Consider the following 127,474-nt stretch of genomic DNA (forward strand, 5'->3'; position numbering starts at 1 on the left):
GAAATGTAAAATTTTTGCAAAGTAGAAATTATAAATTCCAGCTGTTCTACTCAAGGTGCAAAACTCTCCTCTGCTCATGAACTAAATATTTCACTCAGCCTGATCACGCTCTTCTACCCCTTGGGTTCTGATTTCTAGATTCTAGTAAGCCCTACTTTCATTTAAAACACAGCATCACTATGCAATGCACAGCAATATGGGACACACCCTGTTGTGTTTGAAGTCTTCAAAGACTATTAAGAGGGTGGACTTATATTAGGAAAGGTCTGTGTCATTTCTTTTTTAAAACAGTCTGGGTACTTCTTGTTGTTTAGCTAAGCTATACAGGAAGGCACTATAAGGTAGAAAACTTAGTCAAGAACTTGAATAAATAATAGGCTGGTTACCTGCAACCAGCTTCGGGGCTATTGCATTCTGATGGAAGAAATATATTAAATAAGGACTTTAAAGTGAGCTATCTTCCAAGAAAAGCTATAGTGATTTTGATTACATTGTACGTCACAACCCATGCTCAGTTTTGGATTTGCAATGAATGTGTTCATTTTCCTAGGCTAAGATTTCCACATCCTAAAAAGAAAGTAGGATAGGTATAGCATAATATAGTACAGATCCACTAGTCTCTTTGTGCATTATAATACACAGTATTTACCAAAATGCAACATAATATATTAGCTCTGATTAGAAAATTCACTTTCACTTCTTAAATTACTCTCCACGTTTAATGTATACACATGCACTCCTTTACAACATTTTAATAAAATAATTTTTGGGTGGGATTTTGATCTGTTACATAACTGAAACTCCAGATTTACATGTCCATCTTCATGTCTACCCATTAAGTTATCCAAAAGAGCAAATCAAAGAATTGCAGTATTTTTTTGGTCTTAACAGTTTGAAAAGCACCCCTTTAAATTGAGATAACATCTTACATTATGAAACAAAAGAGAAGCTTATTGAAGACAAAATAATATGTTGAAAAGAGTGGTTTTGAAATAATAATTGAAAATAACATTGAGATTATGTTTCATTCATCTATTAAGAAGAACTCCTCAGGCGTTAGAAAAACCAAACTTTCTCATTTTGTTTTCACTCTTAAACTCCAGAAGCATGATCAGGATTTAAAATGTCACCTTTAATAGTCTTTTGCTCAGGTATTAGTGTTTAATTGTAAATACCACTTCATATTTTTAAATATTTCTTGCCTAAGAAAAAGTGATAGATAGAACTTGATCAAGCAGTTCCCTATTGATTCAGTCTTGTTGTCTGTCCCACTCCTGACCATCTGACCTGCTTTTGTTTCTCCAGAGGTTAGCCTTATTATTAAGGTTTGCAGCAGTGCTATGCATATCACTGGCCAGTACATTTGAATTAATTATCTTTTCCTGAAGAAGAAATGTGACAAGAGACTAGGCCAATTATTCACCGTTAACCAACAGAAACACGTTCACACTAGTGGTCTCAAATGTTCCCTGAACCTCTGTTTAAAATTAACCCATCAGAAAATCACACGGAAGATGCTCAAGACCCTCCCTCCAATTATTTAAAATCATGTCATTAAATCAGACAAATGCTGGCACTGCAACTCAGCAGGCGCTAATTTAACCCATATGCTTTGGGACCGTTCCTACATCCTTTCGTCCTAGCCAGAATTTATGCAAGAATTATTTTTTTCCCTATAAAATAAAATTGCATTGCAAGATAACCATTCAATTTTATGCTCAATGGGTTCTGAATGGAAGCTGGATAAATATTAAAAAATATTTTAGCTCAGCAAAACATATAATGACTTATTGGAGACTAATATTATAGAAAGGAACATCCAAAAAGTGCCCAAAATATGAAGGCTGGAGCACAAGCATGTAAGTCCGTCCACCATGGAATTATGTTCCATAATAAAAATAAACAAGATAAATTCCTACAGATACATGACATTATTCTGGAAATTCCTTACTAAAAATATTAAATGTATGTCTCCATGTCAGCCTCATAGTCACCTTTCTTGTCATTCTACACTTCTCACTTCCATTTCTTCATGTTGTTGTTTTCCTCATTTTTTCCTGTTTTGTAATTTGTTAATATCTTCCCATAGTTCTCCTTTGTTTTATCTTCTCAGGTTATTTCCCATGTGAAAGAAAGGGACAAATCAAAACAAGTTAAGGTTTAACATGGTTTGGATTTTTCTAAAATGATGTTGTCATTATGCACACTGTAGAGTGTAAATCTATACATCAGCTTTTCATATCAGGCTAATTCTAAAATTAATACTGATTAAATTATTATGTTGATTTGTATATAACAGTAAGGAAACTGCAATTTTTTATATTTGGAGAAATAATATTTAAAAAGCTCTAAGGTTTGGGGATTTAATAAAATACTAATGAAAAGGAAAAAAAAAGGTTGTTCAATGTAGTCATGGCTAGTGACATTACTCCATTGGCCAGTTACTGTCTCGTTAAATGTGTTTCAGTGCAGTAATCCCAAAAGGATGATGCAGGAAGTACTTACCTACACAAAAAAACCCAATGGATCTTCAGTATTTATAGTATTTATAGTTTTGATTTGTGTTGTGATTGTGCTAGTGCATGATTTGGGAAGTTTATGGCGGGGGGGGAGGGTTGGCTGTTGTTTTTGTCTCTGTAACAGCAACTTGCCATCTGGAAATGTTAAAAGTGCATAAAAGAGAGAGAATTTATATGCAGAAACAATAACCCCCTTCAAACTTTCTTCAGTCTGGGCTATGCTTTTATATGCAAGTTGCTCTTCTCAACTGTCATTTGGTTTTTGTTTTTGTAATTGGTCATCACCATGAGACTCAAGGATATAATTCTGTGTATTAATCAGTGCTTCAGCTGATTAAAGAATAGACCTCTTTACAGGAACTTCGAGGGATGTGTGCAGTTCAAACTGAGAGACTTTTCTTCATTTTTGCAAGCAAATTGGGCATTGTAAAGAACTTTTTCTTAAGGAAAATCAAATATAATATTACCAAAGCAGGCTTATGCCTTGGACTGTGCAACTTTTATATGAATTTGGCATTCTTATCAGTGTCGTGCAACTGAGAACAGTGAACTTGATAAAAAAATTGGTTAGAAAATGTGTTGAGTAAGTCCAGAATCTTGCTGCCTCAATGGAAATGTTCCCTCAGCCACGAACTTTGGAAACTCATCACAGGGTAACCAGTCCTTCCTCTGCCTAAAGTTTCTAAGCTCTTGCAGCCAGCTTGACAGTAAAGTTCTTAAAGCCTTAACTGCCAAAGGCTTTCCCTACTGCCTTTACAAAATGTTGGGTGACCATTAGACACCTCTCTCCCTGATCATTTATGCCCTTCCAGGTTGACATGCAGGTGCAAAAGGCAATGACAGAGGAGGCAGAACCTGGAAATAAAGTAATTGATACATATTAATAGTCTTTTCCATAGGAAATCCCCCAAAGGTCGACTGGCTGAACCAACAGTATGGAAAGCTGAAGGATGGAGAATTTACAGCAGTGGCAGGGGGAGCTGAGACAACAGTTCATTCTAGTGGAAAATTGGAGGCTAAAAGGGCACAGTCTGTGTAAGTGACACATTGCTGATGGATGGACATATTTGCAGAGTTCCCAGAAAACATCAGACAGAACAGAGAATACCTTGAACTGGAGATTTGCAGGAATTCTTTTTTATGGCTGGGTTTGTTCTTTTTTTCCCCACTCAGATTCACAGCCAGGAGGGGAGGTTAGGTGTGATCTTCCCAGGATATTTGCTCTACAAGAAGTGTTTCTGCTCAGTTTTCCTGCTCGGTTACCAAAGTGTGGTATGACTAAGAGAGACATGCAGTCAGGATTCTGTGCACACAGACCAGCACAAAAATTGCCCATAGCCTGAACCTGCTAAGATAACTTGAAATTTAGTTACCAATTGCTTTAAAAAGTGGAATACACTGAAAAAGCAAACACTTCAGGTCTCAGTTAGGACAAACTCTAAACCCCTATCAGTGGCCCATCCTCCTTCACATACTCTCAGGGGAGGTATTTGTTACTGACAGTCTAAAATCCCCTTTATAGCTGCTTTCCCCAGGTAGATCATTAGTGAAAAAAAAAACCCAGATCTGAAGAATTTAGTTATGTTTGTTAAAACATGACTGAAACATGCACAGTTACCAGAGCAATTAGTGTGGTATAAGAACCCATACAAACTAGAAAAGCAAAGCCTTATTATCATTTATGCAAGTTTTCTGAAAATATTTACAATTTTCCCTTCTCCTCATAGGAGCTGTAAAGAATTCTTTCATTCCCTTCTTGTGCCTAGTGAGATCCAGGAGGGAATGCATCCTCAGCTTTGCCTCAGGGGACACACCACAAGACACACTTGTGTGATACTTGTACTTCCATGAATGTGAATATACCTTCTGTGGGTAATAAAAGCTTCCTTTACCGTTAATGAAAAGAATTAGGCACCCCAAGCATGTGATTCATGAAATAGGTTATACACCTCACAATCACCTTAGTCCGTTGAATATAAATAAGGTTTGTTTAGCTCAAAACTAGACACCTGATAATTTAAAAGTCAATGAAATATTTCCCTGCATGTGTTTTCTTCTCCATTTCTGTCTTTTTGCAGGCTCTAACAGTGTCACATTCCACATGCTACTTTGGGTTATTTTGTATTTGCTGCAGTGAGGAACTTCTGATACAAATAATCATTCTGTGGTACTTAAGATTTTTGACAGACTCCATTTAAAGGTAGCATTGCATCCCTTATGACTCAGTTAGAACACATACAAAATCAGCTGAAAATCTCCCAAGTTTATGCACTGGAATTGTACTTAAAATTTGTTTTTCTAGGCTGTGATTTTCCAAAGAATCTCTCCTCAATCTTAATTTTAAGGAGTTTGTAGTGAAAATGTGTGTTAGTATATAATTTTGGACTGAGAACATGCTTTTAAAAATATGAAATTCAGTTACAAGTTAACAGCTTTGCTACAAGGTAAATTTCATATGTGAAAACGGGACATGGAAATTGTTAAATTCTTTCTGAAGACTTGCCAGTCCTATTGTCTAATCCTTTTCCCGTCTCCACAAGACTTTTATTGCACAATATATCTTAAAGCAAAATTCTTCTTTAAAATCAATAGAAAGAAATAGGAGGAGTTTAACAAAGAAGCCATCTTTTTGGAATAAACATTGTTTACAGATAATCTTTTAGTCGTACTTTAGGTCAGTTTCATAATCCAAAGATGGTTCAGAGGTTTTATAAATCATTCACTATCTGGATGCACTAAAAATATGTAGTTGTTTTAGCTAAAGAATGCAGCAGAGAAAAATGAAAAACAAAATAGTTAAATGAGCAACATGATTTTATTCCTTATGCTTTTTTAAAAAAATACTCTTTCAAATAACATACTGTGAGCTAATATTAATCATATGAGGACAGATCACATAAATAAAGCCTATCTAGTGATCTAGTTCCAAACTTCAGAAGGACTGTGAATCCTGTTAAATTTTCATTTTTATGCTTCCAAACCATTTTTATAATGTAACATTTATTTTTGATAATGCTCAGAACTATAAATCATTTTACTTTATAACCTTTGAGTCTTAGGATTTATGAATACAGAAGAAAATCTGTTTCCTATTTGTATGCTCTACTGTTTGGAATTACATTCTAGTAGAAGAATATCTGTCCTTATACAAATGCAATAACACAAAAATATACGAAGGTGCCCTTGCTTAGGTATGACTAGTCAGCCTCAATTTGGCAGATCTGCTGTGTTGTTTTACTTGAACTACATAACAATAAAGTTCTTGGCTTACAAGAAGAGGAATGCTATTCCAATATATATGGGCCATATACCTCATTCTGTTCCTGTTTTGTGACTGTAATTCACTGTGAGACTCAAAGGTTGAGGATCAAGTGTTCCCAGTTTAACATAAATTTGTATCACCTTTATTCTCAGTGAGTTCCCAGCCTAGGCACTACTTGTCTTAGGGTGTAAGTTCCTTTCTTTGGTTCAGACCAAAATTCTATTGTGCACCTAAGTTACTGTTTTCCAATGCAAATTACTATGAATTTATCAAGGATTTCTCGTCCTAAAACCTAAGAATATTTATTAAAAAGTTCTCAGCCTCCTATAGTTGAACGCAAAGGATCTTGCTGATTTTTAAATACAGCAAAGAAACACACAGTAAATGTACTTGCCTTTTCTACATTAATACAAAAAACCTTCCATATAGCAATGGGCCTAAATTATTAACAAGTTTTCTTTGTTTCCTAATACACTTTTAAAAATTAAATAATTTGGAAGGTAATGTGTACACTTTAAACAGAATTCTAGTTAATTGACAGAAATAGAATTATATAGTGTTATAGAAAATTAAGGTGCTTTGCAGTCACTGAATTCTTTTATAAAGACACATGATCTTTTACATGCTAAAAAATTAGAACTGTGAGAAAGGGGGATGACAAACAATATAAAAAGTCTATTAGGTATCTGTTCAGGCTAGTCCAGTGAAGTCAAATTAGTCTCTGAAGGCAGTGACACATACAACAAAATGTCTCTTCATTCTATGGTCTCTTTTCCTATGGGATTTCATAGAAAATATTCAAGTGTGGTTACTTGAGATTGCTTTGAATAATATTTCAAGAGCATATCTTCAGACTTAGATATATCAACCATTCTCCTGCTGTGAGCCAAAGCAATTTCACAAGAGCACTGTGATCTTCACAATTCAGCCCTGGATTGACTAGGTCAAGAGAAGATTAGGAACATATGACACCAAAAAAGGAAAATCTCCTGCGTCTGTGGCATCATCCTCTCTTTTAAGGCTGTGAGAAGACTAATATCAGCTAGGAATGCTAGCAGGATTTCTGAGGTCTTGACTGTACAATATCTTCTGTAGAACAGTCTCACGTACCTACAGAAGTCCTACTGAAATTAGAGTTGCATTCAGACACAGAGGTTTGCCCAATTGTCACTACATTGCGATTGCAGTATCTTAACAGAAAAGAAAAAGTAAATGAAAAATACTTATTTTACAAAAGAGTGATTAAAATAATTGACATTTTCAATCATCCACTCAAATAATTAGCCAAAACTCCATTCTCAAAGCACTTTATCTCTTGCAACATACGTGTGTTATTGTGTTCTGTGCTCAGTGAATGGCCTAAAACTTATACTTAAATCTTATTCAATAATCCATCTGCTCAAATGATTTTTCAACCAATGACACTCAAATTCAGTTTGACAGACCTAACAGGCTACATCATCTTTCCAGGGACACCTCCCTCACTCTTGTCCACAGGATTTAGATGGACTTCTGTTTATCTTTGTTTCTTCTCAGGGTAAATGGTGGAAAAAAAGGCATGCCTAAGCTGCATAATGTACACCTGCACAGAAGTCTTGAAGTCCAGAAGTCTTTTCTGGAGAAGGCTGACATCACGTCAATTTAGCAATTTTCCCATGAGGGCCTCCAACCAGGCATTCTCAATAGGAAATCAGGACAAAATGTGCAGCTCTGTTGATTATGTGAGACATTTTTTTGGCATGTTTTATAATCTATTTCAAGAGTTTCTTTAGGATATGGATCTCTTGCAGGAACTGTATAGGCAGCTACTGAACTACTACATTTCAGGAATCAATACTGACATGCCTAGGCCATAAAATAAAAATAGAACAAATTACTGTGACTAAAGCAAGTTTGTATAATTTTTTGAAAAGCCTGATTTTATTTACATAGAAATATTCATTGCTTTAAAGTTGTCAGCACTGACTATCTATAGTTCTTAGGCAACAGCTAACAAAACATAGTTGATTTTGATGTAATTAATAAAAAAGCAGACATTGAATTTAATTAAATCCTAGAGGGAAAATGGATAAAGTTAAACACCCAAGCATAGTTAAATATTGTTGTCTAACAAAGGCCATATATGATTTAAAGGTGGCAGTGTATCAAGAAAGAGTTAGTTGAGAGGCTGACAGCAAAAGTTGTTGCTGTTGTACTGATTTGTACCCATTCTTGAAATACAGTCTTTCACTGGAATTATTTTACCTTAACACCTCTCAGAACATAAAGTCAAGAACAGAACAAGAATGAGGAGCTAGCATGGACCTTCCAGATACCTACTGTAAATTAAGAAATGGTTCTTTCCTTACCCTCTTCAGGGCAGATGAAATTGTATTCTCCCTGTACAGCTACACAAGGCTCATCCTGTTCCTATTATTTATCATACTTCGCCTTTAGCTAAAAATTGCTAAAGAAAACTTGCCTGTTGACTATCATGCTGAACAACTTGTTATAGTGTGTCTCTGTGATTTACCATGTGTCAGTAGCCTTTTTTTCTTATCCTGTATACTGTAGCTCGCAGATTATTTTGTACCCTTGGACCCCTGGTACACTATGGTTCTGGTCCACTGGATCAGGTGCTACTTACTGTAAGGCATTCATTCATTTAGTATTATTATATAAATACTCTGGCTGCCTAGATAAATATTCTGCGTTCATGGCAGTGGAAGAGTTAGCTGAAGGTGTGCGTAAAATATTTCATTTACCAAATTGCAAAGACCACTTTACCGTGCAAATAAAACAGAAAGACCCTATAATAAGGGTTTGCATCGCATACTTGTTTTTTGCACCCTAGAAAAATTCTCCAAGCCAAATCTACATTGGCTGCTACAGAAGGTTGGCTTAATACTTTAAAAGAGAGGCCAGGGCACTTGTTCAAACAGATCCAGTGCCACTGGCTCTTAGTGCAGCTAGCACAAAGGAGATATAACCAGGCCGTGTTTTGAAAAGCAGCTGTGGAGAGAGGGGTTATGCAAAAGGCATGTATTCTGGCTCTCATCTTGGCAGGGGTGACTTCCAGATCTTCAGTTCCATTGCACTCCACCTAAATAGATTCAAGCTACTTGAAGTTTATGTGGCTAGACCTAATTTTTTTCCAGAAGCTAGCTGAACAGGTGTGATGAAACACAAAAGTAGACACAGCAATATTAGCTTGTGATGTTTATTTATCTTTAACTGCCATGTTGCATGCTAGAGGATCTGCTTTTTGCTTGTCATTTCAATGTACAGTCTTCTATTGGTTGTGTCATTTCAGCTTTACTGTCTACAACATAGGCAACACAAGATTTATGAAAGGTCATATTTTATGAATTTTATCTTTCTTGTACACATACTTGTAGTTGTATCACACTATTTTTCTATGAATAAACTTTGAAGTTCAATGCTGACTTGCCCGCTCACTAAGAAAAACCTGGTTTATAATCACATTATTCAGGAATATTACTGGTGTGTAGAAGGCAAGAAAATTTCCAGTGTCTCTCAGTTCTGGAGGCATGGAGATAGAGTTTGACCTTCTCAAGACTGTCAAACAGGCTGAAGAAGCATGATCCTACTTGTCTGGGTATTTTGGGGTGTGCTTTTGTTTGTCTGTTTGGTATATATTTTGCTTATTCTTTTAAGAAAGGAAATTGAGCAAGATCTTGTTGAAATACAGCATCGATTGCTACTATGACGGTACTAATTTTAGCTTTCCACATTTGAGAATGACAGCTTATGATTTATTTTTATTTATTGATTGATTTTAAAATAAAGTAATAATATCAGAAATATCAATTTCAGAATGTGGCTTGTAAAAAGAATATGTTAAATGCAGAATGCAAAACCTGTTTTTTAGCATTAGTCTAGTTAAAATCCACTGCTGAGACTGATTATAAAATTTATCAGTAATGTTTATATGGAAAGAGCAATTTCAAGCATTGATAATGAATATAGCAGGTTCTTGTGTTGCATAACCCAGTATGACAACTAAGGTTCTTTCACAGTGGAGAAATTTCCAGGTAATCTAGTGTCAGCATAGCTATTTTATGTCATTTCCAGGCTCAAAGTTGAATATTGATCAAAGGTTTTATTTAGGGAGCATTTTGTAGCAGGAATAGCCGGAGGCTATCTTCCATTAATGTCTTTTTTTAAATATTTGTGAACATAAATAACCTGTCACATTATTATTGCCAATGTTCTTTTTGGCAAAACCCGTGTCAGCCTCAGTAGCAGTAAAGTACAAAAACAGCTGAGCAGGTGAAAACAGTAGGAATAATTCTTGCTTCAGTACCAAAATTGTTTCGGTACTATTTTGGTACTGAAGCCCTTAGATGAAATTTGTTCTATCAAAGCAACAAAGAATCCTTGGAACTAAAGAAATCCTGCATTTAAAGTCAAGAATGTCCTAAAAAACTAACAATTTTATCCTTGAACCAAAATCAATAAAATATTGAATCAAGGCTTAATGCTGTAGATCTAAAACTTGAAATACTACAGAAGCTGGAAAAAAAAAATCATTTATTTTGAAGATAGAAACACACTGAAGTAAAATAAGATCTCAGCTGGCAGAAGTTTTCCAGAATAAAATGAATGTGTGAGAGATGATGTAAGAAGTGTGAGTAGCTGGATTGAAAATATATAGAATAAACAGCAGCTTATAACATTGTTTTAGAAACAGGAAAAACATCTAGGCTTCAAAGAGTCATGCTGAAGAAAGGAGACAAATTTCAAATCTCTTCAAAAGAGAAGATACTTCAGCAGCTTTCTAGGGTGGTTCCTCCTCTTATTGTCCTACTTCTGCTGATTTTCAGCAACAATAAACACCTGCCAAAATCAACTTGAAATCTATTTTGGACACAGAATATAAGATTATCAACTGAGTTAGAAGAACAAACCCAATAAAATGCTTTTAAAATTTCAAAACCATGGTATTTTGGATTCTCTCCATATGAAATACTGCTCTTTTTCAAATACATGAGAGCATTTACTGGTATTATACAGCTCTGGGAATTGTCACTGTCATGAAGGAGATTAGTGTCTTGTGCTCTCCTTATGGTATTTTCAACTTCTGAACCATCCTGTGACTGAATTTTTATAATGAAAACCGTTTGCAGTACTAATGCTGACCTCATTTGTCTCTTAAATGCTAAATGAACTTTAACCTTATGAATCTAAAAATTCTTCTGTAGAAATAAAAAATCTGATCATTTATACATAGAAATAGAAAATTTTGGACTTACCAGTATCCAAGTAAAACATTGTCTGTGCAACAGAAAATGAACAGGTGATAACACTATTTGCATTTCTCTCTTTTCCTTTTAATCTTGTTAGATTCTTTCCAGCAGGTTTGGTTTCAGTCACATTAATAGAATGCAAAGGAATAGTCTTTCCCAAAGTTTTATTTACTCTAGAGAAAGCACTAGTGTCTGTACCTCAAAACTGGAGTTTTGTAGCTAAATTGATGTGAACATCTGTTTTACCAGGTAAAATGAGGTGGGTTTGAATAGTAAATAATACTCTATTCTGCATGCTTTCTATGTCTTAGTCATAATTATAAACAACTGCATTTCAGAATTTCAGACACTGAGAAAGAATTAGCCACCTGAAATAATATCTTTATTCTAAGTATTAAAGCTCCAGTCACTCTTTTGACTGTTAATGAACATGTCTGTGCGTGCATGCTTTTTGGAGTAATGTGAGTGGGCACATACTGAAACACAGGAGGCATTTTCTGAACATCAAAACCACTTTTTTCTGGGAGGGTGACTGAGTGCTGGCAGAGGTTGCCCAAGGAGGTTGTGTAGTCTCCCTTCTTGGAGATATTAAAAAGCCACCTGGACTTGACCCTGGACAGACAGCTTTAGGTGACCCTGCTTGAGTAGGCAGGCTGGAAAAGATGACCTTCAGTGGTCTTTTCCAAATTCAGCCATTCTGTGATTCTGTGTGATCCTGAGTATACCATATGTTTGTGCTTCTATTTTCCCATCTTTACTGTAAAATCATATTTGCTCTGTTTCCATAATGCTTCAAAAAGAGCAGGTAACCAATAATTAACTACAGCAATTCTTTTTAAGCCATAATACAAGATGAAAGGATAAATTACTCCCCCACACATTTATCTGTTGCCATTTTCAATATCCTCATCTGTAGATAAAACTCTTAAGATCAAGGGAAATACTGAATAATTCTCATTAATATCTATTTTGGCTGTAAATCAAAAATAAAACCTGTTTTGTTTTCTTTTTCAAATATTGTTCATAGGTACTACAGTAAAACATGAGCAGTGCAGACACAGTTGAATGTCACTTCTTTCATGTTCCTCTAAAGATACATTTTGAAAAATAATTCAGAAGTTCAGTCCAAGAGAAAAGTAGTTTTCAAAATTCTAGTACTCATTTTAAATTTTACATTGGATATCCTATGAAAACTAATCTGGACTGATATGGACAACCAGACAAGGCCTAATTCTAAGGCTTTTCTATCTGTTTTCCACATGGCCACTTTAATTATTACCTTAGTAGTTACTGAGTTTTGATTAATACTAATCAATCTCGGTATATTTTTCTGAAAATAATAATAATAAAAAGTTTTTATTTTAAACCAATACAGACATATCCTTATGTAACCCTTTAACAAGAATGGGCAGAAGGTTTCATTTCCATTCAATTTAGCTTTAACTGATATAAATTGACAAGATTCTGTCCTGAACTGTTTTAATTATAATAATAATAGTGAGGAGTTATTGATGTGGTTTTCCACGTACACATGGAATATTCTAATGATGGACTCAATCTATACACTAACGTGAACCCTCTGAAGCTAATTTAAATTAAATTAGTAAACCATAAAAATAACTAAGTTATCTCAGTTTCTAAGTGATTAGTTCCAGTTCTGCTGTCAGTGGATGAAGATATACTTCATTACAATGAGCACCAGCTAATTGACAACCTTTTTCAAACATTCTCAAAGTCAAAATCTTCCTGCTCATAAAGTCTGATGTTTCTCCTCTATCGGGAATAGGTGTCCCTCGGTTATGTTCAAGGTGTGTTAGCAGAACATGATTGGGATATATTAAGACTTTCATTGTATATTGCTACTTCATTAGAGTTAGAGACATTGCAGAATTGCCCCAAGTCAAAACTAAGGACCAAATTTTCACTTCTATGCCTGATTTATCTTCAGTAACAGTCTCCTGGCCAGCATTTCTACTCCAGGGCAAACCCAGCTGGACTTGCTCCTAAATGTTAACATGGTATTGTCCCGTGACTGACTTAAAGCATGTCAGACAGGATGCTTACCTAGGACCATTCCCAGGGTCCTGTCCTAAGACAGTCCCTGGATCATTTCTTGAAAGGCCATGATGTATGTCTCTGACATAAGGCAGGCAGGGCTTTTTTCTCTCAGAAAGCTCTTATCATTCATATTTCACCAGTTACAGAGCAAAAGGCTTTGGGGGAAAAGCATCACTATTTACATGTTCCTTCAATAAATTCAGGATCTTTGTGGATTTTTCAGGAAAATAAAAAATATTTATTCTGAAATGCTTTCTTTCCCTATGGAGAAAACATTCTTTCAGGTTGTCACTTTATACCGTTTTAAATCAATTTCAGAACTGAATATGCTGTTATTTGTAATGACACCTGAAAAGCACCTGAAAGAAAGCATAGATAAGCACATTTAGATAATTTGCATGCTTTCTTTGAGATCTAAAATATTATTTTCCTTTAACATAATATTTTAAAGTATTTCATATATATGCCAGATAATTTGAAAGTTAATATCTACAAATGCAATTTCTGTAGAATGTAGTTAAGCAGAATAAGGCAGAGTCCACTGTTTTAAGCAAAGGAAGACTTTTGGGGCACAAATGGGAGACAAACTCTGCCTTTTCTTTCAGTGAAAGATTCACAACTCTGTTTTCAATTGAGTATCAATTACATCAATGGCATGGTGTAGTTTTGATTGTTCTGGATCAGTTTTTAATTATAAACTGTAATTTTAAACTTATCTTGGAACCCCATGTTCTAGGAAAGTAAAAATTCATTAAGTTAATTTCATTTTACAAGTGAGAGCTTGTAGAACTATGGCTTATTAAAGGGACTTCTGTCTACTTCTACTGTCAATTCTGCATAAACTTACAAAATGTTTCCTTTACTGAAGTACACTGTAGTGGAATAAGAGCATGCTCTGCTTGATCATGCTTGTGGAATGTCATTTGTAAAAAGAAAATATTTTGGAAGCTACATCCGTGGAATGAACACGGGTTCCAAATTTGACTCTGTCCAGTGAAGATGCTAATCAGAAATGTACTTAAATGATTGAGTAGAAAGAAAATCCAGATCTCACTAAAGTCAGCGCTGAATTCTTGCAAATTGCCAACAGTTTGGTAAGATCCTTTCCCGCCAACAACAATAGGATTATAAGTTCGGTGTAGTTCTGTGGCAACAGGGTCAATCTTACTGAGATTCACTGAGTTAGTGATAAAAATAAGATCAGCTGTAGCCTTAGAAAACAAGATAAGCAAAGAGACTGGAGCAAGTGAGAACCCTTCTAAAGGCAGAGGAAGGTAGCTGCAATTTTGTAACATAACAAGTGAACCGATCTTCACTGTTAGTTCTTCCCTCTAGCTTTAATTGAGTCTCCTAACTGAACATCTTATTTAGGCATTGACTCCCATGCACCAGACCAAACAGCTGTATCAGTTTAAGTCATAAACCCCTCATCTTTCTGCTTTGTTTTCTGCTAGAAGTTATGCAATGGGACTGGGGTAATAGACACAAATATGTTTATGCCTCAGTACAGATTAATTCATCCAACTCTGCCACTTCTAGCTTCAGAGGTGCAAACACACATTTCTTCCATCACCACTTTTCAGGTTGTCCAGCAAAGTAGTAGGGTGAAAACTGCCTTAGACCACCACAGCTGGATTTGCCAAAGGTTTCAGTGCTATTATTTTTAGTGACTTATATAAAACCTCTTATTGTTAATCCATTTTTTAATGTTCCACCTTTTGTATTGTTTCTCTTGGTAAATAAGATACTGGTCTTGATTGCAGTTTTCACCAAAACGAGCCAGTGACAGCCTAACTACTGAGAAAGGAAATTTCCAATATAATTTATGCAGAGCCATTCTCTCTGACTTTACAATCAGAAAATTAATAAAAGCTCTTAATTTGTATATCCTTGCAAGCTCGTTAGGTACTTTATGACAACCAGGGACAAAGCAGTGATGTTCATATCCTTATTTTTTCCTCACATTGAGCCACTAAGAAGTTAACTTCCAAGAGCAAATGACTACCTAGCCCTTCTCAGCTAAAAGTAAATAGGTACACCAGGATTTTGTGAAGGGAAAAGAACAAATTGAAGCTGGTAAGCTGCTGCCTCTAAGTCTTAAGTTTTATTATTTCATTCTCAGAATATCTGCATTTTCGTAAACAAGATTAATGATATATTCAATGCCTTGTTGCCACAGAGCTAAAGCACTTGGACGAATGAAACACAAAATGAAACACATCAAGCCAGGTCCTAAATAGTGTTTCAAGGAAGCAACAACAGCTTATGCCAGCTCAACATGCAATATTTCCTTTGGATCTTTTTAAACATAATCTACATTTTTCATTTGGACATCTAGTGATTTCTTGCCCTCAAAATCAGCTAAACTAGCCTATTAATATCAGAAGAGCAGGGGGAAAAGTTTCAAAACTATGTTCAAACCTGCTCCTGCATGAGAAGATCAGAACTACAAAATATGAACTTTTATGTTCTCCTGTTTCCTTTATACAAAATTGCTTAGAAACAGAATACAGTTGAAACAAACACTTCAATAAGCTCCTTGAAATAACCCAATGCCAGACTTTTTTTTTACTAAGGGGCTGCAAATACTTAGGTCATATTACAGTCGATAGCTGTTTGTTTTGTTTATCTGCCATAGCTGCAGATGACAGAGATCCAAAACCCATTGACTTGAATAGGCTTTGGATTGACTGTGGGGGAATGGATTTCCACTGTAGTTAGGAATGCTAAAAACATAATAATTTAAGGCTCCAGTTTCAGAAAAATAATTCCAGCCACTCTCTCTCTGTGTCTTGCACGCACACACACACATTTGCTTCGGATCAAATTCTTTCTCCTTTGTTCATGTTAGATAACTATAAAATCACTGAAGCCATTCAAAAAGCAAGGCACAATCCACAGTGAATAAAGCTTTAAAAACTTGCCTAGAGGTGGAAATTTTCCCTTCAGGCTTTGTTGAAAAGCTATCAGGAACACCCTCAAATGAGGTCAGCAGATTCCCATGTGTTTTTACATATAACATTGTCATCAAAAACCCCATTTATATTAAAATCACATTAGGCTGCAAAGTCAGGTACTCCATGGCTAGGGTATGCCAGAACTGGAGTTGCCCTTTCTTTGCCAGATAGAAACAGCCTAGCCTCAGGCTGGCTGTGTTTTTCCAGGGCTATAACTCACAGATGCAGAGTGACTGGTCCAGACAGCACTCACCAACACATTCATGTCTCGGACTTCCTCAGAACAGCTGAAAACAGGACTGATTCACTTACCAAGAAAAGAGTACTGAGGCACAGCAGCCAAGTATCTTGCTGCTATCAATCATTTGTTTTCAACTTTCAAAAGAAAAGAAATAATTTAAGAGGGCCAGGGGTGCCTGAGAGGAGGAGAGTAATGGGGAGGGAGAGAGGAAGAGGGAGAAAGGAAAGGGAGCTCTGACTCAGACAGTGAATCACCTTTTTTTTTTTTCTGAACAAAAGTTCAGACTTATCATGAACAACTGAAGACCCTCTGAACTGATAGCTTAAGTATCCCAAGGAGACAAACAGTAATTTTCAGTTTCATCTTTTTTTTTTTCTTCTGTGATAATCCAAACAAGTAATAGTTATGGGATTCATTAAATCCATAAATTTCTACGTTAACCAGACACTAATCTATCAAGGTAGTACATAAATTAACTTGGAATGGGAAAGAAAGAAGTTAGATAATTTTTGCAAACAGTAGGATGAAATTTCATGCTGAACACAATGAATACAATTTCCAGAATTACCTAACATAACACAGAAATAGAAGGCAGACAAAATGACTGAAGCCCTTACAAGGTGACTAGGTGCATCCACCAGAACTTGCTGGGGACTCTGGAGACTTAAGTGCTCTTCCTGGCTCTGCCATGGGCCCACTGGATTAATATGGACTAGCCACTTCTACTCCTGTCAGTTTACTAATGCTGTTATTATTAATTTTAGGGTTGACAGAAGAGAAACATTATATGGGGTATCTTTCACTCAATATTTTAAAATATCTGTTCCCTAAAAAAAACAGTAGATGAAAAGGATGTTGCTTTGCTGTACATGAGATATGTTATTAGGAGGTGTGATAAGTGACAGTCACTGGACCAGGCAGGCAAAGGAAACTGGAGGCTGAAATCTGTCTCATAAAGAGGCCTAGATTTAAATGTTAACATGTGAGTGAGGTAAATAAAGATCTAGTCAATGGAATCTGGAGAGCTATTTGGGATGAGACCCATGCATAGGCATAGGGAAGAAGTGCCACTAGACATTGTGGTAGCCCACCTTGCCCCCAGCTGCCAGAAGGATATGGATGTCCCAGATGCACCTGACCAAGTTATATTAGATACCCATGTTCAGTCAACTGAATCTTGCCCCAGAAATGTGTTTACTTTGAAGATATTCACTTAAGGATGAATCGAATAGCACCTAGGTGTCACTGACTACACTGTATAAGGACTCAGATAAGTGGCTCTTATTTATATTGGGGTGTTTAGTGCCATTTAAGATTCCTTTAGGCAGTTCACCAGGACTCCAGCTGATGGTCCAGAAGGGCACAGTGTTTCTATGGATCCTGTGTCTTACCTGTCTCATCTGGTTGTGAATTTGGGATACGCTAGGGCAGCCATCCTAAATGACACTAGCAGCTTGTGTTAGGTTAAAAAATGCCAGTGACTGTAATAGGAGTTGAGATGCTTATCTCAGATGTAGACACTGACATTTAAATGCCTCAGGCTATGAGTTTGGTCTTATTTTCCAAACCCCAGTAGGTTTAAACTTAGGATAGGTGTCAGGTTTCTCTGCACAAGCATTGAGGTAGCTCTGGAATATGTGCCACCTGCAGCATCTGGGGCCTGAAAATCAAAATATCCAGCATGTGGTGATCACCAAAGTTAAAAAGCAATAGAGCTGTAGTTTCTAGAATTAAATCTGTGTCTGTAAATTTTAAGTAGAAACTCAACTTGGCATCAAAGCAATTTTTGAAGTCTGATTCCAATTCAGTCATGAACTAATGACCATTATTCTCTCTATTAGAACCTGTTAGCAATTTAAATATAGTTTTAAGTAACTAAGGTGGGAACACATGTCAAAATTTCACAGTTTACATACTTCAGCTCATAGATATTTTCTGTCATTTTAGACTGCTAAGATTTATTTTTATTGTGCATTCTTTGTGAAAACTTTCTTCTGAAATATACATTTCCTGCAGTCCCTTTTTTTCCATTTCTGAGTCTTTATAAAAAAGTGTACCACAAGTGTTTCCCATTCTTATAATTTCTCTCAGTAAAATAAAGAAAGTGGATGAGATAACTTTAAAGATCTTGTGTTCTTATTCTATACATTAATTTGTGAAATATCACACTGTTTGAAACCAAAGCTTCCTGATTAAAAGCCAATGCATCTATTGCATCTGGTGATAATATTACAGAGACACATGCTTTCAGTACTATGGACTACATGTGAATTAAACATCTGCCTAGTATTAAAATATCAATATAAAAAAACCCCTATTAATCAAATTATCATCTTGCAAAGCTGGGAGACTCATCTTGTCTCTGGGGACTTTCAGATATTAGACTGATGCAATACTTGTTCTTAGCCAAGTAAACTCTGTGGTACTTTATTTGTTTCATTATGTGTAAGTATGTGCATGCATTGTTTATAGACTGTGTACACTAAGCAAGGCCAGGTCTGATTCACAGCTGTGAAATTAATCATGCTCTATGTACAGAGGATTTCAGAAAAAAATTGTTTTATATCAGTACCCTGAGCCTTCAAAGTGTTCCTTTTCTTGCTTGGTAAAGCTTTAAGACCAAGCAGCACAAGTGGCAAATTAAATCTATAATCATGTAACAGGCTAACAGAACAGAACATTAAAGATACAAGCAAACAAAAGAACACAATAAATGGAAAGTCAGCTGTCCTGCCTGAATCTGCAGGTGACAGGAGCTGAAATGGAAAAAGATTAGTGTGTGCCTCTTAAAGTGTGAATCCAGGTTAATTTGTGAACAACTTGCATGCATCATAGCAGCAGCAAATGCTTTTTGCTGGTTCATAGCCTGAATTGCCATTCATAGAATTGTACCACTGGTGAGTTTCTAAAATTACTTTGACCATGTGACAGCACAAATCAAAGCAGTTCAAATTTGTCTTTCTTTTTGTGCTGCTTTTGGCTGGGATAGAGTTAATGTTCTCCATAGTAGCTAGTGTGGGGCCATGTTCTGGATTTGTGCTGGAAACACTGTAGATAATGCAGGGATGTTTTTGTTCCTGCTGAGCAGGGATTACACAGTCAAGGACTTTTCTGCTCCTCACCCCACCCCACCAGCGAGCAGCTGGGGGTGCACAAGGGGCTGAGGTGGCACAGCCAGGACAGCTGACCCCAACTGACCCAAGGGATACCCCGCACCATATGGCCTCATGCTCAGCATGTAAAGCTGGGGGAAGAGGAAGGAAGTGGGGGACATTTCAAGTGATGGCGTTTGTCTTCCCAAGTAACCATTATGTGTGAAGGAGCCCTGCTCTCCTGGAGATGGATGAACACCTGCCTGCCCATGGGAAGGAGTGAATGAATTCCTTGTTTTGATCTGCTTGTGTGCACAGCTTTTGCTTTACCTATTAAACTGTCTTTATCTCAACCCACTTCTACTCTTCCAGTTCTCTCCCGCATCCCACGGCAGGGGAGTGAGTGGCTCTGTGGTGCTTAGTTACCGACTGGGGTTAAACCATGACACTTTTACAGTCAGGGAAATAAAAACTCGGTGTTCTGAACACAAAGACAATTTTTTAATAAAACATCTATGTCTTTCAAATGTGGAACAAGCTCTACTTCCAGACATGTTGTATGAGACTGTTGGAAGGAAATCAAGAATTAAGGATGCCTATGCAGTGTGATTCATTGCTAGCGCCTTATAACACCATAGAAAATGCAATGCTACAGGACTACAGGATTGGTGTTCCCCTGGAACAGGAGCTATGGACTGAGAAGGATCCCCATAGCACTGTAAATGACACTAGACAGTGAAGACAACTGAGTCCTGCACATTGGTCCTTCATTTTTGGGAAAGAGATCTAGAGAGACTTCTCCAGATGTACAAGTGTTGGATGGCAGAGTCCCCCCTTCTTTTTCACCCTTCTACTAAAGAAAGACTTGCTCAGAGGTGTTCTGGATCAGGGGTCTGCACCAGTAACAATCCCAAGTGAGACAGGAGAATAAGATCAGGAGCTTCAGTGAAGATCCAATCCGCCTGCGTTGCACATTTAGCAGGCTGACTCAGACTTAATAAAAATAGGCAATGGATTGAGTCAGAGGCCTCTGAACAATAATTCTGAAAGCTTGTGTGCTGAGCAAAGATCCAGTAGTCACAGGACTTTTATGTCCTTCTGCTTGGGATCTACATCCTAGGTCTCTCTCCAGACCCAGGTGGTTAGAATCTTTCTAAGAAGTCCTGGAAGGACATCTGGCAGCTCCCTCTAAAACAGTTTGCAGCAGCAAGGCTCCAGTCATTCATTTTCCTAACAATTATGGAGTAAATTACAGAGTAATTATGGAGTAAAGCTTCCTCCTGCTTTCTTTGATTCCAACAACTTTCTTTTTGAACCCAGATACACTGTATGAAGGGGAGGTTACCAGCACTAGGGTTCCCCCTAGGCCTTCATTAGGGTACTGTCTTTTACTGAGAATAGATTGGGAATAGAAAGGTTGGTAGGAATGGTCTGACCCACAGAGTATTATGTGAAATAGAGAAAATCACGCTACTAGTAGCTATGTTTAAGAAAAACAAAATCGGCACCCCAGCCCAGAAGAGGGTTTCAAGCACCAAGCTCTAGTTTCACAGGCATTCTTCACTGCAGCCTTGAGATGTATATCAAAAGACACTGGTGTGAGAATCTCAAACAAACTGCTGTCATTGGCATTTCCTATTAACTGTTTTAGTGCTGTTGAGCCAGTTTCAGAGCTTATCTCCAACTGAGTACACAGTATACAGAGCGGAAATGTGACTCCATGTTGCAAATGCCACCCCCATTTTCATGGTATCTGATTTTTAGGCATTGCAATGAAATTCAAGCAAAGAAACAAACAAAAATTTACCCATTGAGCACTGGACTTCAGCAACTCTAAACATTTTTGATAATTAAACATTTTATGTTAGTTCTCTGTTTAACACTTTTTACAGGAAGATCTAGGATCCTGGTTGCAAAAGAATAGGGTGGAAAGGATCTTAAAAAGAAGAGTAAATCATAAACTTAACAGCTGAAACTTGTAGAACTCATTGTTCTTCCTAAAGGCGTAGGCCCACGTAGGGAACAAGAGATCATTAAAGTTAATATTTTTCCATTCCATCTACCCATACTAATTTTAGGACTTTACTGCTTCAGACTTTTGAAGCCAATGCATACTGAAATCATGATGTGCCATACAAAATAGAAACTGGAACATGCTTAGTTTTTTGGCTTGTGACAGTTAAGTAGGTGAAATCATCCTGTTTTAATTACAAAGCAACTCCCCCCAGCTATGTTTCTTATGTTTAATGTTTTGCCCCTAATAAAATGCAAAGGATCATTACTATATAGAAAAAACTTATGTCATTTCTTGACAAAGGAGAAACATATTTCCTGTCTACCATGTGTCTAACTATTGTTCATTTTTCTAGTTCAAACAATGTCACTGAGTCAAAAGCAGCTTTTGCATAAAGCAGGATTTAACCTCATTTAGGTTCATCCTGAAGAAGACGTTTAGGAAAAATGAATAATGTGCTGAGAAATGTTAGTCTGAGGTCACAGGACAGGAAAAGTGAGTTGTAGCAGTCTTATTCATAGTAAATGTACATTTAATTTTATTTAATGAAGCAAGATGAGCTGCTCAGAAGCAGGTTATGTTCTCCACTTTACTGAAAGGTGACACTGTGAAGGTGCCAGAGCAGTGGCACAGGCTGCCCAGGGAGGCTGTGGAGTCCCTTCTCTGGAGACATTAAAAACCTGCCTGGATGCGTTCCTGTGCCCCCTGCTCTGGGTATGCCTGCTCAAGCAGGGGGCTTGGACGAGATGATCTCCAGAGGTCCCTTCCAACCCCCACCATTCTGTGATTCTGTGAAAATACCCCTACAAACTGAAGAACTATCCCCCATCCTACATGTCAAGTATTCATTACAATTTTTTGATTTACAACTTTAAGTGCCAACTGATATAAAAGACATTATGTCAAACATATCTCTTAACCGTTGTAAAAGCTTGTATCCTGAATGTGCCATTCCTTGGGCTCAGAAATCATGTAAATCTACTTAGAAGTGCTGACTTCTTCTGCAAACACAAATGCCATGGGCATTCATTCAAGAGGACAGCTGTCAGAGAAGAAGGAGTTATGTTCTTTTCTTGATGTCTATCTCAGTGCCAGATCATACACTCAGAGGCAAGAATCTTGGATTTAAAGATCCTTAAAAGTGAACTCTACTAGATATTTTCTTCCTTCAGAAAGAGTGCCCCAACTACCAAACTCTTAAGATGTTGCCTGCTCATCCTAGTAGTCTCTATTCCCACCATTGTTTCTGTGTTTTATGTGATATAACAATATCACATGTATAACAAGCATAAACAGCTCTGGAGAAGGAACTAAAATTTACAATCCTTTGCTGATGTCCAGGCTGGGAAATCACATTCCTTTCTTTGAATTCAATAAATTATTGAAGCTTTTTCTGAAAAATAGAAGACAATACATTGACCCTTTCATAGTAGGAAAAGTACTGGACTAACATTTCATATGACCTGAAACAATTCTTCAACTATTGCTTTGTTAATGACACTTTTAATCAGAGAATCATAGGGCCATTTAGGTTGGAAAAGACCCTTGAGATCATTGAGTCCAACCACTAATGTCTGTCTTGATTTGTTTTGAAAGGGATGGTTTAAAGAGTTTTCCAAGCTGTGAATCCTAATCTCAAATACGGTAAAACATATGAGCATCTGTAATAAAAAATCTCTCTTTTACTCAAATATGTTATTAACAGATGTCTGCCTCCCGCACACTCTGCAAACTGCTTACAGGTGGCAAGGAAATTGCTTTAAAACACTGTAACAAAGACTCAGAGTAAGCATGTACCACCTACCCAGAGAGACCTTAAAAGATCCCCAGAAAGTCATCACAGAAGAATAACACAGGGTATTAGAAACAGAAGGGCATTCTTCAAGAAGTGGAGAATGCTTTCAAGCAAGAGAAGTGGACTTAAGCATAAACTCTGGCAAGTCCAGAAAAAGATAGGCCAAAAATCACTTTGTTGAATAATTGCATGAGGGATAAAAAATACGAATAAAGCTTTTCTAAACATATCAAAAGCAGGAAGCATGCCAGTATGTCTTCAGGGTTGACAGATGATATAAAAGGTATAAAAGAATTTCTACAACAAGATGCAGTCATAGCAGAAATACTAAGTGAATTATTTACATTGGTGTTCACTATAGAGGAACGTAGGTAAGCTCTGACACTGAGCCTTTCCTTATGGCAGACAAATCCAAGGAAATAACTCAAGCAGAAGTGTGCTTAGAAGAGTTTTAGAGTTCTGATGAATTTTTTTATCATTGATAACATGAAGAAGGCAAAATAGTTTTCCCTTGAAAGTTCAAAATCAGATTATATTTGAGTTGTCTGAATTGCACAAATCAGTTCAGATGCTGAAAGACTGAAGGTGATGAATGAAATGGTGTGTTTTCAAAGAATCTGTCAGGAGAAATCCAGGAAACTGCAGACTAGTGAGCCTCTTTTTGTCCTGGACCAAGAAACTGAACTGCAGAGTAAACCACCTGAATAAATATGATGTCATAAGGAATACTCAACATGAGTTTTCCTGGGAGAAATCGTGCTTCACCACAGACCTTTTGAGCAAAACAAGGATTACAGGTGAGCTACCTAATATACTATACCTGGATTTTCAAGGAACTTCCAAAAATTTCATCTTCAAAGTTCTTAACCTAACAGGAAAGGTTCCCTCACAGATTAAGGCTCAGTTAAAATCTGGGAAATAAATTATGAGAACAAATACTGTGAAGTGTTACTAGAGGTAACCCATGAGGATCTGCACTTCAATGCATGTGGCTAAACATAAATGGCCTGAGGTGAAGAGGAACACAAAAACTTTGTTCATATACCTCTTTTCAAGGCAGTCTAGCCAGAAACTGACTAGAGAGTCAAAGATATTATATGATACTGGATGATTAGATATTAAAAGGTCAAATGGCAATTAAATGTTGATAACTACAAAATAGTTTAAAGAAAGTCTGTTTACGCTTATGTCATGATGAACTTTAAATAAATTGTTCTCAATGAGGAAAAGGATCCTTGGATCATTGTTATTTCTCTAGAATCACCAGTTCAATTATCATAAGCAATCAGAGGAAAATAGGATGCTAGTAAAGACAGAATAAGAAACCTTGTACCACTGAATAAATCCTGTGGCAAACACAGGCCTTCCATCCTAAGTATTTCTCACCATCCCCCTCCCCAAATAAATAAAGTAAAACTTGTAAAGGTATAGAGAGCTGTGACAAGGATGATGAGAGGTAAGGAATGCTTTCCATATGAGAAGATTTTAAATAGACTAGAACTCTTCTCAGAAAAAAAAGGAAATGAGAGTGATTTGATAGGTTGTAAAATCATGAATGGGCTGGAGAAAGTGACTGGGGAATAATCATTCACTGTATTTTATAACATAAGGATGAGAAAGCACCAAGTAGAATTATCAGGCAGTAGGTCTGAAGGAAGTAAAAGGAGTACTTTTTCACACAACACCTCATTATATTGTGGAACTCACTGCCACAGATTACTTCCATTGCTAGAAGTGTAAATGGGTTCAAAAACACATTAAACAAATTAAGGATTGGAAGATCCATCAAAAACTAATAAACCTGATGATGTGGTGCAATCTTCAGTTCGAGAAAGCCCCAACCAGAGATGGCTGGAAGCTGCATGGATGTGCAGTTACCAGAACATTTGCTGACCACTATCGATAATACGATATTGGCACAGATGAGTTTTAAGTCTGACTAAAACCAGATGTTTTTATATTCTTAACTTTTGTCACATTTTCCAGTGAGTTCCCATTATCCTGAGCACCGTTCCCAAGTTACATTACCCCTGTGTTCAATCTTTAGTGACTATCTTCATCTGTCTTAATTAATGTGGGCCTGTATGTTGCACATGCACACCCTCATTCATCTTCCACCCTCAGATTATACCCATGAAGAGAAACTGACATTCATTTTGTGTCACATCAGTCCAACCAGAACCACATTTCTTCCTCTAGAATTACATGTCCCTTTCCCTTGACCAGCTAGGTTTTTAAATTAGGCAACTTAGTTCCATGGTAACAGTTGGGTAGGAGAGATCTGAATGGCAGAGTAGTTTTAGATAGGAAACTATGAACACTAAGTTATAAAAGAAATCACTTCTGATGATTGTTAAAACTTGAGCTGGCCAAGATAAAAATATAGTATTTTTTAAATGTTTAACACATTTCCATATGAGAAAATTTCACTCTTTAATTTTATTTTTAACCCACATTTTCCATCCTCCTGTGTTTAATATGAGTAAAACACTGAAAATTTTTCATCCATTAACCCCTTTCCTTGTCATTGGACTGCAGAGGAGTGCTACTGAAGGGAAAAATAATCACAGTTTATAAGGAATTTAACTGAAAGTACAATGAAGATTTTTTCATATTTTGTAGTGAAGACTCAACAATCTAAGCAGAAACTGTAGCGTTGAACACTTTTCATCATATCTACTGTATTGTATTCCAGATATTATATAGTACCTGCATACAGATCATTCCACAAAAATGATTCAGTATGACCAGCTCAGAAATAGAAAATAGCAAATAGTACTACTAAATACATAAGAATAAGATATGAGACATTAACCTGAAGATATTGTGTTCATTTAAAGAACAGGGAAGATAAGTACAGTATCCCGATCAGCAGTATTGCTTTAAATATGGAAACTAAATGCATTCAAAGGATAACGAACACCATTTCCTTGACCATTGTGGAAAAAGAGACAAAATGCAATAATGTGGTTTAATTAAGCTACAATGTTACCAAGTAATATAAGACGATGGCCCTTCTGAGGAATAGATCATCATGTTTTCTCTGTTCATTTCTATCTGTTAGGTATGCCATCTGCCCCATTGCCTCCTGTTTGGTCCAGGTACATCACTGCACTCCTCTTCTACAACAACTGAGGAAGGCATGTGCTTTTCTCCATAACAGAGATTTCCTCTGCATTTTATCTTCTAGCTCATTGGTAGCATTTTCAGGAGGACTCTTCTAATACACCAGGGAACTGGTGAATGAGTGATCAGTGTTTTAGAAAACGTTAATGATGTTCTTCACTAAGTGACCTATAGTTATGGTATTGCTGTCAAAAAATGTAAGAGAGGCATCAGCTTTTGTAGAATGTGCATTTGTACTCTCTTCGGAGGTAAGTCCAGCTTCATCTGAAAAAATTCACTAAGTCATTAAGTCACTTTGATAGACTTTGAATATTCACACCAATCAACCAATTTACTTATGCCTAGGTTCCTGGGCCTACAAGAGTCTCTTTTAGGCCCCTGAAGCCAGTTCCCCAAATTTGTCATACATAAGTTAGGTAATACTTTGAATTACTTCATGTATAGCTGTCATTTCAAACTTTGGTAAAAAACTGTTTATTTATAGAAAAGTGTCCTGATTTTCATAGATTCTGCACAATAAGACTTTGCCAAGGTTTTCTAGATATAAATTTAAGCCCAAATCAGGTAATATTTTTCAGGTGTTTCAAAACCAATTAAAATGACCTACGTTGGTCATTAAAAGGACCAGTGAAAATGTTGGCATACATTATTTTTTTTTTCAAGAGAGCTTCTGTGAGAGACTTTCTGCCTCTATGTCAAAGTAAAAAAAATATATATGCTTTGATAAAAGCCTGCCTGTCTTGTTGCTGGGATGCTTTACTTTGTGTTTCAAACAGTTGGAGATTGAGAAAAGGTGTTCCCTTTCAGTACTCAGATTACATGACACTCTGCTATTTTTTTCCCATCACATGGGAAATCCTACACAAGGGAGATGATATATATGAGTAAAACTTGCAGTTATTTTGAGATGACAAATACCATGATGAAACAAAAGAAATTTCCCATTAAAATAAACCACATGTCAGATTTCAGCTCAGATTCAGCCAGCTCTCAACTAAGGAAATATGCCTTAGCTGTAGATCACGGAGTAAATACATATCTGCTTTACTCAGAGTGGCCCATAGAGAAACAAACAGAAATATGAGCTAGCGCTGACTATGAGAATAAACAGAAAAGCCTTCAAAGAGCAGGCCATCTCATGCTTTTACCAATGTACCCCTGAAAGAAAAAGATGCACACATCTCCTTGTTTTAGGCAATGTTCAATCACCTTATATCAAAATAAGCTGTGGAATTTAAGGCCAAACATACCCAGTGAATGCTGGACCTCATACTGCTCAAGGTATTCCCTGACACTGGGTATAAAAAGCATGAAGAACTGAAGCTTGCCACAAGGTCCAGTAAAACATAATTTTCTTTGCCATAGCTAAACAGATTTCTCAGAGACCTCTATTCATCCAATTAAAAATAATAAAAAATAGGTTTGGGGAGTAAAGGTAATACTGGAAATAGGGAAGAAAATATAATAGAAAATTCCCTTGTTACAAGTGATTAGCTTTCTCCATCCTTTAATTAGGCAGACCAGAGAGGTATGCTATGTGATTAGCATTCAGTTTAGTCCCCTCAGACTGACTCCATCCTCACAATGAGCAATGTTGAAGTGCCTGGGAATTTTTTGATGGATTTTTTTTTCCTTAGTTCTGCATTGTTTCAACAAAAGGAAAAGATTTTTCAAAAGTGTATATATTAACAAATGTATGGGCAAAGTTTCATGTCTACCAGGAAGAAAACTCAGAGCAGGAATGCTGTTACTGTTTCTACCTCCCCTATCTTTCTTTCACTCCCCCTTAATCATACTCCATTCTCAATTTCATAAAACTTAATTTTGCCTTGACTCAGACATTCAACAAAATCTACACAATGATTGCTTTCAGGTCAGCCTGCTTTGGTGTAATTCCTTAGATACACATTGGGGAATAAAGTATTCCAGAAAAAACAGGTGAACTAACTTTCCTGACATGAGAAAAAGAGGTCTTGAATGGCTGACAGGGTTTCAGGCCTGATAGTTGAAAAGTTCTGGCTGTAAGGTACATTTTGTCCTTCTTGGATAAAGTCAAGATTAATATTTTTCTAAAATATTCATTTCATTCAATCCAAGACCCAGTCATGGGTAAATTATATAGGCCTTAGTAGGTCATCAAACGTTCTTTTCTCAGCTGAAGTAGTTAAACATCTTTTAGGGAGTTCGATGAATGGGACGATCATTACTCACACACTTCATTGCAAAGAAACAGGAATGGATTGTTGGAGGGATCCTAATCCATATGTAAATCTCCCATTCCGGTTAAAACAGGCACTATACAGTAACAGAAATAGCAGCAAATCTTCTTTAGCAAAAGGACAACAAACAAAAAACATTATCCCATACGTAGTTATATCTCACTGTAAAACTAAATAACTAAAATTTCTGGTGAAACTGAGTTTAAATGGAAGTCAGATAAGGCAAAACGTCTGTTGTATATTTAATGGATGTATAGTGCTGCTTCAATACTGACTGTCCTAATTGCAAGGTTATACCTGTAAATAGTTGGATGACAGTAAAAGTGTCCATTTCTACTACAATGTTGACTTTACATTTCTTCAAAGGATCCATTTGGTAACAGTTTTACTGTTTTATATTTTTGCCACATACATTTATTGCTAGCCCTTCTGTCTAGATATCGAGTTTAAACTTAAATGTTAAATTAGAACTGTTTGCTTAAGTTTTAAAAGTTTGTTTATTACATTGTAAGAGCATACACATGCACTCACTGACCCTTTTTGGATCAAGATTTGATTTTATAAATTTAAATTTTTAAGAAGAATCTGCACAAACCATAATTTGTTTGGGAACTAATTTTGTTACTTTGTTTAGGATGTTTTATGCAGCCCCTTTATGTAGACGTTCAAGACAAAGTAGGAGAATCAGCTGTATAGGTATGGTAAGATACAGAAGTCATATAAGGTAGAAGTATTTGTATAGCTAATGCTTTCAGGGACAAGCTGAATTTCCAAGGTTGCAGTTCCATTATATATTAAAAATAGTTTCTTCTTGGTTATTCATATTTACTTATCTACATTCTTTCTCACAGTCTTAGGTATATATTCCAATATGGGATACCTCAAAGCTGTGGGATGTTAACAGCCTCTCTGCCTCCTGCTAGGTAGGCACAGATTAATTCCTGCAGGAGAGGTTTCACTCTGGGTAACTCATTTGATGCTATCAACCCTGGTTTCTTCTTGCTGGGAAACTACTAAGATTCTCACACTTGTTTGCCATTGGAGGCAGTGGTAGTATGCGAGGCATTTTTACATGGATTTTTCACTTGTGAGGATGAAAAAAAGGAAGTATTCAGCAGAGTTTGTTTTAAACATGAGATATAATTATAGAATTCCATCAAGCCAGAGAATATTTAAATATAAAATTGGAAATCAAGATACTAAAGCCATGAGCAATAATAAAACACAAATTAAGACAATAATTTATTTATTCCTATGAAGATATAAGCTCCAAAATAAATTGCAGATCTTGTTGAACCGTGACTAGGTAGATCATGTGATGGCTCCTCTTCCAGAGTGACTTTCCGCTTGAACATTAATCAATCCCTCAACAAAGCATTTAAACTGACTCCAGAACAAATCCCATATGTTTTTATATTCTTATAATCTGTGTTTCTGTCCCACAATAAAAAATAAAAATAAAAAAATTGCTTGTAGTTTAAGGACCATAATGCTCTGAAAATCTTTAAATTATATGTTGACTAAAACCTGCTGAAGACTGACCATAAAGATATTTTTTCTTCCACATATTTCAGCTTTCATTGCACCCCATGATTTCCTGCATTTAGCAGATTTTATATTATGTTTGGGTTTATGTCTCATAATTATTTGGAAAACAAATATTTCACATTAATATTAAGATACATAATATTTCTTTCTTTTCTTTGTCCCACAGACATTAAGTCACCTGCCTCTTTTTCTTCTCTCCCTTTACAGTTAACTTAGTACTTCTCTTGCAAATGCCTCCTCCCTCATCTTTGTTTCAGAGTTACTAACTAACTTTTCTCCCCAAAGATCTAACTAACTGATAACATGTTTAGTAAACCTCAGAGTAGTCTTTTTCTGGCTTAGAGGATTGCACCACTTCAGACTTGAAGAAAAGTTTCTGTGCTGGAAACTCTGTTTATTCAAACTATATTAGCTGCTCTAATAAAGATGGTCCCTTACAGTCAGCTATCTGCCTCAGTGAGGACACCAGTTTTCTGGAATAAAATCTGGTTTCTGTTGTCCATTAGCCTATCTTTTAGTTTTAGCTCAATAAAAAAAAAGCAACTAATGTAGTGTTAATATAATGTGGCTAGCATAGTATGAATGGCAACTAATCACATACAACTGACAACAAATAATTCATGACTTTGTGAATAACGCCTGAAATTTAATGTATTTACAAATCTAATGATCACTGATAATTACAAGTAAAAACAGAAGCATACAGAAGTTAGTATCAATGATTTAGGAAATAAAAGGCTAGCTTTTAAATTTACAGGCCAGTTGAGCTTAGGCTATGTCAAAAACTTGGAGGCAGCATCGTTACAATTATAGATGGAACTGTATGATTTCACCTATTTTTAGTATTATGTTTCAAAAACTCTTTGTTGAAAGAAATGGCGTGATGGAGACAGAAGTGATGAATGCACTGAAAAATTGCTTCCTGTCATAAATGACTTTATAAACCTACTGGGAAATTTTTCATGTCTACATCTGGTAGATGGTGACTAATGCAGGATAATCAAATTAGAAATCATTCAGCCAGTAGGGACTAGTGACCACACGAAGGTCCAGTGACTAAAGCAAGATTAGATGTTGATATGTGTAAATCACAACTGATTCTAATCAGAAGCAGATGCTTGATTTCAGACAGGTCTTCATGGACACGATGTCAAAAAAGATTAGAAATAATTGAGTAGATAGAGACAATGAAATGCAGACTTCATTATAGTACAAACAAACAATCGACAGAGTTCTATGCAAGTAGATAAGAATATTTTAAATGCACAGTGTCCACAGAGACTATATATAACAGAAAAATAACTGACTTTCTACCTGATGATTGTGTAAATTAAAAATTTAGTGTGTACATCACGTGTAAATATACTGTGAAAACATGGAATAGCTGATTAAATTGGAAATATGAGTTAATATTCCCAGTCTCTGATTTTCTGTGGGCTAGCACCATTAGAATCAAGCATTTCATATTAATTTATAGACTAAATATACACTGCTGAAGACCACATGTTTAACCTAAAAAAAACTCTAAACTGTAAATTTGCATCTTAAAATATTTCTACCAGTGAACATCAGTTAAAAATCATAGAATAACTTAAAAATAAATTTGATGCAATATTTATTATCTCGAATTTTTTTGTTTTCTTCTGGAATTTTTACTGCAATCCCATGAAACCTTTCTATAATTACTGATGTACATTTTAATTTTTATTTTACAAGTCCTATGTAGAATATACATCAATGCTTAATAAAGAATATAAGAGTTAAATAAATGGACAGTGTAAATTATTCTATTCTAATCATTTGCACAATCCATTGTCATAGTTCAGGGGTACTGAACATAGTTATGTGTCCTCATCAGTACTTTGAAGAATGAATACTGAACTTATAACACCTCCTCCTCCTACCTTATTCACTCAGGCACAGAGAAATATATATCATGAATCATATGTTGTATTACAGAAGTTTGAATTTATGCAGTATGTCTTACACAGAGAATGTTCTAAGGGTATATTTTGCCTTAGAAGGATTTCTAGTGTTAGAAGAAAGCAAAAATAAACTCTCTATAAAGCCATAAGACTATTTTACTGGTAATAAACACAACAGTGAGCACTGAGAAAAGAAGTTTGACATTTAGATAACTCAAAGATTCTAGCAAAGTTCTCAGGAAAAGCCAGGGATAGGTTAATTTTACTAAATGAAATTTTTTTATGGTTCTTCAATTTTTAGTTATTTTCTACTTTTTGTTAGGTGATTTTCAGACTCTGTTTTGCAATTTCTCAGTCTGACTCATTACACATTACTCACACTTTTTCATTGGCCAGCTAAGTCTCACATGGCTCCATCTCCTGTCTGGATGACTATTTAACATACAAATGATATTTGCTGATATTTAATCATAATTCCGTACATAAATACTCCTGTGAGTAGAGATTTACAGGAACACATATACAAACATTACACTGACATAAATGTTCTCTAAGCCAAAGACCAATTTAGACAAAGTAAGAGTTGGAGAATATTAATAAAAACGGGTCAGAGGCCTTCCTGCAAACTGGGTGGGTAAGATTAATGGAAAGGACTGAGCTTACAATAAAGTTACACCTTTACTTTCACTGACTGCAAAGGACCATTAAAAAAAAAAAATTCTTTTTTTTTTTCACCAGTGTGTTTTAGCTAGCTGATCTTAACTGATTTTAATGGTAAGTTCTTCAATATGGGTTTGGGCTTAACACAAAAGTTTGTTTCCACTATCACATTTATAATACACCTGGAATCCTTGCAGGTAAATGTGATGACGTTTGAATAATAATTCTGCACCAGCAAAAACAACATCAGTAATAGCACGCTCAAGCTGCTGGCTTCTATTAGAGCACATATAAGTCATGTATACTAAACATAGTGTTGCTAATCCAGGGATGAAATCATACTCCAGTGCAGAAAATTGGAACTTCCACTTATGCAGCCATATACAATAGTTGCCTACAGATCAAGACAAATGTTTGTACTTGTACTGTTTGCACAATGACTGATAGTTTAAGAGAAAAAGGAGGTTGTGTTAGTGTACATAAGATAGATTTAAAAGGATAAATTCATGACTCAAAGCACATGTATAATTAACATCTAAGTCCTTTTCAGCTTCTGAATGCAAACACTTAGAAGCAGGAGAAATTAGCAAAAGCAGGAAGTACATTACACACACTCAACAGACAGGATTTTTGAGCATGTAAAAAAACACTCTTTTGTTAATTCTTTGAATCAACAACATATGTTGTTTACTTATTGTTGCATCTTGCAGAAAAAAAAAATAAAGTTGGCTTCAGCAAATAATGAGCAGATGAATTTTGAAGAAAGAGGACTGTGTGGCTAGAATTACGAATACCAGACAGTAATGCCATTATATTGCGGGCTTAAGGTTTTTCCACAGCAAAATAATAGCCTGCCAGGCAGACAAACGAATTAGCTGATGATGGACCTCCCTTCCACAACTAACCTTTAATCCAAGACAGCCCACTTAACTAATGAGGAATCGTCCTTTTGTACTACCATGATAATATGAAAGTGGTGTGGAACTGATAAGTTGAAAAGAGTCAGTCAAGTTTTTGACCTTTCTCAGAAGTGCCTTTGACATCAGCTAGATGAGAATGTGAAGACTCAGCCATTTGAGTAAGTCTCCAGTGATCTAGCCCCTAGAAAGTCTCAAATAACTTCCTTAGTCATAACAGGCACTTTGGCTTGACTCACAAAACAGACTAACATGTAAGTTCAAGTCCCACTTAAAATTGTTAGTGGTTTGAATTCATCTTACTTAGTTTTAACCAGCTTAAATACAGGGTTCTACTCTGAACTAGTCACTTTCCAAGATCCTCACATAAGCTCCTAAAAATCTTTCAGTTTTGGAATTATCCTTGTGGAGTACTTAGAATTCTGCTCTAAGGCATGCGTTCATTTTGAGTGAAATATTGTAAATTAGCTTAGTGGCTATCTCATACTTGACTCCTTTTGGATTCACAAAAGAATTTTCCAACCTCTGACATCTGTTGACCAGCAGTTTCAGAGTATATGCAAATCCTCATGGAGGTCAAAGAGGATGAAGTGCCGCCCTTCTTCTACACAAAGTATTCAGCCTTTTATTGCTTTGGCACATGATATGGCTTGAATTCACTTCTTTCACATTACTAGGACCAAGAAAAATGCCCTAAGTAGTATACTCTTTAGACAGAGGGCAAAAAGAAAGAGAGAGACAACACAGAATTTCTCTCTTCCCATTTTTACTCAAGCTGGTCCAATTTTTTACAAAATGAAAGAAGAGTAAGCCAAGAAGCAGGTGAGGATATTTTGCCCTGAAGGCTGTGGAAACAAGTGAGAAAACATGTCTAATATGTAATGCAGGTCTAATCAGAATTTGCTTGACAAAAGCAAGATACTGTAATGGAACTGGCAATGTTACATTGATATTGTTTGGAAAAAATGGACAGATTTGTAGACAGAAAGTACACATTTTGGGGCAGATGTTCTCTTTACCTCAGTATTGAATACAATGTTATGTCACTTTGTAGCAGCTGTGTGAGAAGACTTACATTACAGTGTAAAAAAAGGAGAATGGATGAAAACATAGAACAGTTTCTTTGCCTTTAATTTCTTTTAAGTCCACATTATAAGACATTCCATGAAAAAGAATGGCTTTCTAATGAAGACCTTGGAATCAGGATTTTTCTTCCAAATAAGCCTTTGTGTCTTTGGTATCCAGAGATAATGACAAATGTCTCAGCAGGTCATTCATTTTTCTCATGGGGTCACTGTGGATCTTCACTGAATAAAGTTCATGCTCTGATACGCAGGGAGGAACACTGGGACAAAGCAGTAAGAATTTTTTTGTACAAGAGAGAAACTGCTGCGATGACTTTACCAGTCCTGGTTTGTATTGCTTTGTTTCTAATTCCTGCAGACATGTTTAACCACCAAACCCAGTACAGCTGTCTTTCTAACTATACTTAATCAAAGGCAAAGGGCTAGGCAAACATATCATGAAAAGGACAACGCTTTTGGTTTATTTGATATAATCAACAGGGCTGTAATCAAAGACTCTTGCCATTATTGTCCTCATGTTTTGTTATGGATTAAACCTATTATGAATTTGTCTCATCAGAATGAAATCTATTTGTTCATGTGCTCATTCCCACAGTACAATACCATTTGAAGTGATGCATTCTCCCTTGAAGGTGTGGAGCTTCCACTTAGCCTGTGGCTCCACACTCCTGCAGATGTCATGCTTATGAAATCTGCGATCAATTGTGCCCTGCTGTTTTATTGTCTTATCTATTACTCAAAATTCTTCTCTCTGCCTCATGCTTTCTTTGATAAGGTGTTGCTTGGGTATCATAACTGGTGGTGGAGTCTGTGAGATGTATTGGCCATAAAGTTTCCATGAGCAAGGGGTGCTCTGAAGGGAGGTTGTGCCTCTATCAAACTGCAAGAAGAGAAAGGTAAGAAAATGTCAGAACCCAGAGGTAAGGCAGGATGAGCTTTTTCTTTGTTGTGTTGGTGGACCAGAGTCAGCACAACAGGAGAAACGATATCCTAGAGAGCACACATGGTCCACAGTATGTTAACAAGCATCTCACTCTACTGGTGAGAGAGAGGATACTCTAGCTGATAGGTATAGTTTGCACCAGTCTAAAATCCTGGTAACACTAGGTGATATGTGTAGTCCTTTTTCTACCTGAGGTACGTTCACTTTTGGTCTAGCCCTGCTTTTACACATTTTTCTATGACAGTACAAAGCATGAAACTATTTAGCTGCAGTTGCATCCACTCTGTTACTTCTGTGCTAGACAACCTTTCCCTGAGCAGTGAAGTTAGTTCATGCTGTTTAAACTTCAGTGGAGCTGTGTTATCAGAATCAGAGCAGTGCCGAAATAGCTTTGGGATCTCATCTTCCTCTCTTTCTGAGCATGTTAATATTAACATGATTTCAGAAGGATATTCCTTGAGAAGACATAGCTCCCAAACAAAGTAAATATTTTGTTAGGGTGTTTTGATGAGATTCTTAAACAGCAGAGTTTTTTTAACAATAGACCATGAAGCCAGCCCTGAATTTGCTTATGAACTAAAAAGCCTTTGTTTAAAACTTTAAGAGCTAAAATGTGATCTCAGCAAATGTGATTGCATAGATTAATCTTAGAAAGGATACTTCCTTTTACGTAACATTTAAAACCTCAAGATCACTGATTAGTTTATCTAATGACAAACCGTATCACGTTGTCATAGCAAATGCCATAAAAAGTAACCATATCAATCTACTCAGGTATTACTAACTTTATTCTTGGGTCTTTCCTCCAATCCGTATATTCTCAAAAATCCTGTGTTCCTCTTAGTCTGAAATTATTCTACAGTACTTTATGGATAATGTTGATATATTGATTATGTGAGGACCAGCACATCACTGAGGATCCTCTCCCCAAAGAGAAAGATACGTACTAGCAAGACATATAGCATATTTATTGTACAGTCAGTTTTGCTACTAAATGAAGTAAAAAGTAGTAAATAGCATAAACTTGAAGAAGAAAATATTGTGTGATCTTATTATTAATTGAGAGGAGGTGATCATATACATCCTATTTTAGCATTTCCAGGAAAAATGTTTTCCTTTGCAATAAGTTACAGAGGCACTACTTGCACTTTACTACTCCAGAGGGTGTAAAGTGGATGGACTATGACAATAAAGCAATAATCCAGGTAGTGCAGAACTGTGGAAATTTTTTTTAAGACACCATCTACCTAAATTGAATGTGATTTCAAATGTCAGAACAACATGAGCTGTTGGAAAACAATCCTTCAAGATATCTCAGACAAAGGCAACAGGAAATATAATATCTGGTGACCCCAAAATATACAAGATTTCTCCAATAACTACAGGGTTAAGTGTTTTGAATGACTGAAAGACAAAAGGGTTTTATGAGACTTAGGTACAAACGACCTTCAGGGTTGGTGCAGACAGACCACAACAGCCAAAGCCTGGAGAGAAGTAGATTTTGGTCTAGAATTCCCTAAAGAGAGCCAGATGAACTGAAAACAAAAGAATTTGCAGTAGAAAGCAGCATGAATTAAAAAATGACATCTCCTTTCTCAACAGAAATGTCTTCCTTCAGCTTATCTGATTTTTATTAGCAAAAAAATATTTCTGTTACTCATTTTGATCCACTGGCCTCAGAGTTCTGATGCTGTCTGTAGGTACTGTACCCTGCTGTATACAACTGAATTAAGTACACAAACCCAGTCAGCATAAACCTGTCAAAAGTCCTCTAGAAAGGAGGCTGTGCATGCAAGGATGGCAGAGAGAAAAAGCTTTCAACTTTAATGAAATAATTTGTGCCCAAGTAATTCAATCCAGTCAGTCAGTTCTGCAGAATCATTTTTATAAGGACATATCTGAAAGACACTTCAGGGTGGACTCAGTCTACAAAGTAGTTTAGAAATGAATGAATTACTGTTGGTTTAAATTACCCTTTAAAAATGCAGATTCCTTTCTCATGTACAGATGTCATCTGCAAGCATTCTCTGTTCTGGTGAAATTCTGTCATCCATTGAGGCATCAGGAGTTGGCTGTTATCACAGGACAGATACAAATATTGATTGCCCACTAGATGGATAGGACATGACCAATTTTCTTTGATCTGCCCTGGGACACAGGAGATTTCAGTTCTTGTCTTGAAAAGATGCAATGCAGAAGTCTTGATGTGAAATAAATTTGAATAATTACAATAACTGTCTAATTATACATGGTATGAAATAAACCTCAATTTCAATACAATTCAGGAAAATCTAATGAGGTCTCATGTTTACACCTATTTCCTGGCTCCAAACCATGTTAATATTTTCATCAAATCTGATTGGCTTTGGCAGGATCAGAATATATGGTATTATAGTAATACAAACATGTAAAATAAAGTTTTATCATACAGTATTTCAATCCATATTTATGTCAAAAGTAACAAGCTTTTCTGTATTTTCTCTCTTTTTCTACCACTTACACTTTTTAACCACATTTTTAAATTGGGCTTCACTCTCTCGGCAATCTTGATTATAAGGATGTCTTACTTCATTGGCAAATGGAGAACTGTGTCACAGAGTGGAATAAATAATTTGGTTGAGTTATGGAACGTACATTATATGGAAAGCTTGACTTTGGCCAGTAGTATGATTTGATGTACCTGTACTCATCATTCGCACCTAACTAACAAGAATTGTTGTATCAACCAACAGCAACTTTCTGATGAGGAAGGATAGCAGAAGCAGTTCTGCTCCCTATCCTGCATAACCACCATAATGTTATCTAGTGCTGGAAATACAGGACAAACAAAAGCAGATGAAATCCTAATGCCATAAATCCCCTATTTATCTTAAATCATTATCTGGACTTAGATCTCTAGAGCGTACCACATCCAAAACAGCAGCTCTTTTTTCCAGGACAGACAAATCTTGTATTTGTGAACTGCCTGTCTTCAAAGCCTTAAAGTTCACCTCAGGTTGATCATAAGGACTTCTGATGAGATGGCACTCTTAAATACCAGCTAAAGCTCTTCTGCAACCCAATTTATGGGCAACCACACTAGAAATCTGTCTAAATGTTCTGGAGAAACCCTGAAAGTTTTATGTCACCATAATTGCAGCCAGCTTTGACAGTGGACAGATACCTGCATGTAGGTTAGGTAAATTTAATAAGCTCATTGACTGGTCCCGGTCAGTGTCTGCATAGCTGTTCAGGTCAGCAGACTGTGGCCTCAGTGGGGAAACACTCTGTTGGGCTATTGGATTATATCCTGAGCAGATAGGAAGTCTTATTCATTTTGCAGATTTGGAGATTTCACTTCTGCACAGAGAAAATTAGTAGGGTGCATCTCAAGTGAATGGAGGAGACAAACGTTTCCTGTTATTTCACAGTAATCTCAATGGAAAAGGATAGACATGTACCTTAGACTGGATTATTCTCTGGTGGCATCTAGGTTGTACATACAGGCCATAGAGCAGACATTTGATTTCAGTAGCCTGGAACCCTATCTGCAGATCTCAGAAGTGCTTATTTCTTTTCAAAACTGTTCAAGGGATGCAGGAAGCTACATTAGAGAAGCTCAAATATTCTTTCTTCCCCTTTCTGGGGCCAGGCACTTCAAACTGGAAATGAACCGGTGCTTAAACTGAATAGACTAGACACCACCACGTTGTAGTATTAAACAGGAAATCCTGAAAGAAGGAAATGAAGTCTTTGGTTCACATGAGAAGCTCAGGTCTGTCTGGAAGAGAAGTTCACAACCTGCCAAGTCCCAGCATAAGCCATGGCAAGAATAAGAATATGCATATGAAAATAGGAAAATCTACAAACCAGCTAGGCAAGTATGATTTTAGGCTAAAATATGAGGAAAAAAAGTAAGGTTAAGCCTCAGTTTTCCATGGGCTGCAAATTCCTCTCTCACTGTTAGAGGAAAGTATTTCTTTAGGATTCAATTTTAGAGTTTAATGCAGAGATTCAAACTTCATCTGGGCAATGATGCCTTCACAGAAATTAATCAGAAGGAAAATTGTGCTTCTTCACTATTGCATAGTTATGGTGACTCTTTGGCAGATGTGTGTGGACAAATTACAGGGAGATTACCTTTCAATAACCCAAATCTTCATAAAGCTCCCCTTTGCCAGCCTAATCTTTCCCACTAGATCCTCACCCCTGCCTTGCAGCCAATAGTGAAATAATATAGAAATCCCAGAAAAGAGTACTGATATTACCTTGTCATTGCAAAGTCAAATATCAGGGTAAGCTGTAGGAAGCACAGCCTGAACAGGCACTGAGCTTCATGACTGTCCAAACTGATTTTTATGGGAAAATACACTGTAATCCAAGCAAAGTTGACTGAGATTTGAGTACAGAACTTGGTTTTGCGCAGAAACCACAGAAAAATCAAGCAAAACAGAGACTTTTGCAGTCAGAAGGGAGTATTTTACCTGGTGTAAATTTTTACCCCTCAGAAATCAGGCGGACTGTTGTCAACTAAAGCCTTGGTCTTGTAGATTTGGTTATTCACATTTCCAGGAGACTGGTTTGGGAAACTAGAGACAGTGTGTATGATAGAGACATTTTCAGAGAGCTGGGGGAGGTATTTTATAAATACAGGAGGCTTCATTCTTGACCAAAAAGGTCCATGCAGAATTTTAAAACTGCTGAACAGTGTTTTATAAGCAAAGTGAACACACTGAAGATACATTAAAAATTGAATTAGTATCTTTCCCTGTTTGCCATATTAACTAAAACACAGACTTAAATTTACACCAGAAAACCTTACAGAAACTTGGCAGAAAGGTAGTACAAAACCCAGAGGGAGTCAGAATCATTATCTTATGTAATACAGTGAAATACATTGGTAATGATTCAGAAGACATGATAGAAGTCTGCACTGTCCACGTAATTTCAATATGTTTAAGTACAACAAAGAAGCAGACAGAATAACACTTCTCAGTGAGGATAATTACACTGTTCCAGACATCACATTGGAATAATAGACCTGTAGAGACAGCAATAACATTTTCATAACAATGAGTCTAATCACACTACTATATTGTTGGAACTAAACTATAATTTTCTGAACACAGTGATCTCCATGGATCTTTTCTTCCAAATGACTACTTGAAAACAAGATTTCTTCAAACACTATGTGTTTTCTATCACTCTATGCATATGCTTGTGCATGAGTGTCTGTGAGTGTAACTTAGATTTTTTACAATAGCCTCATCTGAAGAAAAAAACTCATTAAATAGTATCCTAGCCACTGCAGAACATTTTACAAATGAATGGGTATTGTTCTTTTTTGACTAACAGCTGCTTTTAGTTTAAGTAGTTTACTGTAGCTAAAAGCTCTGACAATCCAGATACTTTTTGCTATCAAGGTTTATCTCAGCCTGCTAAAGTCTAGATAAGGGGTTGCCAGTTTTTCTGCTTCAAAGGAGACAAGAGTAATTGGAACTATAAACTCTCCCATTCATCATTAAAATGCACATTTTTATAGGACCACAGAAAGCATCTGTATCTTTACTAAGACAAGGCATGCATTAGACAGATTTAAACTGAGACTGCTCAACAGTAAATGCTCTGACATTTACAGATGTTAATGTGCACACACTCATTTTAGAAGAGAAGAAAATAGCACACGCTTAATCAGAAGATTATTTTACAGAGTGAGGTCCTCATCCTGCAAAGTTCTTTGCTTTAGCTGAAGCCAATGGCTCTCAGTCCTTCACCAGAGGCATTCAGCACCTTCCATGATCAGGCCTTATAACTTTTTTCAGCGTGGTTTCTCTTACTTGAGCCTTGGCATAAAGGCAGTTTTGTACAGCTAGATTCAAGATCTAAGCAATCCAGAAGATTGTTACAAACACTGTGCCTTGGCCAAGTTCGTCAATTATTTATTTCTCCAGTGCATTAACAAAAAAATGGAATCTACCTAGCAACTAAATAGCCCTGGTTTGTATAAGATGCACATATTACCTTATGGTCAGTTTGATGGACTCTTCACTTCCTTCCTTTTTAAACAGCTTTGTGGCCCTGCAGCCCTGTGCCCTCCGTCGCTGTGATGGTGCATTGCTGGCTTGTGGTCAGGCACCCAGTGTTCAGGTATTCACTGGTCCATCCTTCTCTAACAACTTTGGAATCCTCTGATCAAATTCACTTTAAAGGAAGGGTAGGAGTCTACAAAACAATTACGTTTCAGCAAAAAAAGGGCTCCCTGTTGTTCAGTGAGGCAGATTTGGTGTTACCATGTAGGATGATATTTCAGGGAGACACATCCATAGCAAATCAAACTTATTTATTTCCTCTGCCAACAAAACAACATCCTGTTTATTGTAATTACACAGGCTATAGGCATACCATAACCACACTTGACAAGTCAGTCAAGTCTGCAATCCAATCATAAATGAAAATACACCCTAAAATCCGTAGATTGCTGAAGGATTTAAATAAGATAATAAGGAAGCTACTCTGGAATTATTCTATAATGAATATTACTTCTTTTATTAAATAATCTTAAAGATCCCAAAGCCCAAAAGAAAATTTTGTTTTTACACTATAAAATTCTGACAGCCTGTTATAAAACTTTCTGTGTACCTCTCGTTATGTATAAATTCTGTAGAAGTCTTTCTAGGTAGCTATGTGATTTGTTTTTTAAAAAATATGCCCTTCCAGCTTTTTACGCTTTTTTATGACCAATCTATTTTATTTGTTTTTCTTGCTTGTGTCTTATATTGTATTTGTCTGCATGAATGTGGTTTGACTGGTTCCTTTGCTAAACCCCCAAATGTATTAGTTATTTACATACTCTGAGACCAAGGTTTATAACAGCCTTTGATGATTTAACCTGAGCCTTAAAGAAGATTTTAGTTTTGAAATAATCTAAAAAAGAAGCCCTTTCTTGTTCTGAAATTACTTTACACATGTACAAGGCCCTACATGTACCTGGCACTTCATACATCGAAGAGCTTGCCCAACAGAGTTTGGGGTGGTTTGTTCAAGGATACTAAAAAAAGTCAGTGCTGAATTTCCTCTCCTCAAAGAGATGCTGCATGATAGAACTGAATGAATTTTAAAACTCATTTTAAGACCTGGCAATACAAACAACACTGGCATATAACTTTTCAGCAAGCTGAAATATGCATGAGGAAGAAGAAGAAAAAACCAAGATACATGCAGTCTAATCCATTTAGCAATCTGTCTCTAATTTTAATGATGTATTTGTCATTTTATTACTCACGAAATGTCAGTTATATGAAACTGTCACTATGATATTAGAGAGGAACAGCTTGTGTTAAACTGTATAATATCTTTGCCAACTTTCAAAGTTAGTTGCATTCCACCTCTTTAGAATTTCCCTTACACTTTCATTTCAGCTTGGATATATTACTTCATGTACCAAACTTTGTACACAGTTGCTGTACAAAACATGTGTATTTCATTTTGAGGTGGATACAGCGTTTCGTTAATTCAACAATATGGAAATTATTCTGAAAATCATTGTGTAAAAATTGCCTGATGTGAAATGAAAATCCTGCAGGATCCTGATATATCTATCACAATTTTTATTATTAATATTGAATAGGTGGAGTTGCAGTCACTTTCAAAGAGAAAGGATAAAACAAAACAAACAAAAAAGCAGTGATAGCACATTTTCTTTTCTCTTAAAGATGCTTAAAATTATTATCTTTATTCCTGATAATCACTGAACTGGAAAAAGGTAGGTTTCTTTTCTCCCCTTCCCCCCGTATATTTGTATCAGCAACTGTGATATATGGTTCATTACAGTTAAATGCAAAAAAAATTCACAACCTATCAATGATTCCCAAATTTGTAACATTTTCTTCAGGAAATACAGGCAAAAAACCACAAAGGCTAAGTTTACTGTGTTTTTACACATATAAGGTATCTAAGGGCCCTGAGGTTCTCATCTGTCTTCTTTAAGAACCATACCAGTTTTCTCACATTTTTCATGTAGTATTCAAAATTGTTGCTGTAAGTAGCTACAAATAATAAAAACTTATAAATCTTAAAAGCACAGATTCACTTATGTCTTCTTTTGTAAAATGAAGACAATATCTGCTAATTACCTTTCTATGGGCTCGTGAGGATTCAGGAGGAAGCAACAGCATTTTGTAGAGCATTTTGAAGCATTAAACATAATAGAGTTGTAATAAAGTTGTGTCATTGAAGCCAACACTCAAACCCAAAGAAGGAAGTGTTTTTATTATAAATAGATGAAATTATGGCTGAATTAAGATTAAATATATTTGTTAGAAGAGGAGAATTTCTGAAATGAAACCTTCTATTTAGGAAGCTATTAGCAATTTTACCCCCACATTTTCTAATAAGCAGGGTTTGATTTCCATTTTGAAACAAAGTTAGAAATTAATGATTTTTATTAGGAAAGAAGGGAGTTTGAAGAATTAAATTACTGAAGGAGGAAAAGATGTGGAAGATGTTTCATATCAAACAAAGCTATTCAGGCTGATGCTCTTTTTCGCAGGCTCAAAACCTTAACCGCAGCAGGAAGGAGTATAAGAAGCTTTCTTCTTGATTTTGCACCTCTTATACTAGGCTGAAATAAAAAGGTATTATAATTATTTAAAAATAAGGAATCAATGTTATCATGGTTCTGAGAGGGCTGGTGGTCCCTGGGGCCAGAGATGTCAGAGGCTCCTTGGTGCAGCAGGGCAGGGTCTGTCAGCCAGCACCTGACCCTCACATCCAGGGCAGGGCAGGCCCAGCACTGGGCATCAGGCACCTCCTTGGGAACGGGGACAGGCTGACACCGGGATGGGCCAGGGCAGGTGGAGACAGTGTCCTTCAGCCTCACTGGGGGGGGACTAATGGCCCCGGGGGCTGGAATGGGGTCCTGGGCCGTGTGCAGTGCAGGGGGAGCCCAGAGATGGGTAGGGACATTAGGGTCCATGAGTGCACTCAAGGTCTTGACAGTCAAAGATAAAGTGACTCTTGACAAGCCAGAGGCAAAGACAAGTACTGAATACAACTCCAGTAAATTTTAGTTTCATGATCTGTATTTTCATTAAAATAAAGTTTAATGGTAATAAAGAATTGTTACATACATTGACTACAAAGGACTGTTTAAGAACTCATTCTTCCTCCAAGGAGGAGCATGTCCTCAAGTTCTTCCACGTGAATCCTCACTTGTCATCAACATTTGTTTTTAAACCACAAATCTTCCACGCTAATCTCAAAGCAATTGCCTCATTTGTAGAGATGTGAAATCGAGCTTTGCTAAATGACTTAGCATAATTCCTTGAATACAATTAAATTGGCTTGATTCATGTGACTTAGGTATTTGTAGTACATGTTGCAAGTGTGTTATTCAAGTTTTTTTTTTAATATTCTGAATGCCTTCTGAGGATGGACCAGAGTTTAATTTATAGAAAAAAAAAATTTAGAAAGCCAAGATCTGGAGCTTTTGCATGTATACCCATATACTTTTAGTCTATAATGTAAAGTCTATAAAAGGGTTTTGACCCTGCCACATATGAGTGTTTTGGGCTTCATTCTGATCTTAGATGAAGCATGTATCAGTTATAATCATGGTATAAATATGTCTCTGTAGTCTATAAAATAAATGTCAGGCCTGGCGTACAAACTGTCATTTTTAATTGTGAATCCTGGGAGATGTGTCTAGACAAGTAATATAGATGCTGCAGAGGTATACACTCTACATACAGCTCCAGAGTACAGACCAGTTATAGGTGCTCCCCTCAAACTGAGAAGTAATTGGACCGAAATCCATTAAAATGCAACCATATTAAAATGTGCTCTGCATTACCTTTTAACTGCACAAACATATATAATGAGACATCTAATAAGACTCTGAAGACTAAACCACGATACCACATCTATTTCCACAGGAGTTACACAAACTGTGGTTAAAGCAGAAGTAAATTTGAATGTGTCCTCTCCCATATAGTTGCAGTTGTTGAGCTTGTGAATGTCATTTTAAGCTGTTATTTTAAAAAGAGAAGAGGAATGAAATGGAGCCATTAACATTTTTAATGTCAGTTTTGGAAATCTTTTTTATGTTTATGGTGTTCCTGGCTTAGGTACTGTATAAACAAGTTCTGTCCCCAACTACAATCCTTGCACACATTCAGCCAAAGCCACAATGCTTTATAAATTCGCTGGACTGTTTGTGTCTTCAAAGGAAGGCACTTGTCAATGGGACTTAAGTTTATGCCTGAAGTTAAACATATGTTTAATTACAGTCCCAAATGAGGACCTAAGTGGTTTCTAACAGCATAATCTATTCATGTTCATATTATGGTGCTAAATATGCCAGAGGTGGCAGTCTACCTATTCTGCTGAATTTCTGTAGGTACATTCAGTACTTAGGAATAATGTCTCAAAGTCTATGCATGAGATTCTTTCTCAGTATTGTGAACACTGTGACAGAATTTGAAAAGCATAAAAAACCACAGCATGACGATAGTATGTACAGATTCATCTCTTGCTACAAGTATGACAGTTCCTATTGTGGAATTTTTAAATTGGGCAAAACCTAGCGTGTTAGTTATCTGATTCAGTTATCTTGCACACTCTAAACTGACTGCTTTCTCTCATGCAACTTCCCTAAAAGTAGTTAAGATTCACATAAATATCCTGTTAGAAAAAATACTCACTTTTGATTCTTGCCCTCTTCCAGCTACCAAAGCTTTACCCAGCTAGCAGTCTCTAAGAACTACATCTTAGGTTTTTTTTAATTTTCATGGTTTGACAGACTGCACTGCATCTGCCCAGACAGAAGAATTAATCAAGTGAAATATCTTCGACAAGATTTGCCAGCTGGTTTTCACTGCTCCATGGCAGTGCAAAAGTGCTGTAAATACAGCAATTGAAGAAATTTATGGCAGCTCTGTATCATAAGAGCAATACAGCAAAGGCAAAATCTACTGCTGAGCTTGACCTTGACGTATTTCAGATTATTTTTATTCTTCACTTCATCATGTAACTGTTTCTTACAGAGATCCTAACTATAAAAATCACATTTACCATCACATCAGTAGCAGCCTCCATCCTATATGATTCAACTGACCTAGCACCTATTACAATAAGTCCTAAGTAAGGTGACAGAATCTTCTGTAATCAGGTCCATTCTAGCTCATGTTATTTATTTCAATGGAATAAAAATGAATTTTGGAGAGAAAACCAAGCCTAGTGAGTCATACCTCTAAATGGGCTGTCTATCTTTGCAGCTGCAGTTTTGTGCCAGATCACAGACACGCAATCTCTATTGTGCAAAAATCATCTATGAAAAGATAGTTCTCAATAATGTGAAGTACGGGGCAATATCCTTAAGGCTGTAAAGGTGGAATGTTAACTACTTAAATATTTTTTTTATTTTCTATACCTTATGAAATATTTTCTTTTCCTGAGAGCTGGTATTTAATCCGGTTTGAATGTAAGACAAAACATTAGGAAAGGCCTGGAGGGAAGTCTAGCACACAAATGACTAGTAACTCCCCTTCTATTGGAGGAAAATATGTTTTGGTTTCTTTCTTCTTAGTCAAGTAAACAGATAAATATATTTCCCCTGGCTTCCATTACAGCAAGTTGGCAGTTACAGAAGAATCCTTTCAGTTTTGATTTCCTGTCAGCTTTACTAACAAATGTCCGCAGAGTACAGTATTCTCTTGGTGTGGTTTTTATAGACTCTGTGCCTTAAAAAGAGTGTTTCTCAATGAAATCGCTATATGTTCTCACTTGGAGAGGTTGGTGTGGTTTCTGTATGCAGTACTCTTCCCCTTTTAATGAATGTGTGAAATTTGGAAAAATTATAGGAATGATGTGGCCTAAAAGAGAACATTTTTTAAAAAAAAACTTTTATTCCTTTGATGTTCGTTTCCTAAGTTAGAGTCAAAAGGCTGATTAAATTCAGATACAGACATAAACCAGTTCAGGCCACTTTTTCAATCTGCTCGTAGCAGGCAGGAAAAAACAAACCAAACCCAACCAGCTCCATGTGCAAAGGGCTGATCTCAGGGAAGTTGCTGGCATGCTGCTGAGACGTTTCAGTAGAGCATGCTGAAATTTCTCCCTTAAAGTTTAATTTCTTCTCATAGGTTGATCCTCCATAGAAAAAGACCTGGCAACGACAGGGGTCATGAGCTGTGCTCAGAAGCTGTGTGGTTCCTAAGCTCCCCAGTGGCCACTCCTATGGGTTGGGACCTAAAATTACTTCCCTGTTTTCTCACACCGAAAATTCCCTGAGGGCATCCCCTAACCTTTTCATTGGTCTCTACAGAACTTCTCTATTTCAAGCCAGGTGTCAACTCACTACTCATGTGCAGGCAGTAGCCCATCTTGATGAGCAATCAAAAGCCTACTATATGAGCACAGTCTTTTCTAACAGTTTTTCTCTTTCTAGAGTGAGTTTTATTCTGCTCTTTCACACACCACAGAGGTCTGTCTGTACAGGCCTGGTCTCTGGAGACACTAAGGCAAATGTAGAAATGCCACTCCACTCACTGCCTTTGCTAGATTATGTTCTTCAACATATGTATGCCCAAGTAGCCCTTTGCTCTGTATTTTCCAGAAGGAAAATGTCCTGCAATGAAGTGCTCAGTACTGTTGCTGAATCTGCACTGAGGGACATAGACAGCAGTGTGGAGCTGGGGGGAAGGGGGAAGAGAGAAAAATTACTTCATCGCTTCCAACCTTACAGAGAAGATAATGAGGAAAGCACTTTCCAAACAGAGAAAGTGAAGTGTCTTAGACAGTTAAGGAGGCCAAGAAAACTGCAAAGAGAAGAGCAAAGAGGAGAACATTCCAAAAAGCTGTCCTTAGCAGACCATAAATCTTACCCAGCAGACAGTTCAAACACATCACTTGCACCAGCCCTACTCTTCCCTGTTTATTTTCTTCCTGTCAGCATTAAAATAGAATAATAAAGTACCAAACAAACAAACAAGACAAACAAGAAAATAAGCAAGAAAACCCAGTAGAGAAGAAACAGAATTGGAGTCTCTGTCTGTCAGCAATGCTGAGGAGTCCCTTGGATCACACTGTGCTGCAGCCTGTGCAAACACCACTGCCACACCACATCCGATCCAAGAAAGGAATTCACAGACTCTTCTTAGGTGTCTGAAATAACCATTCAGAGGAATATGGGAATGCCAGGACTATATTGAAATATTTAAAAGGGAAGCACATCCAAAACTTTTGGTTTATGCCCATGTGAGGTGTCTTCCTGTAAGTTTTGGCTGCCTCAGCTCACATCAGCTTCACAGATTCCTTCCTGCATTCAGTTAGAAACTCCTTTAATGGCAAGGAGCATTTTATGCTCCTGAAGAATTTGTCAGGGAAATGGTAAGAAAAGTGCATCCTCTCCAGTGTAGAGTGGGAAAGATAGGAAACTGCTGCCAATTTTGAAAAAGAATGCACAATCCATACACAAATAGGCAGGGAAATACCTCTTTGGAGGAAGCCGCACAAAGCAGGAGCCTGGGGAGGTAAGTAAGCACGCTGGAGGAAAAACAAATGGATTTCAGTTGGAAACCAGCCTGGTCTCTGTCAAACATACCAGTAAAACTGACATGTTCCTGCAGACTGAGTTGGTAAGATCTGTGTGTCATGATGGGAAAAACTACCGATAAGAAAATTTAGTAGCTTTAACACAAAGGCCAGATAAAGAAAACTGAAAAACCTTTTCCCCCACCCCCCTAAGCATGTGTATAAGCCAGGCAGGAAGGTAGGGCTTTTCAGTAGAAAGTTAAAGGAATTAATGCTCAGGGATTGGTGTTAGAGAGTTATATGAATTAAAAAGTCTTTAACACTAAGTGGCATCAGAAGGGATTAAAGAACTCCATGCTCGCAAATACAGCCCATCCTCTCTGTTAAGATAAAGTGAGAAGTCAGACTGGAAAACCCATCCAGAACTTCAGAAGAAACTCCTAACCAAATTAACTAACATAACAGCTGAGAAACAGCTCCAGTAGTGAAGCAGGTTTCTACAGGAGAAATATTTGGTTTTAAGACAAATTTGTTTTTAAGCCTTAATATTAAAGCTAGCCTCTGGTGATACCTAACAAAATTGAAGTGGAATAAAAGGGAAAAAAACATCCAGAAGGGTCTCCAAAAGCCTGTGCACCATGTCAATTAGCAGCATAGGTGCAAATGATTAGTATTGGTTCCCTAAGGGGCTTGAGCATCTTAAGAGCCAAGGCTGAGCTTTTTAATTCCTAACTTTTGGGGCCCTCACATGCAGATTAGTTATACTGATGGGTCCAAACCAGTACACAGCTGGCTGAACACTAATCAGGTCTACTTGTCTACTTCCAGGACAATAAACACCAATGCCAGAGCTTCTACATTGCTTCAGGCAGAACAGATCCATGTGTGTACACACACATGAACATGCACACACACAAAGACACATGCAAGCATGCTGTCACTGCAAAACTGATTGGGTTGGTTTGGATGCACCAAGTCTGGAGCATGGGTGAAGGACCTGAGGCACATATGACTTTTTCTCACAATCCAGGCTTACACTACAGAGGTTTGCCATCACAAATGTGCAAATTCATACTCCTGGCTGTCACCACTAAGCTTCCTTATGTTGTTCTTGTTTATTAGACGAAGGGTGATAAGTGCTTCTGGTAGGAAGACCTTTCTTCTCAGGTGGTCCTGTTCCCATACTAACACATTTCAGTTAGAACAGCTCTGGGGGACAGGGAAAATCCCAGGTTATAAACCTTTTCCTGAAGTATCTGTGTACTCCAAGTTCTGAATTAGTCAGCTAGATACCACTGTGCAGACACTGTGCACATTTGTTTGTGTGTCCACGTGTAATTTGTGTGCTTTAGTGCTCAGTCAGATCAAGCCTCTGGATGTGTGCGGTTTGGTATAGAGGGCTGTGGAACACCTCCAGAGGGATACAGACAAGCCTCACTGATGTGGGATGTGTAGAAGCCAGCTAGTCCACTAGCATATTCCTTTCCCTATGTTAATGTATTTTATGACGAACTAGGAAGTGTGGATAGTTGAAGGCTGGTATCTGACTATTTCAGGACAGCAATGAGTTTTCACCTCCTACAGGTATTCTTAGAGACATGCGAATATGTTGAACAGGAAAAATTAAAGCTAGGTGGGGACTTCGCCAATAAAATGTAGACTTCAAAGAACTGTAGGATCAGGCAATAGTTGGGGCTCAGCTGCCTCATGAGGATGCACAGAAATGAAAAACAGAGGCTTTCAACTGAATGTTTATTGCAAAGTTTCCACAACTTACATTGCTTTCAGCAACAAATTTTCTGAGATTTCATTTAATTAAAAAAAAAAAACAACAACCAAACAAGAGAGAAGAATCTATGTGATGGCAGTTTTGTAATTGCTATGTGAAGTTACAGTGCTGCTAAACACAAGGCTGAACAGCAGATGGCATATTTATGCCCAAGACACGAGACTATTGTTGACATCGTCTGTAATACCAATGTTGATGTAAATGCATATTTGCTCAGTCTGTGTATCTTGCTGACATTAATTCTCAAGGAAGTAAAACCAGCTGGAAAAATTTCATTTAGTATAATCTGAACCGAACTCAATACTATAAACTCGCATATTACTCAAGGTAAAACTTCTCTCAAGTGGAAAGAATGACTATAACCTTGTTTGTGTTACACTAGCATTATCTAATCCAATATGTGCCTCTAATGCCACATTTCCTGCCTTATTTTTAATAAACTGCTATGAATTGCACTCCCCTGTATATATTTTTTCTCCCAGTAGAATATATCAAATAATATAATTCAGGACAACAATAGTTTAAATAAACACAACTTGAGATACCTCAAGCAAACGCTAGCATCTCTTAGGCTCTGAAGTGGTATAGCTTTTTGCTCTAGTGGAGAGTTTTTACCTAAAGAATTCCCTAACGAATGTGTTATTATGTGTTAAAACTGACATTAATAGTAACCGTATCCATCATAGTTTTTAAATTATTATTATTATGAAAAATATTTGAATAGTAGGAAAATCATCCAATCCTTATGTTCAGGTACACTCTGACTGAGCAAAGTTGGTAGTCTGCAGAGGAACTTTGAAGTCCAGGTTTGAAGTAAACCATATGCTTTTCTCTACTGCCACTCAGTACCAGTCTGGAACATACCCTGAGTGCTTGACTAAGTCAGGATCTGAAACATCCCCATGACAAGGCCTAAGGTGTTCAGAAGGAGCATTTTGGACTTACCCATCAGCCCTAGATGGAGTTCTGACAGTGATTTCAATGCAAGTAGGATCAGGACCTCAGACGCAGAAACACAGCTTGCACTCTGAGACCATATGGAGAAGTCATTGCACTTTCCCAAGTGTTCTGAGACAAAGTGAAGTAGCTTTACAAAAGCTAAGGCTATTAAGCTATTCTACTGCAGCTTTTCACACCATATATCTTACGTTATAAAAACTGAGAAAACATGAAAAAAAAATTATCTGATCATTTTAGGGCTTACTTTGATACTAACTTTTTTATGGTTTGCCCATTTCTTCCCAGCTGTTTTCTTTCCTATTTATTGCACGTGTTTTTTATTAGAACATAGCTGTCCAGAAATCGGTGCTTTTGAAGGCAGAGTAGATACACAACTGAACTCTACTAAATGCCCTGCTCTGCTTACACAAGGCTTGTTAAATAACAAAGAGCAGAAAGCAAGTACTGAGCATCAATGTAGGTTTTCGTCATTTATCATGTGCAGATTAAGTGTTCTTGCAGCTACAAAAGATAAAGCCATAACAAAACGTAGTATGAAGGCAGTGTCCCTTTATAGATCTTTGTTGTGCAAATTGCTGTACAAGCAGTTAATTCTCGTGCCTCACAGGAGGTAGACAGGTCGCCTGAACATCCCTAACACTTTGAATATAAAACTATAACAAGATGTGGTTTTCACCTATGGACTATTTCTAGATTTTTATAACTTTGGAAACATTCCTGCATGGTTGAAGTTATTGGCAAGTCTCCCATTGATTTCAGGAATTCCTGATAAAATCCACTGATTTCATGAATCTGTTAGGAAATCTCCTTTTTGGACTACAAACAAAAAGAAAATCATGTTTACCATGGAAAATTCAGAATCAGACTTCAAACTCTCTACACGTGAGTTTACTTGCAGAGTGATTACTGTTGATATAGCTGAAGTTGTTAGCAAATATATGTTTAAATCATCAAAAATTCAGTGAAGCCAGAAATGCTGAGTACTTTGAAATTTCGTCTGTATAACGAAAAAGAAGTAATGAACTTACTGTCTCTTATTTGAACTTACCTAACCAGAATGCCATGATGCTATAGGAGCTTGACAGTGTTTGGCTGGACAGAGGCACTGATCTGGTGGGGTTAGTAACGGTGTTGCTTGTTTCCTCTTTTACTAGCTATTGCTGTTGGCTGGTTTTGATATTAAGTGCAGCAGCAGCACATAGGTTTGTGCAAGTTATTGGTCTGCTTTGCATCATCTTATGTACCACCAGTAGTACTAAGTGACACAATGAGGGGAGCCCTTTCCCTAAGTGTAAAATATATTGAAAGAAATATTTAAAAGTTCAAGCTTCTCATACTGAAATTGCAAGGAGCTACAAACCGCTTGGCAAATATTCATGTTTAGGTTAAGAGCACTCTTTCCACTGCAAATATACTCCGTGTAACATGCTTAGGCCATTCTCAGTGCAGAATTCCATCAGGAAGCTCTTGGGGTGACTCAGCAGCGCCACAGCATGGATTTGGTTGTATCTTTCATTTTATGTGCAATGCTGCTATTGGACACACGAAGATCTTTAAAGTACCAGTCCTCCTTACTCTGCACACTAAAATTGCTCGCTGAAATTAAAATTGGGAGCCTACCAATGGGGTTCTAAACCTTCTTCTTTAAATAAGAAATATAATGCTAATTAAGCTGTTGTTTTTTATAAAATACTTTATTAAGAATAATAAGAGTAAACAAGGTTACAAAAATACCAACTTTATTAACTAATGAAGATGCCGTTAATTACAGAATATTTGTAATACAAGTTATAACCACAGTGTTCCCTTTTCATTAGGCATTCAGCAATTTATATTTAATGGGACCATTATTTTTCCCACTTAAATATGAAAAAATACTCTTATCATACACTGAATTCCACAGGCAGCTCCCTGAAGTTAGATCCCACACAAGGAAACACCATACGTAAATGCGACAGAGTATGTTTAAAAAGGAACACTGTAAAATTTTAGGGTGAAAAGCCATGTTAGTCTCTGCCAGCAGCCCCAACATTCATAAAACAATAATATACCAGTGCACGTGAGGGAGAAAGAAATTATTTGATAAGGATACAAGGATAAACAACCAATCCAATAGGTTTCATACAGGTTCCCTGGGGGTCTACTAGTTTACAACTAGCCTTCCAGAAGGATGGCGATAAAGCCTTGCCTCCTGTTGCAGTTGCTGTGGAGTTGAGAATCTGTGTGCTTTTCAGTGTACAAGGATGCATGTAGTTCAGTGCATGGCTATAGGGAAAAGCACTGAGAAACTTTCAGCCCCTGCTCTTTTGACAATCACATTCACTGATTTCAAGGGACATTTTGCCTGAGTAGATTTTGACCCTCAGAGATATATTTGGACCCTCATCTGAAAAGCTCTAACTCAAGTGAGTAGTTCTGTCAAGTACATTGGCATTACCTGCAGCAAGGGTTTGCAGAATGCCTCAGAGAATTCTAATCTTGAACTAGAGAAGAAGATTCCAGCAGTAGCAGCAAAAATCTAGACCAGTACATTCCCAATGAAAGCTACAGTTTCTCTGAGGGTCATGAGGTTTATGAGAGAAAAAGAGATTGGGAAAAAAGCTTTTTTGAGGGAAAAATGTGTTCATTAATGAAAGGAAGAAGTGTCAGCCAGTTCCAATGCCCAGAGAAAATCAGTAATTAAGTCAACTAACTTCAGTAGCACAAAATCAGCTTTTGGGTTTTAATTCCAAAATTTTATATCCAGTTATTACACTTTTCAGCGACCAAGTATTAGTTAAAGCAAGGAGAATGAAGATGAAATTCAATGGAGATTAAGAATGTCCTTAGATAAGAATTTAAGTTCTGTACCCTTTAACTCTAATATGAATAAAATCACATCTACGAAGTAAGGTCCAGATCTGACTGAAGTTAGTAAGAGGCTTTCCAGCACTTTACATGGGCATTAGATCAGGTTCCCTTGTTATTACAGAGAGAAAAATGTTAGAACAGTGAAAAAATATAGAGTGTCCTTTCTTAAGAGAATCCTGTAGTTATAACAGTTGCCTGGTACGGTACCATTGGTACCAACAAGAAATATTCACAGGAATAAATGAAGTACAAATTCATTATCACATATCGTTAATCTTCTCTTCTCTTGCTCTTCAGAGTCTTGCGTGCCCTCCATACTGAGATAGGGAGAGCAAGAGCACCTGATAAGCAAGTGCATACAAACATGTTAAGTTCTGGAGCATCAACTCTTCACAATTTATTTTACCGAGACACTGCCCAGAACAAACAGGTAAAAATCCTTACACGTTGTCTAACAAAAAACAGTATTTTTATCATATATATATATATGTGTATATATATATATAAAAATCACAGTCTTCTGCACAGCAGAAGATTATAACTAAAATATTTTAGGATTTGATTTTTTAGATAGACATAACAAAATGCCTGCAAATATAATACAGTGAGCACATAACAATTCTTAGAATACAAAGAGTGAACATGGAATTATATGTTTTATCCACATTCTACTTGTGACTGAAACCAAAACTCAACTGGAGTTTTTTAAAAGTCTCTCTTAAAAAGTTAATCCTTTCAATAAGATATGGTCAGTATATGCTTAGTAAGAATACACTCTTCACATACATGTCAATAATTAATTGTAAATACAACAGGCTAAATCCTGCCCTCTTTAGGTCTGGTAAGTAAGAGAGCCCAAAAGGAGCATAAAGCCTTCAGAGGCAGCCAGAATCGATCAAGACAGGCTGCCTGCGTAGCATCCACAACCTCAGGCCCACTATACAGAGAAATCACATCTTGTCCAAAGAGACTATTTACATCAGGAGGAATTTCAGAAGCTCTGCTTGCTGAAAGACTTCTTATGTGCTAGTAGAACCTGCTGGATGCTTGACAATAATCTCAGCAAGCCAAGCCACTTAAGCGTGGGCTGAAACTCATCCCAGTTCACCAGGAGATGTAAGCATATTTGGGTCCCACTGAAGTCAAAGTGCACTGCCGAAGAAAATAATTTGGTGAGTGAACATGAGGGCTGCCTCCCCAGACAGCTCCCCTAGAGTGGTTACCTTCTGCCAGGACAGAATTCAACCCTGTGTCTTCTGAATGAAATGTCCTTTTATATATCTACACCACGATGTCAGCTTAACGGCTATGCAGTTAGATGTGATACACATACCATATAATTCGCTACTGGAAACATATACAATTACACAGTCACAAGTGAAGTAACAGTGCAGTTACTTATGCAATTACATGTACAGTAGTAAAACTAACAATTGAATATATGTTGTATCAATTTTCCAGAAATTACAGGGTAGTTGGTGCCACCTATAACAACACATTTGTATAATATTTCCAGCCATACAACTAAATGCCTAAAAGCGAACAAGTGCTTTTCATAGATGCTGATTATTTGTTCTTTTTCCCCATCAACATAAAGGAAAATGATGGTTGTACACATAGGCAGGAAACAAGCTACTAAACTATTGATGATTTTTCCATATTACATACAAGATCATATTATTCTCTGCAATAATTTTATTACTCTGAAAGGAATTATACAAAGGATATAATTTTGTCCAGATCTAGGTAAGTTTTTATTAAAGATTTTAAGTCTCTGAAAAGACTATTAATGCATGACTTAATTTTCCCATTATTAAGTCTCTCATCCGAGTGCCAGATTCAACTATTCTTTTTTTTCCTGCTGTAAATACAGAGTTACTTTTATGAAATAACTAAAATCAACGTAATTTTTAACACCTGTCTGTTGAGAAAGATTTGGGCATTTGATTGAATTTTCTTTTAACGGTCAAAGCCTGGCAGTAGCTAACCAGGATTAAATTTTCAAACTGTGGGAAATAGTGTCTTTAACATTGTAAATTCACAGTTATTTCTGGGACTGACTTTAAAGAAATGATCGATACTTTGTTAACCAATCCACTTCTATGTTTCTTCCCTCATCCAAAAGGGTTTCTGAGATATCCGATAGGGGACCACATACACACTGAAGGGACCAAGTGCAGACCTAGAGCCTATAAGCTGTGTGTAAAAGAAAGTAATATTGACTCCTGTGAGATCTCTGCTTATGGCAGGCTTGTCAAAGTCCATCAGTAATGAAAATATTAATTACTAAAGGGATAATTTTTAATGAAATATTGAAATTTTTCACCTCTTATAAGCGGGGAAGAGAAATATGATCTTATATGCTGTCCTTGACATATGCATATATCTCTCAGTAGGTCTTTTGTCATATATGAAGAGAAATATATGGCTCATAGAAAGAATAAGATATGTTAAATAAAACTATAATTTGTTTCTCCTTCTAAGATAATCTGAAGAGCAGCAGAAAAGAGGTCATATGATCTATTTCTACAAAACCATTTATCATCCAGTAATAATATCTTTGAAAAATCGTTTACCCATTCAAGTATCTTCAGGAGATATGTCACCATACTTGCATATACTGTAGGTCACTCCAACATTTATAAAACAACACTGTTAGACAAAAAACACTAAGAACATCCATAAATATTAAAAGAAGGTCAACAAACTTGACTATCAAGTAGTTTAAAAATTGTCGATCTTTTCATTACACATTAATTCCATGTTGTCCAAAGCCTTTATTTGAATGGAAGTTGTTGAGTTTTTCAGGGTTTTCTGTAGGTCATCATAATCTTGTGTATCCACCGGGAATAATACGAGACCCGAACAAAAATCCCAGGACGATTTCGAATGGCACATCCGCGGCCAGGAACAATGACACCAACTACTATCTTCAGCCTGTTTTGTTCACAAACCAAGGGACCACCATAATCTCGCTAGGAAAAATTATAAAGAATGTAACTTCTCAAAATGCTTCAAGACACAGCTCCCATCTGTCTCCTACTGACTGGTTTCTTTTGGGGATCACCTAGCTCAAGGAACAGGCAATAATGTTATTCTTACCATAGGACAAAAACAAGCTTCCGATGTTTATCATAACCAGAACTTATACAAATCCATGTCAAGGTTGGCTTTTGACTTTTGGTTGCTTCCTATGCAAATTAAACACTATGATCCATCTTTATATGCGACACTAGTGATTTCAGACTACCAGATCTTACTCTCTTCTTTCAGCTACCTGCAAGCATATTTGTTTATGTGCAAATAAACCAGATGAGTAGAAAGTGAGTTGAATGATAAACATTTTTGTTGTGATAGCAGGCTTTGCATCAAAGACTACGGACAGAGCCAGGTTAATACCCTTCTGTCAGTCAATCATGTCGCAAGGCTCCAGGATGAGAATCTGTGCTTACTAATAGGTGGTGGTGGTAATCCCAAGATAATAAAAGGTAATATTTTGCAGACATAATTTTGAAACATAACTAGTTAAAATACTATTCTTCATTATTCTGAGTGGATGAGACATCTGTACACCAGTACCTGCATTCAGTGAAAATTTGGAATATGACCAACTCACATTGGGGTCTTATTTAGCACTAAAATATTTCTAGTTTAAATTATACTGAAATGGTAATTTAGGTAAATTCACATAGATTTGGGAATTGAATGTAGATACTGCTGGTTCTACCCAGGCAAAATGTATATTGAACCTAGCAAACTAGCTTCAAAACTAGACAGTAAATGTTCATATCAGATAGTGAGACATTGTTTCAAAAAATATTAGCTGGCAATTAGCATTGTATTCTCTCTAGATCACCAGAGAAACAACAATACTTGACCTTTATTTAGTTTAGGGGTTTTTTTCTGGCTGATGGCAGATTAGTTCCTGCAGGAACAATGAACTATGTCAGTACCATCAGAGCAGCTCATAAAACACTTTCGGGAGTGGAGTTTCACCTGCCAATCTGATTTTGTTTCTCTGCCTGTCCTCTGCTGAGAAAAGTAGCTTCAAAGGAAAACTCAGGGAGCAGGAAACCATGCAGTGATTAAGACTGATTGCTAATATTAATTCAGTCCATTTCTTCTTGCAGGGGAAAACAAAGTGCAGGATCCCCAGCAGATTTCCATGCAGATGTTTCATTTATAAGCCTTGACGTGTCTAAGACCTCATTTATGATTAAATATTTGATTTTGAAGAAAATACTTTGCAATAACAAAATGATCCTTTGGAATATTAATAATAAATGGAATAGGCCTCAGCCTGATGAAGACCTCGTTTCCCCATGACTTGGTAGTACCCCTGGGTAGGGAAAATTTCACTGCTTGGTTAACATCAGTATTAGGAAATAATCTATTCTACTCCAGATATTAAATACATAATAATACTCATGACTACCCTCCTTCTAGACATCATGTCGTCAGGCAGATTTTCCACACAAAAAGTTATATTTTCGTGTAATAAAAGATTTACAACACTTCTCCTCAGATGTCTTTTCTCCATCATCAATACCTGTCCCAAGCAAAACAACTGTATCAAACTGTACTTTCACTGAAGTAGTTCTCCTGTCCTGAGGCTTGATTAGGGAGACCAAATGCTCCAGCCTTCTAACACTGATCCTCAGTACATTTCTTAATCTTTCACCTTCTTTCATAACTTTACCAACTCTCTTAAGCAGTGATTTTGTATTTCACATGCAAGTCCTCATCTAAGTGGTAAAATTTGCTCCAGCTTTTGCTTCCTACTCAATCAAAATATACTGCTGTTTTCAGCACACAGCCCACTTTAGCCCTTATTATACAGAACACAAATTTATCTGAATCAAGAAAAGTGTTTGGCCACATGAGTATATCTAACATTCATGTATATCCTTTACTGGTGTGGTGGTACAGTGAAATTGAAGCAAAGGAACACCTTCCTGCACTCTGGCAGGATCACTAGAAACACAAATCATTTTCTAATGCAAAAGATTAAAATAACTTTTTGTGTACAAGGTTAATGTATAGAGAATAATTATGAAAAACTCTAGTAAATTATTTCTGGAAAAGAAAAGAAGCCAGGTTGATGGCTCCTAAGAATGTATTAGGAAATGTAATATTTACCTCACAAGGCCCAGCACCAATGGTTTCAGCCACAGCACAGATTTCTGACTCATTCACAATGATCTTCCCTTTGAGATATTGGTTACATTTCTCATTTCCCAAAATAAACAGGTTTGCTACCCGGAGAAGGCCATCATAGTTAATTACTAGGATTGAAAAGAAAATGAGAATTTTATTCTATTTCAGGGGGGAAAAATTGAAGATGTAGTCTGAATAAACTTATTCATGTAACTTCAGTTATTGTACTTTCTCTCGGGTACTCACATTTTTGTCGAGCCTGTTATCACATATTTCTCTTTTGGATTTCTTATAATTGCTACAAATGAGATTTGCAAGAAATTTGTCTGGTGCACATGCCCGGTCAGTTCTCTGAGAATATCTGGAGAAGTTTTTTGTATTAGAAGAAAGTGCTAGGTAACTGGGTTTACTCTACAGTCCACCACCAGCTTGCCCCGTCACATTGCAGAAATCAGAAAAGGTGAGCCTCAGAATGTTGTCACTCCCATTAGTGGAGCAAGGATTTTGCTCCCTGCCTTAAACATGAGTTAATGTGCAACAGTGCCTGCCATAGCCTAGGGAAGGATGTGATACTTTAAAAATACTGTAGCAGAGCAGAGTTCTCATTCTGTGCTAGCTCAGCTACACTGAATGACTTTGTGCCTGCAAGGGCAGAGCCACGGCTTTGTGCAATCTCCATTCATCAGTGTGAAGGTCAGGAAGCAGGAGCCCTGTGGAGCTCGCTCTTGTTCTACATGTCGAAAGACAAGTCTGTACAAGCTGCAAAGATAAATAAAGGGCCTGGACCTGCCTGTTCCCTGCACAGCCATCAAAAGAAAATGCCAAGCTTGCCCTTCACTAAATTGTTATCCTGTCTTGATTACAAAAAAAAAAGGTTGTAACACTTCTTTCTTCCCTGACTAGGAAGCTGTGAGGATTATATTAAGCAGCGCATAAAATACATCTGAAAGGCCTTGGATGACAGATGTTATATATTTACTGTATTACATAACTCCACAACATTGAAAATTCCTTATCAGTTCTCTTAAGCTAAGCTTTCCTGTGATGCTGCGCTGTGATCCAGCCCAACTTCCCTGTCCCCCAGACAGCCATTCCCCCCAGAGGATGGTTAATATGGCCATGCTGGGAACATCAAAGGCAGTCATCTGGGAGAGGGCTGGTACAGATTACTTGCCACCCACAAAGAAATGTGGAGTAATGATTACAAGGAAGAGAGTCTCAGAATTACAGTCTAGTTTCTGCTCTGCTTCCAGGACAGCGTGAGTATGCTGCTGCTGCTTACTCAGGGTCTGTGGCAAAATGACATTTGAGCACAGTAATTATTGGAGTAATTATTGTCAACTGGCAGCTATTAACTTTATCATCAACACATAATTAGACAGATATAGTATTTACCAGACTAAATAAATGTCTGTTCTCCCACATATTTGTATTTACTTCACACAAAAACTGGGTTTAATAAACATTAGTAAGGTTGCAAAGTCAAGTACTCAAAAGTTAGGAAATGCCAGACTCAGGGCTGCCTGTGCACCCTTAGCTCACTGTCTTCATTTATGTTAATTATGTCTTTTACTACATGATTCTGTATTAGTTTCTCCGCAGGGCAGCCTGCTTTGGGATACAGAAAGAGACTGCTTAAGTAGATGAGTCCGAATTTTTTTAAAAAAGGGTTAGAACTCTGCAAAACAATTTTGCCAGATTTTTTTAAATATGTAGAACAATATTGTTCTCTAGTTCATTCTTTGAAATGTTTGCATCATTTTCCTGTCACTGAAACAAAAAAAAAAATTAAAAGGATGGACTAGTAGAAAATATTTCATATTAAATGATATTAGATAAAATACTCAAAGGTTTACAAAACCAGAAAAAAATTGAAACTGTATTTTATAACAAATTGTTGGACAACCACGGCATCAGGCAATACCAGCAGCCTCACCTATAATGACAAGAGGAAGTAAGCTGTCAACGTATTCATTTAGTTTTTAAAAATAGTTTCTTACATCCAGTGTATCCCCATCCATAAACACTGCAACTGGTCTTCTCTGGAATGGTACATCCAGAAATGGGTAATCGGATTATTTCTACAAAATTTGTCAATATGGCAGGTCTGAAAAGAGAAAATAAATAATAGGTATAATGGATTTTACTTAACCTTCTAAAATGTATCTTTAAAATGATGTTAAATCTATTACAGCCCACTGCAATTAAAAACTGTGCCAATTCTTTTCCTTTCTTTTCCATTTTTGAAGAATATGATGGATTCTTCTACCTATTTTTTGTGCTACATCTGTTAACTGTCAAAAGATTTCTTGAAATGCTGTCAAGATTTTTATGCTATTTAACTTGGGTTTTCATCATAAAAGTAAGTAATGGTGGCGTTTCATTTGAATATATAGTTTTGCTAATATGAAGGAAGTTTGAAAGCTAATATATACACAAGGATCTCAGTTACATTCTGGTGTTTATTCTATAAATTAAAACCATCTAGTCAATGTAGTTTGGTTTAAAAAAAAAAAAAAGAAAACAACTTCCCAACAAACCTAAACTTGGTTATCAGGAAAAAAAGTGTAGGCACGATTTTTCAGAAGTAACATCTGTTTTCTGAGTAAGTTAGATGAATCTGCATTTCTGCATATATTAAGTAAAATTTCTTGGAATTGGAATTTTACTCCATAGAGACATCATCTGCAGTATCAGAGACAGTAAAGAACTGTTTTTGCTAATCTTGTTTAGGAAGAAACTCATTCATCAGTTGAAAATCCTGGAATTGGCGATAATAGCTACTAACCTGTTAAGTTTCAGTAAGACCAAATCTGACCCTGCAGGGCCATATACCAACTGGGAGATATTCAGAACTTGTCTATGCTTCTCCTCTCCCTTTCCTTTGATATTATGGACTCCAAGCCAGGCTTTGTAGTCTTTCAAATCTTTGTACCTAAATGAGGCAAAGTTGGTTAAGATTTTGCTGAGTGTATAATGAAATAACTCAAAAAAACTCTGCTTCATATAATTATGCTAGAAGATCTTAACTAAATAGCCTTCACCAGAAATGGGTTTATGCTGCCAACTGCTATTCCAAAATCAACATGCTCAGATATAAGGTTTTGGTCTGAAGCCACCACATAATTGTATCTTTAACTGTTACTAAAATCTAATTGTTTTTTTCCTTATAGTAGCCAAACATTTAGATACTTGGACAGTATGAACCTTTGAACTTTTTGAGACTTACTCAAGTTTTCTATTTTGTTCTGTCCAGTTAAGCAGAAGCATGAGATTATTTTCATAAAGAGGCAATTGTCTAACTATTACACTTGGAAAACATATTTATACTTCTATGTAAAATACCCGGAGGTCTTTTAGATTAACAAAAATAATAACAGAAAATACCAAGGTCCCACAGGACTTTTACATGAGAAAAGCAGTGCTAAAGCCAAACAAGAGGGAAAAAATGCTGCATTTATGTTGAAGAAATATAGTGCTGATAAGTTCCTGAAAATACATGTATTTCAGTATACAAAGCTACAGACTACTGTACCGAGAAGGGAAACACTGCCTGGCTGTTAGAACCCACTCTTCCTTTATCAAAGTACCGCCACAGATATGCTTATTCCTGGAGAGAAAAAAAAAAAAAAAAAAAAGAAAAAAATTAACTAACTAACTAAATAAATAAATAAATAAATGTAACTGTGTTAGTTTCTCTATAGTCAAAAACTTTAAAGAGTACTTTTGCTCCCCACACATGTTTGCTGGTGAAAGGTGGCTAACTGACAGCCTGCAGAAATGTGTCTCTGTCCCTTTGCTCTACAGTTTCAACAGTTATAATACCATGACTTTGCAGAGATTTACTCCAATGCAGCAGGAGGAAAGAGAAATTCAGTTCCTCTGTTCATTTAGTGGTTTCAAAGTTGAACTTATAATAAGACTAATTTAAAAAAAAAAAAAAAAGAAGAAAAGGCAAGCCCATTCTTTGTAATCGGAACTGGACTGAAATATTCGAGCAATCCCCAAAGTGTCACCAGATGTAAACAACATTTGGTCATTATTCATGTAGATATTATTCAAAGCATTGACCTCAAGGTGGAGAGTTCCTATTTGATTACCACCCCTATGAGATTTCTGTCCCCACATGCTTCAGTTGGAAACAATCTGCAATGTATGACATCCTACTTGTGATTACAGAAAACCTAAGCATAATATATCAAGTAAAATTAAAGCAATTAAATATGACAGTTCTTTCAAAAATAAAAATGGCTGTTGAATGCAAATTAATTAGTTTCCTTCTTTGTGTCTCCAAAATCACATTTGTTTTCTGCAGCTCTTTGAAAAGTGAATCAGAATTGTCAGCAATTTGGAAAAAGCTTAAAATCTCTCGATTTATAAATTCAAATCACACAAATGTTCAAAGCTTTGCAAAGAACTGCTGGAAGGACCCCAGACTATATGGAGTTCAAAGACAGCAGAAAACACAGATGCTTGACTGCTTTTTTTTTTTTTTTATTGTATTTTGGTTGAGGAACAAAATATCTGATCCAAAAAGCCGGATTCTTCTTAAAATATAGATTCTGCCCAGTTTTATTATAAAAATGTCACAATCAGGAGTATAAATGTGTTCTTGCATATTATGTTTGCATCATTAATTATAAAAAGGAATTTGCAAGATTGTATCATCTGCTTTAGAAGATTAACTAGTACACATAGGAAGGTTAAAATTATTTAAATGTGGCAAAAATCCAAAACTTAGTCCATGAAATAGATTAAATTCACCCAAATATGCTTAAATATAGCTGATAACAGAATTTGGATCAGATAAATAAGAAAATATGTCATTGATTAATTTAACATTTAGAGATGGGCCTTGGTTGCCAAATATGAATTACAGGTTTCTAAGTATCACTAAGCCTTTACCATTCTGATATGGCAATTCCATTTTGAAATGTAGAGTTAATTTTTTGCAGAAAGTCCTGAAGACATTAAGATTTTGTTTCAGACAACATTTTGCTTGCCTCCTTGGTAACAATACAAAGTAAAACTACATTTTTATGCCCATGTGTAATACTTAAAAATATATTTTACTGCTGGAGTATTCCAGGAATCCCTTTTTCATAAAAGAATACGCAATCATTTAAGCACACCACAAAATCCAGGCTCAGCTACCCTAATTTCAGCTGTTTGAATTTTAGGCATCCAGATGTAATTCACCTTACCTGTCTAAAAGTTCCTCAAACAACAAGGCTGCTTTAAAAATAGTGGAAAGATAAACTTTTCCTGAATGTGATTCAGTGCACCTATCTGGTTACATAGTCTAGGAATAGAGTGGTGTTCCTCTAGAAATGTCTTTCTGGATGTTCTGTTAGACTTCCAGAAAGGTCTAGTTCTGACTGGAGCTCATAAGATGTGAAGCTTACCAAGGACTGCAAAGACCCCCAGAATTTCTCTAACAATGAAGCAACATAGAAAACAGGCTTTTTATCTTTTCCTTGACTCCAATTTTTAATTTAAGACCTAGTTTACAACACAGTTTTAGAAGACATGATGAATCATTAGCTAACAGAAATGAGCTGTACTTTAGTCTGTTCCAGCACACAAAAAAGACCTTTTTTCTTTAACTTTTTTTTTTTTCAACTTTTTTTTTTTTCCATGATACAGGGCTGATGCATGAGATATGTCTCCTGTTATACATTAATGATTCACACTTCCAGCTGATGAGTTACGAGCCAGAGTAATGAACGTAAGAAACAGTAATTCTGTGTTCTGGCTTTTATACAGTAGCAAAGTAAGATCTGACATAATGTAATACACATTTACAGTTGTACAAGTTAGGGTCTTGTTTTACAGAACGAAAGGGATTTCCCTATAGCTCCTACTTATTTTTTTAATACAGAATACATTTAAATTGCATGCAGTGATATGAGCAGAAAGCTAAATATCACACGGGTATAAATCCAACAATTCACAACTAAATGCACTGCTCTTAAAATGAAGATATTGATACGAAACTCAATATTTTTTTTGTAACAGCCTCTAAAATAAACAGTTTAGTGTTGGATGCTAAGCCAATGTTATGAAAACAACTACCTAACTGAAAAAGCAGGACGCTATGAATGGTTTAGAAGCTCATTTGTGTAAGTTAGTAATAATGAAAATACAAATACTTCATTGATGGAGTGAATACTATGGTACCACCTGATGTTCTAGGAATGCTAATTTTCTGCTTTTACAGGATTTAACTTTAATCTGGAAGTATTCTTATTATGGTCAACATTTTCTACAGTTCCAAAACTCATATCCTAGTCAACATATTGTCTTTCTAATCAAAGTGGTAGTTACCTGTACGTCAAACTCACCACCCATCCTTCGTTAGTTTGAGTTGGGATTCCATTTACAACTCTCAAATGTTTTGTTGAGGCACAAGGAATGACAGTATCTGAAAGCAGGTCCAGAGATCACATTTTACTAAAAACAGCGGTAGGAAACCTGTACAGTTGCACATAAGGACCACAAAAAGGTCAATATTTATTACAGATTATCTTTGCTGCGCTAATGAAATCTATTTCTAGAGCATCAAAACCACTTCAGTGAAGCTGGGTCAGTCTACATAAATATTCATCAGGAATATAAAATACATATATTTAAAAAGTTTTTTTCAGAGATTTACATACTTATAAAGCAAACATTGAAAACCATTACCATACCTCACCATGGGCAAGACAAAACGGTGACAATAGATAAAGGAGTATAATAAAGCTCTTCTACATTTTCCTCTTGTGAAAGCAAATTTTCCCAAGCTGTATGGTTTTTTGTGTCTTTAACTGATCTTTCTTTTGTTTCCCAATTGGAATGAAATGGCTAGTCTTGGATGATACAATACATGCACTGCACAGTACATCTGCAAACTAACTTACCATCCAAGCTGGTTGTAGTAGGAGTTGTATCACCTTCACCTAGACAGACACATAAAATGGTCATAATACAAATTTAAAATACACCTAAAAATTGCATGGAGTAAAAATTAACAGCAAATGGCATATTGTTAATTTTAATAGTTCACAAAGTTTTAAACTTCAATGATTTCTTTAATATTCTGCAAAAGAATGAAATAAGAATTAAACATTTTCCAACAGGAGTTTCAAGCATTTTTCTTCTTGAAGAAGTCCTGTGATTAAATCCAAATCATATTTAATGAAAATTTCTAACTTCCTTAAAAACCTTTGAAACTTCAAAACTCCTTTTATGTTGCTATCAGCAAAAACTTATCCCTATCAAAACGTGCTCCCCAAAATCTGGTTTGGTTCTCCATCTAGTGCAAGTCAAAAGAGAGTTACCATAAGGTGGCTTAAACTTGGTTCATAATTTTTGCCTTCAGTGAAGCCTACAGAGTGACCCAGCATTATGAGCTAGAGGTACATGTGTAGCTACTGGAAATTTGCACAGGCAAAATTTAAATGGTTTCATCCAACTAGATTCCCATCATTAAGAAAAAAAACCAGAAAGTACACATTTATATACATATTTAAATTTCCATGTGTATGTATACACATATGCATATGTGTATGTGTATGCATATGTATGTGTGTATGTGCGTATGTATACATATAAATATATGTGTAATGCAGGTTGAAGCGACCAGTTAAAGGCATCAAGTACACTTAGGAATTGCCAGCATTTCTTCTGTACTGGTTAGGCTGGTTATGAGCATGAGCTACTAGTAGTTAAACACTAGTCTGGATGAGTTAAATCGTAAAAGAGATGTACACCAGTTCTGGAGTTTGATTCCAGAAATCATAATACTTGCCATTGCAGTATACCCTACAAATATTTGCTGTGAATATTTCCTTAGGAATTCATAGATGCAGATAATGAACTCAGAGTGAGTGATTAAATGTATATTTATTCAGCTGTCATTCTTCATCTACATTGACACAAATCAACTTTTGCACAGTTTATTTACTCTTCGCGTAGATGCCGAAACATCACCTGAGACTACAAATATTACCTCTTAGAGATGCTACGGTTCAGGCTATGAGGAAATGCAGCATATTGCTGCTAGGAATGAATGTAACATTATTCTTAAGCTCTAGAGATCACAGACATGTATCAAAAGCCTGATATACCATTTAAATATTCTCCTAGGATAGACTTGGAAATAAGAATTTAAGAGAAAAATTTTTAACATAAATGTGAATTGCACATTTTTTTGTATAAATCTATCTTTTTTACTTAACATCAGTTTATTACTGAATTCCTTAGGATTTTTAATTCTGTTTATTTAAGATACTTAGATTTTAACATGCAACTTCAGAGGAATGATGTTCCTAATTCTTGCCAGGAGTTAAATCATGTCATAAACATCTGAAAGCAGAATCTAATCTATATAGCACATACAGACTTCAGCATGTATATAGTGAGTTATCCTAACTTTACAGAAAAATACAGATCACTAAAGAGACTATGAAGCTTGTAGCACAAAAGATAACTCTCCCTGGGTTTCTTGAGGCCACAGCCAGCATTCTGACCGCTAGACAATTCTTTGTCTCCATCCAGCCCTCATTCAATAGCTAGATCTGTTGGAAAATGTTTGACCATCTCTAATAGCCCTTTTATGCTCCTGCTGCATAAATAAGCCTTGAAATCTCCAAGCTGGTCAAGGAAAAGGACTCCTTGTTCATATATTGCACAAGCAGCTTCTGTCCATTCCTCATCAACCAGGAACAACCGATTCTTGATAGAATTACACATTTTCTGCTGTCACAAGTGACAACAGAAAGGTATGTATACACATGTAACACCATGGCTTCACTGGGACTGCACAGTTGACAATGCCTGAGGCATACCAAATACTCACATCGAGAAATAGGGCAGTAATCCCAGGGAACAAGAGGATCATCTGTGTAACACCAGGGACCATGAAAATCATCATCTGGATTGCGGCAATAGTTTTTCTTCAGTTTACTAACATCTGGTTCTCTGAATATTTGTATATGCCTACAGGGAAAAAAAATTCAAAGTGCTGAAAAGCTTTATACTATAGCCCAAATTTTCAAAGGTTAAACGTTCCTTTGCTCCACATTGTAATATTAGCTGATTGAGAAGCCTACAGGTCAGGGTTTAGGGCTGATAAAAATCAAAGGGAAGATGAGACCCAAATATTTTCTGGTTTGGGGTTCAAGTTTCCTCTGGTTGGTATTTTAAGCACGGTGTCCACTGGACAGCTGGGAGGTTTCTAGATCTGCCACTTGAGCTCAAATCCTTGCATTTGCTGAAGAGGGATCTTCACACTGATTAGAAAAGTGTCTGTGCTGCCCTCAGCAGATCTGCAGGCCTCTCTGAGAGCACAGGTAGCTTCTCCCTGCAGATTAGCAGTTAACACAAGGGAGCACTGAATCTGCAAAGAAAGCTGAGTCTTAGGAAAAAGAAAGACAAACACAAGAAAGTTAGCAACCTGAGCAGCAGGCATGGAGAGGGATGAATGTCTCAGGCAAACTACAGTGATAGGTTACCTAAGTTGCAAACTTACACAAGGTACTTTAAAGGTGAAAGTTTGGGGTGACAATCTGAAGCAGAGAAATCTGTTTATTTCTATCTTTTGCAATACAGCTTCCCCAAAGACTGACTGACTTACATGTCTTCCTCGACTGACTATCAAGTCAGCAGCAGGAATCAGGGACAGACAGATTCCAGAGGGCAATGGCTAATATGTTTGGCACTATGACTGTGGTGATCATGAGCACTCAAGAACAAGTACCAAGTAATATTGACATCATCACATAAACTTCAGAAACTAAGGGTAACTTAAGGCAAAACTGTTTCCATCTGGGCCAATAATGTGTGTAATATCTCATACGCAGCAAAATTTTTTATGAATCTCCATCTTTGTGCAGTACCTGGAAGTTGTTCTTGTCACTCCTGAGATTTATTAATCTACTGCTCTGAACCAGCAGAAATGACACTGAGGATTTTGGCATGATTGAAAAAATCTTGGAAACTCACAACTTCTTCTGTGCTTACGGCTGATTAATTTTTACTTTAACAAATTGTAGTGGTTTCAGCTGGGATAGAGTTAAGTTTCTTCCTAGTGGCTGGTATACTGCTGTGTTTGGAATTTAACATGAGAATAACATTGATAACACACTGATGTTTTAGTGGTTGCTAAGCAGTGTTTATACTAAGTCAAGGACTTTTCAGCTTCCCATACTCTGCCAGCAAGGAGGTGCACAAGAAGCTGGGAGGGGGCACAGCCAGGACAGCTGACCCAAACTGGCCGAAGGGATGTTCCATACCTTATGTCATGCTCAGTGTATGAGCTGGGGGGAGTTGGCTGGGGGACAGCGATCACTGCTCAGGGACTGGCTGGACTTCAGTCGACAGGTGGTGAGTGGTTGCATCACTTGTTTTTCCTGAGTTTTGTTCCTCTCTCTGTCTTTTGTTGTTTTCCTTTTCATTACAATTTATTATTATTATTACTGTTACTATTATTCTTGTTATTATTTTATTTTATTTTATTTCAATTATTAAACAAACCATCTTTATTTCAACCCACAAGTTTTCTCACTTCTACCCTTCCAGTTCTCTCCCCCTTCCCACTGCAGGGGAGTGAGTGAGTGGCTTTGTGGTGCTTAGTTGCCAGCTGGGGTTAAATCGTGACACAAATAAATTAAAACAACTTGCCATTTCCACTACTTGAATATGAAGCCAATGATAAACAACAGAAATGGCAAGTCATTTTAATGGCATTTGATGTTTGTGTCATTAGATCATAGACTCAATGTTTAATTTCAGGCTGCAAGGGACCTTAGGTGGTTTCAAGTCCATCCTCCTGCTTGAAGCAGCATAAGCTATGAGATCAGATCGATGAGATCAGATTGATGAGATAATAATTTCCTGCTTTATTCCTGTTATCTTCTCATAGAAAAAAACTTTCAAGGACAAAGATGGGGTAAACCAGGCCAATAAACTAAACACTAAGAAACAACCCAAAGCCTGCAATTAGTGGTTAGCCTGAACAAAGACTTGTTGCGTAATATATTTAAACACCAGGAGAAAAAGAAAAAAAAAAAGACACTAAAGCTCCAGGGCATAAGGGGCTGTTTTAGAATCACTGCAGAAGAAAAAGAGATGCCATCTGGAGGCAGTATTTATTCAGGACTCACTGAACCATCTCTTTCTGTTTCATATGTACACACCTACGTAAGTCTTCAATATTCTTGTCCCATGTGGAGCAAGTTAGCCCAAATCTTGTCTTGGATAAATTTCCCATGTAACTCTTGCCATTGCCACGATAACAATCTGAATAAGAATGTTGAGACAAGAAGTGGAGCGTTATTGTGCAACACTGAAAACTCTTCCTTTCCATCAGTAATCCAAGTAATTAAAGACAGGTGTTATATTTAGCAAACACTGTATAACATAAATCAGACAACTGAATAAATCAAATTGGAAAGGAAATGGGAGAAGGTTTCAAATTTAAATACATAAACTCCTGTTTGAGGCTTCATTCTCAACACAGTAGCATATGAAATCTTGTCTTACCTATATAAATGGGAAAATTTTTTTCATAAATAGTTAGTTTATGGTTAATTTAGAAAGGTCACACAGGGTATTCTAAAAGTTGTCAGGAGCTGTTTTATACAAAATAAAGCAAAAATACCCCTTAATCCTCCCTCCTAAAAACAGGCACTCAGCCTATTTGAAATGACTTAGCTTTGTGTAGATTCTGGATACTGACAACAATATGTAATTCTAGACTGAAGTTCTACTTTGGCAAAATCAAAAAATCAGCATGACTTTAATTTTAATGTAATTCAAAAACTTGCCTGTTCACTCCAGCAGAAGTCATGTTTAATTCATTAGCTTTTATCACAAGCCTTTTTGAAACTTTTCAAGAGGATTATTAAAAATGATCACTACTATAAAGGCTTTCTGTATAAAGCACTTCATTTCATATTCATCAGTATTTTTACTTTTTGATAATTGATATTTTACAAAAACCACAGAATGAAAGTCAAAGCTTAATCCTTTCTCTGGCAGAACTCTTGCAACTGCAACTCCTTCAAATTTTAAGGTAAAAAATGGCTAAAATTTAAAGATGGAGATCTTAATGCAGCCTGATGTAGGGTCATAGGTCTGACGTCTGAGCCTCAGTTTATGTTGTGATTGACACCAGTTCTCAGGATGCAGAAATACTCCTCAGAGTAATACCAAGAGCCCATGGGCAAAACAACATTTGCCTGAAGACTCAGGGTGGACTTTACAAGCAGAGGTAACAGCTTGATGCTAAGAGGCTATATGGTAAGTCCCATGTGTTTTTTTCAGCTCAGCTCCTTCTAGACAAGGAGGTATATGGAAAAAATAAATTTAAAAATTGCCTTTAGTGGCATTTTATGCACTTACAAAAAGACTGTAAACCAAGGAAATAATCTCAGCTCTGGAAAAAGGCCTTTCAAACTAAGAAAGGTAAGACAGTCGATCAGATCTCCAACTAATATAAAACGGCACACAGATCCACAGTGTCTAAAAATCAGGTCCCATAGCAAATCTTTGCTGCAGCTTTCCCTGTTGGAATCGAAACATGAACTGAGAAATGAATTTCATTTACACCGTGATGAATCCCAAGTATGCAAATAAAGCCAAAGCAGAGCTACACAGGTGTAATGCAGATGTACTGAGACCAACTTCTCCAGCTTTCAAGCCTGCCTATCTGCCATTTAGAACAGTACAGCATTCACTTAAAATCACGTTATCACCCTTCCCTGTGTTACCTTGTTCATTTGATACATCACACTTAGGAATCTGGGAGCAATAACCAATACGGATGTTTGGGTCAGTGGTAAAACACCAGGGTGATTCAGATCCATCTGGATTTCGGCAGTAGTTCTCCCTCAAATCCCTATAAAAATAAATACATTAGCTCACAGCAAGGGTAACCTAAAATTACTGATGCATTCTATTGTTTTTTATTAGGAATTAGCGACAATATAAGCTCCTTAAGGTCTGTATGTTACTGATCAGTGTCAAGTGCAAGGAGGTGAGGAGCCAGTAAGAACACAGCATCCAGAAAAATACAGTAATTGTAGTAGGAATATAGTATGGCAATTCATTTTCAGTGGACCTATGTTTTGACTGGATATAAGATTTCATTTGAAGATTAACAATATTTTCTGTATAGCTTATTTTTATTCAGGATCCTTCATCAAAATTTGCATGCAAGCTGACATTAGATACACCTGCAATCCATTACAAGTGCTTTTAAATACAAACATTACTGAAGTGCTTAAAATACCCTTTACTTTGAACGGTTCTGCTGAGTTTAGAAGAACAGTCCTGTAGACTGGCAGTGATTCATTTAAGAAACTGAATCTTGGAATATAAAAAAATGTATGTGGAAATTCTATACAGCTGTTACCTTTAAAGTAAGAGTTAGTCACAAGGGAACATCTGTAAATGTCTCTCACAGCTTGCATGAAAGAGTCAAACCTCTTAAAAGTAAGTTTTATTTTCCCATCTCCTGACAGTTGTTTCCATGTTTGTGTATCTCCATATTTCACTGTGTTTTTCCATCTGCAGCACTTACTGATAATAGATTATGGAAAGAAGGGGCCTGATGCTGTACTTCTTGCTCATGTGAGTTTTTAACTGTCCTACCAGCAGTTCTGTTGATTTTACTCAAGCTATTGGCCTGAATAGCCACTACACTCTCAAGAATCAGCTGAATAAGCAGTCCTAATATTGTTAGTCCCTCTACACTGCTAGGAACGTTGTTGAAACTGCACGAGTCCCTAATCCTGCAGCATCTTTACAGAGGTACAGCACAAATTGGCTGAAGCGGTGGTTCGTCTGAGAAAAACCGGTGGGATCAGGCTCAAGCACTGACTTCCAGGTAAATTCAAGGTGGTCTTGAGGTTGACAGAGGTGGCTCAGGATCCGCCCTGTTTTCCATTGCAATGGTGATTGTTACATTTTCAGTAGATGTGTTACAATGCACAGTATTTGATCAACAAACTGTACAATAGTAGTGAAAGGATTAAGACAACAAATCTAACTGGTTTGGTCAAACAAGTTATTGTTAGAGAGATAATCCAAACTTAGACTGGAACCTTTTCTTTACCTTGAAAGATCCACGCGATTAAACTCCAGCACAAGTCCAGGCTGATATTTAGCCATCAGTAAAGACAAACCCAGTTGTCTTTACTGGGTTGTCTTTACATGGACCCAGTTTTGGGTCCATGACGGTCAGCTAGGTTTCCTCTATGCTCAGTGATAAAAGTACTGAAAGGGCATGATTAAGGTAACTGCCTAAAATAAGTGGATTATTCACATCCTGGGACTTTATGAACTGTACAGAAAGGTTAGATGACCAGTGGTCCTTCAGGCAAAAGCAGTCTTATTCATGCAAATTCTTTTAGTAATGAGACAGAATAAGGATTAAAAAGGTGGAAAAATAAAAGAAGCGTTGTCAAATACTATAAATGTCAAGTATTGCTAAGGAGATTACACTTAGGTAACACTTAGGACATATTAAGTTAAAGACAGTAACCAAACTGCAAACAAGTACTTACCTGCATGAAAGAAAAACAATAGTACTGTACGAGCACTGCTGGGATTCAGGTCCCAGTGTGGAAAACAACCCTACGCTTCACAATCAGTTAAACTAGTGAAGACACACTTAAACAAAAAGTTCATAAAAAAACCCTACACTTGTGTGAAACAGTTTCACACAAGTTTATCTAGAATTAATATTTTGAGAGCTGAAGAACAGATTTTCCCTTGTTCAAATGTTTTTCAGCAATAGCAAGTAGAGTGAATGCAACAGGTCACAGAGCAGGGACAGGGATCCTATGGTCTACTTCAGTGGCATGAATTTTTAAACATTTGAAAAATAAGCTCTTTTCCCACTGCAGTAACACCCACATGTCTCTACTCACTTGCACTTGAAGTTCTCAGGAGTGATGTTGTGTTGGTGAGGAAACTGGGAGTCCCACCGCTGGCACTGGATTCCACTCCATATGGTGTTGACTGTGCCACGGTAACCCTCACCCTGTCCCTGAATGCATGTCGATGTCTCAGCTGCTGCCTCCGTGCTGTTCATGGAGCTTTCATCTGCAGACCCAGAGAAGAAGCGCTGTTTCATTTTCTTAAGACTGAGCCTGGTTCAGGATGCCAGGTTTGAACTCTACGTTGCAGTTCAAATCACAGTAATTGGAGTTCTTTGGTGAAATTGCCAATCTGATGTCTTTTACAGAATAATATTCTCCTCTTCACATTCACAACATCCATTAAATCAAAATAGGTGTTAGACCTTATGCTAGTTTATCCACTTGCAGGAAAAGAATCTGCAATATTTAAGAGCTTTTTAGTGAGACACCTGGCCTATGATACATAACTGAAGGTCAGGAGATATTCGTGGTTACTCTTTCCAGTTCAGCAAATATTTTCTCATTTGCTTAGCTTTGCAAAACTGGGTGACCACCCATGTGCGCACTGTTAAAAATGTTAATACATGTTTGCAGGATTAAAACCCAATTGGGTTTCTCCAAAGGATTCCCAGAATATCAAGTCACAGGAAAAAAGATTAAAAAAAAAAAAAAAAAATAAATCCTACTATAAAGTAATGTGCCAAATCCTCCTTGAAGTTTCTCTTTTTATGCCTCATATAGTTAGAGGAAAATAAAAAGCAAACAACAAAAAAACAAACCAGCTTTTGGAAATCAAAGATCAGTATTCTCTACAGAGAGACAAATGTTTTAAAGACTAACAAATTTATCAGATGGAAGATCTTTTACAGATGTTGATATACTCTGCGTTCACCCTGGTGTGGGCTGTCTTGAACTAAACTCAGAAAAAATGTGGTTTTTGAAATGATTCATTCACATAACTTGAAAGGCTCTTAATTTCTTATGCAATTTTCATAATTGCAAATTAACAGCATAAATATTGCATCAGATATATACAAGTAGTACAAACTAAATACACTACAGTAAGAGCAACACTTTTACAATGTCCCAAAAAAACTCCCAACATAATATTTTTATAAGTAACTGCCCTTCTGTTGGTAATTACTATTGTTCACTAATTTTATTAATTATCTTAAAAGTATTAGTAGCCAGCAATAAATATGTTATTATAAAGTTTTTAAATTAGTTTTTTTTTCAAATAGTCCAGTGCTTAGAACAATATTTGTGCGTTACTCATAATATAGTTAATTCCTGGTAATTTGAGCCAGTTCTATGAACTTGCAGAGAATATGGATCTTAAGGAAACCAAATGTCACAACAGATGGGTTTGGCTGATCTGCTGTCTAATCTTCTACGTTAAAGATCACTTCCCTGTCAGATGATAACATCAAGTTGTGCAGTTGAATTATACATTTCTCCATGCTGGAGAGAATTTCCCTTTTTCTCTTCATCTGGTTGATGTTTTTACATCAGTGTTTCACAGTCAAATAATTTCCTGTCCTTCCTTCCCAAGGCACTTTGTCTGCAAAAGTTGTCCTGTTTCAATAGAATTGTGAGTTCCAAGCTTGTTCCAAAGTCAAAAGGACATGGCACTGCAAGTATAACAAGCAGGCTTCTGCAGGCTGAGAAATGCACCCTTTCTAGTGGATTCATCAAACAGGCTTGCAGCTAGCAACTATATTTTTAATCATTATTACTCACTTTTTAAATAATTGGACAACAAAAAGACAAATTCATACATCTAATAGAAATACATAGCTGCATATTTCAGTTTTCCATCATAACTAATATATGAAAACAAATTGGAATTATATTCTAAAATAGCTCATAAGCTGATTAGAGTGAACATTGCTGTGCCACATTCAAATACATAGTAGTCTTTAAAAAAAATGCAATGCTTTTATTAAAAATGGGAGAGATGTGGTCTAAAATTTGGAAAAACAATAGAGTTACCTGCCATGATCAGTTTCAGCATACATGTGGCTGCATATTTCTTAAGTGAATTAATAAATTACAACTCTATAACTCTGGCAAAAAGTCTTCTTAAATAACAGTAATAATGCATAAAAATTCAACCTAATACAAGTTATTACAAAGATCTTATTTATACGCAAGTCACTATTTCAACCGTAATGAAGTGTATAGTACATCTACTCTGTACTCAGTCATACTAGGGAAAAAGTAATTAAGTTGGCGTTTATGTATCATTGTGTGTTTTTTTTTTAAAAAAATCACATGCCTGAAATGAAATAACTAATGCATCAATTGATTTAAGCAAGGCCATAGAGCCATTCTGCAGAGCATTCCTTCTTATACATCTACAGATGCACGGCTCATCACTAAATCTCACACTATGTGTCTGGACAGTGACCTCTATCTGTAGACCAGATTTTACAACAATTTGTCCATGTCAAAACATCCTACTTAAGGGAACCAGACAAACTTAACTTTCACATTGTCACGAATACTTGCACAGCCAAGCCACTTCCAGAAAGACTTACTGTATAATGGCTAAGAGAGAAATTATTCCAAAATCTGCAATGTGTGATGGATTATCTGTTACTACCACTTTGTGGCAGCTCTCAATAAGAATTCTAGTGATAAAGAGGATCACTGAAATAATTTTATTTGCATTAATAAAGCAATTCTATCATTCCAAAAGGTCCGCACACTCTCCCCAAGCTCTTGCTATACTACCTGCATTTCCTACAAATGTCTAATTTTCAAACATGAAAAATGACACTCCAAATATTTCTGCAGTTTAATTCTGAAATTCTAAGGGCTTGTGCCCTCAGAAACAACCCCTCCCATTCTGGTTGTTGAGTCTCACAGAAAGCTCAGAAATTGTCAAAATAGGCTCAGGAAATCCTTCATTCAGCTGGAGATCTCCACAAATAGGCATGACTGAAACAGTGTCCCTGTTGTTAATGAAAGGTGGGCTAGATGCACACAGGGACATGTAAAAGCCTGAGGAGTTTTGCCTGCCTCACCAGGCATTATAGATGAGTTCTGCAGGCCATAAGGCAGTTGCCAAACTTTAAGAAGTGCCCAGGTTGTCCAGGCTTACAACTTAAATAGTCATCTCCTTTCAGTACTAGTCTTGTTCTAGAGCTTAATTACTCCTGTCATCCACATAGCCAATTACCTAAAGTTTAATAACTCTGAGCATGAACATTAGATGTGCAGACCACTGGTGAAAGAGTCCTGAGACCACACTCACCAGTTCTCTTACAAGGTGGAAACAGATTAAGCTATGAATCAGTAAGGCTGAATTCCCATCCTTATCCTAGTATTTCCTCTAAAATATAAATTAAGACCTGCAACTACAAAGGGCTTCTTCCAATGAGGGAGACATTATGAATGAAGTCAAATTCAATAAACAATCCTTACTATGCAGACAGCTACTTTAATTTCTTATTAGAAATACTTTTTCCTTTGTTGTTCTATTTCAGCTTTTATAGTTCTGACTAAGATAAAAAGTGCTGTTAAAGGAAGATCACATAAAATATCATCTTTGAAAATACTGTTAATTATGTTTTATTAATTAAATGTCACTTCTTATTCCTATATGAAACTTCATTATGAAAAGAAGAATCAGATAATTGTCTAGCGATACTTTATTACTTTTGAACTTCATTTTAATTTTTTTTTGTATTATGGATGACTCAGATTGACCATGCAATTCAGACAGCTACTTGAGGATTTCCTTTTAGCAATATTTCCACATTTACATGTTCACTTTGAAGTCCACAACCAAAGTTCAATAATGCAAAGGTTTCCTTCTTTCCCTATTTTGATACTTGAAAATACATAACTGTATTAGTAAGGGTCAGCTCGTGCATTCATAGATGTTTAAGTGAAGAGATGAAACATTATCCAGAGGTTCATGTGTAAAGCCACAGATATTCTTCTCGGTTCTGGTTCTCACAGTAAAGCCAGCATGAGGGAATCAGCAGGGGCCTTGAGTCATTCTACAGCTGAAGTAACAAGTTAGAGTACTATTTCTGTCTTTAATACCAATGACCCAGAAGATAATCCTGCACAAATTTTAGGTCAATGGTGAAACTCCTACTGACTTAAAAGAAGGTAGGAATTTTGCTGGAGTATTCGTGTTCTTTCATGGTAATACTATCTACGTATTTTTTGGAAAAAAGTATACTTTGATAAGAAGCAGAGTTGTAAATTACTTAATCAGGAAAATTCCTACTGTTGCTTCTGCTGTTGCAATGTGTTTCCTAGTGTGTCGGTCAACAAAAGGAAAATGTATCTTGATTTGCAACAAAAGGTTTTAAAAAAGAGATTTTAAATGATAAGAGGTGCCTAACCCAGTAAAGAAAGTGTTCTAAACACCACAAAGTCCTCATTAAACATGATCCACACAGTTCTGCAAATGCCAGTGAGAAACCTGAGTGATGTTGTAGGGAGAAGCTGCTCATGTTCAGTTATACTGCCTCCAGGCATCCCTACCTCAAGCAATATGATCTACAGTTCTGGGCAGTATGATAGTGGCAGTTCCTTTGTACTCTGAGACAGAACATTGAAGGAAATAAAACCCCACTGATTTCTAGTGTTTTGGGATTTTTTCAGTAAAAATATATGAAAAAGTGAGGAAATAAATTAGACTCAAGTTCAAGAATCATAGTATTGAAGAGCTCATTGTCACCTAAAAACTGTACCCCTACAGTTCATTTGTCTTTGAGCACAGAGAGATCTTTCTGGGTTGTTCCAATATCTATAACTGAGCTTTAAATCCAAACAATTTTTAGTTTAAATCCATTTTAAAAAATCTGGATCTCTGCAGATTCAGAGCTCTCAAATCTCACTTTCAAAACTACCACAGAGATGATGAAAAGGGTCTGAGAAGGAGCCTTTTTGAGGAAATGTAGATAAAGCCATTGCATGCTCAATGAATGCTGGACCTCTGGTATGCCACCATATAAAGAGAGGTGGAAGGTAACAATTTATCAGCTACTAAACATCAGTCTCTTTTCACTCCCTCCTTTCTATAAACATCTTTATCTTATGTAAATATTAAGCTTAAACTGAGTGGCACTTTTATTTGTTTACATACTACACGATTCAACGAATAACTCTTTAATCAGAACATCACATTCAAATGGGCAGTTGAAATCTCTGCTTCTAAAGAAGGAGGAATCTAATATTAGTGATTCTTTGCCTTCCCAAAAGTTGTAGGCACACTGCAATGGTTCATTCTACACCTAGATTCTCAATTTTACTGTTTCATTAATTGCTCTTTCCCATCAAACCCAGACCCTTATTCAATTCTCCCAGAGCTTTTCGGGCTCCATTCACCCCTGGTACTGACAGATAAGGCTAAATCCATGGTAAAATCAGTTGGGTTGCTTGGAAATCAGTTAGGCAGCAAGAAAACACTGTCCTTACCATAATAGTTCTGCAGTTTTTCAATGGCTGATGTATGGAACTTCATTTCCAGGCCTCAGCACCTCTCTCATAGTCCTGTATCTCACCCACAGAAGTGCAGCTATCCTTTTTTCTTTTTTTTTTTAAAGCCGTATTAGCTCCCCACTCCTGTCTTCCCTGTAGTCATGTCCTCATTCATGCCAAAGTAACAGTCATTTTCTTTTTTCATATTTGCTGTCAGTGCTTCCATTTCTTCATTTCATCCTACACTTCTTTATTGCTGTTTTAGTTGTCCTTTTATCCTCTCTTCTAACTAAAAATTGTCTCAAGCCAAAACCACAGACACATATGTGAGCAACTTCAAACCAATCCTGTGGTCCCTGAAGTCTTAATCCAGATCCAATTTTTGCAGCTTGAGCCATCTCTAATCCCTAATTGCTCCTGTCATCTCTTTCTCACAGCCCTGGCTGTAAGCCACAATGTTTTATGCTGCCTTCTGTGCTTGGAAATAAAGTTACAATGCCCTCCTGTCTCTTCAGTCTTAAAAACATATTTATTTTCTGAATACTTCCTTCCACTGACTTTTTTGCTGAAAATTTTGTATATGAGCTGTTGTCAGCATTTTGGCTATAGAGCATACTAGCATTCATGACATGTAGCAAAAGCCACAAGCAGCATGCTGCCTTGTGGTCACTCCCCCAAAGAGAGGACACCTACGTTTCTGTATATGGTCCAAGGACTTAGATTTGCAAAGCATTTTTTCTAATTATGATTTCTTGTAAAATATATAAACAGTCCTCAGCATAAGAATTAAAAACCTGTGTAAGAATCCAAACCACAAAGCTATAAAGACATATAACTCATGATGTTCTCTTTTTAATGTACTGAGATTGCATGCAGCCACAGCTTCAGAAAGTGGAGCAGCCACTGAAACCCAGAATGTTTGGGCTCCCTGCTAGGAGGTGGAAAAACAATTTTTCTATGTGCCTTAAGAAAGACAGAAAATTGAAAACAGGGCTTCGATATTTTGGTATTCTTGTCACAGAGCTGGTGATATAACAGTAATATCAGCAATAAATTCCCTCCCTGGGTTATAAAGGAAAGCACTGAGCAGCATCACATCTTATGTAGAGGGCAATGCCATATGCCTGTGCTAAACATCCTTTGAAAATATCTGCTGGGTTAAGCACCTTCAAGATCACTACTTTTGTATCCTTCCTCATATAGATAGCGTCAGAAGTTTCCAAAGATCTACAGTTTTCTGCAGTGAAAACACAGTTTTGCATGTGAAATTTACACTGATCTTAATATACTTTTAACTGAAGGTGAAAGAATTTCTAGTTAATTCAGTTAAATTTTGCCTAGAAATAAGACAAAAAACTTACATTGTGGGGTTTGTTTTTAATTCCATTTTGATTATTGCCTTCTCTTCAGGACTCTGATTGTGACTTGGATAGACAAAAGTGACATTACAGTAGTTTGCAGGAGATCTTCCACCCATTTTATAAAGCTTAGGCCAGACTGTAGATACTGAAAGTTGCATGGACTCTAAGCTTACGTGACCAGCAAAGCCAGATGTGAATCCTCAGAACACTGACACATTAGCTCAGGAAATGCCAAAGGATAAAGGTTTATAAAAGTTGCATTTGTGAAACAGTCAGCTGTAACTTAGGAATATTTTTTTCGTAATAAAAACATTTCTACCAGGGGAAAAGAACAGATCTGGTATGCTATGTATGATTCATATATTATCTAATAATTAGAGAAATGTAGGAAGTACTGTTTAGTTTAAAAGATAAAAATAACAAACCAAAACAACCAAAACAGCGCAAACCAAAAATCCAAACCAACAACCACCCCTAACTTAATGAATTAACTGAAAAATTGGAAAGACGATTCAGTTATAAGGCTAAGCAAGACTGTTCACAATGGGGAAAGACTGAACTTTCCCCACTATCAAAGATTATCAATAACTGTAGATACAATTACATTAATTAGTACTATAGTTCACAGGCAAGACTTTCAATATGGGTGTGACTTAATGGGTGCCTGATACAAAACAATCAGTAGCCCTGTTAAGCTGCTTCTTTCTCTGGAGATCCTGATCACAGACATTGCCCAAAGTAGCAAAATAACCTCACTTTTTTACAGTGGAATAATTTTGCTAATTTTAACTACCTTATACTGGATTTATGATGACATATGAGAGTGCAGAATAAGTTTAATTACTTTGCATCAGGAAGTGCATTAAGAGTACTCTTCCTTAACCTTTGGTTTTCAAACAAGTGACTAATTGATAAGTGACTGAGACTCTAAGACATTACACTGGCCTAAGCTAAGAAAAAGCAAGGAGAGAAAATTCTGAACTATTGGTGATGGAAGCACAAAACATGGTGTGATTTGGTTTGGTAAGAAATCCAAGTGAAGGTGGACAATCCCATGCTTCCCCCTCTAGGAAGCAACTGCTCACACATAATGGTTCATGCCAGAGCCATTCCCTCTTCCCCCCCGCCCCCGCACCCCAATATTTAAATATATGCTAACATTATAGGAACAAATGCAGTACTACATTATGGAAAAAGAGTTTTGTAAGGTCCACTACTATCTCTATTTTATCTGGATTTTAGGTAACCCAGTAATGTTTTGTTTTAGTTTATATAACAACAACAAAAAATACGGAGAACCATGAAAATTAGAGAGTCATTAAAACTAGTCCTTTTATGTTTTTTATTTTTTTTCCCTTTTCTTCCCCTTTTTCAAATTCTCACATAAATCCAGTTCCAGGTGAGCTTTATTTTAAGTATCATCTGTTATCCTGTCTTCCTCCAAGAGACCCAAATGAATTTTACAATGACATAAGCTTGCTGAAGTGACAGAGCTAGATGAAAAGCAGAGTGTCTGATTTTGAGGATTTTTTTTTTAAACACTTAACTTTGGTCAAAATTGAAGCAGGACAGCAAAGGAAATTGTAGTTTCCAAAACTCAAGAACTAAGGAAACTGACTTTCTCATGAGCTAACGTAACTCTGAGTTTCACTGAGTAGTTTTAGAAGATTCCCTTTGTCTCTACTTCATGGAAAATCCAAAAATACTGTTTTCCCTTTTCTGCCTATATTCCTGGGGGCTCTGCCACAGGCCTGGGGCACAGGAAGCTGACAGTATCCTACAGTATGGATTCAGTTAAAGTCATGCCTTGTTTTCAGAAATTGCCTTTATTCCCAAGATGTTATAAACAAAGTATTTTGAGTAAAGAGAACAAAAAAATCTGCCTAGGTATGAGACTGTTTTTAATATCATGCTTGTGCATTGATTATTTCACATGTTGTCGGCTCACTAAAGGCAAAAAATTGGACCACAAATCTGGCAATGAGAAGTATGGGAGATAAGAGAGGAGTCTATCACTTGTAGATCCGACAAGCTGTGAATGAGGCAAGGAATTTCAGGGATGCAAATCTCAGTTTCCTAATTAAAGCATGCCCCAACAAAAGTTAATTCTGCCATCTGCCTCAGCCCCAGCATTACCATGAAAGTCTAGAAAAATTACTTTACCCAATTTTTCAAGGGAGATAAAATAGTTTTACTTTCCTCACCATCTCTGTACTGCTCATTTAAGACATCTAATTATCAGTAGAACAGAACTGTCAGAGCAACCACAAAAGCTAGGAGCATCTGGGCTTTGAAGATAGAACATGCTGCAGAACACTCTAAAAATCCTGAACTAAAGCATCTCGAAGTGGGCATCCAATACTTGTACACCTTAACGTTCCTTTGACTCAATTCCCTATCTGTAAAGTGAAGATAACAAAAACCACAATCTTGTAGTTGATGGATGAAAAGAAATTAATTGCCTGTGGAGTGCTTTGGTACTGGAGTGCTGAATATCACAGAGGACTCCATGAGAAAATTACTAATTCTGTCTTCAGCACAATGCTGAAAAGCGTGCAGGAACCGAGGCCTAGGACCACACAATGTACAAGAGGAAAACAAAGCAATGAACAGTTCTTGACACAGAGAGCACTGAGTAAGGAAGGTGTGTGTGCACCTACTCCCAGACTGTAATGCAGATGCCCAGCATGGCCAAACTAATACTGTACATGATATCTTCATGATGATGTTGCCTCACATTTTTGGTTCTTGATTTTCCTGCATTTTAATGCAATTTCCTGTACATAAGACATACACATATTCCAGTGCTAAGTAACACAAAACTCACTTCCTGTCCAGATTAAATATAGTGTCTTTACAGCAGATCCTCTTTGAAAGCTATGTTTTAAAAGTCAGTGAAGTGCAATGAATGGACTAGCAATGAATGAACTAACTGTGGTCCTATATTATTTGAACTATCTGTGTCCAGATTTTGGAAAGGAAAAGGAAGTAATAAATTTTGCTTGAACTCACCACACGTTTTAATTGCGCAGAACTCCCAGGGGGTGTTAGGGTCAAGAGTGTAGCACCATGGTCTCAGCTTGCCATCAGGATTGCGGCAGTAATTATCATCAAAGCCCTTGTCAGGGTATCTGTAAACCACAACAAGAAATGTGTCAGTGAAGTCTTCCCGGCAACACTGCGCAGGCTTGTACAAGGTACTTAAAGGACAGTTTTCAGCAGGGGAAAACAAGAACCTGTTACTATTAACCTTGGGTCTGATCCTGTGAGACGAATGCAGATACTCTTTTAACACTATTAAAAAGTTAAGAACATAAAATCTCTTTCCAAGAATGCAGCAGAATCAGACCTCCACCGAGGGGATTCCCTGCTGTGCTAATGCAGAGGACACCGGATGGGGTAACTCTGCTAATTGCTAAACTCTTGCTCTTCTGTCTGTCAACTGATGACCAGACTCTAAAGCCAATCTTTTTTTTAAAACAGTCCAATTAAGTGTGGGTTATATAAACACTGCCTGGCATGCTGGACTCATTAAGAAAACAGGTTCTTTAGTGCAACAGCCCTGGGTTCAAACTGGAAGCTATTTTAAATAGCTTTGTTACTAACGATAGCTCCAATTTTTGTAATAGAGCTCATTCCAGGTCATGCCCTCATTTCAAGCATTGGGGGAAAAAAAAAGAAAAATAAGGAATTAACTTCTAACTTGCTTTATCTCGTTAAGATTTGAAACTCTTGTGCCATTGAATTATTTCCACATTCCTACTGCCATCATTGAATGATCAGGCAGATATTCAAGATAAGGAGGTTCGTTTTGTATAAACGTGCTATATTAACATCAATAAACTTAAAGGGAAGGAGAGAAATGCATACTTTATTTTTCTCCAGTGAATACAGTTTGTCTTGGTTTTCCAGTTTAACCGAAACATTTGTAAAGAAACAAAAAGTAGGTTTTCCCCTGAGGGAAACATGAAAACTATGTAAGAGAGCAATGAAGTTAACTACCTGGGAACCTGAACCCATTTACAACTACAAGCAGATGTCTTCCACACAAGGAGAGGAAAATATGATTTACAAGACTGTGATTGTGCTAGGATGCTTTTTCTGTCAAACAATCATCCTAATTTTGACTCATGCATTTACAACTTGATCTCCCATTCCTTGGGAAGAATCAGGTTCCCTCATCTATACAAGGGACAGGGACAGGATTTAAGTCAAATTAAAAAAAAAAAACCAAAAAACAAACAACAACAAACCAACAAACAAATAAACTAGACAAAGAATCAAAACACTAAAGCCAACAAGGAGAAACGTTACAAAACTGAGAATCCAAGGGCAGTCAAGAATGTGGTGGTTTCATATCTAGCAGCAGTACCCTGTTTTCTGCTAGGTAGAAGACAAACTGTAAAGGAACAAATTGTGTCCAAGGATTTCACAAGAAAACAGTTAATGGGCTGATAATACACCAGAAGACAAGATGGTTTTGGCCACCCAGTAGGTGCAATGATGATCTTTGATGTTGGCAGCACATGTTCCACGCCATGTAGCAATGGAGAGCCCATGGCATTACCCAGGAATGAAGGTGAGTCCAGGAATGGCAAGGTATCTGCAGTTATAGCTCCCAAAACCATTCAAAATATCTAGGGGTGTAAAGAATCCACTCTGTAGAAGGCAAGTGTCTTTCACAGCATTGAGTACTCTGTCCTTCCTAATATTATATATTATGTTCCCACAGTACGTCAAAAATGTGTTATTTACTAATTAAAACTTAAGTAGAGATGTAACATTTCCTCCAGGATCAAGATTTGAGTGTCCTTGTGGGATGGAATAATGTCTGTGAACTGTATCTTTCCACCTACTATACCTATGACCCCTTTTCTAGAGCAGCACCAGCCTTCCCAGTCACTGGTTCATCCCACAATATTCAGGCATGCTTCTGCCTTCCTTCATATCCAGCAAGCAACAGTTCCTCAGTTCCTACAGAAAAGGCCAACTAACCTTTAAGACAGAAATATTAGGGATAAGATAAACAACAGGGCTTCAGGCTGTTCCACACAATTCAATAGTGAGACCATGGAGGATTCTCTGACAGCTCATCCCTTTGCACTGCACACTCATCCTTCCCCAGTACACTAGGGCACAGACCTGTTGCTTAGACCCAAATAGAGCCTGAGGTTTCCAAGACCTTTCAGAACCCTACATATTTCTTTTTTTATTTTTTTTTCCCCTTGAAACTGCAGTAGCCGTACTTCACTGCTGAAACTGAAATGAAGCATTAAGATACACATCTGGTGTCAAAATCATGACTTTTTCTCAGTTTCTGGGCAGGGGGAAAGAGTGGTAGACAAAGAGACAACATTTATTCCCTTTAACAAGACAGAAGCTGATCTCTAGCTCTGCTGGAACTAATCAGAAACTTAGTGTCTAAAACTCTTTACCATTATTTCTTTTCCCCTTTTTGTTTTAAAAGACATGCAGGACTGGAAACTTGACTTTGTATAAAGTAAATTTTTGTACAAGAGATTTAAACCAGAGTATTTAATAAAAGGATACCTGCAGATGTTCAAATCTTACACTACACTTCAACCCTACTTTCCTCCATGCACTAAGTACCTATTTTCACAGAATATTTGATTTTGAGCAGAAAATATGGACAGAACTGGAGAAAACTCTTGCTTCTGTATGCCAGTCTAGGTCATTAGCCTCAATGGTCTTCCCTCCATACTGAGGCATAGCCCTGCCTGAGAGAACTGAAGCTTCAGAATACAATTCTTCATCCACTAATAGCTAAAAACGGGTCATGCAGCAGCTGTTTGGGGGAATTTCTACTGCTAGCCTCAATCATATCTAAGTAAACAGGTATTATCAATTCTTTTCAGTAACTGACTCCTGAAGGGAATAAATGTGGACCGATTAAATGAGGTGACAAAAAGGTGAGATGTATTCACCCTGAGCTGAGAGCACTGTCCAACAGCAGGTAGACTGGAGCATTTGAAAAGATTACTAGTTTTACCTCTTTTTCTTTGTCATTGCAACTATTGAATCCATAAATGAAAATAAGTTTAAAACTGTCCAACTAGTCCTTCCTTGTTTCCAGGATGTTCATATTTCCCCAGGATGACGTAGTAAAAGCCTCTCTAGATATTGCTGTATTTTAATGGATCATTTCTTCCAGACCTCCTGTCTTATTTTCACCTTAAATAACTATTAAAACAACCACACAAATCAAAGCCCATGACATTTTTGAAAGCTAGCATAATCAAAGCATAAATGTCACTACCTTTAGTGACCATTCCATGAAGTTAATTAACATCAGTGTATTAGAAATACACTGAAACCCAGTTACACTTCTGAAAGCACATAAAGATTAGTTCAATCTGGATGGGACATTTTTCAATTAAAAAAAGCATTTTCATTACAGTCTGAAAACTCTCAAGAAGATGTTTTCCAAAGGAAACCTTCCAAGGAGGAAGGTGATCATTCATGAAACAGCAGTTAGTTTGAAAAGTCATTTTGCAAACCATCCAAAATTAATGGAAATTAATTTTAAAAATTCCTCCTGACAGTAACATTGTTATTGTTTATACCCAGAAGTTCTATAAATGTTTCACTCCCAAGGAAAAAGAATATTTCTGTGACTTATTCTAGAATGCACAGCAAGTGCATGGTAAAACTCAGAAACAGATTCTTTTCAGTCCCAGTCTGCTAATACAAAATATTTATTGCAGCAGAAATATGGGAGAGCCTGTTATTATGCAGTCTTCCTCTGGTAGTTTAAGTTTATTCAATCCACTTTATAAATTGAGTTAATCCAAAATCCAGAGTAAAACTAAAATGAAAATTTATTCCAGTTTAAGAGAAACACAAAGGCCCTCCTGTGTGGCCTAAACCCCCGCACAAAATCCTTCCAAAAGGGTGTATTATAGATGACCCTTTCGGTCGAGTGAATTTTACCCTCTAGGAAAAACCCTAATGGGGATGAAATTTGTCTTGCTGTTTCTGACTCATCTTTTGGCATCATGTAACTATGCCTAAATTAAAAAAAAAAAGTCTATAAATCCATGTGCATAAAATGCTAAACAGAATGATGAACCCTTTTCCCAGGCTAAAAAAACACATGTAGCGGGCAAATATTTTGGTAAAAAAAACCCAGATACTTAAACCTGATTACAGCAGAAGACAATCTACAGCTTTAAAGCTGTTCAATATTTCAGAAAAGGAGTATATTCTGACTTGACAATGTTGCATGTTTAGATTCGGTAATTGTGTTAAGAACTCTAACAAAAAATTATTACTTTTAATCATTATTTACTTTGTTATTACTTTAAGGTATTTTAAGCTGACTGAAGCTGCATAAAAACATATACAGAAACATTCAGAGGTTAATTTTTTACTGTCAATAAAGCTAGGGAGGATATTTTGACCAATTAATGCAGCGCATGTACGTAGCTGCACTACACAGCCGTGGGATGTAGCCACAGCTGCACAAAATAGCCTCTAGTCCCCCTCTTGCATCCCCATCGTGACAGTAGCCAGCCTGCACTCACCATGGGCCAGAGGCCCAAGCAACTAAAACTGGTGAACTCTACAAATTTCACTTCAGCTAATGCTGATTTTGCCCAACTGGTTCCACAGCATGTGTAATTTTTAAATTATAACCACATGGATTTACTTGGGGGGAGGAGAGGTTACCTCTCTGGACGAAATTTATGCTTGTGTGGTCTCTGAAGATCCCAGCGCTGACACTCCTTGCCCGACTCGGTGTGATCCATCGGCCCTCTGTAACTCTCTCCATTGCAGGTCATGCATTCAACTAGGTAAAAAAAAAAAAAAGAGGTACTAGTCATTTATTATGCTGATGCCTGTAGCACACAAAAAATTTAGAGGAATTAAATCATACTCCTTCTGTTATATATTGAAACCAACCTAAAGAGGTATAAAAAAGTGATATCTTTTATTTAGGCTGGTTTGGGAAATGTCCTTTGAAATAGAGTTGCATCTTTTTCTTTGATCTAATCCAGCTGTTTAAATTTGGTATCATTTTATAGGACACTTACAGTTTTGAGGAAGGTGTGTGTCAGCTGCTAGATGCATTCATGTTCCTAGCAGATTTTTAACCTTACTTATGGCTAGTAACAGAGAGACACACGTATCTAAAGAAGGAGTACTTTTAGAGGTGATGTTTTCTAATTGAGTAACATTCATTACTCTAAATCACTCCAGCTCATAATATAATTACAGCGCAAGTTTAAGTGCGGAATAATGGCTGAATCACAATTTCAATGCAGTGCAGTCTGTTTCTTTAAATTCCCAGCACTTTCAGCTGTATATGATACTGTTTGTTTTCGATGCTAATTCTTTTTGGCAGTTTAAACTATGATACATTTTCAGCCCTGGTATGGGAAAGTGGGGGCTGGGGGGAGAGTGGGCAAAAGCTACCAAAGGGATTTGAAATCATTGTTGGACAAAATAGGCTTCATAATTTAAAACGAGAAGCCTTAAACTATAAAATAAGTTCACCATAATTAACTATAGAAACATTTCTCACGTGTCCCCTAATTTGAGTAATTGTAACGAAGGATCACTTAGTAAATACTAACTTATGCAATTACAGACCTCACTCTTCAGTCAAAACATCCGCTACCAAAGTCTTCATCCCGCGGCGACCTCCAGGTCTTATCCCATCTGAAGCTCACTTAAATTGATCTTTAAATGCTAGCTTTTAATAGATTTCCAAGCTCCTTGTAAATCATTCTCTTCCTCCCTGTCTTCCTCCCTCCCTCTCTCTCTCCTATTCCTTCCCCCACCACTGGATAACTATTGCACATGACACATTATCAGGAAAATTAGAGGCAGCCTATCTTGAGAACTTAAATGGTTTGATTGACTGGAACTGGATTGGTTGATTAGCAAGATATAAGAGCTTAGTTTGGAGGTTAACAGAACTCAAAAATCAACAAATGCAATGGTACACATAAAGTGTCTGTACAATTCTGTGACTTGAAAGTCAAATGGGACTGGATTTATGGTATGTTTTACTTATTTACAGTACTTATTTGAAAAACAAAATACATGCTTAGATTGAGCTTTCATCCTGTAATTCAATATCTATTTTTTCATCAAAAAGAAGAAGAAAACTTGGTTTTACCATGGAATGACACTAGATGATTTTATTACATAGTAATACTGAAATTGTTAATGGATTCACTATGGACTAGACAAGCGAAAAAAGGGACGCATTTGTGTGATCAGCACAACTTTTTTCCAGCTCCTCCATGACCTGAAAAAAGCTGCTGAGCCTGAAGGCTTGTTCAAGTCTTCCAGAGTAGTGGAATGTAACAAGATCTCCTCTTTCTCTAATAACTGCTTTTCTTGCTACATGAGTTATTCTTGCTGAGCCATCACCTATTCTTCCTCCAAAATCCACGAGCAAGTGCCACTGAAACTACTGCCTCATTGTATCTGTTCTGTATACCTGCTGTTGGCAGAGAAAAGGCAGCTTTCACGAGAGCCATGCCGGGTTACCTTGTGAACAGAGGGGGATGTCGCAGACTTCATGGCGTGTCTCCGGACTGGTGGTGAAACACCACGGCCCTCCCTCTTCCCCTCGGGGGTTTCGACAGTAGTTTTCCCGCAGGTCTTTACCCCGATAGCTCGAAGGTAAAAAGCTAGTTTTAAAATGACAATCATTACAGTATAAGAGCATGCAAACTTTGGTGTTAATCATACTATTTTTTTACAAACAGAAACAATCACATTTCTGCTTCCTTCTCCCTCCACCCTGCCTACACAAATGCACACACCCAAATATCTGTCCATACACAAATACACATCTTCAGTCAGGATTACTCAATCAATGGCCTAAATCTGGGACAACTTGTCTAGCCTGTAGCTTGCTCTAGCGAATTTTACTCCTCTCCCTTGGGCATCCAGAGCCAACTGTCTGCTGTAGAGCCAGAGGCAGCAGTACACTCCCTCCCAGCCCTCACTGCACTCTCCTTGGTGAGCTAGAAACTACTCACAGAATGGTGGAAAGCCCTTGGACAAGGGGGGAAAATGTATTGGGTACATAGGGGAAAAATTCATTGGGTCCATAGCCATGTCAGACCTGCCTTTCTTATGTGTGTTGTGCACATGTGCACATGTTGTGCAGGCCCAGCTGGGCTTAGTGTCCACCTACTACATGAAGCCCACAAGCAAAGAAACCTCTTCCCATCCCCAGCCAGGCAGCAGCCAGAACTGAGCATCAGGAGCGTGTGAACGTGACTGAGTGGTGTGACACACTGCGCTGAGAGGCTTTCACTGCCTGAAACCACAAACTGCTTTGCATTTCAGCATCAGAAATTTCCCCAGATGCCTCTTTAGCTGTCTTGCTTCATGTTCTGCTACAAGCCCTGCTGTTGTCACCTTAGGGTCTGCTACTTATAGACCCACTCATCATTGCTATTGTACAAATTAGGTCATTTAAGAGTGACCTGGCTGACTTAAACTGTGCTCTCCCTTTCATTATATTTTCTGCTTTTGCTGTAAGGGGCTATTAAATAACAACACCCCTTAAGATTTTTCCCTTAGATTAGGGGTTCTCAGACCAATGCTAAGCACTTTGTTTTTCTTTAGTGATTTAATACAAATGTGAGCTAATACTATATTTTTTGCTTAACCCACATTTTCAGCATGAGATTTTGCTGCTTATGCTCAGTTCACCGAATATAAACTCTCCAGGGTCAAGGTTTTGTGTTCTTAGCTGTCTGTAAAATTACAAGATCACCTCTAGAGAAACCCCCACATACACACTGACATATAACGATATATGTAGGCACATATATATATATATTTATATATAAAAGTAATACTAGTTATTTTTCCCTACAAACTAGGGAATCAGTAACCCCATGGTAAGGAGCCCAGAGCTGGTTCTATTCAGTACCACTGTAAGGGCTCATGACCACACTCAGGCTGCACATTGCAGACAAACCCAGTAACACTTCACTGCCAGTTTCATTGCAGTGATGCTTAAACAGCAGCTAGATCTCTGTAGCTAAAACCACATTACACTCTGAGTTACGTTCAATTCCATGAAGACTTTTTTCTGTTAATTGAAAAGTTGGGCAAAATACATAGAGGATCACATAAAACTTACAACTTGACTTAATAAATTGATTTAATTTTTGAACTTTCTAAGATTTGTTCCAGTTTTTTTTGTTTTATTCAGTATATTTAAATTCTGGTGGAAATATCACAAGTAAAATGCACCTTTTATTCTGAAAATGCCCGATAACTTATTCTGGCTGTTTGTTAGTGGGGTTTTTTTGGTTGGGGTTTTTGGTTTTGTTTTGTGGTGTTTTTTTTCTGGTGTGGGGTTTTTTAATCACTGAGGAAATTCCAATGTATCTATATTCTACAGCAAAAGAAAATAAAAGGAATTAAATTTCATCTAACTTCTTTTAGAAGACTGTAGACACTTGCAGCTTAGGAAACTAAACTGAGAACTTGGGACAGTGTTTATACACCGGCGTTGATTTAATTTATATACAAAAGCAGAAGAGAAATGTATGGCTCTGGCTGTCCTTGGCAAATTCTATGTTACAGATGAATAAATTGGGAGAGAGAAAAGAGGGAGAATTCTGGCATTTGACAGTTTAATCATGGTTTACTCCCATTAATGAAATCTTCAAACTAACTGAAGTGGAAAATACCTTTAATTACCTTGTGGTTCTATCCCAGGCAATGTGGAAGCATTATTTAGGAGTGCTTTTCTTATTTTATGTGCTTAAAGAGAATAATTTTTGTCATTACTGCTGCATATAAGATTGCTGCTTCTGGTTTTCCTCTGTAGTCTTGTAATATAAATCTCTCAAAGTTTTTTAGCTACGGACAGCCCTGGGCAAGCTTTTCTGATGGGACATTGCAACCTGTGTGTCTGTCAAGCTAATATCTCAATGACTAGCAGAAAATGTTATTTAATCTTCCTGATGGAAAATTTTTCTTATCATAAATTATGGACATTAGAAAATATAAGGAAAAGGCATTTCAAATTATGTCAGATATGTTGTAAGAACATAAAAAAAAAGTCTAAATGAATACCATTAGAAACTCAAGGTGGGCCAGATATAACTGGTGGCTTCAACAAGTACTGAAGCAACATTCTTGAGGGAGGAAAAGATGAGATGCAGTAAAGATCCACCCAGAAATAGAAGATAGAGCCACTCCTAAAATTGTGTGCTGATTTAGTTCAACTTTATTAGGTAAGGAAAAAAAGAAAAAGAAAGCCAAAACCTGAAGCCAGTAGAGTAATGGTAAAAACAGATTCAACCATGGAAACAGATTCAAGTCATGGAAAATAGCAAAAAGCCTGTGAAGTACTTGTCTACTCTTTGACGATTTCTCTTTGAACCCTTTTTGCATTGGCTTTATCCATTTAGATAAAAAACTCTTAAGAGCAAAAAAAAAAAAAGATTCTGTTACAGTCTAGGGTGGAGATGAAAATGATGGAACCCTGATTTCAGCTGGGAGTCTCCAGGTTCTACTGGAATACAAAAAATAATATTAATTTTTTTAAAATTTGCTAAATCCAAGTGCAAGTATATAGTTTAAGTTATTTCTATTCTTTCTAGAAAGATAATGTAAAATCAGTAAAGTATATTTCTCCCTTGAATATGAAAAAGGGATTTATTTTCCGATGGTACTTTGTGATAATCAGATGTTGAGAAAAACTGACCTAAAAATCTAAGCCTTTCATACTAATAAGTTCCAAACACACCACTGCTGTCTGCTTCTTCCCATCTCCCTCATGTCTCTGATGATGAAATCATATTTTCTGATGTTGAAAAACAAAATTAGCATGCAGCCACCTCATTTATCCAGTGACCTTTTAAAAATTAAACTTATTGCACAACACAGGAGAAAAGTCATTCTCATAAAATACATCATAGAAGAGTGGCTGTCCAAATATATTAGATAAAGCTGTGTATGCTGTATATTAAAATGCTATTTAGTGATAATATATACTATGTAGACACTTTAATTATATAAAGTCATATGTATATTATATAGAACAAATGTTCATTCTTGCTTAAACTCAGTTACTGAGAATTCTTTCATTTCTAAAAGATTAAGATTGTATATTTCAAGACGTTGAGTCTGAAGAGGTCATTGCTGTGGGAGCTGATGATATTTGTCATTCATTCCAAGAGCAGGTCTGGTCCCACACTGAAAATCAGACGCACTACCATCTGTATTATAAGCAGTTAAGTCCAGTCAAGTCCAAGCCCGAGGCTCAGCTTTGTAACACATCATAAGAGGAGAGAACCCAAGTATTCTTTGCCTTTTAATGTTGTTCCAAGATATCATCTTGCACACTGGATAGATTGGTCAGGACAGGAGTCATCAGTGCACAGCCCAGTTCCTTACTAGTAATCTCCAGCTTGGCTGCTCTTAAACCAAGTGCCGATACTGGGAGTCCAGAGCGAAAGGTGGCAATGTGGCTAGGAAGCTTATGGGTGAGAGGACACTTTGGTTTCGCCTCTTAAGGATTTGTTATTTAAATGGCTAAAGCCAATATAAAAAGTTTCGAAGAGAAATGGTCAAAGAGTAGACCAGTACTTCATAGCCCTTTTATTAGTTTCCAGGAACATTTGGTGTGGTTGAATCTGTTTTTACCGTTACTCTTACTGGCTTCAGGCTTTGGCTTTCTTCTTTTTTTTCCTTAGCCAATATAGTTGAACTAAGTCTACTCTCAAGGTGTAGATATGACCTAAGTTCCTCACTATATCAGGTCTTAAACTCAAAAGTTAAGTTCCATACCTGCTGCATTGGTCTTCCATTATTGCTCACATGATCTGAAGGAAAGGATTTCAATAATCTGTTCAGTCCTTTCCACGTGTTTGTTGCCTAGTATAAGTGCTTTATAGAGTTTAACATATTCTGTAGAATAACAGAGAATTGATAGGAACTATGCAAAATATAGTAACAATAATTTTATACTGATCAAATAGGTGGGCTAATATCCCTCACTTCCTAATAATGTTTATTTTTTTAAATTGCCCATTTTATGGTAGTCTATCAGAAAACAGCGATAAACTTCCAGACCCCAGGATGAAGTTACACAGATGTTTTGTTTCTGCCAGTAGCTAGGAGATCAAAAGGATATCAGCAGCTGAAAAACATGATACAGGAAAGGAAGGGATCCAGACACATGGGCTGGCTTTAGGAGAGATGTCTTTCTTTGGAGAAAGCCCAAGAAGGTAAGGATTTTCTGGGATATGGAGAACAGCATATCTTGGGGAAAGGCAAGAATACACCAAAGAGATTTTGTTGTCTAAGGTCAGTTTTCTCATAAATTCTTTGTCTGCTAATAAGTCAAACCATGCTTTATGGAAGCTGCCTGAGCATTATTCCCATTGTCTCTGCTCCTGAACTCTTACCTGTGCTCATGGGGGATCATTGAATTCCAGGCTTGACACTGGATACCACTTTTGGTAACAGATATTGTTCCTTTGTAGTCTGCTCCTTTTCCAATGATACAATTCCTGACATAGTCTATTGAAAGAAAGAAGAAAATTAGGGGTTTGTTTAATGTATTTAAAATTAGAACTCATCATCAGCTTTCACATAAAAATAATATATTTTTGATAGTCTTTAAATACTTAATTATTAAAAATATTTTTAATTGTCCATGTAATTCTTGTCTCCTTTTTTTTTTTTCAAAATTTTGATCACTAACTTCCCAAAGAAAGCTACTGAAAATATTTCCAAAGTGTCTGATTGACCAAAAGTCCATTTCTGAGGACTTAAGTACCCTATTCATGAATGAGGTAAATAAAAAGCAATATGAAGTCAATAACAGTAGCTCATACAAATGAGTTTTTAAGTAGTTAACCGAAGTAGCAGTTCAGACCAGTATATATGTTGGTAGGCGAATAGGTAGATTGGAAAACTGAGCAAGAGCAAGTATGCAGACAAGCTTGCATGACAGCAAAACCAGGGTCTTTGTAAATAAAACTGTAGGATGCAGCCTTCAGAATGTGTAAAGCCATCCCATACCCAGAATGCTCCTACAGCACTGACTGTCACTGACTGACCTCAGCTTTTTCCCCCTCCATAGCTGGAAAAACAAAATCAGTAAATAAATCAGTTACCCTTCTTTTCATACAGATCAAACGCATGGTCTTGCTTCTTTCTCACACCATTTGTCAAGCTGTTGAAGGATAACCAATGGCATCGTTTTGTAACTCTGTCATAAGCAAAGGCCCTGCAAAGAAAATCTGGATGAGAAAAAAATCTCTGTGTGGTTTATAATAATGACACATGGCCTGCCAAGGAGCATGCAATGACATCAGATTTATTTTTACTGGGAAAGTCAGAGAAACAGCCCAAATTACTATTTAAACCCACAACTGTGCTGACAAGAACAAAGAAACAGAGAAATTAAATTGATGTGGCCGTTACATTAAATATCAGCTTGGTTGTTCACACTAATCTAAGAGTTCCCTTGTCATTTAGGATCTTTATTTTATAAGTGAGATAAATGTGACTGAGGCAGCAATTGTGTCTCCAGTTGTTCTGCTTTCTGGGGAATAAAAAGGAATACTCAAAAAACATCTTTGCTTTGCTTAGAATACACTTCTGAAATAGTTAAGCATCTCATACTGATGTCTTGAGGAAAATTCAAGCACAAGGAGTCTGTTTCTTGCCTAGAACAACAGAGCTGTTTAAAAACAAGATTATTTTTATTTTTATGAATAATATAAACTGTGATAGTGTACCTACATCTTGTCCTTGCTTTGCTTTTATCTTCTTTTTTTTTGTCTTATTTTTAACTGCTTTCAAGGAGAGAGCACAATGTGTGCGGAACTGAGTGGATTTGGGGGGGGGGGGCAAGAGAGAAAAACAGAAATCAAAAGAGGAAAAACACTGCCTTAAGTGTAGGTAAAATGTTTTAAAGGATTTTTTAAAACACAGTTGACTGCCAGGGTGGGCGCAACCGTTATTGCAATAAGAGAAAAAATAAAAAAAATCCCACAGAAAATTCTTTTTTTCCTTTAATTTCTCATTAGAACCAAATAACAAATCACTGACATGATGCTATTCTCTAACCCACCACAAAGTCTACGCTTCTGTCAGTCATCCCAAACCTTCTGATATATTTTATTCTGACCTGAGAAGGCCTTTTAACTCTACTTGATAATACCTAAAAGACACACAGGTTTCCCACACTTCATCCGTACTTTGGCTGTGCCATACTCCTGAGCACTACATCCCCCCCTAGCTTTGATCTTAATTTAATTCCACTCTTGCCATGCAAGTTTTTCTGTGTGAGATCTTGCTGGCTTCAGCTAAAAATATTACAAGATCCTATCCAACCACCCCGCTCTTCTCTCTTTCAAACATCCTCTTCATTACCGTTTCCATCACCAAACAGATTTTTCATCCAACTGCTCTCCCTACTCTGTTGACTCCAAATGTTTCCAACCTGCTAACCTTCATCCTTCTGCCCTTGTTCAGCCTTCTGTTCTCTTCTGGCTTGTTCTCAAATATAAGCCTATCCAAGTGCCTCTAACTCCATCCCCACAAAAATATCCTTGACCTTTCCTGCCTTTCCAATTACATTCTCCTTTCCCCTCCTCCCTCCTGAAGTGGGAATGCAGAATGCACTGTTTACAAACTTTTCTTTCGGTTTTTGCCTTTCAGTTGCCTTTTGGTATCTTTCCAGTTTGGCTTCAGACACTTCTGCACATAAAAGTTTCTAACAATCTTTTCCTGGACCCAAATCTGGAGGGTTTTTACACTTCCAAAGTCAACATATTTAAGCAAATTCTTAGACTTTCTTCTACTGATACTGCTGATCACAACAATTTTTGTTGTTGCTATTTGTACTGTGATAGCTTGTAGATTTTCTGATCAGATACTGGAATCCTGTGGTTTGTACTGGAATCCCTTTCTGTGTAAATACAAAGGCGTTCTAGAAATTTAGCAGATAACAAAGGATAAGACAGGCACAGATCCGTAGGTAAGGAAATGTCATGTCTGCAAAAGTAATCTGCATAGCCAATAAAATAGTAACTGTATTATCTTTTTCTCATCCATATGAAATGTAGTGGGAAAAGCTCCAATGAGAACTGCATGAAAACAGTGGGAGTAATGGACTGCAAATGGTGGTGAAACACAGGAATAAGAACAGCTTAGCAGCTGGTTAATAAAACTGATAGGGAAGGCAGAAAATGATGCACAGAGAGTTATGAAGGTAAGTGAATCAATGGGGTACGTGGATGGGGGATTTTAGGAATAGTGTTATGAAGAAACAAGCCTAGATCAGGACTTGCAACTCAGTTGGAAATGATCAAGATCTGTGCAAGCATGACAGCAAGAGAAAAGAGGAAAAGTCCATTCTGAGAAGTGACATATATTAGCTCCAACAAAAAGGTGTCAGAGTTAAAACCAGCAAGGATTAATGATTATCAAATACAATACTCCTGATCTACTTGCAAATGATACCGAAACTTATTATAAATACATCAAATGTTGTTTTTTGTTTCCACTGCCACCAGAAAATAAGGAGTGTAAGTCTGCAGTGCCTGGAATCGACTACTTTACCACTTTCTGACAGAAAAGAAACCCAGCCCTCTTCCTGTTTGTGTACCTCACAGGACACAGACCCAGGGGCTGCTGCTCCCAGTGTTATTGTCACAATTATGTTAGGAAGTATTTCTATTTTATTGGATCTTAATATTTAAATTTAGTTTGCAACCAGAAAATGAAACATCAGTGTTGTGACCCAAGTGATGGAGAACTATTGCATGGATATGTAGCACATGAATCAAGCAATGAAGATGTCAATAAAGAAAGGAAAATCCAAGTCTTATACTTCAAATACTTAAAATGCCATTTTGTGTTACTTTATTCTTATTTTAGAATGCTCCCACAGCAACCAGTAAACTAATTGGTTTTAATTTAAGTTGGGAAGAAATTTCACCTTGTGGTAACATACATATGCTGGGGATCCTAGGAATAAAAGGGAAACATTAGTAATCATTGATTCCTTTGAAAGGGAACACATGTCAAATATGTGTTTACAGGAGCATCAAAGAACTATGCACACTACAACAGAACTCATCTGGATCCAAATGGGAAACCACAAGAATGTTCCCAGATACAGAAAATCCCTCTTGCTCTGCTGCATAGTGGTAGCACAGGCAAGACCTAACCACGCACACGCCTGCTGCCTTGCTAAAAATCTGTCTGGGAAAATTGTAAATTCAGAGCACAATTAATCAGATTTGCAATTCTTTTTCATCTGCAGTGCAAAATAGTTACATGACTGATTGCAGTTCTGCTACCTGTGAGTAGGATTCTTCCAAACCATGTTCTCAAAGTCCCTCATGGCTCCTCTATGCTGCTTTATGACTGATTACTGCAGAGAGAATTTGCCCCTTAATGAATCCATCAGACACTGTCCCAATAGAAAAAAATCTTCACAAATGAGAAAGCAATAAAAATTCAGAGAGATTCTAGATTATTATTCATGTAAAATAGAATCAACAAATATATTAACCTACTTTTTCTTTTCAGAACATAAAACATACCAGTCAGAGCAGCTACAACTAGCTTGAGACAATTTTCCTAAGCAGATGTTGGAATACAGATTTGTTGTTTACTTGGCATCATTCAGAATTTTTTTGTGCTTTGAAACCTAATTTTGTAATACTTCTCACTGCTGACCATCAGAACTCAGGATTTTCTTACTTTATTGAATACAACCTGATCCACTTGGCAATGATATCAGTGGAAGCTCTGTCAATAGGAAAAGGAGTGGCTTGTACCATGTGAAAAATATTAGTGCTTGAAAAAATTTTCTAACAGAAATAAGTAAACTCTGGTCATTGTTTACATATATAAATAATCAAAGTACAAAACAATACAAACTAGATCTTGCAACACTGGAATTAAAGGCTTAAAGAAGGATTAAATTACAGTCGAGGGTCTTTTCTGCCAAGGAAGAGCTTTTGTTATCACATTTGGGCTAGCTTCCATTTGTAGTAATTGTCAAAACATTTTATGTTTCAAGAGCGGGCTCACATTTAGCACAGTACTCACCAGTACAGAAGTCATCCATTCTCTCCAAGATTCTCCTGCATTCGTATTCTTTCATTTATTGCTAATGGTCTAGACTAAGAGAGGCCAGGGGAATAATTTAAGTCTAATACATGGGAAAAATAATAGTGATTTGTTCCAAAAAACAGTCGAGAGTATGTACAAGGCAGACAAGCAATCAGCTGCATCACGTGTTTCGAAGAGACAGCAGATACTGAAGAATAGCTACCATACACTTGCAGTGATTGTGCAGCCCAGCAGATTTGATTTCATTGTATCAGATTCATAGTACTTGCCAGTGCACTTCAGCAGTGCATGTATCTGTGTTCCATGTGTGAGGTTCCCATTGAATTCAGTGGGAGTAATGTGCAAAGAATGAAGACAGAATATGGTCTGAAGTGGTGCTGAAATACTGCAGCTGTGATGTGTGACAACAACCATTTTAAAAGAGACATAAAAATCTCAGAAATGTTCGCCGAACACTACAGTGCAGCACAAGTCATCCACTTAACACGAGTACTTTTTTTCACCTATGTTACAGAAAAGATTACAGATTGAACAAGCTAAGAAGACAGAACAACTCAGATAAAGCTTCAGAAAAGACTGACACTCTCTGGACAGGTAGAACAAGATCATGGAAATCAAAAAAGTACAGTTTTTAGGGTGTCCTCAGTACAAGCTACCACTGATGACAATTACAGACAGACCTTTGCCAAAGAGCATTATATAGATAACATGAGGGAAAAATAATAAATGGAGATACATTACTTACTTGCAAGTGAATGAAAGGCCTTTGTTCCTGCTGCATCTCTTGGCACATTGCTCAGTGGTATTTAACAGCTTGGTTTTTACTTCCAGTGTTTTGTTTACTTTAATGAGCATCAATTCTCCTGTTTTTCTGAAGTCATGAAGAGGATTTCTCCTTTTTCCTTTACCCTCTAAGAAGGAAGCAAAGAAGAAAAAAAATAAACCAAAACACTGTAAAGAAGAGTGCTGACATTAAAGTTGGCATTAGATATGAATAACATTTATTAGGAATTGTAGGAACACTGGTACCGAAAGCATAGAGAAATTCACAAAAACAAGGTACAGGCAGATACTTTAGAAGAACTGATTATTTTAGATGGTGATCTCCATTCTTAAAAACAGGAATGGTAGGACTTATAGCAAACCTAATTTCAAATAAAGACTTGCATAATGTTAGAAAAGGGTAAGAGGAAAGCTTTTCACCCTTTGTAAAATTTTTTCAGAACCCCCAAAATATGCCTGATAATAATGTTCTGAGATTTATAAATATTCCCATTAAAAACTCAATTGAAAAAGGTGAACAAAGGTCTTTTTTGGATGGACAGAGTGTAGTTACAATCAGAAGGAAAAGGGTATAAATGTTATAGACACTCACGATCTGAATGGGATATACTGTTCTTAAAAGAACATTTTTTTTTAATCACAAATTGTGAAAAGATGTGGGGCCTGAAAGTGACACAAAATAATCGTTTATCCTGCCTCTGCTCCAGTGAAGACTCAGTGTGAGTGTTGTGTCCAGTTTAGGTGTGACTGAATTAGAGTTGTTAGCCTACAGAAAAGAAGACAAGGGGAGGCAGAGGCCATAGCATGGAAATAGTCTGTACTGCTGCAGAGTTTTCTGTGAAGAGGAAGGCACTGACCTGGTTTCTGTGTCTTTCTTGAAAGGCCCAGAGGAAAGAGTATAATACAGAGCAGGGAAGATTGGCTAGAGATGTTTGGCTATAGCACAAGAGGAAAAGTCTTTGATTGGAAGAAAACCCCACAATTTTCCCAATATGAATGTATGTTTTCTGGTTTGTGGGTTTTTTTTTTCCATAGAAACCAGTCTGCCAGTGTAGGCTGCTCCATCACCAGTGAAGGCAGATGAGCTCCTCTGGAGAGTGATTCTCCCTATTCTGACAGATGAGTAACACAGGGAGGACAAATTGCCCTTTGAATCTATTTCTCCTCTTTCACCCAGTGATCCCAGGTGATCTTTTTTTGATTAGATGGCTAATCCAGGTAAAGTTAGGTGAATGAATCGCTCCTTAATTTACAAAGTAGGTAATAACACTTTTCATAAACTCTTTCCACATAACTGTTTTCACAGCAGTCCTTTCATTATCCTCTACAGAATCTGCAACAATGATAGGACACAAATGCTTGGGATCAATTTATTAAATTTTGTCAGAGTCTTTCAAATATATGAAATGTCAGCCTAGTGCTCTGTTATCCTGAACAGACAATTCCTTGTGCAAGTGCAGAGTGCACTTAGGTCAGTGAATTTTTCTTGCTGCACTCTCTGCAGAAGCTCAGAATAACTCGGTGAATTGCAATAGCTGAGGCTCTGAAGGAGTTACTGACAACTCTACATATTGTAAAGCGACAGAGGGCTTAAGGGTGTTCCCTTCACAGAACTTCCATCCTGATCATTAAGTGAGCTCACATTTTCACTGGATTCAGCTAAATCACACCTCTCAGTGGTGAGTTATCCCTAAGACACCTAAAAATACAACAAAGATTTAAATTAGCTTTCATCAATATTCAGCCTTTAAAAAACAGAAAATCAAAGGAGTAGATCTCTGCCGCAATGTCCCTATAAAAGTCTTCACCCCATCCTACTCCTCTCCTTTTTGAACAGCTGAAGGTGATCTATGTTATTCCCCTGTGTTTAATAGCTCACAACTTTAATTTGAACTACAAACATTTTCAGAAAAAAATAATTTATTTACCTCCAAATCCATGTTATTATTATATGAAGAAGTTTTGATGAAAAGGTCAAATGTCAATAGTTTTGGCGCTGTGTTGGGGACTCATATCAGTTCTCTTAAGTTTTTTCAGCCTTGCATTTGTGCATTGCACATGAACCCAAAATGAATGTTTAGGGAAATGGTGTGAGGACACTCTCGCCTTAAGTATCAGTGCCCTGTTACTGGAAGCCATTGTGCCTAAACTAAAGCTGCTTTGTTTTTTGCTGTAGTTGTGATAGAGCCAAAGTGCTGCAAAAAGGGTTGCATCTGCTCTGTAAGACAACCACAGAAAAACAAGTCTTCTATCAAGCTTTTGTGGTAAATTTCTCAATCTATTCTCTTACAAGACATATTTGTTAGCTCTATGTTGTCTCAGCCAAGACTTTTATGTTAAACAGAGGTAAAAATCTGTACAGAATATCAAAGTATTTTCTTTCAGTTCCTGATGCTAACATTTCCCATCTACTGATAAGTGTCATTATCTTAATTCCCAATGATAACAGCTTCTTAAACTCACCAGCTAGCATGCAAGAATATGATTTAAAAAAATCAAGAAATTCTGTTCTTCCTGAAAAAGATGGTCCACAGTTGTGATTTTTTTTTCTTCTCCTAGCAGTTGTCCAAAAAGGATTATGGGTTTGATCTTGCATCTAGCAATTCATAACAGCCTGATTTACTTTAGCTTTCAAACAACAACATTGTACGACTTGCCTATAATCCAAAAGGCAAAGGGCCAAATGCATCTGTGGTGTGACTGTTAGAACTATCAGAATAATGCAAAGTATTACTTTTACAACTCTAACAACAAAATAAAAATCATTGAACTTTTTTATTTCAAATTAAGTGTATTTATTATTAAAATCTTAAATAAAATAGTGCCCTAGGAATGTTCTACATTAAAGGTTATCATGCAATGTGCTATAACTGATATTCCTAATTTTTGATTGCCATTCATTTCAGTTTCCTAAACTTTGATTAATCAGGACTTTTGGTTATTTTGTGGCCCATGTCCTCTGATGTTTCTTGTAGTTGAATATCATGTTCTAAGGAAGTCTGACATTCCGCTTAAATTTGAAAATAATAGCAGCTGATTCAAACACAAAAGAATCCAGTCAAATACGAATCAACATATTTTTCTTTAACAAAAACAACCACTAACTAAAAATATTTCTTCAGTTGACAAAAAAATTCCTCAGAAAGGTGAGGGTGGTGCCTCTTTCTATTTCTTAACATGACAGCAACCTTGGTTGAACAGAAAAAATGAAGAGCTCAGCCAATGCCCAAGAAAATGGGAACTACTACATTTGCTCTAGCAGGATGCGGCATTGGACAAGTCACCCATAATCTCATTTGGGATTTCCACAGTCTCCCTGCTGGAGTTTCATAAAATGCTTTAAATAGTTACTGAAGAAAAAAGGTTCCTCACAGTGAAAGGTATTTACCTGGGAACTACAAGAACTCAAATTCGTGTTCTTTTACTACCTTTTTCGTATGAAGTTTCTGTATAATCTTCTCAGATAAAAAGCATTAACTGAGACTGCTCAAAATATAGGGCATTTCAGGGAAAAGATTTCCAACAATACCTTTTCTCAGAGTAGTTCCAGTCCATTTCAAATCAATGATCAGAGATAAAGTAAATTATCATTATGCAGCATTTTAGTGAGAAAACTCACTAGGATATTGCAGTATCTGCATTCTAGAACCTACTTAACTGCAATTTTAATTATATTTATAAAAAATAAAACCAGTAAAGCAGCAAATACTGAGAGAAATGGACGCCATAATATTAAATATCATAGAAGTTAAGACAATTTCTTGATTAACAAGAGAAATAGGACTGAATCAGCAAAAGGTGTGTTTTGATCTCTCCCACTCTCCGATATTTTCTAATCATTGGGCTAATGGGAAAAGGGTGGCAAAATAACTTCCTTTTTTGCTTCTGGCCCTGTGTCCCACACCAAAAAGGGCTCCCACACCATCATACCACTCGGTCCTGAAAATACCAGATTAGGTACTATATCTCAATCAAAAATTCACACCTTGCAGAAAAATGTAGGTCTGATACTGAGCTATGAGAGTCAAAAAATTCAATGTAAATCTAGTTTCAATCCGTTTAGACCTCAAATACCTAAGCAAGTCAAGTTTCAGACTCTTAGGTCTTAGTTTGACCACAAAAAGCATTTGGTTTTGCATTATTTGTTTAGTAGTAGAAAACTCATATAGCTAATACGATACCATTATTGTGGCAATCAAAAGAGCATACAGGATGTCAACAGGCCTAAAGATCACCTTTGTCCATTATAATGAGATCAAAACACTGCTTGTATTGTCTGCAGCAAAATTTTACAATTAAATTATCTGGCATTTTCTACCTCATTGGTAATCGCTTTCTCTTTCCTCCTCCAGTCCAGCTTTTTCTGATATAGATGTATATTTAGGCTTCGGAGTTAGTCTTTCAGAGTATAACTGGAGCATATTGACCTTCTCCCCTAGAAAAATCTCTACTTTTATGGACTTGTCATAGACTCTACAAAGCTTTTATTAAAAAGGAGTTATGATGCATTCAGCATGTCAGCTGCTGGAGTTTCCAAGTTTCACTCTAGTCTATGCAATAGTTAGTACTTTCTTAAAGAAACAGATAGTGAAGTCTTCCGATAATGTGAGAAGCCTCATTCTTTCATTTCTTTCTAATTTTGCATACCACTTTATTACACAGAACAAACACATCAAAACTCAAAACCAATTTTCCAAATTAGAAGAGCAATACATTTAATTTAAAGGGTTTTATTTATATCAAGATTCTTAATGAAATCTTGATGGTTTGATATGGAGTATCATTTCCTTATTCTGTTTGTTTACATTTGCAAAACTTCAGCATTTTACTAAGTATTTACTGCTCTGTTGTGCTAAATTTTCATATGCCTGGAGTAAGGGAAAATTCTTTTTCTGTTATCATAGTTACTGATGTATGTAAGGTCTTCATACTATGGATGGAAAAATGGCCTTTTATAATATTCCATTTTGAAAAAAATATGGACAGTCACATAACAACACTGCTGTTCATTTTGTTTGTAAGATGTCAGAAATAAACTAAATCTTTGGGTGGGGGGAAAAATGAAAGATGAAAAAAAAGAAAATGAAGGAACCTAAATTCCAGAGGCTGGAAGATACTATCAGGACACTATCACTAACTAGTCAGGATACTGTCTGATACTATCAGTAACTGCAGGAATCAACTGCAGTCCTTCCAAATAATGCAATGAAATGAAAAATAAGATGGCACTGGAGAAAAAAATTGAAAGAGGGAAATTGTCTACACACTGTGTAGGAAGATCAGAGAAGCTGGAAGTTTAAAATATATTCCAGTAAAGAAAGATGGTCATATAAAGTGGCACAATTATTTCAGAACTACAGAAGAGACATATCCCCGTTCTTTAGTATCTATTGGCATTTTAGATCTCTGCTTAATATTTTGCATCATGTTTTTAATGAAATGAAGTCACTTGACCTTGAGCAGTTAACAGATGGACTAATTAGAGATTGAATTATTTGTGTTACAACTGATAACCAGGTCAGAATGTCAAAATGAGACTAGCTAGTAACTTAATTTTGCAGTCACCACTGCAAGCCAAAGTAAACTGGATTTCCGCAATGAGCTAAAAAAAAAAAACATTCGTATGAGAGATTAATTTCATGTTTTCTTTAGAACTTAGGGAACTTAGGCGAAGAAAATAATCAGAAATCTACCATCATATGAAAGACATGCAAAAAAAAAAAAAAAAAAAAAAAAGTTAAAAGCCCAGCCCTAAACATATCTAAAGCAAGTGCAGGAAAGCACAGTTCAACACAATAAATGTAGCAAACACTTTATCAGGGAACATCATACTCAAAAAAATTTGCATGGGAACACCCAAGCAAAGATATTCATAAATATACCTCTGAATGGGAAAAAAAGAAAAAGAAACAAGCAAATCTTAGATCTCAATAAAATGTACAAAGCAAAAATCTGCAAAACCATGGACTGTCGCAGTGTCAGAAAGCATTTTTCATGAGATATCAAAGCCGAACGCTTATCTCAGTATAAAGAGTGACAATTTAATATGAAAATAAAAAATAAAGTATGCTTAATTTTATGTGTAAAATTGCATTTTGCCAAACTTGTGCAAGAAGAAAAATCAATGAGTAGGGTTTGAAATAAAGCAACAGTTCTTGACATACCTGGGTTGAAGAACAGTATGTAAATGCAGTGAGGTGTTTAACTTTCCTATAAAACATGGTTCGAGGGATACTTTTAATTAATTTCAGTGATGTATTTCCAAGACAATGTTTTTTGAAGGATATAAAATATCGAGGGTAAATTGCATATTGCTGCAGGCCCCAGTATGACGGTGTAAATATACCGGCTTCATTAAGAAAAAAATAAAAGGCCAAAACTTGACCAGATGGTGAAAGTAGATGTTACTAAATGGTTTCAGACACCGCATAATTAACTTAACAGTATGGTCACAGCAATAAAAGAAAAAATGTTAAAGGTGAATGTTGATAATAAAATCATTAATAGAGTCATCAAAGTATTATTATCAAAAAGAATAGTTAGGAAGAACTTTTTAAACAAATACATTCAAGATAGTTTTGTCTCTTAAAGCAAGTCCTAACAGAGTCACTTTGATAAAAAATAATTAATGCTCATCACTTTTAACTTACTTTTAACTTACTTTCATTTACTTTGACTTCTCCTTATGCCTGTTTCAGTATCAGAAATGTCCAGATTCCTGGCTAGAATGCAAAAAAGTGAACACCTTTTCCAAATGACTTCTCATTTGGAAAAAAAAAAAGAAAGAAGAAAGAGAGAAAAAATGAAAGAAAGAAAAAATGAAAGAAAAAATGAAAGAGAGAAAAATGAAAGAGAGAAAGAAAGAGAGAAAGAGAGAGAGAAAGGGAGGGAGGGAGGGAGGAAGGGAGGGAGGGAGGAAGGAAAGGAGGGAGGAAGGAAGGAAAGGAGGGAGGAAGGAAGGAAAGGAGGGAGGAAGGAAGGAAAGGAGGGAGGAAGGAAGGAAGGACATAATGAGAAACTGAAACAATTCTGAGACGTGCCCAAGAAAAGAACTTTGTAGATTGAATAGACTTAGATGGCAGATTAAGTTTAATGTGGTTATTTATGTAAGACAATAATTTGGCATGAAAGAGGTGCACCAACCATTCCCATAAAAACTGCAATCAGCTGTATAGCTGGAAAGTCACCAAAATAAAACCAGATGTCCAAGGAGGCATCTCTAACTTGTCACAATTAAACAGATTTTCAGGAAGGTATCTGGAAGATGATGTGATTATTTTAACTTCTGAAATTTATTTTCTTGCCAAAAGACCCATCATGGGGAAAAAATCTGCAATCTTTAGAAAGTAGTCTGAAATATAGATATATAATATAAGGATATTTTTTCCCTTATATTTACGTTGGCTTTAAGTCTAGTTGTTGAGTAGATTCAGGAAATGCAAAAAGATATTTCTTTTTGGCTTTACCTTGCATATTACCACTCACACACAAACACCCATGCATATGTATTGCTTATTAGCAGTTGCAAAGATTGCCATGCTACTTGGAACACAACTTCATGTTTTGCTAAGTCCTGGCTTTGTAACCCTCTCTATAGTCAGTGTGAAAGCCCAAGAAGTAGTAGTGCTAACAACAGATAGTATATTCTAAAATTGGATGGTATATGCAAAAGGACAGCTCTTTTTCTTCCAAGAAAAGGTTATCTGCTCAGCAGGATGCTGGGACCCATTGGCAGAAACAAATGTTCTGCAGTTTGTACTCTGTACAGGCTTGGTGTATCTAACCTCTGGCTAAATTACTGAGAGGATTTTCCCTTGTAAGATTTGTCTTCTTATGCGTTTTGCACAAGAATTAAATCCCTACCGTTTCACATTGCATTCCATAATCTTTACAAGTGTTTGGTGTTTCCTCCGAGGCAGCCAGTATGTTGTGTACTTCGTTCGTGATGGGGTCACAGCCACTGCTGAGGATGTCTGGTCATGGAGTGGGGGGTAAAAGGAAAAGCACAAGCAGGCAGGGCAGGGGGTTGGGCAAAACAAAGAGCGACAGACTGCTGAGGGCAGCAAAACAGCCCCTGTGAGGAGTGATTAAAGCCTTGCTGCATGTTGTATACATAAAAATAGCACTGCCAGCCAAGGCCCGGAGTCGTAGGAAAAGCTGGAGCTGAGGGGAGGTGGAGGGAGCAGCCAGTCCCCAGCTGGGCTTGCAGCACTGAGGACTGCCAGGCATGGCCAGGCTCATCAGACAACACAAGGGTGGAGGCCCACAAGCCATTGAAAACTCCCGGAGCTAGATTTTGCCAACACATCTGACTAATCTCGAGCACGTTCCCAGCAATTCTTTACCACAGCACTGCTTTGAGCGTAGGTATTAACTGTGTTCAGGAGCAGCTCTACTCTCTTCTAGGGGCATTGCCAAAAAAAAAACTACAGAAAAAGAGATGGGGTAATGACAAGGATGTCTTCACCCCTTCCCAGTTCTTTGTAGTTGCCATACTTCCCCGCTGCGAGGTACAAACGTTGCTCACATATGCCAATTCTCCTGCTCTTCATGCTTCCCAAGGAAGCGTGGAGATCAATCCTTTCTTAATTCTGTGATCAATCCTTTCTCACCTCCGTGCCTCTGCCCTTCAATCCCACCTCAACATTGATGTGAAATTCCAACACTCATCCAGTACAAGTAATTGCAAAATGTTCAGGGCAACCCTCTCTTCTCCACATCAAGCTTTTACCCGTCAAGAGGACCAGTTATCTTGCTTTCAAATGTCATTGGAAAAGTTCTAAATGCTTAAGTGGCAAACTAATGATCAGCATGAAATCCAAAGGGGAGATATTCCATTGTCCTAGGGAGACTGCACATTTCCCTTCCAACCCTGGCCTCAGCTGAAGTATTACAATAATGACAGATGATCTCCTCCAATAAGAGGCTTTCCTTTCCTTGACTTCAGAGCACAATTTTCCAGAGTTTTATGCAACATTTTAATCTCATGTCTTTCAACTCTATGTTCTCTACTATGTTGCTTATGAAAATGGCATTAATAGAAACAGAAAATCTGTTAAGCAGGGTAAGTGCAGTATTACATGTGAGAGCAAAACAAGCAGCCCCTGGCACTGAGCACCAAAAGGATTCCATTAAACAGAAGGAATACAGTCTTCCAACTGGCAGAGTATCATTTCACTTTGTTGACAGTATATAGTATAATGATTATCTACAGCTGGGATGGGGAAGTTAAATTTTTAAAATATACTTAGTTATGCAGACCACAGGAATACACAACATTCGTACATCGATTATGGCTATGGGATATTTTTTTAAGCAATAGTTATTTATAGGAACTAAGTGCAACTCCCATATCTTCATTAGCAACTGCTTCAGATCATCCAAACTACAGAAAGTGTGAGAAATTTGAACAAACACACTTGGCTGACAGACTTTTCCCAGAAAAATATACCTTTAATTAAAATAAATCTTTAACATACACTCTTTTGCAATATACCAATCTATTTTTTGCTTAGATTAAAAAGTAATTTTTAGATTAACATTATTAAAGAGATACTGTCTAAGAATACCAAATAATAAGACTATCTGAACAAGGAAGAAGACTCCCTGGTAAAGTTATTAGCTACAGATTCATTTCACTGTGCAAGTGACAGAGATTTACATGATATTGGTAATGACTAGGCAAGTAGTCTATAGGAACCTTGCATATTTATCTTTCATCAATCACCTTTTTATCTTTTATAGGTTAAAAAGACACTCAGAAACTGATAATGTGGACAGCTTGCTGACATGAAAATGTCTCAGTGTTTTCTTCACCCTCCTTTTTCTTTACCCATTAATATAACCCAAATGTATTAGTCAGCAACCTTGGTAACACAGGACATTGTCTTCGCACAGAATTTAGGGCATTCCAAACCTAAAAGATCCTTTCACAGAAGAATTAACACTCATTAGGTATGCTTAAAATCAGCTTTGATGGAACAGTAATAGAAAAAGTATGGATACGTATTAACGAAAGACTTTTTTTTTTCCTATTTCTAAATTCTGTTGTCATCGCTTAGCTTGGTTTTCATACATAAAAATAATAAATATGAAGGCAAATATTAATCTTTCTTAAAAACATCCCAGTAAAATGAATTCAACATCCTGTACAAAGATACCATGCATGTTTAGAAAGCAACTAATATATTTTCAGAAAGGAATGGCACAACTTCCCCTTGCCTACATTGTAAAAACCCAGACATTTTTGTTGAAGACCATATACTTTTAATAAGCAAGGTAAGCACAATGGCAGTGTGTGGTAAGAGTCCTCTTTCTTGCCCATAAGGCAAACAATAGGATTGATTAATATTAGGGTAGGTGAGGGAAGAAAGTTAAGAAAGGGAAGGTTGCCAAGAAACTGTCACTATGAAACTTGGCCAGAAAACAAGTTCTACTCTGTGAAAAATTCTGAAGTTTTGGAAATTTAATTTTCCTCCATCTCAGGATGAACCGTCCACTCCTAAACTGGAGAGCCCACTGGTTAGGGCACAATGCCATTCATCAGCCTACTCACACTAGCAGAACTGATGTTGTCTCTCAGTCTCTGCTGTTGGAATATTAGATAGATTAAATATTCATTGAGCTTGGTAAACTACAGAACAGCACTAAGATCCTACAGTCAGGGAGAACAAGGACTCCTCTTTCATTCAAGAAGTGTCCTGACTATCAAGAGATCAAGCATGATCAAGCTTGTTATGAACTTGGCTATAGACCAGTTTCTGTATCTTTGGCCAACAAAATAAAGTTGGGGGAGGGAGGTGGTGGTGTTTATTCTGCTTTTTTTTCAAACTAGCCCATCAGTTGATGAGTTTCTCAACAGCAGGTATCACAGGCTATTGTGAACATCTCCTGCTTTTTCATTTGATTTGGGGGGACCAAAGCAAAGAAAGTTTCTGTTGAAAAGGAATTATTTTAGTGAAAAGTTTTGATGGGTCAGCATTTTACAGTTTAAAAAAAATAATTTCCTCAGAAAATTCCTAACAAGCTCTAGTCATCACTTTTCAGAGAGGTCACATGTCCATACAATGGAAATTGCAATGTACATGGAAAAGGAGTTCAGAAAAGTGTAGCAGCATAGTGCTCATATCTCTGTGTCACCTGCTAAGAATGCCCACGAGAACAAAATCATTACTGAGCAGACGGAGCACAGAAGCTTTGGTGAGATATTCAGCATCCTACAGAACCACACTCTTACTGTAGGGGAAAAATGACAGGTTTTACTGCACATGATGCTGCCAAGCTTTTTTCACTTGCCCATTCAGATCACAAAATACTCCACTTTGAAATCCTATTTCAAAAGAGTTAATTTTTTAACTAGAAAATGTAGTTATGTCTTGGAAACCATCACCATCACCCGCCATACGCATTGCCTGCTGCCCTCAGACCTTGCCCCAGGACCCAGACGCTGCGTGTGCCTGCCCCTGCTCTGCCTGCCCCTGGCAGAGCCTTTCCCTGAATTGTGGCTATCTCTTGTTTCTGTCTGTGCAAAGGTCTGACCCTAACAATGTTGGCGGAAGGAAGGAAAGGTTTGTAGAAACCCTTGCAAACTTTTTTTCCTTAAACATCTCCCCAGAGGGCCAATAGAAACACAGAGTTAGCTCTTCAGATATCCAGTCCAAGGGGGACACTTCAGGAAAGAAATTCAGCTAAAGAGCTTCCAGCACTTGATTACTTATTGTTTGTTCCTTCCCCCTGCCTCCCGCTGCCTCCCGGATTTCGTTGGGAACATCTAATGAAATTATGAGTATTTCAGTCTGGAAATAGCATGTTCGTGCTGCTGAACATCAGCAAGGACATTCCCTTTCATTAACGTACTATCTTGTGTTTGGGGTATTGTCAACTTCTGTCATTTAACATTTATTCCACCACTTGGAAATTAAGGACACATGTTTCCTCGTGTCCTGATAACGGCCGGGAGCACCTATGGGCCACGAAGAGCTTTCCGTTGCCCGCTCCCAGTGTCTCCAGGGCTCCCGTCCTGAGGGAGCCCCGAGCGCCCCTTCTCCCAGGGAAGAGGTGGCGGGAAGCCGCGACCTCTCCGCAAAGCACCAAAAAACGTGCCGTGCCCCCCGCACGTTCCTCACCTCACGGCACCGCACGGCACCGCACTGCTCCGCACCGTCCCGCCCTGCTCCGCTCCGCGCCGCTCCGCGCCGCCCCGCCCCGCCGCCCTGCCCGGGCGCGGGAGGCGCTGGGCGGGCACCGGCGCACCTCAGCCCCGCCGGGCGCCCGCCGCGGGGCGAGGCGGCTGCCCCGCCGGGCAGGTAGCAGCTGGAGGTGGCGGGGTGTCCCCGCCTGCCCCACCTGCGGGGTGCCCCCGGTGCGCGGCCCCGGGCACCCAGCCTCGCCACGGCGGAGCGGAGCAGAGGGAAAATGATGCGGCTGTGAGATGGAGGGGGGTCACTAGCGAAGTGGTAGGAAAACTAACCTGCCGCAGGGATGGTGATGGGAAGCAGCAGCAGCTGATGGAGCAGCAAGGCTGGCAGGAGTTGGGTGGCCCACATGGTGCTGGCGGCCCCCCTGGGCGGCTGGCGGGGAGGAGAAGAGGAGATGGCTCCTCGGAAGGACCCTGTGCACAGCCGGTCACTAGAGGAGGCAGAGTGAGCCGAGCTGCTTTTTATTCCGATGATCTAAGTTTGTTGTGTGATTAACTGGAAAGATCTGGGTCCCAACTCCCTCTTACGGTAAGAAACTGTTTAACAACATCCCCTATCTGCGTCCTCTCCTCCTCCCCTCCCCAGGAGCTGCCTCCCCTCCCGCCCCACAGCCATTCCAGGGAGAGGGCTCCCACCGCCTCATCCCTCCCTCCATCCTCCTTCTCCCCCGCCTCCCTCCCTCCATCCCTTAGGGGCTCAGGAGGGGCAGCAGGGCCGGGCCCGGGCTCCCAGCCCTTACTCCGGGACCGTGTCTGCTGCTTCACAGCCCCATGGAGCCTCCCCCCAGCCCCTCCTGGACCCCTTTGCCCTCTCACCTGCAGCCAGAACAAACCTCTCCCTCCCTGCAGACATTTCCCTTCACAACCTCCCCCTTTCTCCACCTGCCCGTCAGCCCCGTGCCCAGCCAGCACCCTCACCCTTCTACTTAAGCAGCAACCCCCCACCCCATGGCCAGGGACAAAGCAAGGCTAATTTCCCAGCTAAGAAACATGCCTTTCCTCCGACCTGCCCATGCCTGCCCCTGGCCACCAGCCCAGCTTTTCCATCACCCTCTTTGGCCGTCAGACAAATGCCACTTCCCCAAAATTGTGGCAACTCTGGGGAATCTAAAGGTCAAGTATCAGCTGGCTGGCATCACTCCATGGAGACAAGCCTCGGTCCAAAGTGATGCCTGACCTTCCTTCAGTTGCAGGCAAAGTGGTTGTAATTCTTCTGTTGCACTTCATTTTAACCTCATGGAAGCAATGGCTTTGGGTTTTGTTTAAAGTCATGAGGACAGCCTTCGTGACACCCGAGTGTTCAAAAATAAACACTTCAGGAAAAGTTCTGCTGCAGTTTAAACTGTTCCGTTCTCCCATGCACCCACCTACCATCTATAGCACGAGTGTGTGACAACACAGGAAACCGTTTCCCTCCATTTTCCACAAATAAACCAGAGACCTGCATGTGGCCCCATGACATGTGAGTCAAAACGGGTCTCCTCCTCCCGCCCAAACTCCTTTGCCCAGACACACTCTCCCTGCTGCCGATAAACTGCTTTGAGTGAAGCAGATTTCTTAAAAACGGGTTATTTCCCAAGCTACAAATGTTCATTGTTAACTTTTATTCAGTTTTTTTCCTATATTCCCAAAACATCTTTTTTTTCACCCAATTTATGCCCTGCGGCAAAACATAAAATTTCCATTTGGGAATTACTGCCTTGGTAAATGAAAGAAAGGGGACAGAAAGGAGTTGAGAGAGAGTCTGTGAAGAAAATATTTTGAACATTTGGCATTACAGGAAAAACACATTTATGTGAGGAAAAAAAATACTTTCTAAAATCTGCAGAATTAAAATTATTTCTAGGTTGTTTGGGTTTTGGGTTTTTTTTCTGTCCTTCTTTTTCTCCCAAGTATAAAAGTTAATTTACAGGAGTTCCTTAGAGATGTACAACCTGAGAACAGAGAAATGTATTCCACTGGCCAATGACCTTGTGTGAAATCCTTGTCCACCGCAAGTGATAGAACATGGATATCTCAGTTTTTGTTTTCTGTTTTTCTCTCTGTGCTTAAAGATAGACACAAATATAAACAATAAGCAACAAAAATAATCATAGCACCATGCTGAGCCCAAAATAGCCATATTCTATTAACCAGATGTATTTGACTTGTCCGTGCATGTGATGAGTGAGCTTTTTTGAGTAAAGCACAAAATCATGCACCATTAAAGTCAAGTAGATTTTTTGCCACTGACTTCCCTGAAGGGAGTATTTGGCCTGTAGTCAGATTTCTCCTGAATTTTATGAAGATTTTCTACTGTGCCTCTTGAGGACTAGGGTGTTCCTTAATGGAGAAATTATTTTGCTATATGGATTCCCATTATTAATACATCGTCCTGTGTATTATTCATGATGTATCTACAGTTCTGCTTGAGAGCTCAAGTCATGGGCATAAGCTTCTTTGGCTGCATGTGTTATGCTGGTCAGGTGCAACTCCATAGGCCTGGTTCTCCCTTTGTCCAATTTTGGGGACCTGCTGGAGGATACCTCTGCCTTTTACGTAAGCCATATGTAACTCCCCTCAGGGCACACAGGGTGGAGGGCCTGGAACGGAAGGGAGATTAGAAAGGGAAAGATCCTATAGATGCTATATTCAGATGCTCTATTTGTAGGCTGTCAAGACAAAGGTTTGCATCTGGGTCTGTGAAATCAAAAGGCTCTTTGGTTCCATATCATATACTGCAAAACACAGTATGATTCTTTCCTGTGTCTTCTTGACCCACGTATTTTACAACTGAAGCATAATATTTTAGTTCTGTTCAAACAAATTTTTTTCTTGAAATTAATTTCAGTACGAAGGAAGGCTGCATAAATTGCATTTCATTCTTAAGTTTTCAAAAAGAATTCCATGTTAAGTTTCAGTCTGCACATAGAGAAACTAAAGATCTAAATATGATAACCAAAAGTTGTAGGTTTTATGTAAGAATATTCTGTTATGTTTTCTGACCTTTGGAGTGCCTCTTCTCTGACCTATAGATCTCTTAGATCTCTTTCTCTTTTTCTGTTTTTGGGCCTTAGCTGCAAGTGGCGATTTTTGTGGTTTTTTGTGATTTTTTTTCTATTTTATTTTGGCAGCTTTGCAAACATTCCCTGATAACCTGACTACCTGGCTTTCAAATCAGTGTAGCTCTATATTAGGAAAGTAGCATACCACTTCTGTAGAAGATACCTAAAAAGAAAAGGGTTACTGCACACTTTACCAAAGACTTATTTACTCTGGACTGCCTACAGGAGTAGAAAAGTTTGAAAAGCTTTATTTTGGTTGGAAAAGTAAGCAGACATGACCAAATACTTAGAAACTGCTATTTTTATATTCCTTTTTCTGACCATAACCACAGCTGGATCTGTTTTTCAGATGTAACTTGCTATTCAGAAATGCTAGATATTCACAGTTTTGGCAGGAATCGTCACACACACACACAGTAATACCAAGTCACAATTAGCTTTAAAGAAAGCTTTTCTAAATGAACCAGCAACTGTCATATGAATCACCTCCTGTGTTCAAAGTAAACCTTTTTCCTTCTTGATTTATCTGGTATAGGTATCACTCTGTTAAGGTCCTGTTGGATAAGAAGTCCAATAAAACGAGCAAGTGCATGTAGTAATTATTGTTCAATGCTGAGTTGATTGATAATAAAGTCTCAGGCTGCCTGAGAAGTTTAAACCAAATAACTGTGCTTCACATTTCAAGCAAGATAAATTTTTATTGTATTTTTTATAAACTGAGCTTGAGACTAGGAAGGAAAAAGACTGAGGTACGGACTGCGAGATTCGACACTGTTGGGAAAGGCAGAGCTACAGCACGTGCCAGGTGTCAATACTTGTTGAGGCACCTCAGCCAGAGCCCCAGCTGGACACAAGGCACCTTCCAGCCTCATCCCCAGGCCTTCTTCATGCAGAAAGAGAAAGGCAAATAGGGCAGGAAGGCTGAAAGGAAGAGGGGGAAGGGGGTAACAAGATCCAAGCCTAGGGATTAATGTCTAGTGGAAAGCAGAAGCTCAGACACTCCTGAGTCCACCAGTTTAGATTCATCCAAAAGGGTTTTGCATGTCACCATACTAAATGCTGCAGATCTGAACTGCTAGTCCCAGAGGGCAAATTCACCACACCAGTCAAGTGTTTAGAGCCACATGCAGCGAAGTGGGAGAGTGTGTTACCTCACCAGAGGCTTCTTGTTGATCAGCCTCCGAAGAATGAAGAAACCGAAGGATGAAGACAAGCCACACCTCCCTCTGCAATGTGCACAGTAACCTACAGTCCTGAGGCAGTCACCTCTGCAAACATGCATTCACAGGTAAAATTCCATGTGTATTTAATAACCTAAATGGTCTTGCTTTAAAAAGCTTCTTATTCCTTCAGCCCATGTCAGAGCCTACAAATAAAAATTAGTCAGGGGCTGTTACCTGGCTTTGTAGGCACAAGGTATGGTATGATTTGGCTTGAAACTATACAGTTGCGTTTTCCGCTACCCCAAAACAGACTTGTGCAAGCAGCTTCACAACTTGACTGAGCACTTTCAGGACACAAACATGTAAGGTAATACAGGGCATATGCAAAACACAAAATGCACTAGATTATCATTTTGTACACAGATGCGTACACCTGGGGAATGAAAAATATGGTTTTGAAGTTGCTGAGGTTAAAAAGGAACATGAGCTCCAAAGTGACTTGATTGTGCTTGGTTCCACCCATTATAATTCACATGTATGCATAATATTCAAGCACACATAATTCACAACTCCGCCCACACCCAGACTCTCAGGTGCTCGGGTCTGGGTCTCAAACCCTAGTCAGGTAATCCAGCATTCATCCCTGCAGTCACTTAATACCATAAATCCTTTATGGTTTTCCTGTGTAAGAGATATTGTAACTGCTTTTTACATATATGTTATGTCTTAGCTAAGAATAGTTAAGAGGAATAACAAAACGATTTTTAAGTTCTGCTATGAAAGCCATTTAAACCATTTATGGCATGGTGCCCAAGAGCAGCTGATGATAATTCAACCCTTCAAGATCAGTTTAGAAATTACTATTTCCAACATTTTGGGCAAAACAGTAAAAGAAAAATGTAAGCATCTATATCTTGTACATTGTTATTAGAAGGAAATATCTAATAAAATTTTATCGAATCAGAATCATAGAATCATTACAGTTGGAAAAGACCCCTCAGATCATCAAGGCCGACCGTCAATACACCACCACCATGTCTCCTAAACTATGTCCTAAGTGCCATGTCTACACATTTTTTGAACACCTCCAGGGATGGTGACTCTGCCACCTCTCTGGACAGACTGTTCCAATACCTGACAACTCTTTCAATGAAGAAATTTTTCCTAATATCCAATCTAAACCTCCCCTGACACAGCTTGAGGCCATTTCCTCTCATTCTATCACTAGTAACTTGGGAGAAGAGATCAACACCCCAACACCCACCTCGCTACAACCTCCCTTCAGGTAGTTGTAGGTCAGTGGTTTGAACAGATTATCTGATCAAAATATAGATATTTCCACACCTAAATGCTTTATCTACAAGGAGATAAATTTTGCAAACAAATGTGCATGCAAAATGGTTATTTTCATAAAATTTTCCAGTAATATCCATTTGAAGTTTTTGAGAATGTGCTGCATTGTGGCTACACACTCTTAGGAATGCAAAAAACCCCCTCATTCTACTCACAATAATTGTTCTGCTACCTACTCAGAGTTTAAGTGTATTGACTGAGGATGTTAAACTTCTTTAATTTGTTTGTTTCCTCTTCTACTAGTCTTTGCAGCACCAAGAAAGTCTAGAAAGGATAAACATCATTGGTAGTACTGTTAAATAGATTCTAATATGCTTTGCCTCTATTACTCAGGGCCTAATTTGATCTGCAAAACCTTTACAAAGATCTTTTCTGTGTAAGAATGTTAGAAAAAAATGAACCTCTCTTTGACCTTAGTCTACTAGAATCAAGTTGTGGTACTGGCCATTGGAAACACAAACAGAAGCTGAATACTTTTGCTATGAAGCAACAGCTCCAGAAGCCCTTAATTTACATGCCATCGTTACTGAGTTACTTCTCTGAAGATAGTTACTCTCTATACTATTTAACCATTCATATATGTATCTGTTTGTGCTTCTCCATAAGTCTTTAATTTTTAGCAAATAAAGAAGTGTTCTTTTCACGCTTGTTAGAAGATACATTCTCTAGGACAAAGTCTCAAAATCAAAGGTTTGGCCAAATTCATCTGTGGTTATCGCCCAGTGTTCAGATCTCCCTTTTTCCAGCTGTTTTTCTTTTTTTGATTCAGAAAGCCTTCATTCCTTTGCATACTTAGGTGAACTACAAAATATAATCATGATCAAGGAAATCTACATTTATATATATTTTTTTCAGAGCATTTAATATTTTTTAGTGTTGAAAAGCTTGAAAATATCAGCCCAAATTATTCAGCCACTAAGAAAAATTCCAAAACACATCAATTTTAAAATCACCTGCTTTTCAAAGCCATTTAATGACATTAGTGCCAGAGCTAAGGTGTGTATATATGTGATTTTGACTATACAGTAATGCTTACTCTGAAATTTTATTTATGTAGAGACAACTCACCCTTCCCTCTGCATTTTTAAAGTCAGTGAAAACCAAGAGTGTACTTAAGGAAAACCACTAAAAATGCCTGGCTGAATATTTTTTCATTTAACTGCTAAACCATAAAACTGAGGGTTGTTTTTCTAAGATCTTTTTATGTGTTAAATCTCAAACTGGAGAATAATTTTTGAATTTCCTAGAGCATTTTTTGTTTTCAGTAATTGCTTTTATTTTTAAAATATAATAAACTTTTGAAGGATTGCAAATCAGGACATAAATACTTATAAATAATAAAAAATAAGTCTAAAAAAAAAAATAAAAAGGTTTTCCAGGAAAATTTTGACAAAAACAATGCAGAGAAGTTAATGAAAGCCCATGTATTGCTTTGTTAACTTAAATGTGTGCCTTTAAGTTGAGAAAAGTTTAAAACAGAGAACCTGTACATTTTACCTCTAGAGTAGGTAAAATATTTGGCAGATGACAAAGGGTCCTTATCTTCCAACATGATACTTCTGTAAAAGAAGCATCACTGAGAGATATGCTGAGAAGACCCTACCAAAACTGGTGCTGAAAGACCAGCTACAAAAAAATTAAATTAAAAGGATTTTAAAAAAATTACGTATTAATATAAAAATATGATTAATATCTCTCAGGCTGGTAGACATTTTAAAACGTATTTTCAATATGTTTAGAGTAATAAAGACTAAAATTAAGCTGGTCTTTGACTGTGAATTATACGTTTCAGAATAACTTCAGCAATTCAAAAATCCAGAGGTAAAAGCATTAGCCCTTTGAATTCCAGAGAATGAAGACTTCCAGAACTTGCTTGTCAAGAGTGAATTCTCTAGGATTTTATATCAAAGAAGAGAATTTCTACCTAGGGTGTTGTTAAAGATTTTAGAAAGAAACCTAAATGGGTATTCATCAATTTCCTACCAATCTCTCAGACATGAGGACGTCTTAATAGCAGCTCAGAGAAAACACAAACAACGAGAAAGAACTCAAAATTCATGGCCATAAAGCACTGATCTTTCCTGGTTTAGGGTTTGTAGCCCAGAGACAGAAAGCTTGCCAAGACATCAGAAAAGATGTTATCAGAGGAGAATCTCAGCTTGACATCTTTTCAAGAAGAAGCTTTGGGTACTCTATTTGAATTAAAGTTTCCTTGTTTGGGATATGAGCTTTGTAATGCAGCTACTGGAAAATAGTCAAGTAGGGAAAAGGGACATGTGGCAGCAGAATCAGGACAGGAACTCTCAAAGGAAGACTAGGGCAAACTGTTAAATTTCTCTGCTGTTTCCTTTTCTTTATATACTAAAAAGAAACATTTTTAGTACCCTTAAAGATCTTACCACAGGTGCTACAATGCTGGTACTGAAATAACACTCATAACTGTTTGCTCGATGTTTGCTATGCCAATAAAAAACATACACTTTTTCTCTATGCTATTTTTAGTATTCCATACCCCAACACTATGGTGTCTATTTTTACAAAGTACCCAATCCTCACTTCTCATAGAGATTAATAGTTATCAAGCTTTTGTCTTACAGCTAAAATCTGAGCATGGATGATTAGGCTTCACTGCACATTAAATGGTGTCAGGTTATTTTCCTGCCTTAGCATATTCTTCTGATGAGGGTTTTGCCAGCAAATTCTGGAGCAAAAGTAGGGTTGAAGCAGATTTTAGATGTTTATGGTCTGAAGTTACCATTCTAAAGCTATCTGTTTCCTCCTGTGCATCAGCTTTGCTCAACTTTCCCCAAAATTTTTCCCAAAATTTCCCCAAAATGAAACTTATCAATTAAAGAATAAGTTTTTTAATTTGGAACACTACTTCTAAGCAAGCTGTTATGATGGTCTATTTCAATATTTTTATCATATTATTAAACAAATTTATCTCCATAATAAAATCAGATTGATATGAATAGCCATAATGCAACAAATGCATTTACAATACTGGGATAGAAAAAACTTTATGGAAAAGTAATTTTTTTTTCTGCTGAGTAGCAGTAGTCGTCTATTCTAAACTAAAGCAAATTATTTCTGACTTTGCATTACTACTGCAAGTTTTTTTGAAGTCTTTCTTAAAATAGCAATATACAGATTAATACTCATTGTATATCTAACTCTCCAGATCAGTAACACTGGGTTCTAATTTAAGAATCTGCAGACTGGGTTGAAGGACAAGTCCACATATACAAGAAACTTTATTGGACAGTAATCAATGAAGATTGTCTAGGGAAAAGTACAAAAACTGGACAAGTTTGCAGTAATACATCCTTAGAATGTTTTCCAACCTGCCAACATTTGATGGTCATCCAGTTTTTGGTGTTATGAAATTAGTTATCTTCATGGTGATTTATGATTTTTTTCTCTCTTTATGCAGCCTACCAAGGTTCCAAAGTAAACAGCTAAACAAAAATATGAGCTAAATCAGCTAGGGAAGGAATTTTCAAATATGTAAGTTTGTGAGTTGCTTTTTACTTCTCATACAAAATGTTTCACATATAAAACCCGGAAAAGTAATAGCTTTTTCATATACTATGGAATAATAAGTGTTCAGTGTTACATTTTTATTGCTTTTCCTTAAAAAGAAAGAAAAAAGCCAAATATATCAAAACCCAAGAACCCCTCTGTCCTTTACTTGATTTTCATGTAAACACTTGAATAAACAATTTTTGATAAGAAAATAAAGCTATCAATTCTGAAAATATGTAGATTTACATGCCTTTACATATCTGATTAGCTTTTTTTTTTACCATTCTAATGTATTTCTTCATTTATTCCCTGTAGATAGAACAATGTGGTTTCAATTGACATATTAAAGAGCAATGGGAAAAAAGTGTATTTTTTGCTTGAGATTATTTTATGCACATGTTCTTCAGTTATGGAATCACTTCAAACAAACCACTGAGAATATGTATTGAGCACCCACAGGAAATAGAGGGCTATGTCACTCAGCTTGAGATGAACAACATTTAAACTACTTTTCTTATAATTTTTCCAGGGCAAAAAATTCTAACATTTGTTTCCCAAGATTAAAATAGCAAGCACACTATCTACATTTAATCTGTGTTTATGGCAAGGATGTCTGATATAGTCCCATTGAAAGCACTGGTGTAGAAACCTGACTTTATACCTGGAAATAAGCTTCCAATTTTTAATGGAAGTTGTAATTAACCAAAATTTGGAATGCTTTCTATTACATTTAAAAAAAACTTTGAGCAGTAATTACTCTGGTAAACCACTTATATGCCTCATTGCCTGTAGCTGGCAGCGTATATGCAATATAATCTTTTCTTTCCTCCCCCCTTTCTTTCTCTTTTTCTCTTTCTTTTTTTCTCCCTTCCTCTTCCTCTTTTTAATTTTCATTCTCTCTATATTCATATTTCTTTATTTCTATTTCTATTTCTTTCTCTCATTTTCTTATTTTTCTCTCTCCCCCTCCATCAACCTCTCCCTTTAAATTTCTATCTTCCTTTCTGCTTTTCTTTCATTCCTTCTTTTTTTCTTTCTCTGTCTCTTTCTGTCTTCTAAAAGTTTTATTAAAACCTCACACAATTCCAGAAGTCTTCCTGTCTATTGTGAAATTACAAATACACTTTAACAGGCTAAGATTTATTTATTAATTTTTAGCCTGTGAAACAAACACTAGAATAAAAGTTTACAAAATATCATGAAGCTGGGGGCAAATTTTAGCAAACACAGCTCCAGCTAATAGGAATTTTAGGTGGCATACTGAGGTATGCTAACTGCCGTACTGTTAATGGTATTCTTTCCTGACTTTGCAGGCACCAGAGAAACTGCTGAAATACAAAGTTACAATAGAGCCAGAGAAAAGACTTCTTCAAAGTGCAAAAGATTTTCAAAGAAACTTTAAGGAGGTAAAAGAATACTAACAGCTTGAAATGCTCTATCACTTGCATCAGTGTATCCATGTAGTGCAGATAAATTCTGGCACAATAAATAGCAGTCTATTAAACCTTTATTTCCAAGGCTCTCCTGTTCCAGGGAAGTTAAAAGATGGAGGTTAACAGTGGAGACCAGCTTTTATACTGATCACAGAGATCACATCTGAAGGTGTTACTGTAGGGAGAAGGTATTACAGAGGGACATGTCAGGAATATGCCCCCTAGTCTTTGGTATTGTATAAGCTTTGTATCACTCTGTGGGCCAAAAAGCAGAAACTGTTGTAACAATTGTAACTCCAAAGTTTTCTAAATTTTTCTTATAGCCATTCTCTTTTTTACATAGAAGCTTAGTTTCAGAAATGATGTAAAATTCTACTCAACATCCTAATTCTCACAAGTGGACATTCAACTATGCTTTAGATAAGGCATGACACAAATGATTTTTAGGTATCCCTAAACTTCAGTCTTCATTGTCAATAATATTAACCAGTTGTTCTGTGTGACACCTTTAAAGAGGTAATAAAACATGCTCACAAATTTAAATCCTTGGTTATCACCCATTTATATCTATGGGACTACTCATGGTTTTAAGCATGTATTCAAAAGAACTTCCTAGGGTCTAGGCATATGGGAGTATTTTTATGAAAATGGAGAAGGTACTTCAAAGGACTTTGACTCCAAAATAACTATTGAACCTAAAACTATTGATCAAAACTATTAATCAAACTATTGATCAAAAACTCATAGAGTGAAGTGGAAAACCCGTATGTTTTTACCTTGAGTGTTCTGGTTTCAGCTGGGATAGAGTTAGTTTTCTTCACAGTATATAGTATGGGGCCATGTATGGGATCTGTGTTGAAAACAGTGTTAATAGTGTGGAGATATTTTAGTTGTTGCCCCGTAGTGCCTACACTAGTCAAGGACTATTTCAGCTTCCCATGCTCTGCCAGGTGCACAAGAAGCTCGGAGGGGATACAGCTGACCCCAGCCGACCCAAGGGATACCCCACACCATATGACATCATGCTCATCATATAAAGCTGGGGGAAGAGGAAGGAAGGGGAAGACGTTAGGAGTGATGGCGTTTGCCTTCCTAAGTAACCATTACATGTGATGGAGCCCTGCTTTCCTGGAGATGGTTGAACACCCACCTGCCCACGGGAAGGAGTGAATGAATTCCTTGTTTTGCTTTGCTTGTGTACATGGCTTTTGCTTTACCTCTCAAACAGTTTTTACCTCAACCCACAAATTTTCTCACTTTTACTTTTCTGTTTCTCTCCCCCATCCCACGGCAGGGGAATGAGTGAGCGGCTATGTGGGGTTGTGTTGCCAGCTGGGGCTAAACCATGTCACTGAGCCAAAACACAACAAAATTGATTAAATACAAATCTCAGCCTTGTAAATTCAAGTCTGAATGAAAAGCTAGCTTTTGTAATATGATTCAAAGAACACAATGTCAGGACAGAAAAATACGTATTCAAACTAAGAATCATAGGTCATCTGGCCAGCAAAAAGTCCAGTGAAGTAGCAACTGTGGTGAAATGAGTGTTCAGTCAAACATGCCATAACTGCAACAGGAAGGAAGAGCATTTTTCAGCAGTGCGTCACACTGTTTAAGCCAAGACTGATCACGTACTTGATGAACAATGAGGCGATGACACAAGCTTCTTTGTAGGTAAAATCTCTGCAGACAAGAAGGCTGTGGAACCACAACTGCAGCGAAGGGATCAAGCAGTTTGTTTATTAATTTATTTTAACTAGGTAATAGACCACAAATGTTCTATTTTAAATTAAAAAGTCACTGTATCATATCCAAATTTCATGAATCAAAGGGCATGAAGTATAGTTACAATAGGATGTAAAAATGTGTTCCTCTAGCCTAAATTATAAATGCAGATGTACCACCTGTGTTTGGAATGGGAGGTTGCTTACCCACAAACCCATTTTAAAAGGCAGTTTTATGTACACATGAGGGAAACAAAAGTGAAAATAAGGAATATAAGAAAACTATCAGATATATTCTAGAGTCCAGGAAGTCTGTAAAAATATTACAAGAAAGGAGGTAAATCATTGACATCTATGATTCTATCATAAATAAATAGGAAAACATTTACTTCTGCTTGAGTCAGACTGTATTTATGCTATGTTACACACTGTATTTCCTAAATATTTCTCTCTTGTAGTCCTCCAGCCTTACCAAAGGAAGCCCAGATTCCTGGATGCACATTCATCCTCCTGACAATACGCTTGTTTGTCCCTGTGCCGCCTTCAGCTACCTGCCCCATCCCACAGCAGCCACCTGGGCTGGAGGCAGTGGGTTCAGTGGCGAACTCTGAAAAGCACACACACCATTTTGCCATGTAACATGACATACACATGTTGACTGGTCACAAATAAACTTAATAAAACGTATGACTCCACGCTAAGGGCTCTTTTCCCGATGGTGATGTTCATGTGTGTCTCTCACTTCTGCCTAGCTATTATTTTTTGTGTGGTGTTCATTTCATCTAATGCTAGATATCTATATTTTTGGCAATTATGTCTGAGATAATGACTTAGTTTTCACAGTAGCATTGTTAGAAATAAATAGGCATTTTGGGGTGCAATTAGTCTGACTGGATATAATAAACTTTCAGTGCAACTTGAAAGTTGCCTTCAAAGTATCCTGGAAGGATTTACTTCCTCTTGGTCAGATGTCTACCTTTCTGAGTGTCTTCAGTGTAACTCCTTTTAGCTGAAATTTGTTCATTGATTTTGACTGTAAGAAGATAATGAAATTAACGGATGAAGAGAGTAGGGAAAAAATGCTAAGAATTAAGGAAATATAACCAATGAGGCAAAAAGTAGGTAAAGGGCAGAACCTATATTGTTCTAGTGCATCAGAAGTGTTCTAATGAATTAGAAAACCATCCTGAAAACAGTGGCCTCACATGAAACTGCCATGTTCATATGTTTATGATGTAATACAGTATCCTCAGGAATAGAAAGTTTACTGTGGACTTCAGATTTTGGTTTGAAAGACAGATAACACAATGGCTGCATACAGCACTCAGGCTTGAGTCCATCCTGCAACTCAGCAAGCTGAAATGAAGATTTCTTAAACTTAAGGAGTCAGTAACAATTTGGGGAGACAATGAACCCTTAACTCACATTTCCTGAGTGTCCTTCAATGCACACCACAGCAAAAGAAAAGAAGGACCCTAGCCGCAGTATTTCAATATTTGTTTTAAATATCTATTGTTTCACTTAAGGGTTCTAATTCCCTGATACGGAAA

General features: G+C 37.1%; 1 protein-coding gene across 3 annotated transcripts; it reads right to left on the minus strand.

The window, feature by feature from the left end:
- Nucleotides 1-56,575: 56,575 nt before the first annotated feature.
- HGF (hepatocyte growth factor) lies at nucleotides 56,576-114,156 on the minus strand. Of its 3 annotated transcripts, none has more exons than XM_075081504.1 (18): nucleotides 113,956-114,156; nucleotides 101,449-101,614; nucleotides 96,725-96,837; nucleotides 96,011-96,125; nucleotides 91,113-91,255; nucleotides 89,280-89,400; nucleotides 84,603-84,721; nucleotides 74,794-74,968; nucleotides 72,631-72,758; nucleotides 71,056-71,158; nucleotides 68,718-68,857; nucleotides 66,778-66,816; nucleotides 66,203-66,299; nucleotides 63,411-63,485; nucleotides 62,664-62,810; nucleotides 61,876-61,982; nucleotides 59,858-60,003; nucleotides 56,576-57,693 (listed from the first exon to the last, which is right to left on the minus strand). In XM_075081504.1, exons 1-18 carry the CDS (start codon nucleotides 114,029-114,031, stop codon nucleotides 57,523-57,525), a joined length of 2,181 nt encoding a protein of 726 aa, XP_074937605.1. In that variant the 5' UTR covers nucleotides 114,032-114,156; the 3' UTR covers nucleotides 56,576-57,522. The 3 variants fall into 3 exon arrangements, with proteins under 3 accessions (XP_074937605.1, XP_074937603.1, XP_074937604.1); XM_075081502.1 differs by having other exon boundaries at nucleotides 91,113-91,240; nucleotides 113,956-114,122; XM_075081503.1 differs by lacking the exon at nucleotides 113,956-114,156 and adding an exon at nucleotides 108,137-108,155.
- Nucleotides 114,157-127,474: the final 13,318 nt, after the last annotated feature.

This window comes from Phalacrocorax aristotelis, chromosome 1 (assembly GCF_949628215.1).
Source record: "Phalacrocorax aristotelis chromosome 1, bGulAri2.1, whole genome shotgun sequence".
Lineage (NCBI taxonomy): Eukaryota > Metazoa > Chordata > Aves > Suliformes > Phalacrocoracidae > Phalacrocorax > Phalacrocorax aristotelis.

What these genes read in the sequence shown, in the direction of transcription:
- HGF (XM_075081504.1), bottom strand. Translation starts at nt 114,031, where the DNA reads ATGTGGGCCACCCAACTCCTGCCAGCCTTGCTGCTCCATCAGCTGCTG. An exon ending in TACTACAACCAGCTTGGATG is followed by an intron (nt 66,300 to 66,777) that starts GTAAGTTAGTTT and finishes ACCTGCTTTCAG; the next exon opens with ATACTGTCATTCCTTGTGCC. An exon ending in GTCTTACTGAAACTTAACAG is followed by an intron (nt 61,983 to 62,663) that starts GTTAGTAGCTAT and finishes TTCTCTTTTCAG; the next exon opens with ACCTGCCATATTGACAAATT.